This window comes from Petromyzon marinus, chromosome 37, assembly GCF_048934315.1.
Source record: "Petromyzon marinus isolate PM22_M1 ecotype Great Lakes invasive population chromosome 37, UKy_Petmar_22M1.pri1.0, whole genome shotgun sequence".
Taxonomy (NCBI): Eukaryota; Metazoa; Chordata; class Hyperoartia; order Petromyzontiformes; family Petromyzontidae; genus Petromyzon; species Petromyzon marinus.
This window is the reverse complement of record NC_133703.1, coordinates 20,970,036-21,114,214: the sequence shown is the minus strand read 5'-3', so window position 1 is coordinate 21,114,214 and position 144,179 is coordinate 20,970,036. Positions and strand designations below refer to the sequence as shown.

Genomic DNA, 144,179 nt, shown 5'->3' with positions numbered 1-144,179 from the left:
GTAGGAATGCTGCCTATGACCCCAAGAACACTATCCCCACCGTCAAACATGGAGGTGGAAACATTATGCTTTGGGGGTGTTTTTCTGCTAAGGGGACAGGACAATTTCACCGCATCAAAGGGACGATGGACGGGGCCATGTACCGTCAAATCTTGGGTGAGAACCTCCCTCCCTCAGTCAGGGCATTGAAAATGGGTCATGGATGAGTATTCCAGAATGACAATGACCCAAAACACACGGCCAAGGCAACAAAGGAGTGGCTCAAGAAGAAGCACATTAAGGTCCTGGAGTGGCCTAGCCAGTCTCCAGACCTTAATCCACAGAAGCAATCAATCAATCAATCAGAATCCAAACTCTCCACCATGGCCAAGACCAAAGAGCTCTCCAAGGATGTCAGGGACAAGATTGTAGACCTACACAAGGCTGGAATGGGCTACAAGACCATTGCCAAGCAGCTTGGTGAGAAGGTGACAACATTTGGTGCGATTATTCGCAAATGGAAGAAACACAAAAGAACTGTCAATCTCCCTCGGCCTGGGGCTCCATGCAAGATCTCACCTCGTGGAGTTGCAATGATCATGAGAACGGTGAGGAATCAGCCCAGAACTACACGGGAGGATCTTATCAATGATCTCAAGGCAGCTGGGACCATAGTCACCAAGAAAACAATTGGTAACACACTACGCCGTGAAGGACTGCAATCCTGCAGCGCCCACAAGGTCCCCCTGCTCAAGAAAGCACATATACATGCCCGTCTGAAGTTTGCCAATGAACATCTGAATGATTCAGAGGACAGCTGGGTGAAAATGTTGTGGTCAGATGAGACCAAAGTGGAGCTCTTTGGCATCAACTCAACTCGCCGTGTTTGGAGGAGTAGGAATGCTGCCTATGACCCCAAGAACACTATCCCCACCGTCAAACATGGAGGTGGAAACATTATGCTTTGGGGGTGTTTTTCTGCTAAGGGGACAGGACAATTTCACCGCATCAAAGGGACGATGGACGGGGCCATGTACCGTCAAATCTTGGGTGAGAACCTCCCTCCCTCAGTCAGGGCATTGAAAATGGGTCATGGATGAGTATTCCAGAATGACAATGACCCAAAACACACGGCCAAGGCAACAAAGGAGTGGCTCAAGAAGAAGCACATTAAGGTCCTGGAGTGGCCTAGCCAGTCTCCAGACCTTAATCCACAGAAGCAATCAATCAATCAATCAGATTCCAAACTCTCCACCATGGCCAAGACCAAAGAGCTCTCCAAGGATGTCAGGGACAAGATTGTAGACCTACACAAGACTGGAATGGGCTACAAGACCATTGCCAAGCAGCTTGGTGAGAAGGTGACAACAGTTGGTGCGATTATTCGCAAATGGAAGAAACACAAAAGAACTGTCAATCTCCCTCGGCCTGGGGCTCCATGCAAGATCTCACCTCGTGGAGTTGCAATGATCATGAGAACGGTGAGGAATCAGCCCAGAACTACACGGGAGGATCTTATCAATGATCTCAAGGCAGCTGGGACCATAGTCACCAAGAAAACAATTGGTAACACACTACGCCGTGAAGGACTGCAATCCTGCAGCGCCCGCAAGGTCCCCCTGCTCAAGAAAGCACATATACATGCCCGTCTGAAGTTTGCCAATGAACATCTGAATGATTCAGAGGACAGCTGGGTGAAAATGTTGTGGTCAGATGAGACCAAAGTGGAGCTCTTTGGCATCAACTCAACTCGCCGTGTTTGGAGGAGTAGGAATGCTGCCTATGACCCCAAGAACACTATCCCCACCGTCAAACATGGAGGTGGAAACATGCTTTGGGGGTGTTTTTCTGCTAAGGGGACAGGACAATTTCACCGCATCAAAGGGACGATGGACGGGGCCATGTACCGTCAAATCTTGGGTGAGAACCTCCCTCCCTCAGTCAGGGCATTGAAAATGGGTCATGGATGAGTATTCCAGAATGACAATGACCCAAAACACACGGCCAAGGCAACAAAGGAGTGGCTCAAGAAGAAGCACATTAAGGTCCTGGAGTGGCCTAGCCAGTCTCCAGACCTTAATCCACAGAAGCAATCAATCAATCAATCAGATTCCAAACTCTCCACCATGGCCAAGACCAAAGAGCTCTCCAAGGATGTCAGGGACAAGATTGTAGACCTACACAAGGCTGGAATGGGCTACAAGACCATTGCCAAGCAGCTTGGTGAGAAGGTGACAACAGTTGGTGCGATTATTCGCAAATGGAAGAAACACAAAAGAACTGTCAATCTCCCTCGGCCTGGGGCTCCATGCAAGATCTCACCTCGTGGAGTTGCAATGATCATGAGAACGGTGAGGAATCAGCCCAGAACTACACGGGAGGATCTTATCAATGATCTCAAGGCAGCTGGGACCATAGTCACCAAGAAAACAATTGGTAACACACTACGCCGTGAAGGACTGCAATCCTGCAGCGCCCGCAAGGTCCCCCTGCTCAAGAAAGCACATATACATGCCCGTCTGAAGTTTGCCAATGAACATCTGAATGATTCAGAGGACAGCTGGGTGAAAATGTTGTGGTCAGATGAGACCAAAGTGGAGCTCTTTGGCATCAACTCAACTCGCCGTGTTTGGAGGAGTAGGAATGCTGCCTATGACCCCAAGAACACTATCCCCACCGTCAAACATGGAGGTGGAAACATTATGCTTTGGGGGTGTTTTTCTGCTAAGGGGACAGGACATTTTCACCGCATCAAAGGGACGATGGACGGGGCCATGTACCGTCTAATCTTGGGTGAGAACCTCCCTCCCTCAGTCAGGGCATTGAAAATGGGTCATGGATGAGTATTCCAGAATGACAATGACCCAAAACACACGGCCAAGGCAACAAAGGAGTGGCTCAAGAAGAAGCACATTAAGGTCCTGGAGTGGCCTAGCTAGTCTCCAGACCTTAATCCCATAGACAATCTGTGGAGGGAGCTGAAGGTTCGAGTTGCCAAACGTCAGCCTCGAAACCTTAATGACTTGGAGAAGATCTGCAAAGAGGAGTGGGACACAATCCCTCCTGAGATGTGTGCAAACCTGGTGGCCAACTACAAGAAACGTCTGACCTCTGTGATTGACAACAAGGGTTTTGCCACCAAGCACTAAGTCATGTTTTGCAGAGGGGTCAAATACTTATTTCCCTCATTAAAATGCAATCAATTTATAACATTTTTGACATGCGTTTTTCTGGATTTTGTTGTGGTTATTCTGTCTCTCACTGTTCAAATAAACCTACCATTAAAATTATAGACTGATCATTTCTTTGTCAGTGGGCAAACGTACAAAATCAGCAGGGGATCAAATACTTTTTTCCCTCACTGTGCCTGCATTAAAGCCATCCGCATTTCATAAGCCATGGTCTATCCACTGCTGGATGAATACCTCTCCCCCCCTCCCCCCTTTGCACAAGAGCGCAGAAGCATAGTCACCACATCTACGCCTCTATATAAGGAACGAAACAGTTAGATTTCTTAACAAATCTGGCTGTCGCCTGATGAAGCTGGTTGTAATTACTGGCGAAACGTCGTACTCAGTTTGTAAATGTTGTGGCTTGGCTCTCCAACACACCGGTTAGTGCTGTACTAGTGACGAATTTGCCACGTTCTGTTTACGTGACAACCCTTACAAGTTGGATGTGTCGGGTGGTGGCGGGTTTAACGACACATTTATATATTTACGCTATCTAACCCCAAAAAAACCCTCTATTATGGATGGTGGGTTGCTTGACCATACTTCACCAAGCTGGTTGGTGAAAGGGGACACACAGCCGGTCCAGATATCACTTGCCACGAGAGTTGCCACCTGTGCTGGTCTTTGCGGGATCGTCCTCTCTTTGAGGGTAGCCGTTCTGGGAAATCTGTAAGTCCTCCTGGGATATTAAAAGTCATGGTGTTTGTTAGTTTCTTAATAATAACAACAACGACAAATCACCACTCAAGACGAAGTATCTCCATGCAAGTTTCTCCTGTCTTCCAGTATGCAATGATGTCCCAGATGTTTGTACCTCCAAGGTGACAACGCTGTCTCTCTACTCGATGCGAGCAATGGCTTGGAATCCAACTCAAGGAAGTCGCTGTTCATAGCCCAGCAAGCTATATCGACTGCACCACCCTAAATATTATTATTACATGCAGTATAAATACACACATAAATAAACAAGCACATTCATCTTTAGGGAGCTCATTAAGTTCCTTATTCCACGCACTTTGGATTTGTTTGGGAAATGTAAAAGCTGATCTCCTCAGTCTGCCACTGTGCGTACGGTGCCATTAAATCAGCCCAAGTGATTTTTACGAACTCGTTTGGTTTCAGTGCTTTCCTTTTTCATGCGCCGGAGGCAATGACAAACCAAACGATAACAAAAGTATAACAACTGAATACAACTTTGCTCGAATATTGCTGCGGGCGAGAATGACAACGTTGGAATATTTAAGTGATCGTGGAATAGGTCACCCCTCCCCCCCTCTATGGTGTAGAGGGATATTCACCATTGGTGTTGGCCGTGGCTCGGAATCCAACCCAGGTCACCATAAATATGAAAATCCCCCGTATAGCCTGAACAGACTGTTGGGGCAAGTGCTGTTAGCGAAAACCTTTTCACGCCGGAACGGCACACGAGGGGCTGGGTGGGCATCACCACGCCCGGCCGCCTTTGTCTCCCCAGTGGTGATGTTTACGCACCGCACCAGGTACTCATTTTAAGGCTGAGTCGACCTAGAGGAGGCCCAGGACCGGTATAGATATTCGTCACCGGTGTTGGCCGCGGGCGGGAATCGAACTCGGGTTCTCCGGGTTCGTAAACCATTGTGCCACCGCTCCCCATCGAAGACACACACTCGCAGGCAAATACGTGCACACACGTGACGACACGTGAGCACGCGTACACGAATGCACACACACGACAACACACGTGATCACAGGTTCACCCCACCATCCGTCACGTCCATTCAGGGTCGGATTAAGATTCTGTAGGGCCCTGGGCTACAGGTACTGTGAGGCCCCCCCAGTAATATTTTCAAAAGGAAAACAACGTTAAATAATTTTATTTTTTACAAGGCTAGCAACAAATAAAATTCAGTATTCACGAGTGAAATAACTTTCCACTTAATCTCTGGAGGCCCTCCAGCTGGCGGAGGCCCCTGGGGCTGCAGCCCCTAAAGCCCCCGTGCCTGAATCCGGCCCTGTGCACACCGTGTATAGTTTTGTTGCAAGGAGAGCCCTGCCTGCATTCCTCTGGATCACCGCGGCTTGACTTGACCCTTCTTGAGTTCACATGACCTTCGTACAAACACAGCAACACAACAACACCACAGCTCATCAACATATTAATCACCAAACACCATCATCCTCAGCGTCCTCATAGAAGTCGGATCAACATTCCAGGCGGGCTCCGAGTATGGGACGCTAAAGATCGTAACATCATCATCGTCGTCATCGTTATCCTCATCGTCATCATCATTGTCATCATTGTCATCATCGTCATCATCATCGTCATCATCGTCATCGTCATTGTCAACATCGTCATCATCATTATCATCATCGTCATCATCGTCATTATCATAATCGTCATCATCATCGTCATTATCATCGTCATCATAATCGTTATCATCATCGTCATCATCATCATCCCCCGTTAGCAAAGAGACACCCGCCGGGCTAAGTGAACGAGCGCGGCGTGACTCTCCCCCGCGCCGTCTCCTCTACAACCCGGCGAGATGCACACAGAGACAGCAGCAGCAGCAAGTCGAAGATCCTTCATCTTTTGCGAGGGGGGTGGGGGGGCGGGTGGCACACGCTGAGTCGAGACAACAAGACGCTGGCTGAATGAAACACGGAGATGAAATAATTGTAGCCGCCACCACCCCCACCCCTCACCACCCACCACCACCAGCACCACCACTCCACCCCGGGCAAGTGTTGCGGTGAAAGAAGGAAAGAATGAAACAAATAATGAAGTCTGCAACAACGCAAAAAAAAGGAGAGAACACTAAGAGTGTGTGCGTGCAGATCCTAATAGGGAACACTTGTGTTGGATGTGCGTTGGTCTGAAACGGTACAGGCAACGGCTTCTCGACCTCCGTGCCAGCTGGTGAAGAAAACACAGCGATAAAAATAAACAAAACTATTTAAGATTTTTACAATAAAAATGTGCCCGGGCCGTGTTGGCCAAGCGGTTGGGGATCATCCTACTCTCAGGTAGGGTGGTAGGGCAGGGCCGTGTTGGCCAAGCGGTTGGGGATCATCCTACTCTCAGGTAGGGTGGTAGGGCAGCGCCGTGTTGGCCAAGCGGTTGGGGATCTTCCTACTCTCAGGTAGGGTGGTAGGGCAGGGCCGTGTTGGCCAAGCGGTTGGGGATCTTCCTACTCTCAGGTAGGGTGGTAGGGCAGGGCCGTGTTGGCCAAGCGGCTGGGGATCTTCCTACTCTCAGGTAGGGTGGTAGGGCAGGGCCGTGTTGGCCAAGCGGTTGGGGATCATCCTACTCTCAGGTAGGGTGGTAGGGCAAGGCCGTGTTGGCCAAGCGGTTGGGGATCTTCCTACTCTCAGGTAGGGTGGTAGGGCAGGGCCGTGTTGGCCAAGCGGTTGGGGATCTTCCTACTCTCAGGTAGGGTGGTAGGGCAGGGCCGTGTTGGCCAAGCGGTTGGGGATCTTCCTACTCTCAGGTAGGGTGGTAGGGCAGGGCCGTGTTGGCCAAGCGGTTGGGGATCTTCCTACTCTCAGGTAGGGTGGTAGGGCAGGGCCGTGTTGGCCAAGCGGTTGGGGATTTTCGTACTCTCAGGTAGGGTGGAGGCAGGGCCGGATTAAGGCACGGGGACTTTAGGGGCTGCATCAAAGGGGCCTCCACCAGCTGGAGCGCCTCCAGAGATTAAGTGAAAAGTAATTACACTTGTGAATGCTGAATTTTATTTGTTGTTAGCCTTGTAAAAGTAAAATTTTATTTTTCTTTAACTTTGTTTTCCTTTTGAAAATATTACTGGGGGGGGGCTCACAGTACCTGTAGCCCAGGGGCGTACACAATCTGAATCCGACCCTGGTGGTGGGGAGTGGAGGGCATGCGGGCAGCAGCATCAGCAGCGAGACTGAGCGCAGAGGGAGAGACAGACGGAAAGAAATCACCGCCACTGAAGCTCACCCCGGCGACGCAAAGCATCCCACCAGAGGCACCGACCACGTGAATTTAGCGCTCGGAGAGGCTCGTGATGTTTGGAGTGCTATTAACAACAAGAACAACACAACAATGGAAACAATTATTCTTTGAGAATGTTGGACGCCCACTAAACGTCGGGGGCGAGGTGGGGGGGTGCCTTTGGGATTGCGACGGAGGAGCCAAATGAGGTCGCCCCTCTCCAAATTCTGCAGGGCGATGCATGAAAGGACTCCGCCGCTTCTGTCCCTGCCGCGTGCCATCGCACGCGAGGCAATCCGCGCAATCTGTAGAAGAACATTTAAAAAAAACTCAACTACGTTTCATTTCCATAATATAGGGGGCGGCGGGGCGGGGGGGGGGGGTTTGGGGGTTAGATCGCGTAAATATATAAATGTTGTTTTGTCAAACCCGCCACCACCCGACACGGCCAATCGGTGAGGTTTGTCGCGTAAACAGAACATGCCGATTCGTTACTAGTGTAGTGATATATAAATCACTATGTAGCACAATTTTTGTTCCTGAGTAGTAAGTGTTATTTCGCAACTAGCCTTTTGCCCGTCCAAGGACGGGTGTATTGCAGTAAATCTGAAACTTGCAAGTGAAAAGCACAGACCGTGACGTGATATATTCATTGCATCAATTCGTGTGCAATGTGTAAGGCCGCGGTGACACATACCTATTTCATTTAAAGGTTATAATCCCTTGTTCATCATAACGTCCTTTTTACTTTGATGTCTCAACAGCGTGACGGAGATCACGTCACGTGAGGGTTCTGCCTTTGTAGTGAGGGTTGTGAGTTGACGCTGAGGAGGGGGGAGGAGGCGCCTCGCCCCCCTCCCCATGTGGAGTGACGTCAGCCGCTAATTAATATCAAGGAGGGGGGGTGTTCATTTGGAAGACGTCACCTCTTCATGATTATTAATGTGCGGGGCTGTTCGATGTGGAGTGACGTCGCCTGCTCATGATTATTAATGAGGAGGGGTCCATTTGGAGTGACGTCACCTGCTCATGATTATTAATGAGGCGGGGGTCCATGTGGAGGACGTAACCTATTCATGATTATTAATGAGGGGGGCTGGTCGATGTGGAGTGACGTCACGTCGGGACACACAGATATTCTTGTCTCATTATAGCGGTAAATTGCTTATGCCTAAAAAGTACAGAAAATGGCTATTATTCCCCACAAACTTTGTTTTTGTGACCAGGACAGTGATATTTAGAAACGTACCTATTTTCAATGATAAAACGGTCCAATTTGTGTATTTTCGTTCACATAAAGTCAGAAATACACAACAATATGAATCAAAATTAACATGTATTTATACTAAAGTAGTACAAAAATTACTAAAAAATATTTAGAAGTGAGTAGTTTTTCGAGATTTACGATTATACTGTAAATCACTTTCACGAATCAGCCCCCAAATGTAGTCTCCCATCATGTTCTCGTTATACTGTCCTTGGTAGCGGCGTTCAAAGTCCAGTATATCCTGGTGGAAGCGCTCGCCTTGCTCCTCCGAGTACGCTCCCATGTTCTCCTTGAATTGATCAGTTGTGATGACGTCTCTTGTGAGCCCTTCACGCCTGGTGATGCCGGTTGTAATTACTGGTGAAACGTCGTACTCCTCAGATTGTAAATGTTGTGGCTTGGCTCTCCAACACACCGGTTAGTGCTGTACTAGTATACTACACTATACACTACACTACTATACACTACACTATAAACTACACTACTATACTACTATACACTATACTACTATACACTACACTACTATACACTACTATACACTACACGATACACTACACTCCACACTAGTGCTGTACTAGTGACGAATCGGCCACGTTCTGTTTACGTGACAACCCTTACTAGTTGGCTGTGTCGGGTGGTGGCGGGTTTAACGGCACATTTATATATGTATGCGATCTAACCCAAATAAACCTCTATTACGGATGATATTGGTCGTGTTAAACGTTTCATTTCACCGCGCAAAGCCCACTGAGCTACGTAGCTCGGTCCACGAGGGGAAAAATGTGGGTGTCTTACTTTTTTTTTAAATCGCGTCTTTAAAATATAACTCGCCCGGTTTTACAACAGGCTTGCTTCGTCACTTAGGGGGCCTCCGTGTAAAGCGCTCCGAGGCTTTGTGCGAATTCCGAGACTGAACACCGAGTTTATGCAAACCTGTCATTGCCTTATCAGTGCCCTACCTTATTACAGACCAACTCAGACCTTACTGGTCACCGCGTGCCCGTTAAACATCTCAACGTTCATCCTACCAAGTCCCCATCACAAGGGAGAAACACAAACAAATAGACAACGGTTTTTTTGCCCGTATTGAAACGGCCGTACGCCGTATGGACCTGAAAACTCTGTACAAGAATACGGCTAAACCAAATTGTTTGACACGGTATGGTTTATGATGATGATTATTAATTCTGTAGGAAGGCACATAAATTGACGAGGCGCGGTCCGCCTTGCGAGATGTGCGGATTCTGCTCGGCGTGGATAATCGATGAGGTTTATTAATCACGTTGGGTGCCATCCACGTGCCGTTGATGCCTCAAGGGATGAGCCACACTGGCGGGGCCCGTGGTGGCTACGCTGCTGCACGTGGCTTGCCCTGTCATCATCCAGCGGCTGTGGAGGCAGCGGCGAAGGGGTTGACGGATCACCAAGCACGCGCGCTCGATGGGGTTGGGAGGAGATCCCACGTGTTCCATCCACACGGGGATCGAGTGTTGCACCCCCCCCCCCCCCGTCGCCGCCGCCGCCGTCACCTCGCTCTCACGCGTGCGGTTTTCCGGCATGTATAAACAACTCACGCATAACGCCTTCATACGTCGAGGACCGCAGAGCGTGGGCAATCGACGGTCACGCTGCCTTCGCCGCTCGTTTGCCATTCGAGTTCTTCCCTCCCCCCTCTCTCTCTCATTCTACGACAGCGAGTGAATACAGTGCGTGTTACAAGTCCATATTATTATCATTATTATATTGTAGTGGGTTCCGGAGACACTTCGGATAGGTAACTTCTTTATTATATACAGCACTCCAACAGTCCTCCTCTATACACCGTTCAGCCTGGGGACACAGCCTACTCCTAGCGTGCCGATACACTGGCAACGCTCTCGGGTCCTCAGCAATAATCACCCTAGGGGAGGCTACCCTGACCCGACCCAGCCAAAGTGCGGGTCTAGACTCTGGCTTCCTCGGACCTCGTCCTCACAAGGGCGTGGGGCCGGGAGTCCCAGAGTCCCACCACTGGCCCAGAGTCCCACCACAGTCCCAGAGTCCCACCACTGGCCCAGAATCCCACCACTGGCCCAGAGTCCCACCACGGGCCCAGAGTCTCACCACTGGCCCAGAGTCCCACCACTGGCCCAGAGTCTCACCACTGGCCCAGAGTCCCACCACCGGCCCAGAGTCCCACCACTGGCCCAGAGTCCCACCACTGGCCCAGAGTCTCACCACTGGCCCAGAGTCCCACCACTGGCCCAGAGTCCCACCACAGGCCCAGAGTCCCACCACCGGCCCAGAGTCCCACCACCGGCCCAGAGTCCCACCACTGGCCCAGGGTCCCACCACTGGCCCAGAGTCCCACCACTGGCCCAGAATCCCACCACTGGCCCAGAGTCCCACCACTGGCCCAGAGTCTCACCACTGGCCCAGAGTCCCACCACCGGCCCAGAGTCCCACCACTGGCCCAGAGTCCCACCACTGGCCCAGAGTCTCACCACTGGCCCAGAGTCCCACCACTGGCCCAGAGTCCCACCACAGGCCCAGAGTCCCACCACCGGCCCAGAGTCCCACCACCGGCCCAGAGTCCCACCACTGGCCCAGGGTCCCACCACTGGCCCAGAGTCACACCACTGGCCCAGAGTCCCACCACTGGCCCAGAGTCCCACCACTGGCCCAGAGTCCCACCACCGGCCCGCACAGCGTCCCGGCCCTGACAAGGACAGCGGGTCGAGGGGGTCCAGGTGCCTATCTAGCTGCTGGTCTTCGGCTTTGGTCTTCAACTGGTTCCAGATCGGCTGGGGAGGTCCCCTTTTATGCCCCTTGCCCATTGAGGGGTGGGGCTGCGAGGGATCGTAGACCCCCCCGCAGCCCCCGCCCCGTTGGGGGCGCCAAGGGGCTTAGCTGTCTGGGGATCCTGAGCCCCCATCAGCCCCCAGCAGCCCCTCTCCTCTTGGGCTGGCGCTGCAGCCCCTCCCCTGACGGTACGAGGTACCGTTCAATCTGTGGTGCTACAATATTACTAATTAATTACTGTGGGAGGGGGGGGCGGGGGGGGTATCGTGGTTCACGGCCACTGCTTTGGACGGTCACCGCATAACGCACTTTCAGTTGCGCATCTGCGGCCGTCTGGAACGCTACTCTCCTCCATCCGATTATTAGAAAGTGACTGGGAGCTACGCCGCACTTTTAAATCGTCGTCGTCTCGACTGACAAACGAATTCCTTTAGAACTGCTTTTTTTTGCGTTCAGTTTGTTATCCTTCCCCCCGCACGTCCGTTTAGCCACGGTTGGCTCACGTGCGGCGTGAAAGAAGTCCAACGCACGCGTGCACGCGTACGCGCGTGACAAGCCCGTCAATCTGCAGCGCAGCACCACGCGTCAAGGGCGCGGAGCGGCCAAGCGCGGAGCGTGAACAGCAGAAAACGACACCGCCACCACCGGACTTCGTATGATTCCAACCATCTCGATTTGAGGCTTTCGTGACTGCAGGAATTCATGCTCTTTGGTTCTTTCGGTGAAGTCACGTGGGTAGAAATAAAATAAAACAAATAACGACTCGATTCGAAGCTTTCGTGACTGCAGGAATTACTCTTTTGAGTTTTTTCGGTAAAGTCACGCATAAATGAGAAATGATAAAATAACATACTAGCGTACGACGTTTCGGTTGCAACACAAGCAGCCATCATCAGGTACAGAAGAGCTGTATATACATCTGGGGTTATGTGTTTCCTCTCTCTCGTAAATTTAGCTCTTCTGTACCTGATGATGGCTGCTTGTGTTGCAACCGAAACGTCGTACGCTAATATGTTATTTTATTATTTCTTATTTATACGTGACTTTACCGAAAAAAACCAAAGACAAATCACGACGTTTGATCGAAACGTCGTGATCCCAGTACTCATCTATCCCAGTACTCGTTGTAAAAGTCACCGTGAGACTCGCCACACGCCTACCAGCGACACCACTGTTCATTTTTTTCGAGTTACCGGGTCATATTTTGCGTGGAAATACTTTCTGAGAAGGACATTTTTTTGTCCGTCGTAAAATCAGCTTCGTCTTGTTGTGCTTGCGTGGAAGATACGCGTTGGCGTGTCAACGCGCAGTGGATAAAGCCCCCTCTGCTCCACGCGACAAACCCAGCGACCCGAGTTCGATTCCAGTTCACGACCAGCAACGGTGAATAATTGAAGCGGTCTTGGTCCTCCTCCTCCTTCGCAGCTTCGATTCTCGTGGTTGGTTACGCACGGTGCGAAAGAAGTTCCACGCACAAAGACAAAGATCCCCCGTGAGGGCTGTAACAGACTGTTGGGGCAAGTGCTGTTAGCGAGCACCTCTGAAGGCCGGAACGGCGCACGAGCGGGTGGGTGGCCAGCATCACGCCCGGCCGCCTTTGTCTCCCCAGTGGCGATGTTTACTACACACCGCACCGGGTTACTCATTTTATGGCTGAGTCGACCTCGGGGAGGCCCAGGACCGGTTCGGATAATCGTCACCGGTGTTGGCCGCGAGCGGGAATCGAACTCGGGTCGCCGGGTTCTGTAGCGCGGCACGCTCACCGCTACACTACCGCTCCCCAACATACACACACACACGTGTACACACGTGTACACACACACACACGGAAGAGCATTCCGGGTGCAGTGTTTGTTTCATAATACGCTGCCCCCTTCGGAAGTTAAAGCATATTTCGTAAACAAAAAAGAACATTTTTATTTTTGCAAATCTGCTTTATATTCCGCAGTGATAGAATCTATCGATGAATTATGAGAATTGTAGCAATGACTGCTGATAGCGTGGGGGGGGGGGGTGAGAACGGAGGACTCGGAGGGGGAGGGGGAGTTAAAAATCGTTGTATTCAAGTTCAGCAAAAACATGTTTTAAAGAGTTGGGGCCACGTTTGGCAGAGACAATCAGATTCTAACAACGAATGGAAAACTGATGTGCGGTTGAGTTGTATCCAAAAGAGTTCTGTGTATGGCAACAACCATCTCCGCCCCCTTACCACTCTCAATCTTCAGATGCCTGCCTGGGACGTGACGATGGCATCAGGCGGACGGCAGCAACCGGGGGGCGTTCAACTGGAGAGGCCCTCCACTACGATCCAGCAGTGGATCGACCACGGCTGACGAACAAATTGTCCATGAATCTTGACCTAAAGCTTTCGTGACTGCAGGAATTCATATTCTTTGGTTCATATTCTTTAGGAGTGTATAGTGGAGCAGTGTATAGTGTAGCAGTGTATAGTGTAGTGTATAGTGAAGCAGTGTATAGCATAGTAGTGTATAGTAGTGTATCGTAGTGTCAAGTGTATAGTAGCGTAGTAGTGCATAGTAGTGTATAGTGTAGCAGTGTATAGTGAGTGTATAGTGTAGTAGTGTATAGTGTAGTAGTGTAGTGTATAGTGTAGTGTAGCTGCCGCCGCGACCCTCACCAGGACAAGCGGATTGAGAAACGAACAGACGACGGAACATTTATTTAGGTCTATTGTATCGCGCTCTTCGTTTCCCCGCTTAGCCCACTGCACGGTGCAGTCAGCGAAGAAATATTTGATGGCGTTAGGTCACCCCCCATTCTACCACCAGCCACCCCCCCCCCTCAAATAAATAAACAAACAAACCAAAAACATCTTAACTCGTGCCTTGAAATGGGTTGATATCGTAAGAGGAAATGTTTCCGGTAACTGGCACATTTTTATGAAATATTCTGAACAAAGATTAAAAAAAATCTGCCAATCCTAATCATAAACACAAGTTTATAGCACGCGCATATTTCGCAAACCGGATGCTCTGTTCGATCGAGATCTCGGAGGCGCGAAGCCAGAGGTCAAACTTCCTCGTATTTTGGCCTGGACAGGTGAGAGCCTGGACAGGTGAGTGCCTGGACAGGCGAGAGCCTGGCCAGGTGAGAGCCTGGACAGGTGAGGGTCTGGTCAGGTGAGGGCCTGGACAGGTGAGATCCTGGATAGGTGAGAGTCTGGACAGGTGAGGATCTGGACAGGTGAGAGACTGGACAGGTAAAAGCTTGGACAGGTGAGAGCCTGGACAGGTGAGGGTCTGGCCAGGTGAGAGCCTGGACAGGTGAGAGACTGGACAAGTAAAAGCCTGGACAAGTGAGAGCCTGGACAGGTGAGAGCCTGGACAGGTGAGAGCCTGGACAGGTGAGGGTCTGGCCAGGTGAGAACCTGGTTAGGTGAGAGCCTGGTTAGGTGATAGCCTGGATAGGTGAGAGACTGGACAGGTGAGAGCCTGGACAGGTGAGAGTCTGGACAAGTAAGCCAAATACTCTAAACCCATGTTTCTAAATGTGGAGGGAAAAACGGGAGGACCCGGAGAAAAATCCACGCGATCACGGGGAGTGAGACACGCAATTTCCAAATATACAGCCGGCATCGTCAGGGTCGGGATCGAACCCACGACCTCCTGTATACCAGGCGAGGTAGTTAACATCTCCTAGCCACCGTGATGATGAGAGAGAGAGAGACACGCAATCTCCAAATATACAGCCGGCATCGTCAGGGTCGGGATCGAACCCACGACCTCCTGTATACCAGGCGAGGTAGTTAACATCTCCTAGCCACCGTGATGATGATGAGAGAGAGACACGCAATCTCCAAATATACAGCCGGCATCGTCAGGGTCGGGATCGAACCCACGACCTCCTGTATACCAGGCGAGGTAGTTAACATCTCCTAGCCACCGTGATGATGATGAGAGAGAGACACGCAATCTCCAAATATACATCCGGCATCGTCAGGGTCGGGATCGAACCCACGACCTCCTGTATAGCAGGCGAGGTAGTTAACATCTCCTAGCCACCGTGGCGCATGTTGATCCGTCACGGACTGGAACCACCACGTGGAACACGTGCTGCTCTGGTGCGGTGTGCAAACATCACCACTAGAGATTCAAAGGTGGTGATTGCTGGTCACCCATCCCCTTCACGTGCTGTGCCGGCCTTCATAGGTGCTACTCGCTAACAGCACTTACCCCAAAGGCCTACTAAGACTATACGGGGGATCTTTGCCTTTGGAGAGCAGTGGCGCAGTGGTTAGCGCACTGCTCCACACGAGGATTCTGCGGTAACATGGCAAGGTGTTGACGCGCATTCCCACTCACCGATAACTCGAAGCCAGGGGTGTCGGGAACCAACATAACAACAAGAGACATTTTCTTAGAATTCAGTAAAAAAAAATCCCTCAATATTTCAAGAGGCCGCAATGCACTGTGGAGTGAATACGAGACACGGTGGTGGTCCTTGATAAATGACGTCACGAAGCAGTCCTTAAAGTATCGCGTGGCGGCTCCGGAGCCGCGGATTGACAACTCCTGCCCATGGTAAACTGGATTCCCATGGTAAAGTAAATTGCATCGTAAACTGGACTCCCATGGTAAACTGTATTCCCATGGTAAACTTGATTCCCATGGTAAACTGAATTTCCATGATGAACTGAACTTCCATGGTGAACCGAATTTCCATGATGAACTGGACTCCCATGGTAAACTGGGCTCCCATGGTAAACTGGATTCCCATGGTAAACTTTATTCCCATGGTAAACTGAATTTCCATGATGAACTGGACTTCCATGGTGAACTGAATTTCCATGATGAACTGGACTCCTATGGTAAACTGGGCTCCCATGGTGAACTGGATTCCCATGGTTAACTGGATTTCCATTTCGATTTAAAGCTTTCGTGACTGCAATGATTCTCATTCTACGTGACTTTACCGAAAGAACCAAAGAAGATGGATTTCCATTATGAACTAGACTTCCATGGTAAACCGAACTCCCATGGTCAGGGGCCTGCAACCAAAATAACAAGAAGAGCCATTTTTTTAATTTCTAACTTTCAAGAGCCACAATGCGGTCCTTCAAGAGCCGCCAGATTGCCGAGCCCTGCTCCAAGCGAATGTCGTCTGACTTTGCTTACATCCATGGGATTCCCATAAACATTCATTCTCACCACGGAGAAAGATAAACCCTGGGATTATTATATATATTTTCCCACTGTTTATTTTATGAGTTTATTTATGCCGGTGCCAATGTTCTCATTTTAATTCGTGTTTATTTTAGTTTTTAGAAGCACATTTGCAAAATGGATTGCACCAGTTGACAAATCGCTCGCCTCACGATGCAAATCGATGTTCATCACTCTTGCTAATGAATGCCGAGGAGATGGAGCAGTGAAACCAGCTCACGTGCAGGTGCTTTGTAAATTATAACGTCACAGGATCGTGAGATTATGAACAAGGCTGCTGCTGGTGATGATGTTGATCAATCATCATAATTATCAGGGTCAGTAAAATGCGTACCACATTGGAGATAATACATCGCTTGCTGGAAAAGTCCAGACACGCCATAGGAATATAGAATTTCCAGAGATCACCGATTAAAAGATGGGCACGTCTCTCAAATCCTGCCCCCGCCTCTGTCCACCTGGCAGTCGCCTTATAAAGGGGGTCCACTCACGTTGGCAGATGGGCGTCAGGTCGCGTGTGGTGGGGTAAAATGTGGGTCACTCCCGCCTCTTGCAAGACGTCTGGACAGCGTGAATCAGAATATGTATTTATACTGGGAGGAATCCAATTAGCTACAAAGCTGTTTACCCACAGATCAATAGGTCCGTCAAGAAGGGTTTCTCTCGACGAGTCGTAGTGCTCCCCTTCCGCCCGCAGTGGCCGCGAGCAAGCACTTGCAGGGCTGACCCATTCTTTTGCCGACGAAGATGAGCAGCGGCCAACATCGAGACAGACTTCCCACGCCACGTGGTTAACACACGTGGTAACCCGAGCTCGCGAGCGGGAGAGGTGCGCAGGGATGAGAGTGGTTGCCTGGGGCCCATTTGATGGTTTGCTAACACTACCCCGTACATCTTGGTGGCCTGGCTCCAAACCCACGATACTATTTTTGGAGTCAGAAATTTCACAGATTTCGTGCGAGTTTATTATATATTACTTCACCAATCCTGGTTGAGCGGTGGGGGGGGGGGGGGGTGACTCACCCCATCATTCTTCCAGGGTCGATACAATGCTTACCACTTTGTGGGGGAAGTCAACAAGCGGACGTCCTATAGAGAAACTCGCTCTCCCCCTCCTCCCGCCATAGGAACGTGGAAATCCACCACTGGCTCAGGATGGCTGGTAACACAGTGAATGAGCACCAACAATTCCTCAATGCTCATTCGAGCAGGACGTCACTTTTGCACGTTTGATTGAGCGCCACGGTGGCTAGGAGATGTTAACTACCTCGCCTGGTATACAGGAGGTCGTGGGTTCGATCCCGACCCTGCCGATGCCTGCTGCTGTATATTTGGAGTTTGCGTGTCTTTCTCATCATCATCATCATCATCACGGTGGCTAGGAGATGGTAACTACCTCGCCTGGTATACAGGAAGTCGTGGGTTCGATTCCGACCCTGATGGCTGTATATTTTGAGTTTGCATTTCTCTCTCCCCGTGGTCTCCGGGTCCTCCGGTTTTCCCCTCCACATCTCTAATCAACGTCAGGCGTTTAGAGCATTTGATTGCTATACCCTTCCACGTGACAAGCCACAAAAATGTCGTTTATTTAGCTCCTCGTACTGACCAGAGTGGTGAAGGGAAGATCTCACCGATGGGACCTGCTTGTGTCCAGACCTTTCAAGGCTTTCCTCACACGATCCAGGCTGGCTGGCTGAACCCAGCCAGCATTGATCGTAGACGAACCAGCCGGAATGTTTCCTTTTAAGGACAATCCACTTTTCGCAAGCATCGATGAGGGAGGGCGTAACTCTTGGTCGAGAAGACCCGGAGCTTTGTACGGAGCGACAGAGCAGGTCGCTTCCACACGGCGTTACACAACCGATGGAATGGTAATCCCCACTCGACCGATTCGGAGTGAGACCTCTGCTGCCAAAGCCGGCACTAGTCGTGAGCACACTGCCCAAGTATGGGAACTCCTCCACTCTCTCCACAACTGCCCCGTCACTCGTGGGGAGGTGAGGCGGCTGAGTGTTGGATGACATCAAATACCCAGGCAGGTACTTTGTTTTGCAAACATAGCACCCTACCCACAACCCCAACACACAACAACAACAACCGCCATTCACCACTAAGTGGCGGTGACGTCCGGTAAAAAACAACCCCTTACCTCCTCGTGGTGCCGAACGGCAACGCTGTGGTGGGCAGTGCCGTGGGGGGAGGGCCAATTTGGATTTATCATTTCCCCAACACACGCACACACTGTTGGACAAACAGCGAAACTATATCAGGCAGAATGTTGTACGGACAGCTCGCCCAAGGCTACTTGACGACAATTACATTTGCCCAGTAATCGTGCAGGAGTTTACACCCCTGTGTGACTCCACTGTTGGAGGACGGGCTCCTCACGCCGTGTCGGCCATGGAGTTCACTTGGCCATACTCGAAATCATCATTCGGGTCGTTGTGGACAATATAATAAGATGCCAGCTAGCAACCTCAGCAAAGATGAGCGTTTTGAATTACATAAATTAAAAAAGAGGGATGACATTGTCATCCTCTCAGCCGACAAGGGCAATGCCACTGTCATGGATAAAATAGAGTATAACAAAATTCAAGAATTACTCAACGATGGCAGCTATACAAAAATAAAAAGAGATCCCACCAACAGCCTCGTCATACAAACCAACAAAATCATTTATGATTCAACTGCATTAATTGATCAAACCAAACATTTTTCGTTGAAACCTTCTGCTGCCAGGCCACCAAGATTATACGGCTTATCAAAAATACATAAAGTAGATACACCCTTCGTCCCATCGTCTCTACTATCAACTCCCCCACCTACAAACTGGCTCGTTTTATGTCTGAAATCCTGCGGCCTTTCATTGGAAAAACCACCTCTGCGGTACAAAATTCTACTCACCTGGTATCGACAATCAAGGGTATTTCCCTGTCCCCAGACGACCTGCTTGTCAGTTTTGATGTAGTTTCCTTATTCACCAAAGTTCCTGTACCTGACACCATCGCAATCATTGAAGACTTGGTTTATCAAGGACTAAACACTGAGGTACCCCCCCTGGTGAGACACTGCTTAACCAATACATACTTCACTTGGAATGGAACTTTCTACAAACAAACTGAGGGAACCCCAATGGGCTCCCCCCCTATCTCCGGTTGTAGCCAACATTTTCATGGAGAAATTTGAGACTGACGCCATCCAGACTGCCACTCTGCGCCCAACCTTATGGAAGAGGTACGTGGATGACACTTTTGTCATCTGGCCACATGGCCGGCCTGCTCTAGACCAATTCTTCGACCACATCAATTACATACACCCAGCCATCAGATTTACCATGGAAGTCGAAAAAGATGGAAAGCTACCTTTTTTGGATGTCCTAATAAAAAGAGACCTGATGGTTCAATGAGCCACTCTGTCTACAGGAAAGCTATCCATACGGATACTTACCTGAAACCGGATTCCCACCACCATCCATCCCAGAAGAATTCCCTCATCAAGACTCTGCACCATAGAGCCCAATGCATATCCGACCAGGAACACATAGCCAATGAACTCAAGCACGTACACCAAGCTCTTAAGGCTAATGGTTACTCCGACTACACAATCCCCAAAGCTATCACTCCAACCATGAAGAAGGACCCTTTTGAGGAGCCTTTCAAAACCATCACTTTACCGTACATTGCGGGGATCACAAAAAAGATCTCCAAAATCTTGAATAAACACAAAATCCAGGTCCGATTCAACACATTACATAAAATCCGTGATGTGGTTCTGTCTGTAAAAGATGTGATTCCAGACATACAGTACCCTGGCGTCTACAAACTAAGTTGCCTCTGTGGTAGTAGTTACATTGGAGAAACCAAACGACATGTCTCGGACCGCATTCGTGAACACAAAGTAGACCTAAAACACGGTAGGACCAACACCTCAGCCGTGGCAGATCACTGTTATAATTCAGTAGGCTCACATGACATTGACTTCTCCAAGACAGAGGTTATTTGCAAGCCATCTGGCTACCATGAGAGATTCGTTCATGAGGCTATCCACATATACAAACACAGAGATAATTTCAACTGAGAAGATGGATTCTGGCTTAGGAATCATTGGAAGGATTTGATAAACCATTTCGGGTCATAATTGATTGTTCACGCTTACGGTGGCTTTCAGACCGCATCCATTATTTTCGTCTCCCCCCTACTCTTTTCCGAACATAGATGGACTCGTCCATCTGAACAAACTGTCAAATCGCTGTCCGTGGTGCTAACGTAAAAAATAACCGTCACTTTTTTTCAAAATTTCTTGCTGTGGTTTTCACACCTGATGATGATTGCTTGTGTTGCAGTCGAAACGTCGTGATAATTTTATTGTTTTATATTTTTATTATTTTATTGTTTCCCTTCTACGTGACTTTACCGAAAGAACCAAGAATATGAGATAAACAAGCTGACACTAACGCATCCTTTGGAGTTAATATCTCGCCACGGTGGCGAGATGTTAACTACCTCGCCTGGTATACAGGAGGTCGTGGGTTCGATCCCGACCCTGAGGCCTGTTGTATATATTTGGAGTGTCCGTGTCTCTCTTTTCCCCGTGGTCGCGTGGATTTTTCTCCGGGTCCTCCGGGTTTTCCCTCCACACTGAGAAACAACATCACCACGCGTTCAGACTGTTTGGCTGCTGCTGCTATACATCTCCACGTGATGAGCCACTTTCGTTGAGCTATCATTTGTGGCCAGATCGCTTCTGAAAAGGAGTTCCACAGCTCAGTGGGCCTTACCTGATAAAATACACAGCTTACAGTTTTTAAATAGTGTGTAGTTTATTGGGTAAATTGCTCTCTCCACATCGGCCCCACGGCCTTCTGGGAGCGCATAATTTCAGCAGCATTGATTCAGTACTAGCAAAACGTCTGGAGCGATTTCGACACTCGAGTGGTGCAATGATGTTAGCCGTGGCCAAGACTCGAACCGCGTTATTGTTGGTCACCTGATGGAGGTCGTGCTACACTTCTGCAATGACCCTGGTTCAGAGACGGCGTGCATTTGCAATTGAACTCGAAATGCGCAGTGGTTGGTGCCACTCCGCTACAATTCCCGGCCACGGACGGCTATCATCACCACCATCATCAGCAGCAGCAGCGGGGCGAGTGGCATCGAGGCGCCGTCCTTCACCGAGCCATGCTGTCCAATCGTGGTGAAGTATGGTCACACAACTCGCCCGTGACCAACACCAGCACACTCGGTGACAAATGAGCGCAGGACTAAGCCCATCATGGTACTTGGACTCGGGTTAAGTTGGCAGCTCGCGTTTATTTGCGAAATCCACTGCAGCGCCTTGCGCTCAACGCCGTTTTTGACCACTCTTGAAAGATACGGTCACGGATACGCGTGCCTGTACACTTCATTTGGATTGTTTCATGGTCCGCGATTTATTGAGTCGGACAGTTGAATAGTACTTTTACACGGCAAAGATCTCCCGTATAGCCTTGACAGACTGTTGGAGCAAGTGCTGTTAGCGAGCACCCTTTAAGGCCAGAACGGCACACGAGGGGGTGGGTACTCATTTGAGGCTGAGTCGGCCTTGGGGAGCCCCAGGACCGGTTCAGATAATCATCACCGGTGGCGGCCGTGAGCGAGAATCGAACGCAGGTCGCCGGGTTCGTAGCGCAGCGTAGCGCTAACCGCTACACCACCACTCCCCTCACTTTCACACAGCACACACACAAAGCATTATTTACCACGGGTTATATTGTACTTAGTTATATCACTACTGACCAGCGTGGTGAAGTATGGTCAAATAACCCCGATGACCCGCACGGCGTTGGGGGGGGGGGGGGGGAGGCAAGGGTCATCCGTGTGTGTGTGGCCTCAAGGTGCACCTAGCCTGGCACAAGCGCTGTGGTGACGTCACCGCCACTTAGTGGCGAAGGGCGGTTGTTGTTGTTGTGTAGCACTGCTAGTGGTGCATCTTCTGCCGATCATCTGAGTCGACCCACGGCACCTGCTGGGTCAGTGCCCGTGTGACCTCCTCCTGCCAGCAGCGAGCCTTCGACACTTCACGCGATGGCCTCAACGTGCACCCAGCCTGGCACCGAGCGCCGTGGTTACGTCACCGCGCTCGGTGCCTTCGGGTTGGTGGCACCGCCAATGTCGTCAACACGTGCCTGGTGTTTGAGCAGCGCGGCGTGAAATGTCTCCTGCTCGCTCTCCGCGCTCACTGCGGCGTCGCTCGGCGATCCTCTTGCAGATGCCCGTCGATTTCTAACGCCCAATCTTCACTTTCTTGGTTCTCAGAAGAAGAAGAAGAATAAGGAGGAGAAGAAGAAGACGAAGAAAAAGAAGAAGCGAAGAAGAAGACGAAGAAGAAGAGGAAGAAGAAGAACCACCACACAAACCTCAACGCATTCGTGAATAACACCGTGACCCTGCAAAATAAACGCCATGGCCCTTCTGTATTAGGGTAGATGATGTTGATGATAATGGTGATGATGATCGTGATGATGATTATGGTGATGATGATCGTGGTGATGATGGTAATGGTGATAATGGTGATGATGATGATCGTGGTGATGATGATGGTGGTGATAATGGTGATGATGATGGTGATAATGATGATGGTGACAATGATGATTAATAATGATGATAATCGTGATTATTTATTGAAATCAGGCTCGCAATGAAAAACAAAAAGATCCATTGCCCTAAACGTCGCCTGTTTAAAAACAAACAAAAAAGACTCTTCTTTTAAAAGGCGCGGCGGCAATGCTGTTGCCGTGATGTTTTGTCGCTGTTCAGTGCTCATGGCACCACCGACTCCGAATACAAATCTTCACCAGCAGCTTTCACCGACTGCATCCCGACTGGCCTTGCTCGCCTGGCGAGTGGACATTGCGCATGCATGCCAGAGAACGAGCGGGCGAGCGACAAGAGTCCACAGACGTCGCGATGCGTCGTTGTTAAGGTCACGACTTTAGTGGGGCGCCTACAAATGAATCGCCCTGTGCATCTGCTGAAATCGACGCCGATTGTATTTAAATATATAAGTAAGATGTATATACACACACACATATATATATAAATACAGCGCGTGTTTTCTTTACACACGTTTTAGCAATTACTCTCTGACAAGTAAGAGTACTCGGTGATTTATAGCGGGAGGATGGTCTCGTGCCGACAATCGTCTTTGTGGTGAGTCGCAAGCGTGCACACCCGAACTTTTATGATCGTGCCCGAGTCTGTACGGACACCCACGCGTGCAATGTACACGCAGCGCATCCGTACACGTGCGCTACGTCTACACGCGCGCACGCACGCACGCACGCACACGCGCCTGCATATCCACGTTCATTACAGACACTTTGTGTACCCTGGTACTCATAACAAAAACATACAGAGATAAATGTCTCCCGCATAGCCTTGAACAAGAGTGTTGGGGCAAGTGCTGTTAGCGAGTAGCGGCTATGAAGGCCGGCACGAGATGCACACGAGAGTGGAGGGTGGATGGTCAATGCAGTAACCACGCCCGGCCACCTTTGTCTCCCCACTACTGTAGTTTAAACACCACACCAGGTACTTATTTTGTTTTAAGGCTAAGTCGACCTAGGGGTAGGAGGGGGTCCAGGACCGGGTTCAGATAATCGTCAGCGGTCTTGGCCGTGAGCGCGAATCGAATTCGGGGTCGCCGGGTTCGTAGCACAGTGCGCTAACCACGGTGGCTAGGAGATGTTAACTACCTCGCCTAGTATACAGGAGGTTAGTGGGTTCGATCCCGACCCTGACGCCTGCTGTATATTTGGAGTTTGCGGTGTCTCTCTTTCTCATCATCATCATCATCACCATGGTGGCTAGGAGATGTTAACTACCTCGCCTGGTATACAGGAGGTTAGTGGGTTCGAACCCGACTCTGACGCCTGCTGCTCTATATTTGGAGTTTGCGTCTCTCTCCCGTGGTCGCGTGGATTTTCTCAGGCTCCTCCGGTAATTTCCCTCCACATTTAGAAACAACACCGCGCGTTTAGAGTATTTGGCTGCTGCTATAAATGTCCGCGTGACAAGCCACTTCGTTGGGCTGTCATTTCTGGCCAGGTCGCTTCTGAAAAACAGCTGCGACATCGCTCAGTGGGCCTTGCCTGGCAAAATAAACCAAATGTTTTAAAAAAAGTCGACCCTCTAATCCACAGGCTAACCAAGAACCACTTATTCTTTGGGTCTTTCGGTAAAGTCACGTAGATAGGTTCAAAGAAAATAACCACAAATAACAAACAAAAAAACTACGACGTTTCGATCGCAACACAAGCGTTCGTCTTCAGTAAGCCCTTCCTGGTTGTATAGTAAATGAAAAAAAATACAATTTGACGTTACCGCGCAAGTTAAAAATGGGTGTGTTTTAATTTTTTTTTAATGTAGGACCCCTTTATAACATTAAACGCTACAGGACCCTGCACTCGCTTCATCCGGCACTGACCACGATCCCTCGTGCCAGGTTGACCACACGGCCACATTCCGTCCGCTTGTTCCCGGCGCCGACCTCTGCTCCCGAGCGACTCGTCAAATGCAGAATTACGCCGATACGGGCAACAATACGGAGCTGCATCGTTCACGATAAGCAGTCGCCACCAGTGGTGGCTGTGACGTCGCCGCAGCGTCTGTGTGCCAGGCTAGGTGCACTCTCTCACATGGCAAACGACAAATAATAGTCTTCAGTAGAAATATCCAAACTCACCCCCCACTGCCGTATGTCCCTTGACAGGCAGCGAGTGATGTTCGCGAAGCCGGCACGGCACGCGAAGGGGGTGGGGTGATCAGAACCGCCTTTGTCTCCCCAGTGTGCCTCTAACATATATGTACACGCATACAAGTTCAAACAACAACAACCGCCATTCGCCACTAAGTGGCGGTGACGTCACCACGACGCTTGTGCCAGGCCATGTGCACCTTGAGGCCACGTGAAGTGTCGAACGCCCGCTGGCAGGAGGTCACGGGGCAGATCCAGCAGGTGCCACGGGTCGACTGACTGAGATGACTGGCTGATGCACCACCTGTGCCCCCTACTGTGCCAATCTGCTGTGCTTTAGCCACCCGGCGCTCCGCTCGTTGTTGTGAGCGTCGTTCCTCCGCCCTCCGTTGTTGTTGGAGGGCGACTGCCTCCAACTGCCCAGTAGCGTCCTTCACGAGCCTCCTCCACAGAGGACGATCTTGACACCGCTGGTACCGGTCATCGGCAAGTCCACTCAGCTCCACGTCCTCCTGTACCACATCACTCCATCTCTTCTCTAGCCCGTGCCGCGCCCGTTTAGCCCCCTCAATCCGGCCGAAAAAAACTGTTTCGGCATGCGGTGGCTGGGCATGCGGGCTACATGACCCAACCAACGCAGCCTTGCCTGCCGGAGGAGCTCACCGATGGGACCTTGCCCAGATCTTTCAAGGATTTGTGAGCTCCTCACACAATCCGGCCTGGTTAAACCCAGGATGGATCGTAGGCAGGCCAGCCTAAATGTTTCTAACCGGCGAAGTTCAAACACACAGTTACACACACACACACACTCAAACACACCACGTAGACCAAAAAATAATACTCATAAACAAGACAAAGATCCCCCGTATACTATTAACAGAATGTCGGGACAAGTGTTCGTTAGCCAGGATCTATGAAGGCCGGCACAGCACACGAGGGGGTGGGTGGCCAGCAACCAACGCCCGGCCGCCTTTGTCTCTCCAGTGGCGATGTTTACTACACACCGCAACCAGGTACTCATTTGAGGCTGAGTTGACCTACACACAGGCACACACTCAAACACGCCAGGCGCAATCACACAACACACACAATACACACTCAAACACGCCAGGCGCAATCACACAACACACACAGGCACACACTCAAACACGCCAGGTGCAATCACACAACACACACACACAACCCAGCAATGCAAGTACACAAATGCACACATGCTCACACACACACAGATACATACTCACATAGCAACAACGTACACGTACGATCACGCCATTGTGATATAATATATCGAATAAAAACTACGGACTGGACTAACATTGCCTACAACAGCCTAAGAATAGCCACTGTGGTGCCTCTGTCTCTGTTAAGATGTGCCGCGTGTTGCTGTTGTGTTGCTGTTGAGTTGTGCGGCGTGTTGTTTTTGAGTTGTGTTGCGTGTTGTTGAGTTGTGGTGCGTGTTGTTGTTAAGTTGTGTTGCTGTTGAGTTGTTGCAGCGTGTTGCTGTTGAGTTGTGCAGCGTGTTGTTGTTAAGTTGTGTTGCGTGTTGTTGTTAAGTTGTGTTGCTGTTGAGTTGTGGTGCGTGTTGTTTTTGAGTTGTGTTGCGTGTCGCTGTTAAGTTGTGTTTCTGTTGAGTTGTGCAGCGTGTTGCTGTTGAGTTGTGCAGCGTGTTGTTGAGTTGTGGTGCGTGTTGTTGTTAAGTTGTGTTGCGTGTTGCTGTTAAGTTGTGTTGCTGTTGAGTTGTTGCAGCGTGTTGCTGTTGAGTTGTGCAGCGTGTTGTTGAGTTGTGGTGCGTGTTGTTGTTAAGTTGTGTTGCTGTTGAGTTGTGCAGCGTGTTGTTGTTAAGTTGTGTTGCTGTTGAGTTGTGTTGTGTGTTGCTGCTAAGTTGTGCCTGGTGCTGTGACATCCCGTCCGACTCTATTAACTATTTATATATTTTTTTAAAATACGCGTCGCTTTTCACGACCGATATGATTCAGAGTTCGTTTCTTTTGGGTTAGATCATCGTGCAAGCGTTGTGTAAATTTTGTTTTCATCACTGTCACCCTTCAATTTTACTGGCTCTGTTGGGCAGTGGAGAGCTATAGATAACATAAACTAATTAATCATTGTGTCAACGATTGCAACGACAAAAAAATATTCCGTGCTGCTAGGTGTGCAGTGGTGCACAAGCGGCAAAGATAACATTGTACGCATTCCGTGTCAACAACAATACCAATAACAACACTCTGGCCTCTAAAATAAAACAATTACCTAACAGGCGACGTTTCGGGCAATGGTCCTTCGCAGTAGGTAAAGAGGCCAGAGAGGTAGAGTGGCATGACAAACACATTCTTCGTGTTTCATACTTTGACGCCGGCAAAAAAGGTCCCGTTCGGTTGAGTGACCTCGATATGTTGCCCTCAAGAAGGGCCATTGTCCGAAACGTCACCTATTATATATTTACATTTTTTTCAGGCCACAGTGTTATTAACACGGAATGTGGTGTTTCTGTTGTTGTAACAACTCGTCCTTCACGACTTTAATTCGTGCTTAACGCGTAAGCTTAAGTAAGTAGTCAACATTTACGTACGTGTTTGGCCACGTGGCCTAGCCACACGTGCGCCCCTCAAAGACAAAGATCCCCCCGTGTAGCAAAGTGCTGTTAGTGACCACCTCTGGAGGCCTGGTGGGTGGCCAGCACTACGCCCGGCCGCCTTTGTCTCCGCAATGGCGATGTTTACTACACACCACGCCAGGTAGCCATTTGAGGCTCAGTCGACCTAGGGGAGGCCCATGACCGGTTCAGATAATCGTCACCGGTGTTGGTGGCCGTGAGCGGGAATCGAACTCGGGTCGCCGGGTTCGGCCACACACAATACACACACACACACAACACATAACACACACAACACACACGCATTACACACACGCAACACACACACACAACACACACGCAACACACACACACAACACACACGCAACACACACACCACACACGCAACACACACACCACACACACACAACACACACGCAACACACACAACACACACGCAACACACACCACACAGATACACAACACACACAACACACACGCAACACACACACCACACACACAACACACACACACAACACACACGCAACACACACACACACCACACACACACACCACACACACAACACACACACACAACACACACACACACCACACACACACACCACACACACGCGTGTGTCGCTAGCCGCTTGGCGGTTTTGAATCACTGGATCTGTGCGCTCGTGCAAAGGCGATAACGGAAATAAACTCAATTCTGCTGAAACGGTTACACCAAAAAAATCGAGCGAAACGTCGGACATCATGCCGAACAACACGCCGCTTCAAACCCGAAGAGCCAGAAAGCGCACACGTGGCTTGCATCGATCGAGGAAGACAAAGGCGCGTGCGGGATCCGTGCGTGATCAGAGTCGTGGCTATCCCAGGGGTCGTGGTGCCCGAGTCTCGAGTCTTCGGCGTGGGGACAGAGACACGCGGACAATTTGGGGCTCACATTATAACGAACGTTCAGACTCAGAATGTTTATTTATACTGGAGGAATCCGATGAGCTATAAAGCTCTTTTTTTTACAGATGCCTCAGACGTCCCGGACACGCAGTGATGCTGATTATGGCCCTCCGGAGCATGAGTATACAGAACAGTGATGATGCCTTAACGCTGCAATGGGACTGCCGCAAGAGTGATTGCTGTACGTATGTGGAACTTCTTTCGCACCGTACGTAGCCAACCGTGCTCATTGGAGGTGCTGGTGAACGACAACAAACTAAACACAAAGGCAGTTTTATATAAATGAGTTAACCATAATGATTTTGATGATGGTGATGTTGATGATGTTAATGATGATTTTGATCATGGTGATGTTGATGATGATGTCTTAGCGTCGTAACTGGACTGCCGTAAGAGTGATTTTTGACGATGATGATGATGTTGGATGTGATGTCAACACACGGGTCTTGTTGTGACAACATCGTGGATGGGAACACACTAACGATGTTGCTACAACAGCGATTGGTGTTGATGTTGATGATGTGGACACGAGGGCGACATTACTGTACCAATGATTAACGTTGATGTAGACGATATTGATGAATGAATGTTGATGTTGATGATAACATTGATGTTGATGTAGACAAATAAATATGATGATCATGATGTGGATAATGGCTGTGTTGATTATGTTGATTTAGATAATGAATTTGTTGATGATGATATTGATTTAGATAATCAATATGTTGATGATGATTTAGATAATTAATGTGTTGATGATGTTGATTTTAATAATTTATATGTTTATTATGTTGATTTATAATTAGACTATTAATATGATGATAATGTTGATAATTAATGTGCTGATGATGATGGACACAGTCAGATTTTGAAAGCGTTGACTCAACATAAATCACGAACACAGTCTTCTTGTAAAACACGTTAACATCCCCATCTCTCTCTCCACACGCACAACAATAACCACAACCACATTTAACACCGATCGCGTAGACGATGACACGACACGAGTAAGTACATTCGCCCAAATTTAAACAAAGTAAAATATTCACCGCAAATACACTCGGGGTCGGGATCACATAGCAGCAGCAAAAATCATCGTCAACCTCCCGCTACAGCGAAAACTTGACAACACCCTACTCCTCCTGCCAAACACGAGACTCGGTGAGGCTTTCCTGGGTAAACGATCTGAATAATAATCATAATAATCAACAATAAGGACATTTATCCCGCGCGATGTGTTTCCGCGGATCTGCGTGCCTATTTTGACGAATGCGTCCTAACACATTTTGACCCATCATCTTTCCACCCTTCTCCCTCTCTCTCTCGACTGGCGTTCGAGTCACACGGAACGCTGCTCGGCGCCTCGAAGCTGCCGGTCGTTTGCGATGTCCGTGAAATATTGTTCGCGTTAAAAAATAGCATCGTTACTATTATTATTATCAGTATTAACTTGAGCGCACGGGCGGCATTGATACAATGTCATTTCGTGATGATGACGGTGGCGGTGGTGGTGGTGTTGATAAGACGTGCTGCTGGTGATGAATACAACGGTTTGTTAATCTTGAGCAGTGTTTGTACGTTGAGCTTCTTTCGCACCGTACGTAGCCGACCCTGCTCATCGGAGGTGCGGGAGAGAGCAACGGACGAAGCACTAAAAGCAAAAAAAAACTGTCGCTGTCGATGTTGAACGTGACATTTGACTTCTCTGGATTTAGAAATCTTCGGGGCTCGAGACGCGTGTCTCTCGGCATGAGGTCATGTAAGCACGTGTCATTGAGATGTCACGCGAGCTTCGGATGTCCTCTGATCTTTGAGATAAAACAATGAACTAAAACTATTTGTTTTATTTTACCAGGTGTAAGGTCCACTGAGCCGTGTAGCTCTTTTTTTTCAGAAGCGACCTGGACACAAATGATAACTCAACTCAGCGGCTTAACATGTGCACATTTATCGCAACCAAATACTCTAAACGCATGTTTATTCTAAATGTGGAGGGAAAACCGGAGGATCCGGAGAAAAATCCACGCTACCACGGGGAGAACACGCAAACTCCAAATATACAGCAGGCGTCAGGGTCGGGATCGAACCCACGACCTCCTGTATAATAGGTGAGGTAGTTAACATCTCATCACCGTGCTGCTGACATTCATTCGGTCCGCTGACTTGACATGACCTCCCTTCACGTGTCCTCTGACCTTACCGCGTCTTCCGACTTGAGAAATCCTCCGGCTCGCGATGTCTCCCTCTCTCTGTGGCTCGAGTTGTCTCTCTCTCTGGCTCGAGTTGTCTCTCTCTCTGGCTCGCGATGTCTCTCTCTCTGGCTCGCGATGTCTCTCTCTCTGGCTCGCGATGTCTCCCTCTCTCTCTGGCTCGAGTTGTCTCTCTCTGGCTCGCGATGTCTCTCTCTCTGGCTCGAGATGTCTCTCTCTCTGGCTCGCGATGTCTCTCTCTCTGGCTCGAGTTGTCTCTCTCTGGCTCGAGATGTCTCTCTCTCTCTGGCTCACGATGTCTCTCTCTGGCTCGAGTTGTCTCTCTCTCTGGCTAGAGTTGTCTCTCTCTGGCTCGAGTTGTCTCTCTCTCTGGCTCACGATGTCTCTCTCTCTGGCTCGAGATGTCTCTCTCTCTGGCTCGAGATGTCTCTCTCTGGCTCGAGTTGTCTCTCTCTCTGGCTCGAGTTGTCTCTCTCTCTGGCTCGCGATGTCTCCCTCTGGCTCGCGATGTCTCTCTCTCTGGCTCGCGATGTCTCCCTCTCTCTCTGGCTCGAGTTGTCTCTCTCTCTGGCTCGCGATGTCTCTCTCTCTGGCTCGCAATGTCTCTCTCTCTCTCTCTGGCTCGAGTTGTCTCTCTCTGGCTCGCGATGTCTCTCTCTCTCTGGCTCGAGATGTCTCTCTCTCTGGCTCGCGATGTCTCTCTCTCTCTGGCTCGAGTTGTCTCTCTCTGGCTCGAGATGTCTCTCTCTGGCTCGAGTTCTCTCTCTCTGGCTCGAGTTGTCTCTCTCTCTGGCTCGAGTTGTCTCTCTGTCTGGCTCGAGATGTCTCTCTCTGGCTCGAGTTGTCTCTCTCTCTGGCTCGCGATGTCTCTCTCTCTCTGGCTCGCGATGTCTCTCTCTCTGTCGCTCGCGATGTCTCTCTCTGGCTCGCGATGTCTCTCTCTCTCTCTGGCTCGCGATGTCTCTCTCTGGCTCGCGATGTCTCTCTCTCTGGCTCGCGATGTCTCTCTCTCTCTCTGGCTCGAGATGTCTCTCTCTCTGGCTCGAGTTGTCTCTCTCCCTGGCTCGCGATGTCTCTCTCTCTGGCTCGAGATGTCTCTCTCTGGCTCGAGTTGTCTCTCTCTGGCTCGAGTTGTCTCTCTGTCTGGCTCGAGATGTCTCTCTCTGGCTCGAGTTGTCTCTCTCTCTGGCTCGCGATGTCTCTCTCTGTCGCTCGCGATGTCTCCCTCTCTTTCTCTCTCTGGCTCGCGATGTCTCTCTCTCTGAAGCCGAGATCCTCTAAGCGCTCGTCATCGTCGACCGACGTGAGGAGATGCGGACGTTCCTGCAGGGCGCGTCGTGCGACGACGTGGAGCCCCCGGAGCCTCCGAGCGCCCTGCCAGCGCCGGCCGCACCACGGGGAGTCCTCCTGCGAGCCAGGAACTCCTTGTACTTCTTGGTGAGCAGCGTGTAGAGGAAGGGGTTCACGCAGCTGTTGCCGTACGTGAGGCACGTGACAGCGTGGTTGATGTAGGACACGGCCTTCCGCGAGATGCCCAGACGGTCTCGGAAGTAGAGGTTGGCCAGCTGCCAGGCCCAGAAGGGCAGGAAGCAGGCCCAGAAGACGACCACGATGGCGAGGATCATGTAGAGCACCTTAACCCTCGGGGAGCGCACGGAGGCGACGGCGGTGGCGGTCTGCGAGCGCCAGTACTTGACGGCGAGTCGCACGTAGAGGCAGCCGATGATGAGACCGGGCGCCACGACGCTCGTCACGAACAGCACGGTGATGTAGCAGCGGAACGCTCCGGGGCTCCAGCTGGGCACGCAGATGCGCGCCACGCCGCCGCCGCGCAGCCTGAGCTCGCCGAGGTTGACCATCACCATGTTGGGCGCGGCCGCGGCCAGCGAGAGAGCCCAGACGAGGAGCGCCACGGCCCAGCCACGCCGAGACGACGCGGCGCAGCGGCCCCCTGCGTAGTGGCGGAGGGGACGCGCGACCGCCGCGTAGCGCTCGGCGCTCATCGCCGTGAGCAGGAAGATGATGGCGTGCATGGTGACGAAGTCGACGCCGAAGAGGAGTCGGCAGCCCGCGTCGCCGAAGAACCACGTGCGAGCCACGTTGGTGCACACCACGAAGGGCACCGTGGAGAGGTAGGCGAGGTCGGCGAGCGCCAGGTTGAGCACGAAGCAGTAGACGGAGCCCGCGGTGCCCGACGACGGCGAGCCACCGGGGCAGCCCGAGGCGCGCCGGCTGCCCCGGCGTCTCGAGAGGAGGCGCAGCACGAGGAGGGTGTAGACGTTGCCGCTCACGCCGACGACGCAGAGCAGCGACAGCACCGTGGCCATCACCGCCGTGGCCACGGCGTCGGAGGAGGATGGCGTCGATGAGGATGATGAGGAGGAGGAGGTTGTTGATGAAGCGTCCGGAGTCGCGGTGCTCGACCAGTTGAGGAGGGTGGTGAGGTCGTGAGCTGGTGACCAGAAGTTGTTGGTGGTGCTGCTGGTGGTGGTGGTTGTTGTGAAGGAGGTGGTGTTGAGAATGTCCCACATGGTGGAGCGCGGTGGGGTTGATTGATAATGAGTGGCGAGGCGCTTTGAGTTGTGGATGTTTTATACCCCACAGATGCCCTTCGCCGAGGTGATCTGCGTTGCGCACGATCTGGGCAAGTGACTCGAGTCTACTGTGTGTGTGTCGTGTAGTGTGTGTGTCGTGTAGTGTGTGTGTGTGAGATACACACTCACAAACTCCGCATAGCCACCACGCCCACTCCGTCAACCTTCTACGGGGCGGCAGGGAAGCCTAATTGTAATGAAGTGTTGGACGTTTGCCAATGGGGAAGGTCTGTAAAAGTCTAATTATAGTGTAGTTAAGTTCTGGAAATGTATCGCATAGCGTTGGAAGCGGGTGTTACAAAGGCTATAGCTGCCAAGGCCGTATTGCCCCAGTGGGTATATTGCACAAAAACAAAGATCCCCCGTGTAGCCTGTAACAGACTGTAGGGGCAAGTGCTGTTAGCGAGTAGCACCTGTGAAGGCCGGCACGGCACACGAGGCGGTGGGTGACCAGCAACCACGCACGGCCGCCTTTGTCTCCCCAGTGGCGATGTTTTACACACCGCACCAGGTACTCATTTGAGGCTGAGTCGACCTAGGGGGAGGCCCAGGACCGGTTCAGATAATCGTCAGCGGTGTTGGTGGCCGTGAACGGGAATCGAACCCGGGTCGCAAGCTTCGTAATGTGGCGCGCTGACCGCTACGACCGACAATGTCAAGTGAAATGACCTTCCAAATGGGCTCGAGAGGTGAACACTCCGACACACTACATATATAAGATTATTTTCCGATCAGTATTCTTTACAACTTAGTAAAATCCGAAAGCCGATTAATTTTTTTTTTCTAAATTAAAAAAAATGTGATCGCGAAAAAAATTAGGAGCGCGGAGGTTGATTTGTGTCCATCATAATTAAAATACTAATCGCATCAACAATAATAACGACACAAATATAATCAGCTTGCAATCGGCGCAAGGCCACTCACACACGCTCACACACGCACACACGCACGCGCGATCTCCGTGCAGCAGTGAACCGAGTGCGACGCTCGAGTTGCCAGACGTGAACCAGGGACCAGCTCCATCAAGCAGGACGACTGCCCCGTGCTGTGTGTGTGTGTGCGTGCACGGCTTGAGATTACGCCTCTGTTGCTCGTCTGTGCATGGACTGAGAGTGGATCTGTGTATCTCTGCAGACGGAGGGGGGCTACGCTCTGCGCCACGTGGCGACTCCAACAAGAAGAGAGGACCGCCGTCGACAATCTCAGTCGGAGTTGCGAGGAGAGACATTAGCGGGCAACACGGCAGGTGGAGGTGACATCTGTCATTAATGACGCACTCGACATCACCACCATCATCACCATCAGTGGTGTCATCAGCGTCGACATCATCCGTGGTCGATGATGATGATGGTGGTGGTGATGAAGATGACGAATGCTATAACGGTATTGCTAGAGCAATACCGTTATATGCTTAACCCCCCCCCCCCCCCCCCACACACACACTGAAGATGATTACGACGTTGATTATAGTGGTAATGATGATGATGGTTATAGTGGTGATAAAGATGATGATGCTTATAGTGGTGATGATGATGGTTATAGTGGTAGTGATGATGATAATGGTTATAGTGGTAGTGATGATGATGGTTATAGTGGTGATGATGATGGTTATAGTGGTAGTGATGATGATAATGGTTATAGTGGTAGTGATGATGATGGTTATAGCGGAGATGTTGATGATGGTGATGTGTTTTATCATCTACGCAGGAACCTCTGTTTACTGGGTCGAGGTTGCTGGCTGCAACAACAACAACAACCACCACCACCACTACAGTTGTGCCACCGTGGTCGGCCTTGTTGCTGATGTTGTCTATTCCAACGTTCTTGCTGTCTCAATGTTGTTGGTGGTGGTGGTGTCGTCCCGCTGTTGTTGATGTTGCTGTTGTTGTTGTTGTCTCAGTGTCATTGCTGCTGCTGCTGCAACTGCTGTTGTATGTAGAACTTCTTTCGCACCGTACGTAGCCAACCGTGCTAATCAGAGGTGCTGCTGCTGTTGTTGTTGTTGGTTGCAGTGGACGCACGAGAGACTTCTCTGCGACTCGGGGTAACCCACGGCCGATGTCGTTGAGCAGAGACGCGGTTCTTAGAGCATCCAAAGCGCCGGCTGGAGACAGAGACACGGGGAGAGCAACTTAGACTACTGAGACGACTTAGACGACTTAGACGACTTAGACAACTTAGACGACTTAGACAACTTAAACAAGTGGTCCAAGGGACAAGGTGAGACGAGAAACACGCCGGGGGGAAACGCGACAAAGACAAAGATTCCCCGTGTAGCCTTAACAGACTGTTGGGGCAAGTGCTGTTAGCGAGCAGCACCTATGAAGGCCGGCACGGCACACGAGGGGGTGGGTGGCCAGCACCACGCCCGGCCGCCTTTGTCTCCCCTGGTAGCGATGTTTACACACCGCACCAGGTTACTCATTTGAGGCTGAGTCGATCTAGGGGAGGCCCATCACCGGTTCAGATAATCGTCACCGGTGTTGGCCGTAAGCGGGAATCGAACTCGTGTCACCGGGTTCGCAGTGCAGCGTAGCGCTAACCGCTGCGCCACCGCTCCCCGTGACAGACACAGACAGAGGCACGGGGAGATGCAGCGAACGATGCAGAAAGACACGAAGATGTAGAGACGCGGAGAGGGAGACACGCAGAGAGACACGCAGAGAGACACGGAGAGAGACACGCAGAGAGACACGGAGAGAGACGCGGAGAGAGACACGCAGAGAGGAGAGACACGGAGAGAGACACGGGGAGAGACACGCAGAGAGACACGGAGAGAGACGTGGAGAGAGACACGGAGAGAGACACGGAGAGAGACACGGACAGAGACACGCAGAGAGACACGGAGAGAGACACGCAGAGAGACACGCAGAGAGACGCGGAGAGACACGCAGAGAGACACGCAGAGAGACACGGAGAGAGACGCGGAGAGAGACACGGAGAGAGACACGCAGAGAGACACGGAGAGAGACACGGAGAGAGACACGCAGAGAGACACGCAGAGAGACACACGCAGAGAGACACGCAAAGAGACACGAAGAGAGACACACAGAGAGACACGGAGAGAGACGCGGAGAGAGACACGGAGAGAGACACACAGAGAGACACGCAGAGAGACACGCAGAGAGACACGGAGAGAGACACGCAGAGAGACACGGAGAGAGACGCGGAGAGAGACACGCAGAGAGGAGAGACACGGAGAGAGACACGGGGAGAGACACGCAGAGAGACACGGAGAGAGACGTGGAGAGAGACACGGAGAGAGACACGGAGAGAGACACGCAGAGAGACACGGAGAGAGACACGCAGAGAGACACGCAGAGAGACGCGGAGAGACACGCAGAGAGACACGCAGAGAGACACGGAGAGAGACGCGGAGAGAGACACGGAGAGAGACACGCAGAGAGACACGGAGAGAGACACGCAGAGAGACACGCAGAGAGACACACGCAGAGAGACACGCAAAGAGACACGAAGAGAGACACACAGAGAGACACGGAGAGAGACGCGGAGAGAGACACGGAGAGAGACACACAGAGAGACACGCAGAGAGACACGCAGAGAGACACGGAGAGAGACACGCAGAGAGACACGGAGAGAGACGCGGAGAGAGACACGCAGAGAGGAGAGACACGGAGAGAGACACGGGGAGAGACACGCAGAGAGACACGGAGAGAGACGTGGAGAGAGACACGGAGAGAGACACGGAGAGAGACACGCAGAGAGACACGGAGAGAGACACGCAGAGAGACACGCAGAGAGACGCGGAGAGACACGCAGAGAGACACGCAGAGAGACACGGAGAGAGACGCGGAGAGAGACACGGAGAGAGACACGCAGAGAGACACGGAGAGAGACACGGAGAGAGACACGCAGAGAGACACGCAGAGAGACACACGCAGAGAGACACGCAAAGAGACACGAAGAGAGACACACAGAGAGACACGGAGAGAGACGCGGAGAGAGACACGGAGAGAGACACGCAGAGAGACATGCAGAGAGACACGCAGAGAGACACGCAGAGAGACACGGAGAGAGACACAGAGAGACACGGAGAGAGACGTGGAGAGAAACACGGAGAGAGACGTGGAGAGAGACGCGGAGAGAGACACGGAGAGATACGGAGAGAGACGTGGAGAGAGACACGGAGAGAGACGTGGAAAGAGACACGGAGAGAGACACGGAGAGAGACACACAGAGAGATACGGAGAGAGACGTGGAGAGAGACGTGGCGAGAGACACGGAGAGAGATACGGAGAGAGACACGCAGAGAGACGCGGTGAGAGACACGGAGAGAGACGTGGAGAGAGACACGCAGAGAGACACGCAGAGAGACGCGGAGAGAGACACGCAGAGAGACACGCAGAGAGACGTGGAGAGAGACACGGAGAGAGACACGCAGAGAGATACGGAGAGAGACACGCAGAGAGACGCGGTGAGAAACACGCAGAGAGAAAATTCGAGAGACACGGAGAGAGACACGCAGAGAGACACGGAGAGAGAGAATTCGAGAGACACGGAGAGAGACACGGAGAGAGAGAATTCGAGAGACACGGAGAGACAATGAAGAGAGGGACAGAGACACGGAGGGGAGTACGTGAGGAGATACAGACACGGTGAGAGACACGCACATAGATACGGAGACAGGGAGACACGAGGAGACGGAGAGACAGAGAGAGACGCTGGGAGACACGGAGAGACGAAGGGGCACAGAGAGACAAGACAGGGAGACACGAGAAGACAGAGAGAGACAGACAGGGAGACACAAGAAGACACACAGAGACAGACAGGGAGACACAAGGAGACACAGAGACAGAGACAGGGAGACACAAGGAGATACAGAGACAGAGGGACAGGGAGACACAAGGAGACACGAGGAGACAGAGAGACAGGGAGACACAAGGAGACAGAGACAGAGAGACAGGGAGACACAAGGAGACACAGAGACAGAGAGACAGGGAGACACAAGGAGACACAGAGACAGAGAGACAGAGAGACAGGGAGACACAAGGAGACACGAGGAGACAGAGGGACAGGGAGACACAATGAGACCCAGAGACAGAGGGACAGGGAGACACAAGGAGACACGAGGAGACACGAGGAGACACAGAGACAGAGGGAAAGGGAGACACAAGGAGACACAGAGACAGGGAGACAGGGAGACACAAGGAGACAGAGAGACAGGGAGACACAAGGAGACACGAGGAGACAGAGACGAGCCCCAACCTCTCGAGGGTAGCGTCCCGACGAAGCCCTAGGGCTCGCAGAGCACGTCACGTGTCGCGTCGTCCGTACAGACGCAGCAGCAGGAGCAACAGAAGTAACGGTGGCAGTAGGGATAATAAATAAATAATCGTGGGATTCTAATCCGTCACGGGGGAACGGGGCGGGACCCGGGAGGCTCCGCGTGCAGGAGGAGGCGGAGTGGCGCTGAGAGAACTAGCGCGGAGCGAGAACAGCGTCGAGACGACCTCGAGGCGTCTCCTCCCTCCCTCCCTTGCGTTCCGCATCGAGGCGCAGGCGGAGACGCGTAGACACGGGGACACGGGGACACGTAGACACGGGGGTGAGTGCTGGGTGGGTGAGTGGATCAGTGAGTAGGTGGGTGAGTGCATGGGTGAGTGGGTGGGTGAGTGGGTGGGTGAGTGCTGGCTGGGTGCTGGGTGGGTGAGTGGATCAGTGAGTAGGTGGGTGAGTAGGTGGGTGAGTGCGTGGGTGAGTGGGTGAGTGAGTGCTGGGTGGGTGCTGGTTGGGTGAGTACTGAGTGACTGCTGGGTCCATGCGGAGCTCCGTGCCCCCCACGCGGAGCTCCGTGCCCCCCACGCGGAGCTCCGCATCATGGCCAATCGCAGTCCATGCACTCTGCCGGGACTCGTGCTGTTCATTGCTCTCCAGTAGTGATATAGATATGAGGTGAGTCAGTTTAACACGTAGGCTTTCGCGGATTTACTCTCCAACACACCGGTGTGCTGTACTAATAACGAATTAGCATCTTCTGTTTACGTGACAAACCTTACCAATTAACTGCGTCGGGTGGTGGCGGGTTTAACGACACATTTATATTTACGCGATCTAATCCCCCCCCAAAACCCCCTCTATCATGGATAATATAAACATGATCATTATCACCGTTTTATTACGAGGCTTGCTTACCCACGAAAGCCTCGGTGAGTCTCAAAACTATCTTTCAAGAGGGTCCTGCCAACACTCATTTGTGTTGTCGGTGCTATTTGCATCGTCCGTCTCGTCCGTACTCCCCCCTCACTCGTTTCTCCTGCGTCGTTTCGTCTATCGGGCAGGCAACTGATGCTGTTCGTGACGTTATTTTATTAAGGACTCATCCACCCACCGCCGTGTTTCGAATTCAACACCACAGCGAATTGCGGCCTCTTGAAATATTGAGCGTTTATTTGTTTGTTAAACGAATTTGACTAAACTAATTTATATTATTGTTATTTTGTTTTGCCCCCCCCCCACCCCTTGAAATCTTTACAAACGTAAAACTTGCACAGTATTTGAACGACTCATAAATAATCGATCGTGGGATTTTTTCCCCACGAACGATTGTATATATGTCTATGTATACACACAAATGTTAACGGTGAGGATCGAGGCCTCTGGTTGTTCAGGGTGGCAACGCGTGGGATTCACGGGAGCCAGGCCCACCAATCGGCCAAAATCGATAAATCGACGAAAACATTGTCCTGTAATCCACTACTTCCTGTGCTCGATCGCTCGGGTCTCCTTTAAAAAAAACAATCAAACAATAACAACCAATAACAACACGACATACCGCCTCCCGAAGGCGGGAACCCCCCACCCCCCCCCCCATAAAAGCCACGCCCATCCACCTCCCGTTCAGCGGCACACGCGGGAATGTGCTATCCAATTAATCAGTTCGAGTATTTGAACCGATAGCCGACAGAGGAATCGATTCCAGTACTTAAGATAACCGTGATATTTCATACTTTTGTATTAAAAAAAACGAGTTTAAAAAAATACATTTTATTTTAGCAGGTGTAAGGCCACTAAGTTGCGTAACTCTTTCTCTGAAGCGACCTGGCCACAAATGGTAGCTGAACGGAGCGGTTCGTCATCACGTGGACATTTGAAGCGGCCACATACTCTCAAGCAGTGAGTGGTTCTTAACCTGGCGTGCCCTTTCTGGGCGTGCTAGACATGACAGATTGTTTTAGAAGGTAAATAATCGAAAACACAAATTAAACGCGCGGCCACGTAAGTTACAACTTACTTTGTTTCATCAAACCGCCGTATATTTATTAACATTACACAATTGTTAACGGTTGATAGCCAAAGGAGTGCAGGGTGCAGTCAAGGTTAAGAAACGCTGCTCTAAAGTCTAAACGGATGACGCTGATTCTAAATGTGCATGGGGAAACTCCCGAGGACCCGGAGAAAAACCCACGCGAACACGGGAGAGAGAGAGAGAGACACGCAAAACTCCAAATATACAACCGGTATCAGGGTCGGGATTGGGATCGAACCCACTACCTCCTGCATACCAGGTGAGGGAATTAACATCTCACCATGCGATACCCCGGCTCTGTGGTTCTCCGTTGCTTCCCCGGTGTTCGCTGTGCCCGAGATAGGAATTCACACAACTCCTGTAGACGCTGACCGCTCTTACGTGGGGTGCCTGTGGCTGCTTTGCTCATTTAAGGAACTGTTTCTCTTGGAACATCAACCCGCCCGGTTCCCCTTGATTGGGTTCGGCTAAGCGTGACCGCCGCATGTAGTAATGCGTGCGCATGATGATGAGTATTATTATGAAACGGGTTTCTAACTGCACGTAATTAAAGGTTGATGTGTCCGGTGGGAGATTGTGGCCGAGTGTGGAGTAGTGGCACAGCGGTCAGCACACCGGGCGTAAGCTACGAACCCGACGGAGCCGAGTTCGATTCCCGCTCACGGCCAACTAACACATCAGTGGCGATCGTCTTAAACGATCCAGGGTCCCCACCCCTAGGTTGACTCAGCCGCCAATGAGTAGCTGGTGCGATTTGTTATCATAGTCGCGAGGGAGACACAGGCGGCCTTCATAGGTGACAGACTCGCCAACAGCACGTGCCCCAAACAGCCTTTTTGAGGCTATGCGGGGGATCTTTTTTAATCGTGTTCGGGTGGGTGGAGCGGTGGCGCAGCGGTGAGCGCAGTGCGCAGTTACGAAACCCGACGAGCCGAGATCGATTTCCCGTCCATCATTGGCGAGTGATAATATCCGAACCGGCCCTGGGTGCGCCCCTATAAGGCCGACTCGGCCATAAATGAGTACTGTGCTGTACTTGCTGCGGCGCGTTAAAACATCAGCACTCGAGAGAGACAAAGGCGGCCGGGCGAGGCGCTGGACGTAACACACCCACTGAGCACGGGACTCGATCACAGCACTTGCCCCAACAGTCCATAACAGCAACACTGCTTAGCCTGGGGAAGTTTGTCGAGACCGGGGATCATCCCGCGTGATTTGGTCAGGAGTCCACATAATATAAAAGTCACAGTCATTTCCCATTTACAGCCCTGAGACAGCGGTGGAAATTCCACATTTTCTGTGGCGTGGGCTAGTCTCGCCCATCGTACAACCACTGTTGACTTCCACACACAAACGGGTGGTGTGACCAGCACCACGCCCCGGCGTCCCTTGTCTCTCCAGGTTACAGTACTCATTTAAGGCTGAGTCTACCTAGACGATGCCCGGCACCGGTTCAAATATTCGCCACCGTTGTTGGGCGCGTGCCAGGAATCGAAGTCGAGTCGCCCGGGTTCGTAGCGCAGCGCGTGAGCCACCTTCAGGGTTATTTGGCCGCCTCTCTGACGTTGGTCAGACACCTCGGGAAATAACTCGTACTTTAGTTAAAGGTGCAGCCAGCAGTGTCCAGTAACTCCCCATGCAACGCGGTTTTCGCTTAAACCGCGGTACTTTCTCCGGAGGGCGTTGAACCGCGTTAAACGAGGAATGGCTGTAGACTGCTGGGTGGGTTGAGACAGATCGAAGGCCACTCACTGCAGCTTACCACCACAACACGGCAGCCCTGTGCCCAATGTGAGCCGAAATCTGCCAGTAATGACGATTAAATAAAATAACGAAGTTCATCAGACGCCTGGCACATGGTGACCCTTAATGGAAGTGCCACTCCGTTGGGAAATTGAAAAATATTACCGCGTGCACGCGAACGCACGCGCGGTATGCATCAAACATAAAACATGTGTGTACGTCGCGAGGGGGGGAAGCCTTCGAACAGCAGGGGATAGATCATGGCTGATGAGTCCGAGACACATTTTGTACCATGTCGCCGTCCTGCGTTGTGCTACAGCAGGCCCCGGAGCTGATTGCCCAACAACGTCTGGCGACAAACCGGGTCGACGCACCCTGCCACTGCTGCTGATGTCTCTCGAGAGGTAAAACTAATCGGCCCCAGAGTCAGTTTGCAGATTTGACGAAGGGAACGGGAGAGGCGGTTGCAGGGGTCTCCCACTTAGGAGCCCAACCTCAGATACGTTTAGCCAGTCTCAAAACTCTTTCTCGGGCAGCGTTATTCATCGCAAGGCCCTGCGGGTCACTGGCGGCCCCTGGTGGCCTTTAATACGGCCCCTGGTGGCCTTTAGTGCCGCCCCCTGGTGGCCTTTAGTGCGGCCTCTGGTTGCCTTTAGTGCGGCCTCTGGTGGCCTTTAGTGTGGCCCCCTGGTGGCCTTTAGTGCGGCCCCTGGTGGCCTTTAGTGCCGCCCCCTGGTGGCCTTTAGTGTGGCCCCTGGTGGCCTTTAGTGCGGCCTCTGGTGGCCTTTAGTGTGGCCCCTGGTGGCCTTTAATAGGCCCCTGGTGGCCTTTAGTGCCGCCCCCTGGTTGCCTTTAGTGCGGCCTCTGGTGGCCTTTAGTGTGGCCCCTGGTGGCCTTTAGTGCGGCCTCCTGGTGGCCTTTAGTGTGACCCGCTGGTGGCCTTTAGTGTGACCCGCTGGTGGCCTTTAGTGCGGCCTCCTGGTGGCCTTTAGTGTGACCCGCTGGTGGCCTTTAGTGCGGCCTCCTGGTGGCCTTTAGTGTGGCCCCCTGGTGGCCTTTAGTGTGACCCGCTGGTGGCCTTTAGTGCGGCCCTGGTGGCCTTTAGTGTGGCCCCCTGGTGGCCTTTAGTGCAGCCCCTGGTGGCCTTTAGTGCGGCCGCTGGTGGCCTTCAGTGTGGCCCCCTGGTAGCCTTCAGTGCGGCCCCTGATGGCCTTTAGTGCGGCCCTGGTGGCCTTTAGTGTGGCCCCCTGGTGGCCTTTAGTGCGGCCCCTGATGGCCTTCAGTACGGCCGCTGGTGGCCTTTAGTGCGGCCCCGGTGGCCTTTAGTGCCCCGGACAATCGACGAATCGTGAAAACACCACCCCGTCATCACCATCATCGTCGTAGTGCCGCTGCCAAACCCAACAATGGTTTCAAATGTGTGGCGGAGCCTCACACTGCTGATGTCTTGTCGGGTGAAGATTAGTTAAGAACACTGCTGTACAGGGTCTTGCGTTGATATGTTTGGCCAGTTCCGTTAGAGCCGAATGCCCACGCGTACACAATACTACTACTACTACTTGCTGACGTAGATGCAGAGCAACGACTACAATCTCACATTCAGGTGGTCACAAAAAGTCAGACCCCCCCCCCTCAAATGACGTCACAAAGCCCCCCCCCCCCCCCCCCAATAAAACATGCTTCAAATCGCTTTAAACTATTGTCACTGTAGTGCGTATTGAATGTGGCGCTGCACTCTGATGTAGGAGAAAACATTTATTAAAAAGTATATTTAAGTAGAACGTATTGTCTATATTTAAGTTGCGTATTTTGATGTGACGTCACATTTCTCAACCCCCCCTCCCTCGCCACACATCGTCACAAATGTCTGACCGCCCCCCCCCCAGGTGCGTGACGTCATTTATGGACGGCCCCTAACCGCGTCAGGAGCAGCGGAGTTGTACCGCTGCGATGTCTCCCTCGTATTTGTGGATCGAGCAATGTCATAACACGTCTCTGTACTTGGCGTATTCTCCGGATCGTGCGATGCTCCGGAAAGTAAAACTTAGGACAAACTTGTCCCCTGGGTCAAACACATTCCTGCGGAGGGAGCTGGTAGGAACGTTGGGTTGCTCGGTCAATGGCCAGGGTCACACGGCGGCACCACGTGGTGCATTCCGCAAATATGCCCGACTGTGAGGGTGGGCACAAACCGGCGTAAGTAGGTTAAACGTTGAGTTTTATAAGGGCACCACGGGGTGACCAGCCCCTCCCCACCCAGCCCCACCCCTCCCACCCAGCCCTTCCCCACCCAGCCCCTCCCCACCCAGCTCCTCCCTCCCCACCCTCCCCTCCCCAGCCCCTGCCCACCCTCCCCACCTTCCACATCCAGCCATACCCAGCCCCTCCCCACCCAGCTCCTCCCTCCCCACCCTCCCCTCCCATTTTTGGATGCACGACGGAAGGACACAATAATCCTCTGTGAGCTGGTGTAACCAGGTTCCTACCAGTATAAAGTTTTACAAACCTGATCTCGCACGCACAAAGATCCCCCCCGTATGGCCTTAACATACTGTAGGGGCAAGTGCTGTTAGCGAGAAGCACCTATGAAGGCCAGAACGGCACACGAGGAGGGCGGTGGGTGTCTAGCATCACGCCCGGCCGCCTTTGTCTCCCCAGTGTCGATGTTTATACACACCGCACCAGGTACTAATTTCAGGCCGAGTCGACCTAGGGGGATGCCCAGGAACGGTTCAGATAGTCGCCACTGATGTTGGCCATAAGCGGGAATCGAACTCGGGTCCGTCGGGTTCGTATCGCAGCGCGCTCACAGCTCCACCACCCGACCCATGCTCGCACGAACGTGGTTGTCTGTGGTGCAGTCACGCCTCCGAGTGATCCTCTCTCTCTCTGTGACAGTGATCGCATGCGGCTGCGCGCTACAAGTTGACATAATTCATTGCGATTATTAGAAGCACGGCAAAACAGGGCCGATATGAAGACATCCAAAGAAGACGATCACTGTTGAGTATTTTTTTTTATTTAAGTTTCTAATGCATCAGGCGACAACCCAGTATCATCATCATCATCATTCGTCGTCGACATGTTCTTATTATTACATCGGTTACCATAAACTCGCTGGGATCGGCGTGACGAAAAGAGTTCCATACCACAGTGAATTCGATGTTCATAAAAGTAGCAAAATAAAAATTAAAACCGAAGTGAAAATAATAATAACAAAATCGCCTGTTGTATTATCGTCGATCTGCATTGACGATGGCAGTCACAACGTCCTCAAAAACAACGTTATGCTTGTTCATTTAACTTCCCGTTTTGTTATAATTATCATTTAGTAATTTTTTGTTTGTTATCAAAGTAAACCCCGCGAATGGATCCAAATGCATTCTCACCGCTGTTGGTGTGTGGTGTGTTAATAATAATGTAAGAGTTAGCATTGTTGCAACATAAGCAAGGTTACATAGTATTTACATACGCGATGACACTGTTTTAAAAAACATATTTTCACTGCCTTAAGGGTCTCCTCGGCGGCTGTGTGCGAGTGTGTTTGTTGCGGGCACGTGTGCACATTTACCTTAGTTTCAAATTGGTTCAGGATGCAAAAGTTTAAACGAGAGAAAATATACAGCGCAGAAACGCATCCCGTACAGCAGGGGAATTCGCGTATCTCAATTTCAAAAAAGGCTTAAAACGGGGCCGACCTCCTTCACCATCATCATCATCATGGCCAGCAGCCACGGTTAACCCGCTGCTGGATGAAGGCCTCTCACTCACAGTGCGATACAATCAATAATCCACCTAGCACCTGTAGAGCTAATTTAATCTGCTCCGTCCCATCGATGGACCCCGTTCCATCGCTTGGGGGGGTATGTACTCGTGCACAATACAAGAGCACCCTTTCATGCCCAGATGTCTTCACCAAGTGAACGGGACAGGTGAATGCGCCAGGGTGCGCGTTATCTACGCCCTCTCATGCGACAGCTTCGAAGGCGAACCAACCAATCGACCGCCGCGTGAACGGCGTGCCCACGTGTGCCCGTACCACCCGCAGGCGGGAGGCGAACCGTGCCGCCTGTGTCCACAAGGGGGCGCGCCCTCGCCACGGCGGTGGGCTCCGGCTCGTTGGTGATGTTTGTTTGGCTCGCCCCCATCTCTCGCACGCCACCACCCGCGGTACGGCCGTCAGCGTTAACCAGTCGTCGTCGCTCAAATTCATATTCACACACACGAAAAACCACACTCATTCGTCACTAATACTGTGGCCTTAAATGCGGGGGGGGGGGGGGATAGCTGACGTTTCGGGCAAGTGGTCTTTCTTCTGGTGTGCTATGGAGAAGGGTCATTGTACCATGAACCGCATCGGAACGCCAACGAGGCCGATGCGTGCATTTCGCTCGTAAATGTGAGTTTCAAGGCAAGTCGCAGTCGTATACGACTGGGGCCACGCAACCAAAACTCTGGCCCAGACAAACTCCACGAAACTCTGCCGAAGCCCTCTTGTGGCGAAGCAGGCCTCGGCGTTGGCATTCAAGCTCATTGAACGTATCGCCATCATACGCAATCATTGCCCGAAACGTCACGCATTATATGATTTGTATTGTGCTCATTACACACGCACACAGCCAACGCATCATCACCAAATAATTTTCTTTGAATTCACGTTGTCATCACCTGCTAAAATGCACACCACTTAAGTGGCCGCCAAGAGAGCCAACGATTCAATTGGAGATATTTCGTTAAAATGAAATTAATTACGGTTCCCTTAAAATTTGAATCGGCACCTGTGTCGCCTCGGACATGAATAACACAATGGGAGACGTGCAGGGCGAGCAGATGACGATGGATGTGAAACAAGACTGGTAAACCCGGAGCGGTGGGTGGACCGCGAGCTGACCGCGTTTTTTGGCAAAAAAAAACATTTTGAGTCAACGAGTTATGGAGCAGATGTAGCGCGTGGCTACCACACAAAAGGTGGCAACACTCACAAAATACCGCGGTCAATCCCACTGCTGGCTGACGGCCTACCCAGCTTGTTTGACCAGCCCAGGAGGTTTTATTGTCGTTTGGTTTCTTACATCGCTCGCCCTGTGCTGTAAGCTGCGGCCAGGAATCGAAACTCGGATGGGGCCCGGGTCCACAGTGCAGTGCGCGTCACCACGCGTATCAATTTCTTTATGATTTTTAATAAAAGTCACCATGTCACAACATTACCAATAGTCGTCATCGTCATCACCACAATCAGTTATGCAACAATCCATCAGGCTCCTGCGCGAGCTGATCTCACACCGCTCCGTTGGAGGGGTTCCGTTGGAAGGTGGTCGTGCAAAACGTTGTTTGGTCATCACATTAAAATACCTGTTTTTGCCACTTGAAGCACTACTAGCGAGTTAAATATCTGGCCCGGGCCCCAATGCTAATTGGTGCCATTCGTCCGTGATGGTCGTATGCATCTGTCCGCCAAATTTAATGACCACACTCAAAAAATGTCTGCTTCCCCACCATAGTAATGTGGAATGGCTCGAGACTGCCGACGAAGGTGAGCATTGTCTAACGCTTGTGGCGACGGGTCAGGAGACAGACGCCCTCGTCCAATAAACTTGAGTGTGAGCGCAACTCCATTCCCTTTCATACAGTTATGAAAACGGCAGGACTTGTACGAACGAATCTTAAATTGTCATCTGCGGCAACCTGTTGTGTGTACTTGTCCGCGTCATCCCCCTCGTACGGTGCGGGTTTTCCTCCTGGAACTTCCCAAGTTTCCTCCCACGTGCAAAATACTGTAAGGAATTGGCCAAACATGTGACTCCACACTTGCCTGGGGAGGGGGTCACAAAGACTTGGTGAGGCATTCAGTTGACGTGGGTGCAAATATTGGCGCCTCGTGGTTGCACGTTCGTGCGATACAGGTCGGACAGGTCAATGCAAGCGAACGGCGGTCAGCTCACGGGGCGAAAACCTCACGAATATTCGAAAAAAAAAAGTTAATGGCATTTGGTGATGTCGCTTAGGCAAGATTTCGCGCCAACCGCTGATCCACCACCGCCACCACCAGAGGCACGCGGCGGTCACCCGGAAACAACAGCGGGTCCGCACCCACGCGTGTCCAAGTGCGCAAAGCAACGAGCGAGCAACTCAAAGTGTAACGATGGAGGGGGTAGGGATTGAGCGCGGTGCGCTCGTTCAAACGATCCACGAGGGTCGTGGTGTCGTCCAGCCGGTGGAGAGGGAGGCCACGGACAAGGCCCAGTGCCAATTCGTCTCGTCACCAAGTGGTTGACAGAAAGTGTTTTGAGATACGGGAGGACATCCCTTTTTTTCTTTGCTCATTAACGCTCACGCGTGCGCGCACACGTACGCAAATGACACGGGGGATAGGATCCAACGCTTAGAAAAAATAAAATGATTACAGTAAAACAATTTCGTGATCACACAACTTTACAGGTGAAGCATATAAAACAAACCACTCGGTAATTTGCCAAAATTCCCTTCTGAAATAAACGTTTTTCATCACTAAAACTCGGTGAGGCTCTCCTGGGCAAAGGCGTATTAATGGTAGCTATTTATATAAAACCAAACAACCAAAAAAAATAACTAAACACAACTTGATTACCCTTCTTAACGTTGCTGTAATTCCCACGGGAGCCAATAGGTCCCGTGCAATTTTGGCACGATCCCCACCCCACTGCTACCCAGCGTCGACACCGTTGCGAGCAACGATGGAAAAAGCGTCCACACGTTGTCGACTGTGGACTCTTCATCAGCTGTGTGTGTGTGTGTGCAGTCCAATCGCCTGGGTCAACTTGCACTGGGATCCAATTCCATCATGAACACGATTCCTGTTCAACAGCCACCCCCCCTTGCTCCCACTGGTGCGATCCGGACTAGACCGCGGGGTCATTCGTCACGCTGTAACACGCGCTGCGGTGGTAATCCGATGTCTTAAACTGAGCAAAGAAGCAAAAAAAGAAAACCACTTAACAACACTCCGGACACTCTCTTTACACCCACTTTTTCCAGCAAAACTATTGGAATAACATTTATACAGAAGCAATTATATTAATGTGTACATACACGGAATTGCAAAATGTGGTATGAAATTCCTTTTTTCTCTCCAGAAAGCCATTCGCACAAACCTCTACCCGCCGCGCCAATACAAACCTAACGCTCATCTAGAACGGTCCTGGCTATTACTATCGTTTTTAAAATGGCACTAATGTGGAGTTCGTTAACGGTGGTAAACGACCGACGGTAGGTCAACAGTGGTTTATGCAAATACAGTCCAATGGACGGAGCGGCCGACGGAGGACACGTGAACGTTTCAGAGGGTCGCTGCACAGACGATGCGGCAGACGGAGACGTGGGTACTGTGTGCGTTGAGAAATACAGTCACCACATGCAGGGATACACAATAAATTATAATAGAAGATAAATATTCAACTGCTAAAACCAGGAAAAATCCGGGCGGAGAACGCCTCACCTTCGAAGGAAAAATGAGCATGGGGCAAAAAAAAAAATAAACATGTAAGAAATAAGCCCAGTACTGTATCATCAGAAGTTAGTCGTTTTGCAAAATATTAGTTTTTTTTTTACAATTTAAAAAAAACCATGAATATTAAAAATCCCATTAATAATGCATACGGACCTTAATGATAACAGCGGTGGAATAATAATAATAACTACGTACTCCCACAAAATAAAATGTTTTAAACGAAACCTACACCGGCCAATGAAGAGTGGTAAAGCACAGCCGCCTAACGTTACTGCACAAATTGTACCTCGACGCAAAGGTTCGCCACCACGGTTCCCGTGCAGCCCCTACACACCAACCACAGCTACCGCCACCACTCACATTAACATCCATTGCATTTACCGTTGCAATAGAGCGGGCGGGCATGCAGTCAGTGTTCTGCTTTAAGTTGCCAGAAAACGCACCAATCCCGCTCTCTCGTTCACTCACCGACTTGCCAGCCGACGAGCGAGCGGGCGAGCAAACGGAGAAAAATCAACGTAGTGTGGGGGGGTGGGGGGGGAAACCGGAGCAGCTGCCTTCACAGTGCCGAGGGTCGAGTGTTCCTCTTCGTGGCACTCGGAAGCCACCGAGTCCGCGAGCATTGTCGAGCAGCTCCGGCAGAACCGCCCTCCCGCCCCCCCGGTGCGTGCCGCAGTCGCGTCAGTTACGTCTAGGCTGGGGGGGGCCAGGGGGACGGTGGCCACGGCGGGGTCCTTCCGCTCGCTGGCGCGCCACGCGAGAGTCCCCCTCGCGAGTCTCCACGTGCGGCCAAAACCCCAACCGCCAGCGCCCTTCCTTTGCCCACCATCGCCGCCGCCGCCGCCGCCACCGCCACGGCCCTCACAAAAGGAAGGGGTTGTTGGTGCTGCCGGGCTGGCCAGACTGCGCCGACGAGACGTCGCCGGCCCACGCCAGAGGCTGCGGGGGCAACGTCCCCACGACGCCGGGGATGGAGAGGGGCACGTTTCCCATCATGCCCGGCGGCATCATGGGCAGGGCGCCGGGCATGCCCGGCATCACGGGCATGCCGATGGGCAACGGGCCCATGCCGATGACGCCCAGCGGCGGGCCGCCCACGAGGGGCATTGGCGCGAGGGGAACGGCTCCGCCCGCAAACGCCTGCGCGGGCAGCCCCGGGCTGGAGCGCAGCTGGTTGAGCGTGAGCGACGGCGGCTGGTTCAGCTGGAACGGGTTGGTGGCCGACGGGGTGGACGAAGAGGCGGAGGGTGCCGCCGCCGGCGCCACCCCTGCAAGCACGCGTGGTCGGACGGGTGGACAGGCGGATGAGCGAGAGCATGGGCGAGCGAGTGGGCGAAGGTGCGGGTGGGCGAGTGTGTAAGAACGTGCGCGAGTGGGCGAGGGTGTTGATGAGTGTGTGTGGGTGAACGAACATAGGTCAGGAGGAGCATGGGTGTACTAGTTGGCGAGCGCGAGCAAGTTGGTGCGAGAGGGTAGGTGTATAAGTTATTCAATTTGAGTGTGGGCGCGTGCGTGTGCGATTGAGTATATTGGTGGGTATGTAGGTGGGGATGACTTGGTGAAGTGGTGGGTGAGTGCATGGGCGAGCGCGTGGGCGAGTGCGACAGTTAGGATACTGCTTGCGTGGACAAGTGCGACGAGAGCGCGTGGGTGAGTACATGCATAGACAAGTGAACGTGTTTTTTTTTTTTACGAAAAAGTCGTAATCGTCAGTTCAACTGGACGAACACCATCACAATCGGCGTCAGCATCTACCTGTTCAAACGGGCAATGTGGCAGGATTAATCTCGAACCGTGGCCTTCAAACCAGCGGTGGAAAATTGCACATTTGAACCAGCCCACAACCGCCGCCTACGACTTTCCAAAACAGTCACCACCCGCCCGCCCGAAGACCGCCCGCTGAAGAGAGCCCGCCCGCCAGCCTGCCCGCCGGCCAGCCCGCCCAAGCGAGCCTCAACGCCCGCCCCCCCTAGCGTGCCCACCGCGTACCCAAGAAGGGGTTCTTGGCCTGCGGGACTGGCGGCGGCGCCGACTTGCTGACGAGCGAGTCCAGGTTGACGAGCGCCGCGTTAGGCCCGAGGAACGACTCCGGGGTCTTGCGGCACGACGGCGGCGCCATCATGCCTTGCTGCGACAGCGAGTTCGACAGCCCCGACAGCTCAAAGGCGTCCGGGCTCCGGCTGCCCGAGTCGTCCCCGCCCAGCAGGTCCATGCCGCCTGCTCCAGACGAGAGACGCGCGTGGTCGGCCCTCTCCACCGCTGCAAACGATGCCTACTGCGCTTCCCCCTACCAACCATCTCCCCCACCCCACCCACTGCCCACCTTCTCCCCCCACCTTACCAAGCAGGCCGTGCGATACCCACGACATGGTCTGCCCACCGCTGCTCGAGGAAGGTCCCCTTGCGCTGCGAAAGGTCTGGCGCTCGCCACCGGAAGGACGTTTGATTTGGGTGGGCGGATACACTAAAAATTAAAAAAGAACCGCACCCAATAAAGCACGCGAGCCACGGTCGTCACTGCCATCGCCATGGCGCTGTTGGTGGGTCAGAGGTGGACAGAGCTGGAACGGTGAGTGGATCAAGTCGGTTAGTTGACGAAGAGTTGTGATCGACTACTTCATTGTGGTCTGAGACTCGGACACCGACTCGTCTCATGGAGCTTGAGATAAAGTTACTAGAGTAAGTGTTTAAAAATAATCTTAACAGCTGATGGGAGCAAAGAGATTAGTTCATGTGCAAGGAGTGAAATGGATGGTAAAAGTACTGGACAATGAAGGATGGTGATGGTGTGTGGGCAGGTTCTTCATTCAGCAGGGGATAGACAATGGCTGACGATGATAACAATAATGATGATAGCGTTGAATGGCTGTATCACACAGCCAATTTTGTCTTCTGAATGTGCAGGAATTCTACAAAGTACGTTTAGTGTCTCAGACTGAACATAGCTGCACTATAATCTATACATTATTTTTAACCTGCTGACATTATTACCCTATAATGAATTCCAACAAATACGCCGTGTTGCATTCCCATGCACAACTCGCAGTCTGGAAAAGCCTGCTCCTGGCAGCGAGTGTCATGCGGGCAAAAACAAACGCCATGGCATAATGCATGTTGCACGAGATGCACGTTAAATTTACGTCACGTCTAACCTGATCAAACGAGCGGACCCAACTCTGCTGCTGCCAGAATGGCAATTTCGTGCACTTACATTGAACACATTAACAGCAGGCACCCCTGCATGAGTTTAGTATTTTTCTTGCAAAACTGATATGGGGTACGTAATATTTATATTCGTTGGCTTAACTCCATGAGAATTTTTTTTTCTTTCAAATGTACGCGACTTGTGCTTTTTTTACACGCACACAGTTAGTCACCAAGGCCTTTAGCTTGCATTAGGCATTGTGAAGCTTTGCATTTCTGTGAAGAGCAATAAATGCGGGGGGGGGGGGGGGGGCGAGCGGCATAAGCTACATCCTGTAAGTTTTTAATAAATTAATGAACCGTCCCGGAACTTTCCCATTAAAAAATAAACTATAACGCACTTCGCCGGAAACACAACCGCAACACAACATCGGTACTCGGCGGGAACGACTAAAAGGTGACGCAATGTCTAATTTGTCAATCTTTTAAAAAACAAACCTTAAATGAAAGACCGCGCAGACAAAGCACATCGTGGACACACAGCAGCCTGTGGGAAGCACCCCAGTCACAATTTCAACCCTCGTCTGTTTATCAATCAATTACACGCCAACTTCTGAACTTAATAACAAAAAAAAATCAGGTTACTTATTTATTGACTTGTGACAACGCTCATACAAATCAGAGAGAAAAAGAATAACTTCCTAAAGGGTTTACCGGTGCCCAATTATCTGCATTTTACATAAATAATAAACACTTAAGCTTCATGCCACCCACCGCGTACTCCCTGCGCCCCAGCTAATGACCTACCTTGCCAACGCTAACGAGTCATCTGCCCGACTGCCTGCAGTGCTCGCGTTTCCTGGCAACTGGACGCCCGCCGCGTCCCAAAAGGTTTTTTGTTATTTTTGTTTTATTCTGAAATCGGGAGGCGGTCAGGTAGCTCTGGAGGTCAAAGCACGTAACTGGCACCGCCGAGATCCTGGAACATCCAGGTTTCAGGCCCCCTGTGATCAACTCGTGTTCGTAAGTGTGGCGTGTTGATGGTCTCAGTCCGATCATCCATAACCGTGTATTAAAAAAAATCACCACATTAAGTTTTGGCTCTGCACTAGATTTGGCTAAACTTCCAACTTAAAAAATAAAAATTGGTTTGCCTCATGTCACAATACTGTGGGAAAGTTCCACACCTTAGGGTCACCTGAAGGAATCTCAGGTGTAGCCCTGGGCTATCCGCTTCTGTGGGCCGCTACCTAACACGTATGGGATTGCACTGCTCAATAGAACCATCATCACATGACGTGGACAACAATAACATGATTGGAATGAAATTGAAAAATAATTATTACGTCAGAGTATGATTTAAAGTCCCTTCAAATCGGCCTCCTTAACCAAAAAACTAAACATGAAAGTTCCGTGAAGTGTACGATAATCAAACTGAAACGTTTCATTCTTCAAAGTTGAAAATAATAATAAAAACTTAGAAAAACTAAAAAGACAAAACAGTCATCGGTGTCCAGACTGAATCCATCAACTCACTACAACGCACCTCCGATTAGTACGCTTGGCTACGTAAAGTGCAAAGGAAGTTTGAAATGTACAGAAATACAACACACGAACCCAGGCCACCTTAGCTGTATTGCATCTCGACTGTCCCTTGAGCCAATACCTGTCATTCACCGCCAAATGACGGTGACGTCACCACGGCGCCTTGTGCCAGGCAAGGTGCACTTTGAGGCCACATGAAGTTTCGAAGGCTTGCCGACAGGGGGTCACGTTGGCTGAGATGGCCGGCAGATGCACCAGCTGTGCTCCCCTTACTGTGCCAACTTGAACCAACCTCGGCCGAACATGCGCGGCCCCCATCAACGGGGAAAAGTGCTAACTCGCCAGAGGTTTCCGGTAACTCGCACGCCCGACACGCACGCGACGACTTCACGAGCCCCAAACGCAAAAACATCACGAGCGCTCGGCACCCACCTGCCATGCCGCGGTGTCCTCGCGACGACGAGCGGATGCTGTCGAATTCCGAGAGGTCGTCCCCGGCCGACCCGTTCACCCCTGTGAAAGGGTCAAAGGCACCTGCGTGACACAAAGACAGAGATACCCCACCCACCTATAGCCGCGTAAAGTGTAGTGGGGGGTAGGTGTGGTCACAGCGACCATCCATCAACGCCAGCGGGGGCATCCAGAGCGGTATCGTCGTCAGCACCACACGCCCCGGGCCACCTTTATGCTAAGACAATTCAAAAGGATGAGTTGACCAAGGAGAGCCCCAGGACCGGTTCAAATGATCGCCACCGATGTAAGCCGGAGCCGGGAATGGAATTCGGGTCGCCGATTTTTTGGTAGCGCAGTGCAACTAAACCAGGCTCGCCATGCGAAGTGTTTGTGTCACGATGCTCGTGAAAGACAAGTCGACTGTGTGAAAAGAGAACACCTAAAAGCCAGTTGACGGTGGCGATGATGGTATAATTGTGAATGGTCCTTCAAAGGTTGAGTGTCAACTCAATGCGATGCCGTAAGAGCGGTCCCTTGACAGATTAGTCGACAACTTAACGAGGGGAAGACTTACTGGTGGCGATGAGACAGTTTGGAAAAGCAGTCTGTATGTTGAACTTCCTTCGCACCGTACGTAGCCAACCGTGCTAATCGGAGGCATGGGCTAAATCGGAGGTGCAGAGGCCGAACATTTGACTTATTCCACATGTAAGCTGTTTTCTAAAACTATAACCAAGTGGTCGCCCGACTTGTGGAACTGCCCATGCCGCGACCAGCAACTTCACAAACTCTCCGCCAACACTCGAGCGCCACTCGCCTGATTGTGACGACGCGGGGGAGGGCATCGACCCCCACGGGTCGGCCGGCTTCGCCTGCAACGGAGTCCCCCCCCCGCCCACCCCCCACGGGTCCGCAGCAGCCAAGGGCTTGGAGGGCGGGGGCCCCCAGGGATCGGAGTGCGCCGAGCGCGTGGGCGAGGGCCCTCCGATGCCGGCGCCGGCGATGCCGCCTGTCGCGCTCCACGGGTCGGCGGCCTTGGGCTGGGACGTGAGCCAAGGGTCCGGCGCCGGCACGGCCTGGACGCCAGCCCTGCCTGCGCCCGCCCCGAGACAGCGACGGGGTTCGCGGGTTTACACGCGCACGTACGTCACCGACGTCGTCGCCGTCGTCAGCCAGGAGCAATGCACTGCTGGTGCGCGCCGCTTCCGAACATCAATGGGGCGTCCTACCGCGCGACACGCCCGCCGTGTGAACGCGGGGACCAGGAGACCGTGGTGCACATCGTCTCCGGGTGCGAAGTGCGTCAGGTCAGGGCGTGCCGGGCAGACTGGTTGCCCTGTGCGTGCTAGAGGAGGAGGCAGTCTTGTGGCTATGCGGCTACGTGGGCTTACGCCCACTCGCATAACATCGACATCTGCTGCTCTGTGGGAAAGCAACGCGTAAAAGCGTTCGTGAAATAAATAACATACCGCTGGATGAAAGCCTCCCCCCCCCCCCCCAAAGCTATCAATCCACTGCCGGTGAATTCCACTATGGCTGCGGTGAACTCTCCGGTTCGATTAATTGCAATGCCATCCTTACTTGGACACCAGACAAAACACCTCAACAAAGTACAGCGGCTTCAAAGCAACCTGTCGCAAGATGTCTGGGGCATTAAGCACGGTCATATGGCTTCCATTCCTTCGCTGAAAACTATGCACCCTTCAGACACCGCGCTTCCGAGCTCTCTCGCGATCGAACGCGCCCGATTTACGCGAAGCACGCACGGCGCTATAAATTGCGCTTACTATTGTCATTCGTATTTCTCAGCCAAGATGAAAGCTAATAAAACGTTCAAATTACAATAAATCCCGCACAAAGGTGCAACGTGTTTCCTGGGAGCCATCGCAAAGCTACGTCCTTCGTGGCAGCGGACGAGAATCGTGGTCACGTGAGGTACGCTCGCAACTTTTTTTTTTTGTTCACAGGTGGCGCCCGATATCTGTGAAAAAGAGCCTTATAGCTCGTCGGATTCGTCCAGTATATATTAAAAAAAAGACTCAAAAGCAGATGATCCCTGGGTTTGATCTTCCCCGCCCTAAACCGCATCACACAACCATGGTAGATGGGGATACCTGATGCACAAAAATAAAGATGCCGATTCAGATTCTAACTGCAGGTTTCAAATTTGATGGTCATAACGCGTGGAGTGATTCACCAAACTCCTTTGCAAGTCAATAAACTGTCTGGACTCAGGGGTATATTTTTGTATCGCACTGTTGGTACCATCTGTCGGTACCTACCTGTGTCTCTTCGTCTAGTCTGTAGGGTTTCTTACAGTCTCGCCTACACTCTGTCGTGCAGATTGTTGGTCTCATCTGCACTCTTTGTACCGACTCATGCCTAGTTTCATCCGTACTGTCTGTACTGTGTGCCTCTGTACTGTGCATCTCAAACACATTCGAGAGTGTTGTCAGTAGTCTCGTTTGTCACGTCTTGTTTATACTTTGTTTTAGCTAGTCCGTGTGGTCTAATTTGTAGTTAACCACGTTTGTACCGTCTTGTTTGTTCCATTTCATCTCGACGGGCTGCCTTTTTATTTGAACTGTCCGTCATCTCTCGACTGTGCCATCCCATTTGTACCACCTCACGTGTACACTCATCGCACCCGTGAGCCTAACTAAAGTTAAGTTGCTGAAAAAAACTACGAAACATGAATTAATCTACACATACATGCACAATCCTAGTAGGTACGAATGCATTTTGGTCGATTAATCAGGAATCGTTCACAAAGCCTAACACCAACATTTGAACTTCCGCCACCGCAAAATAGGCAAGCGACGCGTTAAGTTCGCATGGAAACAATCGGCCGATTCCTGTTAACACGGCCCAGTGATTTCCACGGGGAATTGCCGTGATTAGCAAAGGTGCCACAATGATCACGAGCAAGTGATATCATCGTCATCATCATCATTCGCTGTGTGCTGGTATTGATGACTATTACTGAATCATAATTTTTTTCATTAAATACAAAATTGCCATTTCAGATATCTATGATCTCTCCGGGTTTTTTTCAACTACCAAGATACAGGACCTCTGTATATAAGTTGCCGTCTAATTTGTGTAGTTTTTCCAACACTGACAGCAAAGTTTTGGGCATTTTATTGGCAATAGACAAAAGCCAGAGTGTGCCTGCCCAAACCAACAATGGGCCACGTGAAGTGAGCAAGGCTCGCTGGTAGGAGGTCAAGGGGCAGACCTCGGTCATACAGCTTAACCGAGAAGACTGGCAGATGGACCACCTGTACTCCCCACTGTGCCAATTTGCTGCGTTTTAGCCACATGGCGCTCTGCTCATTGTTGAGCGTCGCTCACCTGCCCCCTCCCAACTGCCCAGTAGCGTCCTTCACTAGCCTCCTCCACAGAGGCCGAGTTTGACACCGGCTGATAACGGTCATCGGGAAAGTCCAATCCATACACAAACATCCTCCGTATAGACTTAATAGACTGTAGGAGCAAGTGCTGTTGACTAGCATTTATGAAGGCCGGCATGGCATACCCCACCAGGTACTCAATTGAGACTGGGTCGACCTCGGAGTGGCCTAGGTGTTGGTCAATGGAAATCGAACTCAAGGTTTTAAGTGTGGCACGCGAACCGCTATACCACTGCTCCACCCAATTAATATACACTCACCCTCTCACACACAAACACATACGCACCCGCGATGGTTGGCCAGGGGTCAGCCTGTGCACCGCCGGCGCCCCCGGCAGCAGCCACCCCCCCCCACGGATCAGCCTGGGCCGGTGGGGGAGGAGTAACGCCCCACGGATCAGCACTGGGCTGAGGGACGGTCGGCCTAAACGCGTCCACCAGGTCCAGCAGGGAGCTCTGCCGGCAGAGGAGGTGGCGGTGACGGGAAAACAATAAAACGTATTTTTCCCAAATCTCGTTACACGTGGGTTCTCCCTCTTTTTGCGGTAGGTTAAAATTTGTTTTGCCCGTTCACAGTAGTATGGTGGCCAATGCAGCGCAGCGGACAATACGCGACGGTCGGGGTTCACGCAGATTTGTAAAAACCTTGAGGGCGCTGCGCGCTATCATGTACCACCCGAGGACCTTGGACTGGGAGTGATCGAGCAGCCAACAGGGCACATCAACAACGCCTCCGTCACTGTGCCAGAACTAGAAATGGGATATCCAATTAAGTCACATATTACTCTACCGATTATCAGTTCGATTATTCAACTTAATCAACTAACAAACCCAGATGTAGAATAAACTCCGTCCATGCCTTGCAGATTCCAAGTGACGCTGCAGTGTTTTCAGCATTATCATCATTGTCATTATAATCATCATGGATATCAGCAAGCTAAGTGCGCAGATCGTGGCGAGTCTAATGACCCAAACATTGTGTAGGTACGCATGTTGAATTTCTTTCCCACCGTACGAAGCCAATCAGGAGTGCGGGGAAGGATAACTAAACACAAAAAGTATTCTAAAGAAATGAGTTTTAAATCTAGATTTAAACGTGCATAGCTCCAGTGGCTTCCTAATATCAAAAGGATGAACGTTCCACACGGCCACAGAAGCGCGTCTAAACACGTGCAATGTGGTGACGGCGTTTTCTCGACGGTTAGCCAAATGCCGCTGCTGCGAAGATTACCGGAGTTCGTGTGATGGTTTATGCTCTTTAACAAGAACGGCAAGATATTGTGTTTCACTTGTGGCGCGCACTTTGTGTGCAACGAGCACGACCTTACAATGCATTCGTTCGGCAACCGGAAGCCAATGAGGACCATTGGCTTGCGTCACACAGGATGTCAATGCATAGCCAGCACACCGCGATTACACGGTGTCACCGCGACCGTCCACACGCCTCTCTGGACTCGTTAATCGCGTGCGACAAATGGCAGGCACAGTTCTGCCTCCGCAGCGGATGGGGATGGGGGAAAAAAAAAAAACCTGCAGCCTGCCGAGTTTCGCCAGGCGGCTTGGGTTGGGTTGCACAGTGAAAACGAGGCGCGAGAGGCCGACGAAGAAAACTGCATGTTAAGGCAGGACGTTTTTTGTTGGTTTTATATCCCTCACTCGCGGTCCTTGCAGTTGGGTTCGCGACGGCGCGGCACCGTCGTGCCGTTAACGCAAGTCGCGCGGTAACGCCTCACCCTTCGCACGCCTTAGAGCTCGGTTTATACTGCTCGCCGTCAACTTTGCCCCTGGGTCCCTTCGCGAAAGACTCGCTGCTGTATCTCAACAGATTCCCCACCTGCTTCGACGAGACAACCAACTTGAAGATGCAACCCAAAAAGTAAACCGGCTTCCATTTTGCAGATCTTTACCCAGGCTGTGCGTTGCAAGGGTGGTCAACCTGGGTTTGAAGGTTTAATAACGAGAACATAAAAGGATTCAAGTGTGATTTAAGAAGCATTCTACAGTGACATCACCCTAATGGCCTATTAAGGATCACACTCAATTATTTAAAAAGTTGTTTCTGGCTGGCTGACGGTCTGAAGCGTGGGCGGGCAAGTGTGCGGTGGTGACGTCACCGGCCGTCACACAGGGTTGGGCCGGGTCCGTGCATCGCGCTGACGGTGGGAATTTATTTTATGAAGAGCGAGAGGCAGTCGGTTATAGGCGCAGGAAAAAAGGAAGAGTCTTAAGATTTGACTTGAACAGGGGCAGAGAGTCAACGGCCCGGATGGCTGAGGGAAGGGAGTCCCAGTTTATGGAGGCAAAAGAGGAAAATTAGCGAGAATGGCGCATGGAGTAATTTGCCAGCACGCATTTCAGCTTTTCTCACTGACAGTGGCACTGGGTGTGAACGCGGCGCGTGCAGCGAGAGTGGCGACAGGCGCAGACCTCCTCCTTCTTGGCGGCGAGCTTGGCCCTCTTGCTCTCCTCGAGCGCCATCTGCAAGCGCAGGTCATCCCCGCGTCGCATCCGCTCCTCCTGGTGCCAAAAGCGTGGATATACGTGTGGACACGGACACGCAGATACACACACACGTACATTATACACACACGCACATCAATACACGCGCGCAGATACACGCACAAGCGCACACCCAGACGTGTATATGAATGCATACAAACAGCACGCTCGCACAAGTCACACACGCGCACAACACACGCTCAATTAAGGCATACACACGCATACGAGACACACACGGACAAACACACACACACACACCCGCGGACAGCGCACACGTACCAACAACGCACGCACAGACCGCGCACACGTATGCACAACGTGAACAAACACACGCACAACGGCACTTCGGACACGTAAACAACTGGCACAGAGAGGCCGCTAAACCACACGTTTTGACAAATCTGTCACCAAGCCATACCGGGAAGTACTATGAAACGACACTGACATATTATGGACCGAGTTAACTAAAGGCTGTACAGAGCAGAATCATGAGCAAGTCATTTCGACGGTCGCTGCAGCTGCACATTCGTTTCATTGCAGAGGACCCGCAAAAGAAAGAGGATGACGTCCCGAAGATGGAAGTGTTAATCTCAATTGGCGTTCATTAGTGGTGGGTTTTATTATTATTTTTTGCGCAGGGGGAAGGGCGGGGAATGTTTTCGTTATTCTGCTTCCCGACAACGATCACAAGTGAGAAACGGGTGTCGGTTAGAAACGGCACGTGCGGCAGATCCCAAAGTCGACCGAGTTGTTGAACAGCTGCGAGGGCGTTTGGAAGTGAGCTCCGTTGTCATCGTTCATTCCTTCCTTTTAACCCGCTTAACAAAAAGGCAGAACACGACACAAGGACATCGACGTGACCCCGAGGGGAGGAAGAAAATGTTGCAATTTTTGTTTTGCTTTGCTCGTTCGTTCATTGGCGTTGACCCGTGAGATCGCTTATCCTTCACACTTTAGATCCCCGATTTGAGAATTAATGGTGCGAAACGTTGAAGCAGGTAATAATCAATTGATCATCAGTCAATCGAGTGAAGTTAGAAGAGTCATGAGGCAATCAATCTGCAGCCTTGGAACCAGCCTTTACACCAGCTCCAGAACTTGCCAGGAAACCAGGGTCCATTTCATCACCACCACCGCTTTGACTTAACATTGGACAGTCTACGCAAAAACAAACCTCCGCATGCTAGTATGGCGGCATCCTGGCAGAGAACCAAGCTATTCTCTGTTTGGCCAAATCATAAAATAAGGTCTACTTGGCTTCAGATACTTTAACGGCATATTTATGGGGTAAAAAATAAAACCACTGCTTGTGCCATTGGCCTTCTGACCACAACTCACACGGTCAAATATATTAGCAGATTTTTGTTGATGCGCAAAACTGGTGGTCACAATTCAGTGGACTTTCATCATTACAAATTAAATTTACATGTTTTAAAAAGACCAGTGGACGAGGTGATATGTTACTGCAAGCCATAAATTCACAGAGTGGACAACTGCTTTGATTTGCCTGTCGACGGAACGGCCAACAACAAATCCACCGCGGCAAAATAAACAAAGAACAACGAACCAGCGGTGCGGTTTATTTTCTGTCCCTGGTTTCCCAGCGTTCAAGGCTGCACAAAGCGCCGCCAACCAAATTTTTAAAAATCAAAATTGCCAAGAGTGAGGTCAGTATTAGTTCGTGGCGGAGGGTCAAAAGGATCAGTCAGCAGGTTAAGCCCCCGCGTTCTACCTTGTCATGCTCTTCTTTGCTCATACTCAGCGCAAGCTGCAGCTGTAGCTCTTCATCGTTGGCGGGAGGGGCCCGTGGGGCCGTCGGCTACAGTGCAGAGTATTAGAGAGGATGTTAGCGCGCGCGCACGCACGCGCGCGGACGCATGCACGCCCGTGGACGCATGCACGCCCGCGGACGCATGCACGCCCGCCCGCTCGCCGGCCGGCCGGCCCGCCCGCCCGCCCGCCTGTTGGCTCACTCACTCGCTCGCTCACTCACTCGGCTGCCCTCCCCGGGCGCTGTGGACACACCAGGCGAGTTCAGAAGCGGCAGCAGAACCGCACGCGGAGCTGGCCCTGTCGTCAGAAATACCGCTGCTCTGCAAAATAGTGCTTAGGGCTGATCGGCAGGTCTGACCCTAACCCGAACCACAACGCTTCCCCCACCCCCCATCTCCCCTTTCCCAAACATCTTATGTAGCACCAATTACCACCGCACCCAGTGGGCCTTAAACTAACTCTGATTGGCAGCAGCGGCAGTATTTTTCAGAGCAGCGGTGTTTCGCACGACGGCGCCAGCATGCGTCCGTATTAGAGGGCCGTAACGACTCAGTGGTTAAAAAACATTAAAAAAATGTTACGCTCATAATGCAAGAATCAAATAGTGTACGGCCAGAATTATTATTGTTGATCGATACAAGTTAAAAGTCTCCTTTTGTCTTACCCACTGCACATTATAAATGCAATACACGGCACTGTTGACAATTGAATTGCGACTCCAAACCTTTGCCAATCGAACCACGAAGGGGGTGAATCGTTACTTCCCGACCAAGTTTAGCCAGGCGAGGGAAGGGGGGGGGAACGAGGCGAGAGTACGACGGGCAAACAACGTGGCGTTTGCTTTCATAAATCGGCGCCAAAAGACAACGAGTGCTTATAAACAAAGCCGTCAGTAAACATTCTAGAGGTGGCACTTGTTACATCACCAATAGGGCGTGCCTGTGAAAATGCACATCATCACAAAAAAGACAACCTCTTGCACACTGCATATCTCCGTGGCCAACTACAGAGTCACTGAATTAAGGCCACGGGATAAAGATTCCCATTGCGTTTTAATTGGACGATCGATGTGGAGTGGAGTCCAACAGTGTTGCAACGTGCTTTGATATAAAAGTTGGAAATTCTCCTTCCGTGACATTGCAGCAGTGGTAATTCCATAAAACACAGAATTGCTGATATAAAACACACGAACCGAAGACAAGGAGCGCCACCGGGCCTTGCAAAACTGTCAGGCAAGTACTATTAGTGAGCACCTATTAAGGCCAGCGCACAGCAGGGGATGTTAGGGCCACAGCACCACGCATATGCCTGACTGCAATTGATTTTTAGGCCACGTCAACTCAGGGGGAGTCCCAAGCCTGGTTCAGATATCAGCTTCCACTGGAGTTGCACAATTTGGAGAATTAAACCTCAGCCCAGTGGGATAGTAGAGCATTGTGCGAACCACTATGCCACCATTCAGTAGCCTATATACACAAATACACAAAGATCCCCCGTATAGCCTTACCAGACTGATGGGGCAAATTCTGTTAGCGAGCGCCTATTAAGGCCAGCAGAGCACACGAGGGGGGTGGGTGGCCAGAACCACGCCTGGTTGCCTTTGTCTCCCTAGTGGTGACGTTTACACATCGCACTAGGTACTCATTTGTGGCTAGGACAACCTAGGGCAGGGCCCATAACTGGCACAGATAATTGTCACTGGTGTTGACCGCGAGTGGAAATCGAACTCGGGTCGCTGGGTTCGCAAGGCGGTGCGCGCTAACTGCTGCAAATAGGCCACTGGGTTCATAACCACTGCGCCACCGCGTCCCATCGAAAACACACACACAGACAGGCAAATAATAATCAACTCCCACAGGGACGATTATATTTACGTGTTTGCGTGGATAATAACAGATTTCATCGATCAATTTACAAATTATGTACATGCCTACATATTATGTAGTGGTCATAATGAACGCGGTGAGTTTCATCGTTTGCAACTCGTGCTTGTAAACAATATATATTTTTAACACGGATATATACATGTACAGTGTAGATGTAAGAACATAGTAACGTAGGATGGGAACAAAGCAAAAACATCACCCACCCCACAAACCCCACCCCCTCCCAGCCGCCCCACCCCCCTGGGGTGATCCCATCCTGCCAGCTTGGCTCGCACATTCACATGGGATCAGTTTACGAGCGCAACACCAGAAGTCTTCAGAGCGCTGGGTGGCAGTAAGGGGTGTGGGTGGGGGTTTCCTGTTAAAAAAAAAACCCAAAAGGCACGAGAGGGGGGAGGGCAGGGTAGGTCAGGGAGCAGGAGGGGGGGCAAGCTGCCAGACCAGACGTTCTCACCGAGACGACCTCCGACGCCGAATTATGCCTTCTTCTCGCGAACGCTCAAATCGGCGGCACGTGGTGCCAGGTACACTCTCGCGTCTCGGGAAATCAATCGGCCGCTCGAATCTTCGAGTATTCGACGTGCCTCTCTCTCTCTCGCTATCCCCCTCTCGTTGTGTCTCGGAAGCCATTAAGGCCCCCCCCCCCACCGCGTGGGTGTTTTGTTTCAGCCGTGTGTAATAAACCTAAAGGGGCAATTCGAGACGGGCCGGGCCAGGCAAAGCCCACCTACCAAGATGCCGGTGGGCATTCTTGGTCAAAACGGGTTTTCTAACGCCGATAAAAAAAAAGCATTTCGATAAAGATAACAATGCGAGGTACTGCCGGGCATGTCACGCGTTTGAATGTTACCCTCGGTGGGGCAATGACTGAACATCGCTACGGGAATTTTACCAAGTACACCGCGCAGTTTGAGTCCACTTCACACTCAGTGCCTTGGCGAGCTTAGCGACTTCCTGACCAGTCGTGTCCCCTCGAGTCTGGTTCAAACATTGGTGCAATCTCCTAGTTATGGCAGTGAGCAATAAAATGAGTGTATTTTTAAACACATGTGAGTTGCTTAACCACTGTCAAACTCGCAGCAATCGTACGTTTCACGAACATCATTGCACGCACAATGTCCGAGATAAAAGACCCGTGCTTTGCGCTTGTTTCAGAGGGGATGAGGCCAGCCATAATGCGTCAATGGTCGACCAAAGTGACGTGCTTTTCATTGACTTGGTCACAACCCCCCCCCCCAAGGGTGAACTTTGTGGGCCTTCCACTGTGTGGCGACAGGACGGGGCACGTACAAAACGACGAGCGGCTCATTTGCTGCCAGCGCGACACACCAGCGCAGGTCGCCCAGCGTGCGATGCAAGCATGACTCACGAGCCAGATTACGCAAGCCAGTGCAGGCGTACTCTCCACCACACGTCACGCCGCAAATACAATCTCCTCACTCAATGCATCTCTCCGATCCTTCCGTTCAGGACATTGTTACGAGATGGCCAGAGTACATGATCTGGGGATTCCAGGTTTTTTCGCACAAACCAGTGGCCAAATACTTTCAGAGCATTTCCCTCTAGGAGGGTCACGATGCATCGATTAATACTGACAGGTGAAGCTCACCATTCACACATCGAATTGCTTGTTTAAGAATAAATGTTGTTCAACTTGCGTCACATGGCCCTTGCAGCTGTTGAGATAGCTATATTCACAAAAACATTTTTTATCGGTTATTCAATCAAATCGTGACCCTGAATCGTGACACTTAATGGAATCGTCGGGAAGTAAATCCTTACACCCTTAATGCCAAACCTTCAATAGACTAACCTCTTGCCCAATCTCCTCCTCACGCCAGAAAGCATAAACGTAAACGATATGCCAAATGCTCTTTGCACATCTGCACTAGTATTGCATCACCTAGTAATTACGAAAAGCACTACGTCCAACAGCTAACACTTGAAAGCAGTGACAATTCATTACAAGGGGGCCCCCCGTTACTCTCCGAATGAACACCAATGTCCCCCCCTCTAAGTGTGCCTATCCATTCATCAAGGGCACCTCTTGGTGGTGGCTGGGGACACACCAAGGGTCAACAAGGACAATTCCCATTGATGCCACCACACCACCGCTTCCTCCCTTCTGTCAGATCCCGCGGTAGTTGCAGTCAACACCTAACCTCCAAGGTCTGCTCTTACAGTTCCCCCCATCACACTCAGGATGTTTTACATTGAGAGTGCGATTACAGGTTTCATTTGAGCAAGGTAGCCCCGGGACTGCTGACCCATACGCTCTTCACCAATTCCTGGAATCACTGCTGTTAAAGGGACACCGCTGTGCCATTTCACACGAGGGTCATTGTTTAAGGGAGTTTTTCCAAGGCCTTCGGTGCACACGCTCTGGAATTAAGCTCAATTTCACATCTCCCCATCCCCCCTGGGGAGCAAACCGAGCCGGGCCAGGTTTTTTCTGAGTGCGTATATGACAGCACGGCCATGACATGCTTGCCAATGTTATACATGCAGCTTTCTGTGCATGCACCGCAAGTGAGCGGCGAAGATCATAGACTGCACATGATTCAGCAAGTTGCTGTACTCCCGACGAAAGTGTCAGACTATCGAGCTGAACAGCTCAAAATGTGAATTACTTTTGTAAAATGTGCTACAGCCAAATGCACTGATGTTATTACGAAGGAGGTGAATGAGGTTTTGCAGAGCAACGGCTGAAAGTGAAAGCACGTCGGTGTATGTATGCTTAAAGGCTTACACACACGTATGCACATCTATGCCTATGCAGCTACATTGACCAAGTACTATCGGTGCACTGATGCATTTATCCATCAATATTGATTCTTCAGTACATGCATCCATGGAATTGTTTTGAGCATTCAAGCAAACAATGGAAGGTTGCGAATTCGTGTGGGTCAACTCTGGCCATCACTCTACAGTGGTTAGTCGACAGTGATGAGTCATTCCTTTAAATAGGAACGTGGAATTTCCACCACTGGCCACAAAAGATATAAGTGGTGACCAATGCTTGTTGAGCATGGACTTTGGCTCGGTGAGTAAACTGATACGGAAGCCTCATGCAGTAGCAGTGATGATCATTTACACTGCTCAACCTTGTGCATGTTAGCGTTAAAGGCGAAACCATTCGCAAACCCTGACAACTTGCCAAACAATTAAAACATAAACACTGTCCTTTATAAGATAAGAAAAGGTTTACTGTCTAATGGGTTTTCGTGTTGTACCACGGTGTTGTCTGGAAGCTCCGTCAGGAGCATAATTCAATTCAGTGAATTGGATTCAGTGAAGTCTCGATGCTCCACTCTCGCAATTCAGCTTGCCGAATTTCACTTCCTAAAGAAGTTCTCCGCACGCGGAGTGACACATCAGACATCGCGTCCAACGACACGCAGCGCCCACCGAAAACACACACCGCAGAATTGTATAACACAACGGTGAAAATGTAGCGCAATATTATGCACAAAGATTACTCTACTGCTCGCACAACCGTGTGTGCAATGAGTGCCCGACTCTCAGCGGTTGGTAGAACTGCCCGTCCACCCACCCACTAACTGGTGCATGCCAACGTGGCCCCAAGCGAATAAATGCGAACATTCAGGGTGAACCAGCAAGCGCGTCAAAGGCAACCCAATCTGACCAGACTACCCCAGAAAAACCTTGTCTCCCACTACTTTTAAATCACCAGTGTCAAATCAGTGCGCCTCACACTTGATGGGTGTGAGGGGATTAACTGTCAAGTCACGGTTGCATCAACGTGTGCATCAATGTCCTTTGATGTTTTTTTCACTGGGCAAATCAATGATTGTTGGGTGAAAACCGGTGATATTTAAATGTAATTGTAGTGCAAAGAATAAATAAATGTATCTTGTAACTGAATTCATCCATGAATATTTGCACATGCAATGATTCCCTCTTAATATATGATAAACTCCTCACAATTCGATTAAAGAATACACTTTTTTCACTGTGAACACAGCACAAAAAATACCAATTCAAATAATTGGTATTCAAAATGTACTGTGAGCACAAGAAATTTATTTTAGTGGTTAAATTGAAGCATTATAGCATGCTTAAAGTGGCTCCAAAATTCACACATCTGAACAGGTGGCACTGTAGTTTGGGCACCCGACTGATGATTAAAATGTTTAACGTTGAAATTTGTGGTCAAATCCGCCTATTATCTTTCCAGGATTGATAAAACTAGTACAAAGTTGTGGTTATATCCTACGAACAATTTGGTATCCTCCATAATAACATGGAATTTCCACAACTGGTTCTGAGCCATTGACGCCCGCCCCCATAACCTCTGTTTGCGCAGGGGAGACACTCTTTGACCTTTTGACTTTGAATAAACAATTAACAGATAAGTATCAGAAACGAATGCGCAAAAAGTTCTGCCCTCACCCTTCCCAGAAAACCGATCAAGCTTTGCCCAATGGGCACACGGTGAACCTGCTCCAGAGAGATTGCGTGTCCGGGCCCTCGGGTGTACACACAGCATCAACACCCCCGCCTCCCACAAGGTTAGGCCCATTGCCAAACAGCACCAAGAGCAAGGATGGACTTTGTTTTTAGTCTGCCTCGCAAACCGTCGCAATCACGATCACTTAAAAAAATAAAATTAAACTAAATTGCTCAACTTTTTTGTTTTCATGAATGAGGGCCTGGCATGAATATTAAGTTTCTCGTTAATTATCAGTTGCAAAGCAGAGGCCTATTTTCCTACAAATGCTGCTCGGGCTATGACAAGGAGCTAGCGGCCATGAACAAAGTGTAGGGCTAAATGTCTCCCAACGGCGAACAAACTAATATTACACAAGGGGTAGTAAATAAATCCAACTAGAGCACCGACCGACTGATTCGACCAGACATCCAAACAGGGCAAATGTGCTTTAAGAGGTCTACAACACGATGTGTGTTCGAGGCCAAACAAAATCACAAACCTCCAAATGAGTTTCATCCCGTGTGTGTGTGTCAATGCTACTGCAGCAGGATTATTAAGTAGGGTTGCCACAACATAATTTCTTCAAAGTACAATGTTAATATTAACCATTTGATATGATTATCATAAGTCAGTTTCCTGTAAATTTGTAAGTGAATTTCACAATTTTATCGTATTCGGTTTGTGCTTTGCTGGACTCCAGCACAAAATAAGGAAGTTGACTTGGTATATGCCTGCCATAAGTAATTTAATATCTGCAACATCACAACCTATAATGCTTATCACTCACATTATGTTAGTTATGCAAGGCATAATTAAATAACTAAATGAACTAGGGAAGCAATGAGGTAACAGCCATCATGCATCAGTTACTCTAGAAAACATTTTGCGAAGTACTCGTTTATAACGGACAATAACAATGTATTTAGAAGTTTAATTATTGTGATTTTGTCATTTGTTAAATATTGTATTAGGTTATAAAATATGAATTAAAATATGGGCAAAGATAATAAGACATTTCTCCTTGCACTCGGTTTTTTTTCCTAGACACTTTTTTTTCAAAGGAATTGACAATACATTTAAAGTAGAAACCTGAAGAAAATATCGGTCAATGTTTTATTTTCCCAAAGCAAAGAACAAATCGTACACACATCTAAATCACCATCTTTCAGCAAAGTATTACCTTGCAACACAACAATAATAAGGGATCGGTATAAAGTGGAAATGTTTTTTTTTCGGCTGGATTTAATGCGCATGTAATTATTTATCGTTGAACTATGTCCTGCTGAACATTCCCCACTGCTGAAATGGAAATATTAATAATTGAGTGATGCTACGATAATGCTACAGACGGTGCGAAGTTCAACAGATACATTGTACTCACCGGACAATTATGGGAGGACAAGGCACTGTTGTGTGCATTGGTGTGTGAACGTGACCTCAAAGTTTTACCTAGCCTGGTACAAGAGGCTAAGACATCAAAAGAAAATGGGTCAATTAATTTTTGGTATGTATGTTTGTGTGCATTGCATTGCGCATGTCTGTGAGTGCGTGCCTAAATGTCTGCATGTGTACGTGTCACGCATGTCTGTGTGTGTGGATGCATGTGGGGCTGTGTGTATAGCTGGCAGGGTCATGCAGCCCGCATGCCCAGCCACCGCATGCCGAAACAGCTTTTGTTCGGCCGGATCGAGGAGGCTAAATGGGTGCGGCACGGGCTAGAGAAGAGATGGAGTGATGTGGTACAGGAGGACATGGAGCTGAGTGGACTTGCCGATGACTGGTACCAGCGGTGTCAAGATCGGCCTTTGTGGAGGAGGCTCGTGAAGGACGCTACTGGGCAGTTGGAGACAGTCGCTCTCCAACAACAACGGAGGGCGGAGGAGCGACGTTCACAACAACGAGCCGAGCGCCGCGTGCCTAAAGCACAGCAGGTTGGCACAGTAGGGGGCACAGGTGGTGCATCAGCCAGTCATCTCAGTCAGTCGACCCGTGGCACCTGGGTCTGCCCCGTGACCTCCTGCCAGCGGGCGTTCGACACTTCACGTGGCCTCAAGGTGCACATGGCCTGGCGCAAGCGTCGTGGTGACGTCACCGCCACTTAGTGGCGAATGGCGGTTGTTGATGTTGTTGTGTGTATAGCTCTAAATGCGAATGTTTGTTTACGTGTACACTTGTGTGTGTACATGTGAGTATGCATCTGCCTGTGTAGGTGGCAGCACATGTGGCCTATGCGCGTAGATGTCTAGAAAAATGTGTTGTTCGTGTGCTTTAGAGCTGGGACGATTAATAGACTAAGTCGATTAATCAACAACAACAAAAATATAATCAACTCTGTTCACAGTTTACTACTCGGGACTCTTTAAAAATGGAACCCCACACCCCCTCCTCACATTCTGCCACCTGAAGGCAGGAAATCCCGCCAAGACGCATGCATCATGAGCTTAAGAATCGATACGAATCAATGAATCGGTGAACAGTTCTACCCGTGATGTCTGCGCGCACACCTGTATACGTAAACAAATCTGTGGCTATGTATTTGTGTTTCCGTGTGTACACACGGCCACCTGCGCCTGCACGCCGAGTGTGCGCGCATGCAGGCGCGAGTCCGCGTGACCGCAAGTTTGTCAGAGCTGCGACTGCCGCAAAACGATTGAAGCAATAGATCGAACCATCGGTTATTCCATTTCATCATCGACTAGACAGGTTCGGAAAAAGAACCTACTCATTTTGATACACGCACGGGGATCAAAACGTGGCATTGGGCGGGGATTGATGACGTCATCATGCTCGTTGTGCTCATCGGCCGTTGTCACCGCGTCACGCTGGGCACACACTGTGGTGCATTCCCAGAGTTTTGTGAGGCCGGAGGATGCCCATAGCTGCCCATTTGTCATTTTAAAACGGGTGATGCGTAAATTTATTCTAAAAGAAAATTATAATCAGCTATTGTTAAAACCAACTAATCGACCCAATCTATTCATCGTCTCAGCACTACATGCTTGTGCCCTCCTAAGCGCTGGCACTAACCTGTTCGGCCTCCTCTCGGCTCATGGCGAGCGCCAGCTGCAACTGGAGCTCCTCCTCGCCGCTCGTCTGAGGTCGGGCCTGCTCCAGGTCTGAAGGTATGTGTGATGTGGCTGCACACGCACGCACACACACACACACGCACACACACGCGACGCACAACACGCACAGACACGCACAGACACATTCTCACAGACGCGTGCATACACGCACCCACACAGGCAGACACACAGACACGCACAAAGACAGCCGAGCGCACACAGATGATCCATTTAGCCTAACAAACCTTATGGGAAAAGCTCTGTTAATGAGCGTACACTAAAGCCGGCGCAGTGGTGTGGCCAAAACCTCACCTCGCAGCCCGTTTCCCCAGTGCTGTTATTTATACACCACTCTGGGTACTCAGCTAAAGGCACAGAGTTCACCATACCGCACGCCACTGTTGTGCATGGCTGGAAATTGACCTGAGGACGTTGGAGCTACTGTGCAGTGTGTGAACCAGCCACAGCACTCCCCACACGCATCATCCATTTTTGCCTTGTACACTAGGATTAAGTGTCCGCAGTGAGCAACTATCAACGTTTACACACAAGAACATATGGCGAAACCAGCATACCTGGCCACATTTTTTCTACCCAGATTAAGTAATGGAGACCACAGTCCATCACACCGGATGCTCATTTCGGGCCAAGCCAACCCAGAGTAGACATAACCAGGTATGGCTAATACATTTCACAAATGGTGACGTGGACATGTGAGCAATGATTTAACCTATTACTGAGCTCATAGGACACCATTGCGTGCACACAAGAGAAGGGCAAAAGTAGATACAATGGCATTGGAAGAGAGAGGGCATAGTGGAATAGTCCTTCACTTTATCAAATACATCTAGTTAAGCACATTTTATTGCACAAAAGTCAGTTCAATGTTCTTTTTACTAAGTGACAGCTCATTGACAGCGAGTCAACATCCTTTAATGTTTGAAAGCTCAATGACGTAAGGATTTTTGGCAAAAAGGGCACTGCAAGATTATCATTCTATAGCAAAACCATTAATGTAATACACATTTCAAAATTAAAAGTCTTACCTAAAATGAGTATGGGATGGTGCTCACCTCCACTTGTGGTCTTGGTGAAAAAAACATATTCCTAATGCAGGGCCTTTCTCACTTTAGGACAACCAGTGGTGCTTATTTTATTGACTGATGGGCTGAGATGGTCCGAGACAAGCTCTGCGCTGTGCCACAACACACTTCCACCAGAAAATGATGTTTGCTAGCATACACATTAAACTAAAACTAGTTTTAAAACTACTATAATGGCCCAATATCATGTATGTGTACAGCCAAATCCACTTCTGGTAAAGGGCCATTCCTCACCATGCAGGTCACGGACAATATGTGACCAGACTTCACCACGCTGGTCAGTGAATTTCGGTGACACAGGGAACAAAGATGCGGGGACATAGAAGTATAGGACAATAATTGAGATTCCCACACTCCTATCAACTGTCCACCATGTAGCCTCACAGCCACAAAACAAATAGTTATTGCATTGCGATCGCCCATCCAAACACTATTCAGGGTTGAAACCTGCCTAGCTTCCAGGATTGGGCACATTCTGGTTGAACTGGCCAAGGGAAATAATTGTACAAATATAAGAGAAAATTAGCAAAAATATATTTATTATAAAGCTTTACCTGGATAATCCCTCAGGTGCAACATCGCTCCTACGAGTGTCCGTAGAATCAAGTGGCATATGCAGAGGTGAATTTAAAAGCGCAACCAGGTTTGTTTAACAATCACTGAAAGAGGCCAGTTGGCAGACATTGGATGGAATATATTCTGTTGACACCATCAACTTCTTCTTTTCCTCTCAGTGACAGCAAAAATATATATTTGCTACTATTTTTAACATTCCCAACTGTTTCGGTTCACTGACGCAGCTCAACCGTGTAGATTACAAACATGTTATTTTGAAAAACAATAAAATGAGGAAATGTAATTAAGCCAAAATGCCTGACGGTCATTATTCCCGACAAACGATTGCCGTTGAAATGTTGTCACACAACGTGTGCATCGTAATAAAATTGCCGTTAATACTCCATCTGAAGCCACATGAACAGTCCAACGTACTTTGTGGCATCTTATCCATTACTATAAATTGCAACTGAAAGCTATACAGTACGACCTGATGTACATCACCTCTGTAAAAAAACACCATACGTTATAACCATGCATTGCAACCGTGGGTGTAGGTTTCATTTCGCAGGTTTCAAATAAACGACAAAAATAACAGAGGTGAAAAAATAATCTATTCAAGTCGGGTAATGTAAAATAAAAAAAATGTTGTCTATTCGGTTTGCCAGTGAGAGAAACTGCACAAAACCTGATTGAAACTGGGGACTTCGCTGTCGTATTTCCCTGTTTTCCCGACGAATTCACTGCTCATGTATTTTCCCACTCAATATATGAAAACCCCCGGTGGCTTCAAATACAAATGGCCCCTGAGTAAAGAAAATAAAACAACACACTTTGGCAGCGATCATAAGACAAATACCGCTATCGCTACGTAAACATGTTAATGTTTTTACCGCAGCTTATTGCCATCAAGAGGTTGAGTAGATTTTTCCCAGTGCTAGGGACGAATTTGTCCAGATTCTGGCACTGGTATTCATAATGCTGTGTGGCACGAGCAGGGCCGCCCAGAGATTGCCAGAGGCCCAAAGCAAAATGCCACGTGGGCCCCCCATATTTGTCAGTGAAAAAACAACATGTCCCGTTGAGGGCCCTTCTTTTGTGCAAGGCCTGGAGCAAATTTTCCCTGTTGCTCCCCCGCTGCTCTGGGTGGCCCAGAGGACTAGTCTCACCATTGAGAGGTTAAGAGTTAAAATCCAAGTCTGAGATTCATTCGGCCCAACACTAACCAGTTCGTGTAGGAGGCCGATAAAATGAGTACCACTTTGGGCAATTCAACCGTGGTTGTACCTCAAGGAATATGAAATTGCACCACGGGTTCAAGGTCACCAATGGAGAGACAAGTTCCACAACACTGCTCTTTGAACAGGAAGGCACTTCAACTCTTACGTCGACCAAATAAACACAGGCCAAGATCTCAGATTATGCCACACTAAGCACACGTACAGTGGGTAACTGCCTTATCTGACGAAACATCTTTGCAATTGACTTTGCCGCCTTATCTGTGGCCTCCGAGTTAGCCTTTTAAATTGCCTCGGATAGGTACCAGCAAACTTAAAACAGCGTGCCACTGTGCCACTCGCGCCCAATGCAATGACAAGGTTGCACCTCGTGATGTGCATTCCACAACAGAGATGAGAACAAAACAAAGTCCTTTCACAAACACACGCGCCATCACGTTAAAGCAGAACAGTGCGTGGAAAGTACCCTTCACGGTTTCAGTTGTTTGGGGGCCGAGCAGCATTCTTTGCTCTGCATGGAGGGAACATTTGGAACAGGCTCTGCTGCACTCCGATACGCGTGGTGGAGCCGATCATCAGATGGCAACGTCAGGCTTGGGTGCGTGGTACAGTCCCGGTGCCATAGAATAATCTCAAGCACTCATTCCCCCCCAAAACAGGGGGGCAGACCGGACCACACGGTTTGTGCACTCCTTGCACACAAACAGTTCGCAAACAAATCGGAGTACGGTTTGTTGTTTTGAGGGTTACACACCTGGGGAATTTAGATAATTAAGTATTTATTTTGACTGCCAAAAATAGCCTGCCTGTGTGGTTCTATTCTGTTGAATGATGCCTGTTCAAAAGTCGTATATCTCACAACACATGCATGTGGAAACTATGCTGAATGTAATCAAGAGCATTCCCAACCATTTAAACATTCAGTTATTTATTTTAAATGCCTCTCTTTTTTTATCCGCCTGTTCAAAAAGCTCAGATTCTCTGCAGAGCGGCAGGCAACCAGTGCCAGGAGGAGATGCTATAATCTTGGATGACGTCGGCACCTACGCAGTACGATGGAAAACATTGAGTTGATCCTGTTAAATTCTTATGTTTCATTTAACAGCATTACTGCGGTAAAGAAAGTCATGACATTACAAAAATTAAATTCGCATCAAAATGACTACAAATGTCTATCGAGAGAAAAAAATAAAACGGTTGAGAAAAAAAATTGAAACCTATCCCGTAACTTGACAAAATTCATGTCCTGCCATTTCCACGGCCACCTTCCCCCATAAAAGCTGCACTCTCACTCAACCCAGCCTGGTAAATGGTGCTAAAGATTAACCGGCGGCGCTGCTCACGCATTGAGGCGGCGATGGCGTGAGGGGCTTCTGCCCACCCTGATGTTGGCCCCACCCTCCCCAATCAAATGCATCGGCGAGCGGCTGAGTACCGCCGTTCAAGCGAGGGGAGCAGAGGCTCAACCACTCCAGCTGTGCAAGGTCACGGGCGCTCGGGCTGTGGGAACAAATTGAAGCGCCTCGCTGCTACGCCTCGACCACGACAAGCACAGAGCGGTTCGGACTCCACGATGTTGCGATTCCATGAATTGTCGCAAGTCGGGGGATGTAATTATATCTTTTTAATAGAATCTCTGTTCTCGGATTTTTACCATTCCTTTTGTACAAAAGTTTCTCACCTTTTTCCGTCTCATTTGTATAGTTTGGTTTGCTCCATTCGCCCCAATGTAGCATTAGCAAACAATTTGCATATGTTATACATATCTCAAGCACAATATTCAATATATGCATTGTAAACATAATTGATAAAAGAAAATCGATGGAATCATTAAATGCCGAGCAATGGTCAAAATCCAAGAGCTTCTACACTGTAATGAGGCTCATTACCATCTGTGACTTATCATCGGAATTTGGAATACGTTTTTGTGCACAGAATAAAGTCAAAGCATCCCCCTGCTCAAATAAGCATGGGATGGCACTCATTTCCACTGACGTACAGAGCCAGTGGTGGAAATTCCACATTGCCATTCATGGAACCAGTATCTCTCCGTCAGACAGTCACTGTTGACATCTCGCAAAATGCTTTTCATCGACTTTGAAGCAATGATGGGCAGAGCTGTCCCTTGGCCAAAACTTGAACTCTGCCTTTCGGGCAAACCGGAACACAGCGCCACTATTTCAGGATCCGAGATTCTGTGGGCGATTCCAGAAGAGACCACAACTAGAGTTTTCGTGTCACTTCCGCGCATCACACAGAGTTGGATTTTTGTTCGGTCATATTACCAGACTTGTTTGGTTTATTAAGCAACATCTGTCCATGGATCTAATCACATGGCTGTGTTTACTTAAAGGAGTCCCTCCGAGCACAACTTTGCAACCTTGGTAGGGATGGATTTTACACATCGTAAAGGTAACAAAAACAAAGGAGGCTACATGCCAAAGAGGACACCCGCTTCGGAGATGCGGCAATGAGATCGGCTCACGCAGAAGAGCGAGACAGAATGTGGCATCGTAAGACCGAGGGGATGGTGTCAGCATGGAGAAGACTACATCCAACAGTGGAGAGAATGGCTGACTTGAGATTCCAATGATGAAGGTGGTTTGTAAAAAGGAGAAATAAATAAGTATGCTTATATAGGGATTTTTGACTGTTATCACTTCATATGAATGAGTGGATTTTCACTGCATAATGCTGGTTAATTTCACGTGAAAAAATTACCAGGATTTATCCAAACATCACAAGACAGGACCCCCTCTTCAAAGTCTGTGCGATGACTCAGTGAAGCCTGCTTTTACTTGGGTAGACAAAAAAAAACCTAGAAAATTATCCCACTTCACCGGTAGACAAAAAAGTGTCTTCAAACACAACTCCATTAATCCGAACACATAGCTTAAGGGCATTAAAAAATGCATGAACCGCAACAGCACTCCGTTTACAGCTGACGGCATCCGCTGAACAACAGCCTCATTTCGGAATGGCGGGAATGGCGCGACCATAATGTGTCGCCATCCACCGCCCGAACCCCCCCCCCATGACGCACAGACATTGGCGTTCCCTTAACCCCACCAGTTAGGCTCCCCCGTACGCAGTCACAGTGCCGTGACGGCTGAGAACAGCCCGCTGCTGACACGTGGCGAGCCGTCTGCGTGCCACGTAGGTGCACGCGAGGGGAGGGGGTGCACGTTGGGATGAACCACCCTATCTTCTTCTCATCCTCCTCCTCCTCCTCAGCAGTGGGAAGCGAGCAATCATCGCTTGTGTCCGAGGAGTTTCTACGCTTGTAAGGTGCGTGTTTAAAAACAGGTCCGACCACACCTGCCTGCTTGCAAGGGGTGGCTCAGCAGACAGCAGTGCGCTCACCAGCACCGTATGCCACGGTGGGCATGGCAACAGAGCTCACGATCCCTCTGGGGGATGAGCCGCCTCCTCCTCCTCCTCCCCGGCACAGTGGGCTTTCACAAAATGAGTCAGCGCTGCCCTCCACCGCACACTCCGCCCTGAGATTAGGTCACGGGTGTGGGGCGCGTGTCGTCTTGCCGATAGACTAGCCACTTGCCGCGCGGTGAAAAACGCAAATGTTTCGACCGAGCGAAGAGGTCCCTCGTGACCAACAGCCGGCTCGTTTAACCAAGGCCAGTTCAGGGAAAGAGGTGTGGTTGAGCGAGATTACTCTTCGACGAATGGAAATAAGAATGAAATAGACTCAAAGTGACGGTGAAATCACCACAGCGTTCGGGCCAGGCTAGGCGCACTTTGAAGACATGTTGAAGGCTCGCTTGCGGTAAGGTCACAGGACAGAAGTAGGTTTATATTCTTAGCTCTTTCGGTAAAGTCACGTTGAAGGGAAACAATAAAATTATAAATATATATCGTCATCAGATGACGACCGTTTGTGTTATGGTCGAAACGTCGTGAGAATTTTTATTGTTATATATATTTTATTATTTAATTGTTTCCTTTCAACGTGACTTTACCGAAAGAGCTAAGAATATGAATTACTGCAGTCACGAAAGCTTTAAATCAAAATTTAGAAGTAGGGTTTTAGTAGTAGATGGCAACACACGCACACAAACCACCAGACTCGCGACACATAACACAGCGCTTCCCCTTGAACAATACCGGCCAGCCGAAAAAGAGCTACGCCCGATAATCAGAGAATGTGTCGCCATGCAGTCAGCAAGAACAGCAGCGGGGAATGAACTACGTGGAAACTACCGCGTTCCATCCTCTAGTGCACGAGCTTAAACGGTCATCGTCACATGCTGTCCCGTATACAGTGGGTCACATCGAGCTTCCCCTGCGGCCTCTACCGCTGTAACATTTCCCCACCGCCAAACATCCCCCCACCAGCACCAGCACAGAACCGAGAGTTGATCAACACTCCGCTACGTCTGCATGGCACCTGCCCTCCACTCTAGACTCAAGCAAAACTCAAATTCCCAGAACACGCCAGGCTGAGAAGCTGCACGGAAATCATTATCACCCTAATTTGTCGTCATCGTCATTATGTCGTGGTCTATCTACTGCTAAATGAAGTCCTTCCAAGTTGCTTTCATCCCTCACGCGATTACTTATTCCTGCACATAAAATAATCTCATCACAGCACCTCCACAGTGGTCATTCTCGCATGAAAATTCTCTACCTGTGGCTGTCGTAATGTCAACATTGATCAATGGCCATCATCCCTTTTAGTCATGTGCCTTGCCCAAGCCCAGTGACTCTGCTTGGCAGTCAATACGATGGCTCGTTTCCAAGTGTTACCTGATCAATGTGGTCTTATGTCATTGCTTAGTGGAAATTCCAAACGTGCACCATCCCAATGCTTCTTTGTGCACTCCGAAGCTTTCTCTATCTCTTGCTTGTCAGAGTGCGCATTTCCAATTCATACTTCCCCGCTGCCTATGCACATTAATCCTACCAGGGGTGCAGTGGTTGAAGCGTGCCTGTATTACAAATCGAAGGTTACAAGTTCAAACCCTGTTCTGGGGCTGACTTAGTCAATCATCCCTTTGTGGTCCATAAAATAAGTACTACTGTTGTAACTTAAAATAGCGATTTTTTTTCTATTAATAGCCTGCTCCCGTCCATAGTAATATGGAATTTACACCAATAGCTCAGTGCCATCAAAGCCGATGAGGGATATCCCATTACTTGTTTGAACGAGGGGTGACGCCTTGACGTTTTGACCTTATCGTTATTAGACTCATTCATGCCATAGGAATGTGGAGTTTCCAACAGTGCCTCAGACATGCCGCTTCCATCTCGGCTTTCTTACTCAATATGACGCATCATAAACCTTGGGTTGGTTGAGTGACGCAAACAGGCGCTGTGCATCGCCACTATGAAGTATCCGCTACGAGAAAGCTTTTATCTACAGGCACAGTGATATCTGCGCTGCTTTTCGAGACCGAATTAAGATTATAAATCACTGGACGGAGGCAGGCCTCAAGCCACAGCTCACAAAAAGCACCAACGCTAAGGCACTGCCGTCTCCTGTCACAGGCTGGTGTAACCAAAAGCCTCAATTCGGGAAAGTGATATGGGTTTGCAGTAATGTGAAAAACATCGAACGGTAAAAGCCAAATCACCAGACATCGGGCTTTGTGTGCATATTGCCTGACTCATACTCTCTGAAAAGTATGATAAAAAATTAAAACCCAGACAAACACAAAGTCAACATAAAAATCCCAGCTCACTAGAAATGCTCCACACAAAGACTCAAACTACTGCTGCTAATGTAATAATAATGACCAACCGCACCATCATAGAACTACTGGTAGCTACGATTTTCCTGCTTGAATTTTACCGCAGAGGTCTGCTGAATCGAGGCTCTCAACTGGCTGCAACAAACCATATGTTGCGAAGTATCTACCAGCAGTGCTCATCAGACCCCCAGCTCTATCAACCTGGTGCCACCCATGCAAACGAGGCCCATGTCAAGGTAACCCTTCATCGTTTCAGCAGCTCGTGGGCCTCACTGCTCACAGCAGAGTTAATTATCCCAACTATTGCCACCAATCAGCGCAAGACATTTCCAAACGGCTCCTAACTTACTCTACGATGCCAGGAAAGCCTGGGACTCGGATCAAACCGCCTTATATGTCCACTACAAAAAAAACTAAACTAGTTATTTTATCTTCTTTGGTTCTTTCGGTAAAGTCATGTAGAATGAGAATAAAATAATAAATTGATAAAATAAAATAACACAATAATATTCTCACGACGTTTCGGCCACAACACAAGCGGCCTTCATCAGGTGAAGGGACGAGACTGTCTGGTAGGACAGCGCTGGAGTGAAAGAGCCACGTTCAGATCACGACCTTTAAGCTGTGTGAGAGGAAACAAAGCGCCTTGACAAAGGAATTAGCATATAATTTAGCATTGAAATGGCTGAGTGATTAGCTTGTGACTGGTCACTCAGCCATTTCAATGCTAAATTATATGCTAATTCCTTTGTCAAGGCGCTTTGTTTCCTCTCAGCTTAAAGGTCGTGATCTGAACGTGGCTCTTTCACTCCAGCGCTGTCCTACCAGACAGTCTCGTCCCTTCACCTGATGAAGGCCGCTTGTGTTGTGGCCGAAACGTCGTGAGAATATTATTGTGTTATTTTATTTTATCAATTTATTATTTTATTCTCATTCTACGTGACTTTACCGAAAGAACCAAAGAAGATGAATCATTGCAGTCACGAAAGCTTTAAATAGTTATTTTATTTTATCAGGTATGGCCCACTGAGCGATCTAGCTCTTTTCAGAAGCGACCTGGCCACAAATGATAGCCTAAAGAAGTGGCTTATCACGTGGAAATTTATAACTAAACTCAAAAAACGCATGTTTCTAAATGCAGAAAAAAAACAGAGCACCCAGAGAAAAATCAACACGATCACAGGGAGAGAGACATGAAAACTCAAAATATACAGGGTCGGAATCGAATCCATGACCTCCTGTATACCAGGCGAGGCATTTAACATCTCACCACTGTGGCGCCCCTATATACACTTGTAAATCAGCCCCAGCTAGCTACACTGGCTTGGATAAAGTTTAAAAAACAGACTGGTGTGTCAATTTGGCACGATGCACTATTTTGGTGTGTGTGTCTGCCACCCCAACAACATGTGATGGAGGAGCTGCCACAAGTCGTCCACGTGGTTGAGAGGCCACCCTTACGATGGCAGCTCGGAGGTTAGGGTGACAAGGTCGATTGAACTCGACAATGTGGAAATCAAGTGGTTGAGTGATTTGGATATCGACCCGTGATGGCCTGGTTGTAATTGCAACTGAAGAAGCCGACTGACTCGATAATAACGGAGATTAAACAGTAACACAACTACAATCCACGAAATCGACGGTGCTGCTGAACCGCAACGCTTTGGACAACGCCCCGGTGGGTTTTGCACATGGAGCCTTGCCGTGTAAATGTTACGTGGGTATGGAATTACAGTGGCCGGCACGTACCGGCATGTCCCGGTGCAAGACCGCCGCTCACCGGGGCAGTGTTTACAGACTAATACGCCGCCCGATGGCTAGCTTGCCTCGTACACTGTGCGGATCCACTGGGTCACATGAGCCTTGCTCGTTATCAGGAGACTTTCAATCACTGAGTCTTCAAGACACTTTGCTTATTTTTTGGTTTGTTCGAGGAGCGTTCTGCTTCAAATGTTAGTTTGCCAAGTGCAGCGACTCCAAAACCGGCAGAACTGTGAGATGGGCAGGATATGCAACTGCAGCAAAGTGGGCTCTCGAGTTGACACATCCATGCAGAATTGTGAGTGTTATTCCCTTGTACGCGTGGGTTTGCTCCAGATACTCTCATTTCTCTCCGCATAGAAAACATTTGTTGAAAATAAAATGGTCAAACATTTGACATGCAAGACTTTCCGAGACGAGGAAATTTGGACTTGGCGAGGCTTTTCCTCAGTATAGATTTCACATTGTCAGCACCAGGATGTAGTCACAGGTAGTTGATGTAAACACACCTCACACCATCGCGGTCTTCTTTTATCGTCAACACCTGACCTCGAGTTGCGCCATTAAAGTAGTCAAGAAGGCTAGCTGGTGGAAACCATCAACATCTTATTTCTTTTCAGCGACAGTTAAAGACTGCACTGGTTATTTTTCGCCTGCTTGCAATTCACTACACAATTTCAAAGAAGCAGCAAACTTTATACCAGGTATCACGGTATCCTACACCATTCAGTTTTAGGGCCTACCCCGCAGGTCGCTGACCTCTGGACATCGTTCCGACGCCCGCATCATAGCCAACCCTCCACCATCCTGCGCACAAGAATTCTACCACTACAGTCGGTTCCACCGGGTTGGTATTCAGGGCGGCTGAGCCCTCTCTCCCCACTGCAGATTAATTGAAGAGCCCCCCCGTCCCGCTGTGCAAAGCCTTGTCGCCACACACCCAGTCGCTCTATGCTTTTCTTTAATTTAGCAAACTCCTCCGCTGCTGAGCAAAGTCGTCCTTGAATAAAAAAAAGACGGAGACTGCTTTGTCTCTCGGCAGACCGGGGAGACATTGTGTGACACGCACATAGCGGTTACATCTCCAGAGGTGCAGTGTGGGAACGGTACACTGTGATCAGAAATAATTTCGCACCCCTTCCAAACTTGACCGTTTTGCTTTCACCGAAATTAGAAAAACCTGGCATTCGCAAGTGGTGCTGGCTTTTCTGAGTGTAGTCTACAAGGTCACAGCTAAAGGCTTGTAAGTTTTAATGGCACACACACAAATTATTAATGCCGCCTACACGACCAACTGTGGCTTGGAAATGTAAACCAAATTGCAAACATTAGTGGAGGACATGCGGACTAGGCAAGCATGTGGACTCTGAGCATCAAAAAGTGAAAATACAGGACCAGCCGCTTTCCACGCAAGCAGAAAGGATCAACGTTTCAAAATACACGTCAAGGAAAATCTTGATAAAAAAAATCAACCATTTTCTTTCGTAAAATTCAGAAATAAAGAACAGGCAGGTGTTTAAATATATATCAGATTCGAAATGAGATTTTTTTTTAAAGCATGAGCAAAGCTGGCCATTGTCATATTCACATCTGTTTGAAACTCAAGTGAAAACACATATTATTAAATATTAAACGGTAATTGAGCTGTGGCCATAATCACGACAAGCTGAATCTCTAGAAAGAACACTGGGGAAACTGCTTTAATACTGGACATTTTACTCTTCTTGATTTAAAGCTTTTGTGACTGCAGTGATTCATAACGTTGTGTTACAGTTGAAACGTCGAGAGAATTTTATTGTTTTATATATTTTTTATTATTTTATTGTTTCCCTTCAACGTGACTTTACCAAAAGAACCAAGAATATTTATTTTACTCTTCATTAACACAAAAAAATTTACTACTGCCAACAACCATCATCAGAATTCAGAATTTGTTTGCTGACAGAATAAAATCCAATATGCCAACACCCCCCCCCCCACTCAAATGATTAAGTAGTGGAAATTCCACATTCCAAAAGGTGAGTGCCAGTCTCTCCACATAGCAAGCACCGTTGACATCCCAAAGTATGGTACAACAGAGGCTGGTTATACGCACACACGTTGGGCGCAAGGCCAACTGTGCTTACATCGAAAAGTATGATCAAACGAAAGTTTCCCTCTGCCTTCTGTGTATTGCAATTCATAATAAAGGAGTTTTTTTTGGGAGAAAGCACGTAAATATAAATGTGTCGGTTAACACACCACAAATTGTAAATGTTGTGGGTTCACTCTCCAACACGCCGGTGTGCTGAAGTAGTACACTCATTGGCACATTTTGTTTGCGTGACAAACTTTACTAACTGGCTGTGTCGGGTGGTGGTGGGTTAACGACACATTTATATTTATGCAATCTAACACAAAAAAACGTTAGTTATAATACTCTTTGGTTCTTTCGGTAAAGTCACGTAGGTAGAAAAAATAATAGATCACGACGTTTCGATCGCCACACAAGCAACCGTCTTCTGCCTGTGGCGTCTTCAAGTGAAGACGACTGCTTGTGTGGCGATCGAAATGTCGTCATCTATTATTTTTCCTACCTACGTGACTTTACCGAAAGAACCAAAGAGTATGGATTCCTGCAGTCACGAAAACTTCAAATCAAGATTTATTTACGTTTGTCGCGAAAGCCTACGTGTTAATAAAGCGTATCGCAAGCATGTGTTGCTTATATCGAGAGCTGTGCTTGTATACAGCGTGCTCGTTATATATTCATAAGGGTTTTCACTCACAGCCGTGGTACGACGCCGGCGATCCTCCCGCCTTGCCGTACTCGTCCGAGTAGCTCGTGGACAGGTTGGGCTGGCTGGATCCTCGGCCGAACGTCACCTTGTTGTTGCTGCCCATGCCCGTGGCGCCTTGCGCCAAGCGCTCCTTGGTCTTGAGCGCGTGCTCACGCTCGCCCCGCAGCCGGTCCTCGTCGCGCAGCAGCGCCACCAGCTGCTTTGACTTCTCGCGCACGTTCACGCCCTGGTCCTTGCCGTCGCGGTCTACGTACTGGAAGTCCTTGAGCGTCTGGATGGCGAAGATGTTCTCCTTGCACTGCTGCGCCACGCGCTCCGAGCCCGTCTTGATCAGGTAGTCGAGCAGCGTCAGGGCCTGCGCGAGTCACGGAGGGCCCGACCCCAGTGGACACGGGGGGGGGGGTTGAGGGGGGTGAGGAATTAACAGTGGTGGGTTTGTTGAGAGTAGGCGGTAAACACTCGGCGATTATCCAAAAACTACTGAATATATGTGCCTCCGTGCAGCGGTATATAAAATGGCACAATATAAACACAAAATATTTTAAAGAAACAGTTCAAAATCCGCACTCATTTCTGTAAAAGATCATTGTATTATGCGAACAATCTGTGGGATCTGTCATCTTGCCGAAAAAAGTCACGCCACAAATATGCAGCTTCGGTTATACTGTAAGATTTCTATCTCTATTTGATACCATCGATGATGTGATACTTGTTTCTAAGTAATGCAAAAGCACGGAGGAGAAAGAGTTTAACCACCGTGTGGCACGAGTACTGGAGTTTAACACCGACATGGGATGTGCATTCTGTGCGATCGACCAACGCCTCGACCCCGTGCCAGCCAGTTGCAATAAAAGATAATACATTCAACCACACCAAGTTGTCTTTCGGTTTTACCTCCACATCCATCAGCATCTTCAATGAGCACGCCCAAAATTTACACACACCACGCACTGAATGCGGCTTCAATTTGTTGGCCGCCTCAAGAGAGAGCAGCGGTGAACAGACAATAAAAATTGCCTGCTCACGATGATCTGTCCCCTCAGCCTTGTGCACCCGGCCGTTGTGACACCAAGGTTGAATTTACACGTCCCCCCCTCCCAATCGAACCAGCTCAGATTTCCCACAAGTCCAACGAGGCCGATAAAGAGCCACGCTAATGGCTTGGACTTTACTCATGCAATGGCACGTTAAATCCATGGGCCACACCCTGGCGTAATCGCTAGGTTGGGTGGCAGGAGGAGGAAGGAGAGGAAAAAAACTGAGAGAAAAAATACAGCACGATTGACCACACCTAATTAATAATTCACGTCGATGGTTTGTGTGCAATGTAACGGAAAATTATTTGCGACAAAGCCAAAAAGCGCAATGTCAACTCCCGGTCTTTGAAAGATCCTATTCGGCTTGGACAGAAGTAACCAATGTACAGAGACCGGCAACGATCAAATCTCACACTCTGCTATGCTGATGACCACTAAAAGCAGTGAAATTCATACAAGGACGTGATAGCCATTTCACTGCCAGAAATATCAATGTGAACCCAGCTCGAAAAGGCAATGTGACCTTACACGGCCGCTTGTGTGAATAGCTTTACAATCCCATGATCCCTTGTGCGAGCTATATAAGAATAATCCTTTGATTACCGAGGAAGGCCACAGAGCGAGTCTCCAGATTTTTTCATGAGGTTTTGCTGTCTGGATATATCAGAACTGAAAATTGGTTGATTAAACAGTCTGTGCGGATCATTGAGTGTTATCACCTCACAAGAAATTGATTTTCTGCAGATACTTTGGCCAACGCCCACATGCTATAAAGACTCATAAATGGCATTGGCTTCGTTGCATTCACATGCAAGACCATCTTGGAAATGTCTTGAGATTTAGTGAGCAGCTTCCTGGATTTATACATTTTTAAAGGATGGCTAAACACTGCCAACTGAAAACACGTACTATTGTAGGCCAACAACCTACTTGCTGTACCACCTTTTCCAGGCGCCACCTTACAGCCCCGTAAGGCTGGGCTTACCGCATCTATGTTTACCTTTCCTATACTTTCGACTTGTGTTGTGTTTTTGCATTGTTTGTTGTTGCAACGTTCTGACCCCGTGCCTCTACTGGACATCTGCGAAAAAGCGCTCTGTAGCTCATCGGATTCCCCCAGCAATAAATATACTTATTCTTGAAGATTGCCGAATCTTGGGGGCGGCCAACAACATCGTGCTGTCGGCCTAGCCAAGAGCAATCCTTTAATAACCCAGGTTAACCAAGAATTTCCCCAAGAACACGTTGCTACTCTCTTCGCAAACCCGCGCGCGCTCCATTACCTTGTAGACGTGACGCCAGTTCTTGCCGTGGTCGTTGAGGCGCTTCCAGATCATGCTCATGATCTCCGAGAAGGCCACCACGTTGTAGGTGAGGTCGGCGATCTCGGACATCAGGGAGCTCGAGGGACCCCACGGGTCATTGGACGTCGCCTCGCGCACCTTCACCTCGGCCTCCGAGAAGTTGTTGACGATGTTCTTCATCTGCCGCCGGAGCGAGGAGGTGGCCATTGCGCCGTCCGTTTTGAAAGCCGTACGAGTTAACCGGGGGTCAAAGAATTGTTTGAGCAAGAGCAAAATGCTCTCGGTTGCGTTTCGCTTTTTAACGGGGGAGGAAGATTTCTCGGTCTGTGTGTTTTTTTTTTTACTCTGTCGCGATTTTTTAATGTTTTATTGTAAGGCCGTTTAGGTTCAGGATCACTGGCGTTGTCCGAGCGTCAAAAGGTCCCACGAAGCTGCGCTAAACAGCAGCTGTAGAAAAAAGCATACAAACATAAAGTTGAGTGACAATTTAGAATTACGTGCATACAAACGTAATACACGCCATACTTCGTCCTGCACCTCCAATTAGCAAGGTTGGCTACGTACAATGAGAAAATAGTTACATTTCAAGAAAGATGTTCAAAAGGCAGCAGTAGTCATCCTATGAAAACTCTACGATGGGAATGGCAAAGTTATAGCAAGAGAGGTGGTGGGCCACTGCCCTAATGCTTAGCTCCCATCTGTATTCAGGCTGTGCATCGTGTTTGTGTTACACGATGTCCGACGTTTCACTCCCAGCATGTCATTGAGGAAGCTGCCGGCACGTGTGGTGCATTGTCAGATGTCATGCCGAAACATGCGGAACAACCGCAAAACTCATCCAAGAGGCACGAAGCAGAACCGTGGCAGCCAACGCAGCGGCACGCCACAACGCTCAATTGCACGAGAAACAAGACAGCGACGAGACTTTTTTTTTAAATGCAGGCAACTCTTCCAAGCATTTCGAGGCGAAACATCGTGCTTCGGCAAAAAACAAGTCAAGGGGCAAACGCAGGGGCGGAGCCAGGATTTCAGGCCGGGGTGACATTCAACAAATTTTAATTTCAAGAATGATTTAGAGAGTCAGGCTGCTGAACTAGACGCCATCGGTTGGCGACACGCTCTGACAATGCAGTTGCACGGAGCCCGCCAGACCGAGTGTCGTACACTTACACGCAGAATGTCACCCCTGTCACCCCCCCTGGCTCCGCCCCTGGGGAAACGTATAATATTGGAACGCAAACACGATGCAAAAATAAAGTATTTCATTTACATTATGCCTTGTTTACAGATCCCTGGTAAACGCTTGCATCTTTGATCCGTGTTAAGTCACGTTCCATCAGTAGTTTCACACTACGTGTTTATGAATAATGCAGCAATGCGGAACAAGTTTTTTTTCTCTCTCGCTCCAGCACAGCTCTCCGACCCCACAACTCGCTGCTCAGCTCATTACCAAAGGGGCCCGCGCACGTAACTACTTTACAACGAGTTGATGTAAACTGGTGAGGGCACGGCACTGTACTTCTCAAGGACCAGTTCTGGCTCGCACAAAGCCCCCACACACGCCTTAAGTTTTCTGACCACACTCCACAAAAGGAATAAAAAATAAAATAAGCCTCCTGCAAAACACACCTCTGCGAAATATGAGGGTACTGAGAACGATGAACGTCACGTAATTACTGGAGCCGCTCCAACTTCTGCAGGCAGTAACTACAACATTTGAGGCCATTTCTATACTAATACAGCACGATTACAGGTACATTCAAAGTCACTGGCCTTTATTTAACCAGTCCAGAGTCCGCTGACACACATTACCCCGGGAGACATGGCTTAGCGTTGCACAAAGGTAGCGTTTAAGGTAATTTGTCTTGTAAATTTGTTGATAAAAGTCAGAAAGTTAAAGCCATCTTCCCCCATTGTTCAAATGACGGTAGAGTGGTGCTCAGTTACCATTGCAGTACTGTGCCAGTTCTAGAATGGACATTCCTGTGACAGGAGCGCATCTCTCCTACACTACATTCTGCTGTGGTTTATGAATTGAGTTAAGATTGGTTTAACACGTAGGCTGTCGCTTTGTTTACTTGACAAACATAATTGACTATGGTCGGGTGGTGGCGGGTGTAAACGACACATTTATATTTACGCGATGGAACCTCTGTTAAGGACGAGTTAATATTATCTGTCAATGTTTTCGAGACACTGAGCTTTACTCGCGTCGCGTGTTCAATACACACGCAGGCATGTGCAAGAAAGCACCCAGGAAATGCCCGAGCCGTCAGACCTCAGAAGTTAGGCCGGTTTGAGCCTGGATAATGCTTGGATAAGATACTGAAATGCATACAAGTGTTGCAGGCTGCAGTGCTGGCTATGTGGTGGACAGAGGTCAGTGCAAGAAAATTCCATTGTCGTGTACTCCTTTGCTTTCCGCCTTCACCAAACATCGCGAGCAACTTATTTCGCACCGAACGTGAACTGTGCTAATCGGAGGTGCGGGGGTCGGACAACAAACGAAAACACAAAAGGCAGTTCTAAATAACCACAACAAAACTCGCATGGCGTGGGGTGGCCCTCAATCCAGTGTGCATGCACATACTGTACCTGCATGCTAATTGTACCTGCATGCACATTGTACCCTCATGCACATTGTACCCTCATGCACATATTGTACCCACATGCACATATATTGTACCTGCACACTGCAGATTACCAAGATACACACATGCTCGAAGTTGCAGAAAATTACGTATACCGAGACAACGAAATCACAGGAACATTTGAAGACTGCCACCCCAAGAATTACAGCGCACCGATACGGAACACAAGCGAAAGTGTTATTTTTAGTTTCGGGGGACTTTGTCTCGTTATTTTTGGAGATGGAACCAAAGAAAAACAAATGACAAACCCATTCTGTTTAACATTAACGTCACAAACTTCAACGCATTTAGCAGTCTGCCAAAAAAACAACCGTCATTCGCCACTAAGTGGCGCTGACGTAACCACGGCGCTTGTGCCAGGCTAGATGCACTTTAAGGGGCAATTGAAGTGTCAAAGGCCCGCTGGCAGGCCACGGGACAGACCCAGGTGCTATGGGTTGAGTGATTGAGATGACTGGTCAATGCACCACCTGCGCCCCCAACTATGAAAAAAACACACACGTGGTTTCCAATCTTTATGGAATCACCGTGACCCCTAAAAAAACATGTAGGTGGCAACAAGCATAAAAATATATTGTTTTGTGAAAAATATTGGAAAGTTCTGCAAACCATTTCCAACCCGTGTGGTCACCAAACCACAGATTGGTAACCACTACTACAGACTGTTTCGCCAGCGTGCAATTGTGACCAAGCGCAAGTGGCAATAGAGCACTTTGAGATGTTTCGTAACTTTAAATAACGTGTTGAAAAAAGAACACAAACGTATAAAAACTACACACAGGAATGAACGAACGAATCGATGTTAGTCATCTGGGATGGGCTGCGTACGTATTCCCCAGTCAAGCAATGTTCGCCTATACGTCTTAAAAGTCAATGAAATAAACGTTTCGAATTAACACGGCTACGAGAAAAGTCTGTGAAACGGACACAGACGTGAACAGTGATGTATAAATGTAGGTACACGGTACTTGAATGATTTTATATGTGTAGTGACAAGCACGAGCCGCACCGAGGTTGTTATCCACCATATAGAAGAGGGAGGGTGCTGTTTGCGATTCTCAAGATGAACGAAAAGTTGTGACAATTACTGTCCAGACCACGCAAAAAAAGCACTAATCATTGCCTACTAGGTAGGCCTCAGCAAGGTAAGGTAATTTACCTTTTTTACCGGGTAAAAGGGTCGACCATGCCAAGGAGCAAGGTAAAGGGTAGGGTAAAGGTAGCGCGGAAGAATTACCCGGTAGGGTAAAGGTAGCGAAGTATTACCCGGTAAATACCCTGTTTACCGCTCGTTAAAAGCTCCGTGGCGCAGTCCGTGGGCTCCATTTTAAATGTGAAAGCATTGATGTCGGACCAGATGGAGACGGACCACGTTCTTGAGGTAGAGGATGAGGTCGAGAATGCCAGCAACGGCATTTTTGGGATCGCTACGAACAGCAATCGAAAGAGGCAGTGGCGTGCGTTCCCGTGGGAGCACACGCACGATTAGATGGAGGTCGGGAGGTCGGCGTCGGCGAGCCGCCTAATGCAGCAAACGCTGAGCCGGCCAGCAATTCCGGATCGCCTCCTGGTAAAGTTTGAGAACGCGGTGGTTGATTTTGTTATCCAAGGTGGATTCTCTTTGCGAGCCGCCGGCAGCGACAAGTTCAAGACCTTGGTCCACACAATGACGCATGGATACTAGGGCCCGTCAACCCGCACCATCATTTGCAGGATTGTCGAGCATCACGCCATCATGCTGCCCATCGTCGGGGCGTTCTTCTCCAACCTGGACGTCGCCATCTCGCTCACCATCGACGGGTGGTCGAACTGCAACCTGAAGGGATTTTGGATGGTCACGGTGCACTGGATGGACACCAAATCTGGTGCGTCGAAATCCATGCTGCCGACGATCCTCAATGTACAGTCCGGAAGGGGTGTCGACAAGCGCATTGGCACCACTCTGTTTGAGCACCTCAAAAGCCTCGGGCGCAATGTCTCGACCAAGCTGCTCGCTGTCACCAGCGACAATGGCTCCGATGCAATCAGTGCTGTCAAGACGTTGTTCGCCCTGGTCAACGCGGACGCTGGATGAGCAGTTGCGGGCTTGCCACTATATTCGCTGCGGGGATAGGTCCAGATCGGCGTCGTCCAAATTCTCAAACTGATCAAGTCGACCAACGCCGAACTGCGCAAAGTGCTCGTCAATATCAGGCGAAGCAAGGTCGTCCAGGCAGTCGTACCGCCGCGAGGCCGAGATCGCCAAGCTCGCCAGCGAGGAGCCGACGCACCAGGACTCGCCGACCAGATGGAATTCGACGTTTGACATGGGCGACGACGCCATCAAAAAGCGTGTCCCATTGGACATTATCATGGCGCGCTTCCAGGATGCGATCGACGTCGGTGCTTTCTCTGAACTACAGTGGGCAAACATCGAGGGCGTGACAGCATTCCTGCGAATGCCGCGCCAGGTGATGATTTCGTTGGCGGCAGACCGCAAGTCGACATTGGATCTCATGCCGGTGACGATGGAGCTCCTGATCCGTCATTGCGATCGATGAGTCCTTGACCGCGACGGGGATGAAGGCCGAGCTGGTGCGGTACCGCGATTTCCTGGTTCAGGAACCCTCCATTGTGGCATCCTACTTGAATCCACAGCTGCCGAAAACGACAGACCAAGACGAGCTGGCTACACTGAAGTCCACGATCCACTCTGTCCTGCAGCATCGCTACTCGGACGTGCTCGCGATCCCGCCGACGGCAGTCGCTGCCCATATGGAGGGGTCCCTGTTCAGCACCCTGTTCAGCAACGTCGGCAGCTACATCGACGACGGCGATGAAGTCGATCGGTTTCTGAGCATGGTCGTCACGACCGCCAGCACCTTCATTGACGTAATGCAGTGGTGGTCTCCCCGCAAAGAGCTGCTCCATGCCCACTACAAGATGGCCTGCGACTACATGGGAGCACCGGCGACGTCAACTCCCTGCGAACGCGCGAATAGCGGAGCTGGGCGGGAGTTCACGCGCGTTCGCCAGTCGCTGTCATCGACACTCTTCATCCAATCCACGTGCTTGCGCTCGTGGATCGCGGCCGGCTGCCTGAAGGTCCCGTCTAACTGGAACGGAGCGGCACGGGATCCTATTGCCTGTCGTTCGTCTGAGGACGACGGCAATGACGAACTTGATCAGGTTGTTGATGAGATCGTCATCGACCAAGACGACTGGGACGAGGAGGTTATGGAGGACGGTGTCGTCGACAGCCTCAACGCCCGATTCGAGAGTATTCTATACGAATAAAGCGCTCTACCTAGAATTTACCTGTTATAAACCTTTTTCATGTGTGGTACCCCGGTAATAACCCTGTAATCGGGTAATTTGTATGGGGTAAGGGTAAAAGGTAGGGTAAAGGTAGGCTCATTGCTTTTTACACGCTTTTATTTAACTCACTCTGTCTGTTGTATCCTGAACTCTGTCTGCTGTCATATCCTCAAATCTTGTAACTCAATTTTAACCCACTTCCCAATGTGGTTTCGACTGCAAACTTGGTATACGCATGTCATACTGATGACAATACTGTAGTCTATCATTAAAAAATATATATTTTTAAGCAATATTTTTTACATGTTATGTTTCGGCTTGGGTCTATTAGTCCACGCTCAACTCACGTTGGCAGTAAATCACTACGGTTCCCTTACGTTATGGCGAGCTTCGGGGCCACTTCCTGGAGTCGTGGAGTTCTGCCATTACTCGTACGGTACATTTAATTAAAGCGTGTTTTAAAAAAAAGTATTTTAAATATTACTCATTAACTTTTACCTTGCCACGGTCTACTACCAGGCCTGAACCAGGAAAAGATTCGTCAGTGAAGTTTTGATTTCTTCAAGTGTACTTTTAACGACCACACCAAAAACAATGATGAGTGTAAAGAGCCCTTGAGTCATGTGCGTGACGAATGAACCACGGGCCATTTCATCTGGTAGTTGTAAACCACCACCAAATCGACTCCAGTAATTATTTGTAACAGCTAAGGGGAAAGATACGATATCGGTGACTCTTTGACAACAATCAGGCTTTAGTTCAATCTATTGGCCACTAAAATACAAAGTCCTACGATGACACGGCGCTATGGAAGTCTCCGTACAGCATTAGCCAAAGATAGAGGCCTCGGCACATTTTAACTTGCGTTCAGTCGCTAGGCGTTGACATTAATCAACTCAGCGCATGACACAAACCTCGAGCAGTTGATTGGAAAAGGGCTGCAAGTTACTAAAACGCAATATGAAATACTTTAAAACACATGTTTTCAGCACAATAACGAGGCTTCGCTCATGGTCCAAAGTCACATTCCTCCATCTCCCTCTCTCCCTGAAGCTTCTGAGTGTCATCACAGAAACACCCAGACAGATCCCGACTATCTCGCGCATTCGAAGCAACAAAGCTCACGCTCTCCAGCACCACTGAGGGCCTTCGATATCTGTCCAGAGATATACAAAGCGAATAAAACACACACGTACACACACGAGAATGTTGTCTTGCAACATACGTGGACTGTGTGTTTCTCCCTCTGGGTCTCTGTGTCTGTCTCTGGATATTTCTGTGTCTCTCTCTCTGGGTCTCTCTCTCTGGATTCTCTCGCGTCGTCTGTTCCAGTCTCACACTCGCAACACCGTCTGTTAAGTCTCACGCAGATTCTTTTACGCGGTTCGTGACGGCTGTTGCACGCAACAACCCTCACACGCCCGGCTGTTTGTCAGTCTCACGCCAGGCTGTGTGTCAGTCTCACGCCAGGCTGTGTGTCAGTCTCACGCCCGGCTGTCAGTCTCACGCCCGGCTGTGTGTCGGTCTCACGCCCAGCTGTGTCAGTCTCACGCCCGGCTGTGTGTCAGTCTCACGCCCGGCTGTCAGTCTCACGCCCGGCTGTGTCGGTCTCACGCCCAGCTGTGTGTCAGTCTCACGCCCGGTTGTGTGTCAGTCTCACGCCCGGCTGTGTCGGTCTCACGCCCAGCTGTGTGTCAGTCTCACGCCCGGCTGTGTCAGTCTCACGCCCAGCTGTGTCGGTCTCACGCCCAGCTGTGTCAGTCTCACGCCCGGCTGTGTCAGTCTCACGCCCGGCTGTGTCAGTCTCACGCCCGGCTGTGTGTCAGTCTCACGCCCGGCTGTGTGTCAGTCTCACGCCGGGCTGTGTCGGTCTCACGCCCGGCTGTGTCAGTCTCACGCCCGGCTGTCGGTCTCACGCCCGGTTGTGTCGGTCTCACGCCAGGCTGTGTGTCAGTCTCACGCCAGGCTGTGTGTCAGTCTCACGCCAGGCTGTGTGTCAGTCTCACGCCCGGCTGTGTGTCGGTCTCACGCCCGGCTGTGTGTCAGTCTCACGCCCGGCTGTGTGTCAGTCTCACGCCCGGCTGTGTGTCAGTCTCACGCATTGAACCTCGCCGAGGCCCACGGCGGCCCTCGACGCCACCGCCAGCAGTCACCCTCGCGGCACTCACAACAACGGATTAATAAGTCACCGGCAGTTAAAAGGCGATAAAGTGCGAGTTAGACATGTTGTTTTAAACGAAATAAACTCTTGTGAGGGAGAGGCGGCAGAAGGCCACCACCACCACCACCACCCCTCCACCCACCACCCACCTAAAAAAAAATTATAAAGAGCCGCTCACCTCAACATTTTCACTCAACACCGAACGAGCGAGCAGCGGCGTTACCCGTCGACTCCGCCAGCAACTTTTAACGACGGCCGGCGAAGTGGTTGGAGCAATTAAAGTCGCTGTTGCGTTTGTTGTTGTTGTTGTAAATGTTTTTTTTTGTTTTACCGCGAGCGTCTAAAGAGCCTCGAGCCGCCGCCGCCGCCGCGTCCCAGCGAGAACCGCTTAGCGGACAAGAGCCAAGATGGCGGGCGAGCGTTTCCGGTGTGGGCGACAACAAGAGCGCCGCGATCGGGGGGGAGGAATCGACGACTCTACCACGCCTATGTTATACCACGCCCCTTTACCTATCTTATACCACGCCCCTTTACTATAACGAGTAACATTGGTTTAAATTTTTTTATTTAAAGCTTTCGTGACTGCAGTAATTCTTATTCTTAGCTCTTTCGGTAAAGTCACGTTGAAGGGAAACAACAAAATAATGAAATATATATGAAACAATAAAAATTCTCACGACGTTTCGACCATAACACAAACGGTCGTCATCAGGTGTGTCGGTTTGCATTAATTTATTTGTTATAAATTGCATTAATTTATTTGTTATAAATTGCATTAATTTATTTGTTATAAATTAATGCAATTTATAAACCGACACACCTGATGACGACCGTTTGTGTTATGGTCGAAACGTCGTAAGAATTTTTATTATTTTATGTGTATTTTATTATTTTATTGTTTCCCTTCAACGTGACTTTACCGAAAGAGCTAAGAATATAACATTGGTTAATTGTTAATTAATAATACTACTCAATAAACGGCTTCGTGAGTAAATTGAAACCGGATTTTTTTTTATCGATTGCGGCTGTGATGGGGGCAGTCGATTGAAAACCAGCATCGGGGGAGTTTTGATTTAAATCTTTCGTGACTTGCAGGGATTTATATTCTTGGTTCTTTCGGTAAAGTCACGTAGAAGGGAAACAATAAAATGATAAAATATATATATAGAACAATACAATTCTCACGACGTTTCGACTGCAACACAAGCAATCATCATCAGGTGTGAAAACCACAACAAAGTAATTTGAAAAAAGTGGCGTTTTTTATTATTTTATTGTTTCCCTTCTACGTGACTTTACCGAAAGAACCAAGAATATAGGGGAGTTGTTCAGTTGCCTCCCCCCCCCCCCCGATTGGAATGGTAGAGTCCGCCGCCCGCAAATCCGGATCCCAGAGCGGTGGAGTTTGCGCGTCCGTGAGCGGATTCCGTTCCGGCTTTTGCGGGTTTCCCGCTCCGCCCGCACACACACATCAGGTGTGGCCGAGAGGGACACTTGGTAACACCACGTAACACACTTTGTGTTCCTGGGTAGTAAGCGTTATTTCGTAATTGCTTATGCCTAAAAAGTATTTTTTTTTTAAATGGCTTTTATTCCCCACAAATTTTGCTTTTGTGACCAGGACAGTGATATTTAGAAATGTACCTATTGTCAATGATAAAACGGGCGAATTTGTGTCTTTTCGTTCACAAAATCAGGAAAAAAAACAACATGAATCAAAATTTACGTATATACTAAAGTGATCAAAGAAAATTACTACAAAAGATTGAGAAGTGAGTAGTTTTTCGAGATTTACGATTATACTGTAAATCACTTTCACCAATTAGCCCCAAATGTAGTCTCCCATCATGTTCTCGTTACACTGTCCTTGGTAGCAGCATTCAAAGTCCAGTATATCCTGGTGAAAGTGCTCGCCTTGCTCCTCCGAGTACGGTCCCATGTTATCCTTGAATTTATCAAGATGAGCATAAGGATGTGGACTTTGAGGGACATCCTACAGCCCATTGTGCCGTAGTTCTTCACCAGAGTCTCAACCAGCCCCACGTAGTTTTCGACCTTGTGATGGCCCAGGAAGCCACGAACCACTGCGACAAAGCTGTCCCAAGCCGCTTTCTCCTTACTAGTGAGCTTCTTGGGGAATTCATTGCTATCCAGGATCTTCTTTATCTGTGGTCCGACCAAGACATTGGCTTTGACCTTTGCCTCAGACAGCTTAGGGAAGAAGTTTTGAAGGTACTTGAAGGCTGCCGACTCCTTATCTACAGCTCTAACAAATTGTTCATAAGGCCCAATTTGATGTGCAGTGGTGGCATCAGCACCTTCCGGGGGTCCACCAGTGGCTCCCACTTGACGTTGTTCCTCCCCACAGAGAACTCGGTCCGCTGTGGCCAGTCCCGCCTGTGGTAGTGCGCCTTGGTGTCCCTACTGTACCAAAGGCAAAGATAGCAGGGAAACTTAGTAAAACTGCTGGCACCATGTGGCAACGGCCCTTCTTAACCCTTTCCCGGTGCTGTTTTCTGGCTCACCAATCGGTGCCATATCTGAGCACATCAAAGGGTAATTTCCTAAAACGTCCCCAAAAGGGCTGTGTTACTGACGAATGTGTTGCGTTTGTTATTGTTGACTGTGCTTGTGCACCGCAGCCAACGTAGCAGTAACAGCAGCATCACCAACATGGATGTGGACGATGGTCACGCATCGAAGCAATATCCAGGCCCCAAAAAACCCGACTGAGATTCACAGATCTGACGAGTTCTGGCGCATTTCGACTGACTTGGTTTATAACTTGGCTGATATAACCTGCTCATCAATAATGAATTTACATACCATAACAGGACACCGTGAACGCTGTGCAAGAGCTTTAACCCTGTCTCCCTCATAGCCAACGTGTGCTGAATTATAAAACAATTTAATCTGTGGCATTTAAAAACGATGACCTCGTTCTCCCACCTGTTTTCCGCTGGTCTCACAGCTTGCTCCAGCTGGGCAGAGGTGGCTTGGACCAGATAGGGCTTTGAGTCTGGGCCTCTTAAAATAATACTCTCAGGTGCTGTCACATTTATATTGTATGTGCATTCTCATCAACGACACGTGCTTTTAGGTGATTATTCTTTGCTGCTATAAATTTCCACGTGTTGATAAGCCACTTCGTTGAGTTGTCATCTATAGCCAGGTCGCTTCTGAAAAATAAGCTAATAGCTCAGTGGGCATTATCTGGTAAGCTAAAAAAAAGTTTAGTTTAATTCGTATATCTTTTTGAAAAGTTATTTGTTTCCCTTTGCTATAATTTGCACTTCAAACATGACTTTGTATTGGTTGTTATTGTAAAGTTCTTACCCGCCCCAATTAGACATCTGTGAAAAAGAGCTTTATAGCTCATCGGATTCCTCAGTATAAATAACTATTCAGATTCAATGTTAAACGTGCTTTTTGTTTTGTTTCCGTTTCTTCATTTGTTTTCTTTATTTTTTTATTTTGCTTGGTAGGATTTCCTCGTGCTTGCTCGTGGCTGTATATGGAAATGTGTTCATTATATATAATTAATATATAGCGTTATGGGATGCTATTAGCACTAATGGCGCTGTATAAAATGAAAGTATTATTATACGTTCAATTTGTGATAAAACACGAGGCGGAATAAGTAACGATATGATGATGTTTATCTATCGTGCATTCTACTGCAGCTGTCGCCCCCTATACGTATTGCGAGGTAAGGCTGTGAAGACACCCACGCTTCCATCGTACTCAGTTGTGCATTTGTCCTTAGCTCCCTCTGGCTACTGCAGACGGTTTGTGCGTCAGGGCACAGATTCCGCGAACGGAAGGAAGAGACGCACAGGGGCATATCAGGAGCATAAACCATCATCACGCGAAACTCCGATCATCCTCACTGCAAGTGGCTTTCGGCTCAACCGTCGAACAAAGACGACGGCGGCGGTCAGCGCATCGCGCGGCGCTTTCAGATGCGCTTCTGCGGCCGTCTGGAACGTTCTTCCTTCCGATTTTAGGAAGCCACTGGGGCTACGCGCTTTTAAATAATCTCGATTGAAAACTCATTTATTTAGAACTGATTTTTGTGTTCAGTTTGCTGTTCTCCCCCCCACCCCCCGTACCTCCGATTGGCGCGGTTGGCTGCGTGCGGTGCGTTCGCCAACGCGGCAAATAAACAACAACACTCCACTGCTGATGAATAATTTCCGACCGAGAATTTTGAAGTCGGAGATAGGGGGAGGGGGGGTGCTGAGCGTTCAGGCTAGAATTTAGAAATGGGGGGCTCAGAGAGCGGTTGGCTACGTACGGTGCGAAAGAAGTTCAACATACATTTAGCGCCCCTTCCCATCTATCCCTGTCGACGCTATGAGACTGACTCGGTGGCCGACATTACGGATGAGTAATGCAAAATTTCAGAGATGGGTAGTGGAGGAGGGGAGGGGGGGGCACTCCAAAACGTCGAACACATTTCCCGGCTCAGAAGTGAATTAACGACCGGTGTGTGTGTGTGTGTGTAAGAGAAAAATGCGCCTCGACTGAGCGGGGCTGACGTAACACAACGCGTTTATGCTTTTCGTTGCTGCTGCTGCTGCTGCTTGACAATGAGTCACTTTTTATTTTATCCGCCGAGCAATCTATTTATTTATTTATTTTGCACGTTAAAAACACACACACAAAACAAATCTCACCCCATATCACGTTTCCGAGAAAGAAAAAGTCAAACATTACATCTATGGGAAACCATATTTGCATGAGTTTTATGCGCTTAAATTGTCACACTGCAATTGTACTTCGTGGCTGCGTTTTAACCGTTAGCAAGGACTCTGTTGGTTACACGATCGTTCTTTGTTACGCGCTTAACGTGTGCGTGTCTAAGCTACATAATGTCCGGAGAAACACAGCTCACGAACTAAACGGTGTTTCACTTACATTCTGACTGTACGGTGGCCTTAAGCTGCAAGCATCGGTTTAGCGGTGAATAGAGACTGGCCACACGTCTATAGTTGTATGTTGGGATTGCTGAAATAATTCAGGTTGAGAAATCTCAATTATTACTACTACGACTACATTTGTTAATAATACGCAATCCCTTATAAACTATGACGCGTGTAATAAGCTGACATTTCAAACCGAGTCAACTTCCTAGGAAGGGATTTTTTTTACAGAAATGTCATCTGATTAGATACTGCCCAGTAATTCCTCGTTTAACGCGACAGATGAGTAACTGAAAAATGTCACGTTAAACGAAAATATTTTCCCCATGATTAATGTAACGATAAAGTTTGGCGAGATACTGCACACACCCCACACTGATATACCACCACATCACTATTGATATTCTTTGGTTCTTTCGGTAAAGTCACGTAGGTGAAAAAATAAAATAAATTAAATCACGACGTTTCGATTGCAACACAAGCAATCATCATCAGGTGTGACAACCACAGCAAGACATTTTTACTGAAGTGGAAGAGATGCCAGAGTTAGGGCACCGCAAAGCCTCACAGCTCAAACAAGTAGTTGGTTGTCGAATGCTCAGAAACCACGTTATAACTAGGCGCCTTCCACGTTATAACAGGGCGCGTTCCACGTTATAATGGGCGCGTTCCACGTTATAACAGGGGGCGCCTTCCACGTTATAACAGGGCGCGTTCCACGTTATAACGGACGCGTTCCACGTTATAACAGGGGGCGCCTTCCACGTTATAACAGGGGGCGCCTTCCACGTTATAACAGCGGGCGCGTTCCACGTTATAACAGGGCGCCTTCCACGTTGTAACAGGTGCGTTCCACGTTATAACAGGGGGCGCGTTCCACGTTATAACGGCGCGCGTTATAACAGCGCGCATTATAGCGTTGAGCGAAAGGTATTTGTTCATGGAAGAACCGCGGTATAACGAAAACGCGTTGCGTGAACACCGCACGTTCAGCGAGGACTTACCATATTGTTAATTTACAGAGCAAGGTGCGTGTCTGGATTACAACGTCGTGGCACGTCGTAGACCCCATTTACTGGGATGCTGCCAGTGGCGAGCAGTTATGTTAAACTGTTTCTCTGCATGTCTCTTTATGTGCGTCTCCGTGTTTTTTTCTCTCTGTCTTACTGTGTTCTTTTTGATGTCCATCTCTCGCTGTGCCCTGTATCTCAATGTGTCTGTTCTCTCTTTAATGCGCCCATGTCTCTCTGTACATTCCTCTCCTTGACCTCCCCTGTATCCATGTCTCTGGGTTCTCCACGCCTTTGCATCTCCCCTTAATATTTTTTCTCACAGTCTGTGTCGCTCATCTGTCTCTTCCCGTGCATTTATCTCTCGCTCTGCCCCGTTGTTTGCACATGGCTCTAGTCAAGCGTTGAGTTACCTCCGAGTTCATGGGGGGAGTCGCATATTTGTTGGAGGCCACAGTTGCGACTGGCGAGACGGATAGTGTGGTGTCAGCCAGCCCCAAGGACAATGATGACTGAATGGCGGAGTGTTTGTCTTTATGTTGAACTTCTTCCGCACCGTACGTAGCCAACCGCGCTAATCGGAGGTGCCTGGGAAGGACAACAAACTAAACACAACAAGCAGTTCTAAGTGACGAGTTTTCAAACGAGATGATTTAAAAGTGAAAATATCCAGTGGCTTCGTAATTGTCCTGGTAATCGGTAGCAGGCTGTTCTATCAATGTATTCGTGAAACCTCAGGGCAGGCAAGTGACTCGGTTCACTTATTGTGACGATGGTGTATTTAGAAGCGCTTAGAATGATACTTGGGTGGAGTGGTGGCATGGTTACTGCACTCCGCTGTGGACCCAGTCGCGATCTTATGTCGCGTATTACATACAGCACATTTTTTTTTAACAAACCACGTTTTACAAGACGTACATAGTAAAATACGTTTAATTTATATTGAAACAACGATTGGACTGCATTACAATGCTTCTACCACAACATAAACGGTTTTATTAAAAACACACACACACATAGCTAACCGAAATAAACACAAGTTGGCCTCCTTACACTGCGCGACGTAGTCACAAGCCCCCCCCCCTCCACGCGTCGTGAAACATTGACGTCCTCCAGCAAAGCCCTCGGTGCTCAGCGCGCTGAGGTCTCTTTGGGGCCCATCCATTGAGTCCGTACGCATGGAGGGGGGGATTGGGGGGGTTAACCCAAACGCGTACGCTTCCGTATGGGGGGAGGGGGTCTACTGACAAAATGTACGTACGCATAGGAAATGGAGGGGTGGGGGTTGGTGAAGCCTCGATAATAATAATGCAGCCGGCGGTTGACTATCTGTTTGCTTAAAACACGTTAATATTATTCATCATTGATCGTTGGTCCAGAAGCCACAGCATCAGCTCCACCTCGCCGCCCAGCAGCGTGGGCTTGGGCCAATCACACTGCAGGAAACTGTGACGCGCTCTCGACGCCAACACGGCCAAGTCCTCGCTTAACGCGTGGGGTGTTAACGCAACCCGTTTTCGACGAGAACACGGTTCTTCCATTCGGGGAACGGTTTTCGCACAACGCGGAGCGCGCACCCCGTTATGACGCAGTTTCTGAGCGGTCGACAACGAACTACTTCAGCTGCACGGCTGCGCGTTGCGATACAGCACGTGGAATGAATCCGTAACGCGGTGACGTACCCTCGGTTATTAGTCGTGCCATCTCACTGCGTGCGTAGTAAAAGGAGTACAACGTATCTCTCTTAAAACTTGATCGTTGCATTATTTTAGGGGGAAATAGTTCTCGCTTCACAAGTTTTTCCGCTTACCGCGACACTTTCAAGGAACACATCTATTCCTACTGCTACCGGGTTAAACGAGGACTTGCTGAAATGCGCAGTCAGACCAATTCACACACTTTACGCAAGTGACGAGACACGCGTGACTAACAGAAATGTGTTGTGCAGGCTGGAACTGAAACGAGAGCAATAATAGCACGCGCAACAGTCGATTTAATGTGACGGCACAAAGCGAGACTGACAGCTGGCTTGGTCCATCCCATAATGCCTTGCACGTCACGTAACATCACTAGATTGCAGGTATTATGAAGCAAACGGCCTTGTTATGTTCAATTCTGGCTTTTGCCTGATGAGGCTGGTTGTAACTATCGGCGAAACGTCGTGCTCGAATTGGAAATGCTGTGAGTTTACACACCGGTGTGCTGAACTCGTAACAAATTTGCATGTTTTGCATACGTGACAAACCTTACTTAATGGCTGTGTTCGGTGGTGGCAGGTTGAACGACACATTTATATTTACGCAATCTAACACCAAAAACACCCTCTCTATTATGGCCTTGTTTTGGCCGGCAAGAGTCAAAACGTTTGGGGGTTATATTACAACAATCTCAGCAATTGATTTACATCAAAGTGTCTCGCTGCCCAAACGAGCAGTAGGCGACACTCGCTGTGCGTGGCGCTCCTGAGCAGGTGATGTAAATGTCAACATTCCTATGGCGAAAGCCAGGTCTCTCCACAGCACTACAGCTCACCTTGACATAGTGGTGGTACCCGTTTAAAATATTGACCATAGAGCAATACATTACAAGCCACATTGAAAGCCTCAACATCATTAGTTTCCAACCTATAATTTTTTTTTACCAGGTAAGGCCCACTGAGCTATGTTAGCTTTTTCAGAAGCGACCTGGCCATAAATGATAGCCCAACAAAGTCACTTATCATGTGGAAATGTATAGCAGCCTAATACTCTAAACGCATGTTTCTAAATGTGGAGGGAAAAACCGGAGGACCCGGAGAAAAAGCCACACGACCACAGGGAGAGACAGACGAAAACTCCAAATATTCAACGCGTCAGGGTCGGGATCGAACCCACGACTTCCTGCACACCAGGCGAGGAAGTTAACATCTCACCACCGCTGCACCCCTTTTCAAAAATCCCAGCATGCGAACATACGAGTTCAGTCGAGGCCTCTCGTCACCGGCTTCCGATACACTTCCAAGTGGGAGTTTTACCGTCCTCCTTCTGACCTGTAGGGCTCTCAAAAAGTGGACACAAACCCAAGCGACCTCGCAGATTTACCGACCACCACGATGTGTGTGGCCCATAGCGAAGGCTTCGTTCTCCGATGGCCGGTGCCATGTGCCATCCCCGAACTGGGCATTGCCCCGTGCCGGTGGCCTGTGCCGCTCTCTATCTGTGGAACGCCTTGCCCAGTGCTGCCCGCGATTGGGAGAGAAACAGCGGTGGTGCTTAACCCCCCCCCCCCCCCACCACTCTCTCTCGCCTTTGGTTCTTTATTCATTTTCCTTCGATAGTTGTGTTTTTCCTCCCCCTGGCCAATGATTTATATATTTTTGTGAAGTACAGCGCCTTGAGTACCTTCTAGAAAGGCGAATTATTAATGTAATGTATTGTCATTATTATTAGTTGAACAGACCACTTTCCACGGCCTTACGGACCACAGGTTGGTTGGGGAGCACTGCTCAGGACTATTTGTGGACGTTTGGCCGATGGATTTGAGAACGTTCTAGTTTTTGTTCTTTCAGGAGGTAGAGAAAAAACTTTGGTGTCAGGGTAAAACTCAAGCCAAGGAGACGAACAGTCCCACTTGCGAATGTTTTCGTGGTTGCGCTGTCCAGGCTCTCCGGACGTGCGTTTCGGGATGGGGCCGTCCATAAATGACTTCACGCGATTTTGGACGATTTTTGACCCCCCTCCTCTCAAATATGACGTCAAAAAGCTCTGCCCCCTCCCCCAAAAATAAAACATGCTTCAAATCGCTTTAAACTATTGTCATTGTAGTGCGTATTTAATGTGGCGCTGCACTCTGATGTAGGAGAAAACATTTATGAAAAAGTCTATTTAATTGCGCATTTTGATGTGACGTCACATTTCTCAACCCCCCCCCTCACATCGTCACAAATGTCTGACCCCTCCCCCCCTAGGTGCGTGACGTCATTTATGGACGGCCCCGTTGTACCGCATCGTTGTTCAACACGACGCCCGATCGTTTCGCATCTGGGGTACAACTCGAAAGTACGTGACAGATGTAGTGGCGAACACCCGCGCTTCTGCACAGGTGACCTCGGATCCTGTCGGCAACACGCAACAATTTTGATCGACTCATTTTCATCAATGTTTGTTTTTTTGGTTTAACTTTACTCGAGGAAAACCTAACCCTAGAAAGTGCAACAAATGTGAGTCGCGAGGCTGCGTCGTGAAACGATCGCAGCAGTCACCAACTTGGGGGGTGGGGGGGAAGATGTCTTAATAGTGCATCTGATGCAGACAATGGCAGGCAGCATAAGCTTCAAATCAAGATCAAACAAGTTACTTTACATTCGAGAAAGAGCATCCATCGTAGGGGATGCGTTCACAATTTTCCGATTAATCCGAAGTATACGAAATTCAGACGATGCGGGGGGTAAAAAAACTGGACACACACAAAACCACGTGTCAATAATGATCTGCCGTTTTCCCGTGACATCACGGGAAATGGCGTCACTCGTATCGCATCACTTCAGAAAATTTCCACACCACACAAGTTAGGTCACGTGGCATCAGGTAACTACGTCACTTTTGTTAGCACAAACACACGTCGAAGTGACGACACAATTGAAAAGAAAATATATATTTTTTTTACTGAAACTCATCCCTGATCTATTAGGCACAGTTAAACACACACATTTAAAATATGCAACTAAACATGGAGACGCTTTTAAAAATGCACATTTTAGTTTTTCGACGACAAACGTAAAACTTGACAACTTAGCCACAGGCGTGAGATTTCGGCGACGGTAAATTTTCCTCAATGGAGCAACGACGCCGTCTCGAACCGATCCCCAAACCTCGGGAGGCCCGCCCGCCTATCTGCGCCGCAGCCAATAGCGTAGTGGCACTGCCATGGGCAACCGGGTTTCGGGAAATCCAGTCATCGTTTCTATGGCAATGACAACAATATACAACTATGCCGAAGCGTGTTGCTAGGCTGAGGTGCGCGAGTTGAGTGGTCTGTGACCGGGTTTGGGGGCAGGCTACACACTTCGCTCCAGGTGTTCTCGGTTTCAAGAGATTGGTTTATCCGAGGAGTGCAATCGTAATGCAATAGCTGTGATTTCGTTAGGGCTCCCTCTACCAGATGGCATCGCTGATGCAATAATAGTAGAAAAAAGCCTCAGTGAGTCACAATATTCTTTTGCAGGTGGGTCCTGCTACATTGGGGATGCTTGGCTAATTTAATTAACATTTGCGTGGCGTGTGGGAGCAGGATACCCACGCATATGAAAAAGTGGCGATGCTCCAAACCTCCGATCAGATAGATTAATCAATGTATTGCCGTACTGCCGTACTACCGTCTCTCTCAGCTACGTCGCGAGCCATGGAGAGCTCGTCTGGAAACTGTTCATCTGCTCAGCACCCATAGAACATCAGTATTATTATGCGTTTTGTCTCTACATTGTCGTGAATAACTATACCAACTGCGAGTGTTGGCTGAAACTGGAAAACCCGTAAGTGGCGTTTGTAGCACCAACTTTGGAGTTGCCACGTGTGGAGGTCGACCTCCGCTATTACACGAGTATTGATGCAACACACAGCAAATATTTCATAAATAAACGTAAAAACAACCGCAACCCCACCCACCTCCTCCCCCATTATTTTTCGACGTAACCAAAACGACGCTCTCAAGACTGCTGTACAAACGCTCGACTGATTTTGAAAGTAGGAAACCGATTGCAAGTTGCACGCAACAGTATCCGATTGCTGGACGGACTTTGTGGTCGCGTTCCCTATTTTCACGACCGACCTTTGAACGTGAGAAAACGAGGCCAACGCTCTGATCATTGTACTAAACACATTATGTTTGGCCCGTGTGCGGAATGAGGGCCCATCTCTGGGCTGTGCAGTTTGGCCAAAGTGAAAAGTCTGAGAAATGCATCCGAAAGCCAGGTCAAGAGATAGAATTAAAGAATGAAAACCAAAGCAGATATAAAACAGAATAAACATTTGGCACGACTGATGGTAGCATCATAAATGAAATGGATTCATGAAATCAATCAAGACCTTTTTCGTTTGATTGCATATTTAAAAGTGAAGGTGTCACTGGTGGCGCAAAAGGGAGATCTGTTTTAAAGGTAGAGTACCATGGAGATGGTGCGGTGAAATCAGCTCGTGTGGAGGAGCCAGGCGAAAGTGTTACATTGCAGGATCACGAGGCAGCAGTGACTTGGGGAGGCCTTCATCCAGCAGTAGATTGATCACGGCTTCTGATGACGACTGAAATGGATAATAAATTACTTGACTCAAATTTCAGTGGGAGCACCTACCTATCCTCTTGTGTATATGAACCTGTCAATGAAGACGCTAACCTGATGGGACACTGCATACACCGAGTTGGGAAGCCATCCCTATAACCTGGCCAAACTGCAGCAAGGCAAATTGTTGATATATAGCTCATAGAATAACGTGCGCATAAACGGCGCATACGAGTATCCAAGACAAAACACACACACGCGTGACGTAACAATTACATCCAGAGTCAAAGTCTCCCAGTGGTTAACCGAGCACAAGTAGAAAGGGCGGCGCTCTTATCTCCGAAGGCCTTTCCTGAGCCAGTGGTAAATTTCCCACATTTCCATGCGGGAATTCAGTCTCCGCACAACCGCTGACAACTTCCCGCCGTCGAGTGCGAGAAGTGGCGGCGGCGGCGACGAGGGCGCCAAGTCCGCGACGGAAGTCGAGGTTCAAACACGCCGGGTCTCAAACCGGTCGCCAGTTCCTTCCGAAGCCAAGTAACCCATCTTTGTTCCCCCAGTTCTCGTTAATACTCATCCTCTCTCAATACCCGTTTTTCATACTGGTGCATCCGAGCCAGGGCAGCGCGGCAGGGCACCGCGCGGCACACGCTAACGGGTGGCTTCGCCGCCGGCACTTTACCGTGCCGAGCCGGAACCAAACCGTGATACACGGGCCCTCGCGACAGCATCTGAATCTGGCTCGGGGGGCCAAGCAGGGCCAGGGGCGGAGGGGGCGAACGACACGTTCGTCACGTCGCGTCGTCTTTTTAAATCTCGATTGAAAACTAATTTCTTTAGAACTGCTTTTTGTGTGTTAGTTTATTGTCCCTCCCCCGTACCTCCGATTAGCACGGTTGGCTACGTACGGTAAGCAGTTCAACGTATACGCTTACATCTAAGCTCGTACGTTGCGCGTGACGTCGGCGGCACGGCGCCCGACTGCTGTGGAAAAACAACCCGGCGCCTGCCGAGCCGTGCCGGGTTTGCTCAGCATGGCCCCCGGGCGTGGCTTGGTTGCAAAGAGCGGACAAAAATAAAGAGGTATTGGGTTTTCATCGCCGATTCCCCTCCGTTGTAGTTTGAGACAACGCGCTAACAGGGAAAACCAAGGATGAGGCAGGAGGAAGAGAGGGAGGTGATCGCCGGCAAAGGTTGGCTGCGTCGTGTCCGTCGATTTTGTCCAATTCGACTCGTCATATCCGGGACAACGGAGGAGGGGGGGGGGGTTGGGGTGGAACAGCACGGTAGTGAACAGCGCGGGGAACAGCACGGTGAACAGCACGGTGAACAGCACGGTGAACAGCACGTCTCTCGCCATGAGCTCAGCAGAGCGGTGGGCGGCGCAGACGGGCGACCGGCACCGCCTGGCCAGCGCTTAGAAGGGAGAGTTCATGCCCAACTTGGTCTCGAACTGCAGCTTCTGCCGCTTCTGGTAGCGCACGCGCATCCTGTCGCACCAGCAGCGGGAGGGGGGGGGGGGGAGGAGAGAGGACGTCGTTAGTGTGGTGGCAGCGACGTGGCCGTCGTGAGTCCCAGCTCCAAGGGACTTGAACCCCCCCCACAGCATCCTGGTGCCGCTGGCCCAGTGTCATTATCAACACCCCCCTCCCCCCCCCACAAGCCACTTAACCCCAAGCAAACCAAAGTCGCCCCCATCAGCCCAGCAGCCAGGGTTGCAATAAAACAACTCAAACACAATATTCCCCCCATAGCTTTTAAGTAAACGATGTAAATTTACTCGGTTGGAAGACATAAGCTGCAATCATCGCCGCCCCGCTGTGAAAACTTTGCAGGACCCTCCCTGGCAAAGAGTCGTGAGACTCAGTTAAGCTATCCTGGGTAAACAAGCGCAGTAAATCGTAGTAATCGTGTAAGCCTAATGAAATGGCCACTGGTTGAGTGTTATTTTTTATTTATGATCTATAATTAAAGCAGCAGCCAGGGGCACACTCACCGGATCTCATGCAGCTTGATGAGCTCGTTGATCACGACGAGCGGAACGAGCCACAGGAAGCCCATCAGCCACGTGACGATGGGAACGTCGGCCAGCCACACCGCCACGAGGCTCTCCCCGTTCCGCCACAGCTGCACATCCACCGCCGCCTGCACCGCTTGCAGTGCCAACCTGCGGGCGGGGCCGCATGTGGGGGCATGGGTGGGGTCACGCGGGGGCACGGGTGGGGTCACGCGGGGCACGTGGGGGCACGTGGGGGGCTAGGCGGGGGGCATGGGGGGGGGGGGCACGTGGGGGGCGTGCGGCGTGATCGGCGACATGCCCGCAGCCGGACTGGCTTGGCGCAGGCCGATCCTCGTCACGCTCGTGATTCCATTCAAGAATTGTTTTTATTTTTTCTATACTACACACATTGTGGTGAATTCAGCAATCTGTGTTGGTTGGGGGGAGTCGAGTGAACCCCATCGTTACGTACAACGTCACGCATATTGAAAGACACATCGACAGCACACGGCTCAGCTCGGTTGCTGCAGTGGAACAACAAAACCTGGGCACCTGCTGAGCAGCAACATCAACTGCTGATGTAACGATGCAACTTTTTTCGCATACCTCGTGAGGTTGTTATCGTCTCGATGCAAGCGAAGGGTTACGTCTATGAACGGGTCGGCCAGTCCTCACAATTAAACACACCGAGTGTTATTGACGACGGGTTACTGGCGAGTGCTGGGTGGGGTGACGCAGTGAAGCATCAGTGTGAGGACTGGGACTGTTGGGCCCTTCACGCTGCAATGGCAGCATGGCAGCCCGACTCCATGCGAGTGAAGGGTTAGGGGGCGAGAGATTAATGAGGCAGCACTCACAGGAATAGTTAGGGGCTAGCTGCACGCTGCACAACGTTCACACTAAGGGTTAGGGGCTAGCTGCACACTGCACAGTACTCACAGTAAGGGCTAGGAGCTAGCTGCACGCTACACAGTACTCACAGTGAGGGCTAGGGGCTAGCTGCACACTGCACAGTACTCAGTGAGTGTTAGGGGCTAGCTGCACAGTACTCACAGTAAGGGCTAGGGGCTAGCTGCATGCTCCACAGTACTCACAGTAAGGGCTAGGGGCTAGCTGCACACTGCACAGTACTCACAGTAAGGGCACCATTGCTGTCCACCACGTGTTGGTGAAGGGACTGTGCCTCCAGAGCGGCTGAGTGCGATGCACGTGGGTCACCAGGACGCACACTGCCAAGGGACAGACACAACGACATTACACCCCCCCGCCCCTGTAGTCTCACACACGTCGCTGCAGCTAGCCCCGGTTGCTGAGAGGTTAAAGGGTGCGTGTACCCTCTAGAGGGGCTCTCGAGCACTCGTGGAGACCCCACCACCAGCGGGGGTGAGAACAAGCAGTGGGGCGCCACGGTGGCAAGGAGATGTTAACTATCCCTCCCAGTATACAGGAGGTCGTGGGTTCGATCCCAATCCCGACGCTGCTGCATAGTTGGAGTTTGAGCGTCTCTCTCTCTCTCTCTCCCAAAGGTCGTGTGGATTTTTCTCCGGGTCCCCCGGTTTTTCCCCTGCACGTTTATAAACGTGCGTTTAGAGTATTTGGCTGCTATAAATGTCCACGCGATGAGCCACTTTGTTGAGCTATCATCTGTGGCCAGGTCGCTTCTGAAAAAGAGCTATATATAGATCAGTAGGCCTCACCTGGTAAAATTCAAAAGTTAATCGATAGTTAAATGCTATTTATTACCATCACTATTTTCAGCACGCGGCCCAACAGAGCGTCTCTCCCAGAGCCCCGTATCAGACGCCACTCACGGCTGTTGAGGAGTAGGAAGCCGGCGGTGATTTTCTGCGCCAGGAGCAGAGCGTTGGAGTAATCCCCGAACCACAGTGTCCCATCAAACTGGCTGGTGGTGGTGATGGTGGTGGCAGAGATGGTGATGGTGGTAGTGGTGGTGGCAGAGAACAGCGCACGGGTTAGATCGGTAAGCGTACACGAGGATCGGCAGATAAACTCACGCCACCGCAGTCACCACCCACACCACACCAAGGTGCTATCCTAACCGCACGCTGGTGATGGGAGACCATAAACATCCTCACCACACCAGCCACAACACCCACGTGACGGCTGGCCATCCATACCACGGAGATGACACCTCGGTATAAAGCAACCACACCGGCCAGAACAAACCTCGTACTCACCAAACCCCCCGAACAGGCCACACCACCCTGGTTCCTTGCCATCCAAGTCCCGGTGCAATCAAACGACAAACCTAGGACGAGCCGGCCACCCCACCTAGACCACCGTGTGGCGGCTGGACATCCATGCCACACAGGCCACACCCTTGGTGCCAGCCTGTCATACCCTGGTGATGGGAGGCCATACCATCCTAACGACACTGCCAAGAACACCCTGTGGCGGCTGGCCATCTACACCAGTGGTTCTCAACCGGGGGCATGAGAACCCCTGGGGGATACGTGGCAATGTCCCAGGGGGTATGCAAAATTATTTATAAATGTGAAATGAAATGATACGTGAGCGATTGGTGAATATTCATGGATGAATCTGCCAATATTAAATATCTACGATAACATTTAAATCCACAGGGTAATCTCGAACAATATAAAATACCTTTCTCAACTCATTGATAGTAAACAGTGCGGGTTTCCAAGAGTAACCAGTGAGTGTGAACAGATGACGTCATGTACGCAGAGCGTCTGTTGCATTTTTTTCCTCGCTTGCAGTTACTCGCAAGTTAGGATACCTTACAAAATGGACAATTGGTTAAATTATTGACGTTCATTATGAATAGATTTATTTCTCAGAACCATGTTGGGTCAGGCAAGGGGGGTTTATACTCGGGTGAAACTAAATTCAACAAGGGGGTAGTACAGCGGCAGAATAAGGTTGAAAACCACTGCTCTATACCACTCAGAACACACGATCCAGACCACACACACCACCACCTGGACCACACATTCTGCTACCGGTCACGCACACACACACACATGCACGCATGCGTGCACACACGCGTGCACACACGCAGGTGGGCGAGCCACCCCCCCCCCGTGTCCGCACCTGAAGGGGTAGGCGTCGCAGTGCGTGGCGTTGTGGTTTCCCATGCTCTCGCTGCCCGCCCGGCAGAAGCCGTTGAGTGTGAGCGCGAAGCAGCACAGGTAAATGCACACAGACGGGAGGAACTTGCCCAGGAAGCAGAGCACATAGTAGTGCACGGTCTGTCATGGTGAGCGAGGGGCGGGGGGGGAATGGGGGCGGCACGTATGTATGTATGTATGTACGTACGTTGAACTTCTTTCATACCGTATATAGCCAACCGTGCTAATCGGAGGTGCGGGGGAAAATGTAACGAACTAAACACAAAAAGCAGTTATAAACAAATAAGTTTTCAATATAGATTTAAAAGTGCATAGCTCCGATTGTTTCCTAATATCGTTCCGGACGGTCACAGAAGCGCATATTAAGGCGCGAGATGCGATGACCATCTGATTCGATGGCCGAGCCAAAAGCCGCTGCAAGAGAAAGAGCGGCAAGTCGAGTTCGTGTCGACGCTGGATGCGGAGCAGAGACTCTGCAGATTAAACTAAACTATTTGTATTTTACGAGGTGCAAGGCCTACTGAGCTGTGTTGCTCTTTTTCAGAAACGACCAGGCCACAAATGACAGCTCAATGAAGTGGCTTATCAGATGGAAATTTATAGCAGCCAAATACTCTGAAAGCACGTTGATTCTAAATGTGGAGGGAAAAACTTGAGGATCCGGAGAAAAATCCACACGACCACGGGGAGAGACACCGCAGGGTCGGGATGGAACCCACGACCTCCCGTATACCAGGCGAGGGTGTTAACATCTTGCCACAGTGGCACCCACCCTGCGCGGCAGCACCATAAGATTCTTGCCAGTGGCGATCGTCATGACGGAGTTGTCCGGCTGCTTGCCGAGGAGCGACACGCTGCAGAGGGGAGGGAGAGGAGCGGGGGTGGAAATTCAACACGAGGAGGGCCCTCGGCCGTGGCTCCGTCACAATTACCATGATCTGAGCAAGCAGATATCAATAAATAATTGATGAATATATTTTTTCGCAATTATCTGTAAGTCCACCGCGGTGGTCAGTGTAGGTTGGTGTATGGAAAGCACGGGACCAATTCATATATATAAACATATATCACTCACCATGGCTATGAATCAAAATAATGTTTTTTGTGAACTCCAGGATGCCAAGGTGGCGAGATGTTAACCACCTCGCCTGGTGTGCAGGAGGTTGAGGGTTTGATCCCGACCTTTGATGCCTGCATATTTGCAGTTTGCGTGTTCTCCCTGTGATCGCGTGGATTTTTCTCCGGGTCTTTTGGTTTTTCCCTCCACATTTATAATAAACGTGCATTCACACTATTTGGCTGTTATATAGTTCCACGTGATAAGCCACTTCGTTGAGCTATCATTTGTGGCCAGGTTGCTTCTGAAAAAGAGCTATATATAGCTCAGTGGGCGTTGCCTGGTAAAAGTAAAAATAGTTTCTAGTTTAGTTTATAATCGCACCTGATGAGCGGGTGCGACACACAGGACATCCACAGGACGTCGGTCGTGCTGAGTGGTGGTGGCAGCTGGACTAGGCAGCTCACGACCTGCCGCACGCAACGCAAACAAAATCACTTTAGCAGACATTCACCTCGTTATTCACAAACTTGCTATCCGCGACTTGGGCTGGGCCACCAGGCAACGGGGCCGTTTCCCAGTAAGCTAATCCCAGAGCGGTTCCTCGAAGTCGTCTAAAATCAGGAGGGGGCAGGAGAGTCCTTGAGTTACTCTGCTCTCTCTCTAAGTCACGTTAGGAAATTCTACTGCCACACAACGGAGACTTGTTTAATCAAATTAATCAAAACACATTTGAGCTATATCTTATCGACATTCATATAGTGCCTTGTTTCAGCAATTATAATAATGGTCGAGGTGGAGCGAGCAGGGTTATTATTGTCTGACGTTTGGGAAGGGTCGCCTGGTTCAGGCATCCGTCATTCTCCCCTCCGTAGCGCCCACATCTCGACTACTGCGGAGTAGACGCGACGTTCACACGGCTACCACTGACCGGGCGTGGAGTGACCCACTCACACTCCGTGAGTTGAAAGCTTTGCGTGCGATATCAAGTTAATTACAATTCGTGCCAAATGCATGCAATCGTTATGCTAATGCTATGCTAATGTAAGAAAAACGATGCAAACGAGATGGTAAAAACGATATATAGACTTTAAGCTGAATATAAGCACACTTTATATTTTCACACCACGTGATTACATGATACCGGTGGGGGGAGTCGAAGTTAAACTTCTGATACAAGCACACTCTTTCGGATGTACGCATGTATGTTGAACTTCTGTCGCACCGTACGTAGCCAACCGTGCTAATCGGAGCTGCGAATAGGTGTGGATCTAAACACGCACAATGGCCTTGCTCTCAAGGGGTGTGCTTGTAACCAACTCCTTCCCTAATTAGAGGTGTCAATTCTTGGAACAGAATCGTGACACCGAATCGCGACAATTCGTCCGACTGTCGTGCAGCCCAAACGGCTCCACGGCCCCACCGCGGTTTGTCGAGTCGCTGAGCGGGCCTCACGGACAGCGCCCCCGCGAAGCGTGCACCCACCTGCAGCAGCACCAGGGATAGCTGACACTGCAGCAGGAAGAGGAAGCACTTGCGCATGCCGTTGATGGTGTGCCTCGCCTGGCAGACGGACCCAATCGGAAGGCAACGCGACGAGCGCTTGAGTGTCAAGGTACAGGCTCACGGGATTACCCTCGCTCGACGCGGAGGCGGCAGTCGTGGTAGAAACGTTGCAAGGAAAGGGCGCAACAAATCGAAACCGCACGACGAGACAGCTGCCTACCGAGTAGCACACACAGTACACGCACAGTACACGCACAGTACACGCAAAGTATACACACAATGTTGTAACTCTGTGTGTATCTCTGTGTATGTACCTGTGTGTATGGATCTCTGTGTATCTCTGTGTGTGTATCTCTGTATGTAGCTCTGTGTGTATATATCTGTATGTGTCTCTGTGCACGAGACAGCTGCTATTACGGGCCCGGCACATGGCCAGTGGAAAGCCACCTGTAAGTACAGCGATGGCCCCCACGTTGGCTCAGCTCGGATGTGCCAGTGGTAAAAACGGGGTAAAGACCGACTCAATGATAAGTCTGCTGGGCGTCCGGTTTAATTCCGTGTATTGCAGATAACCGATTGGTAATCGTAAAAGTTTTCGTTTTGGAAATCCACAATTGCAGGCAAATATAGAATGCCAACTATGCCAATTAAAAACCCAGGAGAGCCTCGGTAACAATGGTCCTGCAAATAAGATATTTGGCCAATTTCAAGAAGTGAGTGTTTGGAGGTGTGCGAGGAATCCTGAATGCCCGGAAACCATCCACGCAACCAAGGGGAGAACGCTAAAACTAAAAACACAACGGTGGCTTGTCAGAAAACGACTTGTTGTACTGCCCTCCCGACACGCACCACCTCACTTGGGGCTGCTTGGTGGCCAGGATACGGCAGTACGGATTCCTGTGTATATCTGTGTGGAGCCGCGAATGCTATCACATTTGTATTCATCGTTTCCTCCCCCCAGGTACTACCAGTTTAGAATCTGTATTGAGACTGGAGGAATCCGATGAGCTATGAAGCTTTTTTTTTTTTCACCAGGGGGGAGCCAGGATTTTGACTTTGGGGGGGGCTGACTTCAATATTCTGAGATATCCAGTGAAATGTTTTCCAATGGGCGCCACAAATGTATAAAACTAATTTTTTGGATTTGAACGCGGAGTTTATTAATAGGTCGGAGCCGCTGATGTGGCTAATAAGTTCGATAAGTTCGAAAGGCTGCCGCTCAAGCAGCCTGCAGGGCAGCACAAGGTGGCAGCCTGCAGGGCAGCACACAAGGTGGCAGCCAGCATTTTGCAGCAGCCGGATATCCGGTTATCCCGATTACCGACTTTCCCAAAATTTCAGGGGGGGCTGAGCCCCCCCAGCCCCCCCTGTGGCTCCGCCCCTGCCTCCCACACGCGTCCAAAACGCTCGCTCGCGGAGTTGGTCAGACACCCCCGTGTGGCAGGACCCGACTGGACATCTGTGAAAAAGAGATTTGATTTGAAAAAAAAAAAGAGCCTCGAAACTCAGAGGCTTTCTTGGATAAACAATGGGTGTTAAATTTCCCTGCAGATAACAATAGCCGCTGTTCTTGTTTGTCCGGCAAAGCAAGACTTCCCAGCTCCGGACGCACACAGTGACTGGATGGACGTCTAAAATTAGACATTGTGCCGCTGTCAATCTTGCTACGCGGACACAATGGCTGTTTCCCAGACTGTCCTGGCCAAATCCGGACGGGCGGTGACCCTAGGCTGAGGGCACCCGAGCAATCTGGCGTCTCTCTCTACGTGCTGCAAAGAAGAGCCATCGCCCGAAACGTCGTCTATTGTATACTTGCTTTTTATTTTACGGCCACAGTATTCGAGACGAATATGCCAAGGTCGGTGCGGCGGCGTGGCCCAGCGGAAACTTGCTTTGCGAAAGTTCACGGTTCGTGGGAGGGGGTTTATGTCTTTGGTGAATTCTTGTACGTGCATGCACGTGTGCGCGAGTGCGTGTGTGGGGAGCGGTGGCGCAGCGGTGAGCGTGCCGCGCTATCAAACCGGGCAAACCCAAGTTCGATTCTCGCTCACGGCCACCAACACCAGTGACGATTATCTGAACCAGTCTTGAACCTATGCTAGGTCGACTCAGCCTTAAATGAGTACCTGGTGCGGTGTGTAAACATCGCCCCGAGTCAGATAAATGCGGCCGGGCGTGGTGCTGGCCACCCATCCCCCCCTCGTGTGCCTTGCCGGCTTTTATAGGTGCTCGCTAACATCACTTTGCCCCTACAGTCTGTTAAGGCTACACGGGGGATCTTGGTCCTTGTACGACATATGTATGCGTGCGTCTCGTCCTCTCGCCTGCTTGATGAGCTTGATGATGCTGAGGTTCTCCTCGTGGTGGAAGGCCACGGAGCAGGGCAGCCCGTTGAGCTGGCCCGACAGTCGTAGCGGCCCCCCGCCCTGCGCCTCCGTGTCGGCCGGCATGCCGCTCGGCGCGAAGCCGAACCGCTCCCACGTGCACCGTGACGGGTACAGAGGGTCCACCGCGATGCTGCGCCGACGACACCGCCGACGGCGTCACCACCGACGCCGGCGTCCAGGGTTAAGCGGCGCGGTTCGGGTGGTTTTGTATTGTTCGTAAGACAGGTGCGCCGAGCGCAAGTGCGCATTTGTGTGTGTGTGTGTGTGTCCGCAGTGGGGAGCGGTAGTGCAGCGGTTAGCGCACTGCGCTACGAACCCGGCGACCCGAGTTTGATTTCCTTTCACGGCCATCACCAGTGACGATTATCTGAACCGGTCCTGGGCCTCCCCTAGGTTGACTCAGCCTCAAATGAGTACCTGGTGCGGTGTGTAAAGATTACCACTAGCGAGACAAATGCGGTTGGGCGTGGTGCAGGCCATCCATCCCCTCCTGTGCCATGCCTACCTTGATAGGTGCTACTCGCTAAGAGCACTTGTCCCAGCAGTCTGTTAAGGCTATAAGGGGGATCTTTGTCTTTGAATCAGGATGCATATGTAGTGAGGGAAAAAAGTATTTGATTACCCTGCTGATTTTGTACGTTTGCCCACTGATAAATAAATGATCAGTCTATAAGTTTAATGGTAGGTTTATTTAAACAGTGAGAGACAGAATAACAACAAAAAAATCCAGAAAAACACATGTCAAAAATGTTATAAATTTATGTGCATTTTAATGAGGGAAATAAGTATTTGACCCCTCTGCAAAACATGACTTAGTACTTGGTGGCAAAACCCTTGTTGGCAATCACAGAGGTCAGATGTTTCTTGTAGTTGGCCACCAAGTTTGCACACATCTCAGGAGGGATTTTGTCCCACTCCTCTTTGCTGATCTTCTCCAAGTCATTAAGGTTTTGAGGCTGACGTTTGGCAACTCGAACCTTCAGCTCCCTCCACAGATTTTCTATGGGATTAAGGTCTGGAGACTGGCTAAGCCACTCCAGGACCTTAATGTGCTTCTTCTTGAACCACTCCTTTGTTGCCTTGGCCGTGTGTTTTGGGTCATTGTCATTCTGGAATACCCATCCACGACCCATTTTCAATGCCCTGGCTGAGGGAAGGAGGTTCTCACCCAAGATTTGACGGTACATGGTCCCGTCCATCGTCCCTTTGATGGGGTGAAGTTGTCCTGTCCCCCTAGTAGAAAAACACCCCCAAAGCATGTTTCCACCTACATGTTTGACGGTGGGGATGGTGTTCTTGGGGTCATAGGCAGCATTCCTCCTCCTCCAAACACGGCGAGTTGAGTTGATGCCAAAGAGCTACATTTTGGTCTCATCTGACCACAACACTTTCACCCAGTTGTCCTCTGAATCATTCAGATGTTCATTGGCAAACTTCAGACGGGCATGTATATGTGCTTTCTTGAGCAGGGGGACCTTGCGGGCGCTGCAGGATTTCAGTCCTTCACGGCGTAGTGTGTTACCAATTGTTTTCTTGGTGACTATGGTCCCAGCTGCCTTGAGATCATTGACAAGATCCTCCCGTGTAGTTCTGGGCTGATTCCTCACCGTTTTCATGATCATTGCAACTCCACGAGATGAGATCTTGCATGGAGCCCCAGGCCGAGGGAGATTGACAGTTATTTTGTGTTTCTTCCATTTGCGAATAATCGCACCAACTGTTGTCACCTTCTCACCAAGCTGCTTGGCAATGGTCTTGTAGCCCATTCCAGCCTTGTGTAGGTCTACAATCTTGTCCCTGACATCCTTGGAGAGCTCTTTGGTCTTCGCCATGGTGGAGAGTTTGGAATCTGATTGATTGATTGCTTCTGTGGACAGGTGTCTTTTATACAGATAACAAGCTGAGATTAGGAGCACTCCCTTTAAGAGTGTGTTCCTAATCTCAGCTCGTTACCTGTGTAAAAGACACCAGGGAGCCAGAAATCTTTCTGATTGAGAGGGGGGTCAAATACTTATTTCCCTCATTAAAATGCAAATACATTTTTTGTTGCTGTTATTCTGTCTCTCACTGTTCAAATAAACCTACCATTAAAATGATAGACGGATCATTTATTTGTCAGTGGGCAAACGTACAAAATCAGCAGGGGATCAAATACTTTTTTCCCTCACTGTACATAGCGTGTGCGTGTGTACATATATAGTGACATCAGGGATGTCACTGTATGGTGCCGGCCCGGGAGGGTCGTGGCGTGCGATGTTCCTACGTCGCGGACAGCACTGGGTGGGTTGACCTGTGTGATGCCGGCTTTACTATAGCACGGCGTGCGATGCACCATCATCGCGTACACCCCGTAGATGGGTGTAGTACCAGCCCTAGCGGGGTTTGGTGAGCTGTTGCCTCTAAAAAATAACGTCTGCGACTCAGTTGGACTCACTACACGTATGCATAAGCATGTGTGCGCATGCATGAGCGTGTGTGTGTATATGCAAAGGTGTGCGTGTATGTACAAGGGCGCGCGTGCCCACCTGACGTTGCTCTGCAAGAACACGCGTCCGTTGCGAACGTTGGCGGAGCTGCCGAGGCAGCAGACGACCTCGCCGTGCTCCTGCATCACCGCCACCATCTCGCACATCGCTGGAGACGCGCGCGTCGAAAAACACACACAAACAATGAACGTCTACTCCCGTCTGGCCTTCAACAGACTGTCGGAGCAAGTGCTGTTAGCGAGCAGCTATGAAAGCCGGCATGGCACACGAGGGGGTGGGTGGCCAGTCCCACGCCTGGCTGCCTTTGTCTCCCTAGTGGCGATGTTAACACACGAGGGCTAGCTAAGGTCCATGTCTCAGCATCTCAATGTCGGGCTAGGGGTGAGTACTAGCTCAGGGTCATGTCTCAGTGTCTCACTGTCGGGCGTGCAGTCCGTGAAGAGTGGCACGAGGAGCGGGACGTTGTCAATGTTCTCGAGGTGCGGCCGCACGTTCTCGATGCCTCGAGGAAGTTTCGCCTGTGCCAAACGAGATCAAGAACGCAGGTCAAGAGGTCATCAGGGTCAATGCTGCTGATGTCACCACACTACACCGTGACTTCCTTCTGCTAGATCCTACGGCTGTTGCGCAGGTTTAAAGCCTTTCCTTTAGTTGTCGACTTTTGTTTGGCCAGACAGAGGGGGCTAAATGGGCGTGGAGTATTGGCTACAGAGCAGATGGACTCGCGTGGTATCGCATTGTTTGAAGCCGATTGGACTTGCTGAGGTATAAGATGTGGCTGAGGCTCGTGAAGGATGCTTTTGGGAAGTTGGGAGGCAGCCGCCCTTCAGCAACAACGGAGAGCAGAGGAGCGACGCTCAGAATGACCAACGGAGCGCCAGGCGGATAAAACACGTAAGTTTGCACAGTATGGAGAACAGATGGTGCATCTGCTAGTCAACTCACCTGGGTTTCTCTGGTGACCTCCTGTCAGAAAGCCTTCAAGTGGCCTGTATGAGCACCTAAACTGACACAATAGTCTAGTGACGTCACCGCCACTTAGTTTCAAATATATGCTATTGTTGCAAGCGCGTTAGATGTGGAACTGTGTGAGAGTGTGTGTGCGTGTGCGCATATGTGTGTGTACGTGTGTACACATGCATATGCTAAAAGCACCTGTCCCAACAATCTGTTCAGGCTATAGGGGAGATCTTTGTCATTGTGTGCGTGCACGCATATTTGCATGCATGGGGAGCAGTAATGTAGCAATTCGTGCACTGCACTATGAATCCGGCAGCCCGAATTCGATTTCCTCTCACAGCCAACACCAGTGATGATTATCCAAACCGGTCCTGGGCTTCCTAACCAAAGTCGACTAACTCAAATGAGTATCTAGTGCAGTGTTTAAACATCACCGCTGGGCCGGCACGGCATGCAAGGGGGCATGGTGTTGGTCACCCACCCCCTGATGTGCCGTGCCGGCCTTCATAGGTGGTCACTAACAGCACTTGCCCCAACAGTCTATGAAGGCTATACGGGGGATCTTTGTCTTTGTGCGTGCATGGCGGACCCGGTTGGAGTACTCGAGGATGCTGGGCGCGTCACTGTCCGTGGGAGGGTAGCTCACGACGTCCGAGTGCGTCTCCTCCTCCAGCAACATCTGCACCTCCCTTTCTGCATCCGCACGGGGTCACAGGTCAGGGGTCAATGTCGCCATCGCACGATTTCCCGGGGTGAGCAGCGGCGAGGTGGGGGTAGGGGTGGCGGGGTAGAGGGAGGCGATGGCGGGCGCGGTGGCGGCGGCATCACCTTGCTGGGCATGGTCGTGCAGCGAGCTGGCCTGGCTGGGGCTGTGCGGGGGGGCGTCCGTGCCCAGGTCGTAGCCGCTGGACTGCAGCGAGATGTGGCAGTTCCAGCCGGACTCCAGGCCCATCTTCTCCGCAAACACCTGCATTCGCACGCGCACACGCGCACGCACTGACGGCATCGTTCACCGCAGTCCAAACACCCGCGCTGACAACGCCCGACTCGGTGCCATCGCAACCAAACAGCTCCGACGGGGAGCGTAGGAAATGCTTCACCGCTGACCGGCACTCCGTGCAGTATTTGTCAAGGCTGAGTGTGTAGGTATGCATGTTGAACTTCTTTCGCACCGTAGGTAGCCAACTGTGCTAATCGGAGGTGCGGGGGAAAAACAACAAACGAAACACAAAAAACAAATAAGTTTTCAATCTAGATGATTTAAAAGTGCGTAGCTCCAGTGGCTTCCTAATATCGGAAGAGCATTCCAGACGGCCGCAGAAGCGCATCTGAAATTGCGCAATGTAATGAGTAAGTAATGGTCATCATCAACATCATCCACGGTCAGCACACCACTGGATGAAAGCCTCCCCACCCCACCGCCATCTCCCGCAATGTTTTCATCTAGCCAGCTCCTGCATACGAGCCGATTTGGCCACTCCATCTCCCATGCTTAGCCAATAAGTAAGGTTTAACACGTAAACAGAACATGCCAATTCGTTACTAGTACAGGACACCGGTGTGTTGGAGAGCAAATCCACGTGACAAACCTTACTAATCGGTGGTGGCGGGTGGTGGCGGGATTAACGACACATTTATATTTACGCGATCTAACCCAAAAAACCTCTTATGCGTTAATGCTGCAGCTGGTGTTAAGACTCAGGCTGGAATCAGTGTCATCAGTGTTGTGGCCGGCGCTTCTGCTGCAGCTGCTGCTGCTGCTGCTGCTGCGTGAGCGCCAGCGCTAGCGGCGGCGGACCTTGCTACGGAGCTCGTCCTCCATGGAGAAGTAGACGAAGCGGATGCAGGCGCTGTCCAGACCGTCGACGAGGCGCACGATGTCGAGGCGCGCCTGGTACTGCGCCGACACGAGCCCCATGAAGATCTGCCCCGACAGCGCCTGCACGCCCTCGCCTCTCTCCGCGCCCTCGCCTATGCCCTCTGCCGCGCGCCAGCGAGCGGCGACGGTGGCGAGCAACACGGTAACGACAAGACGTGGATTCGCCTAGCGCGCAAAGACTCTTGACCCCTTTGCCGTTCCGATGATATACACGTACCGGAAGAAAAACTAAAATAAAATAAGTTTATCGGTACAGAGGCAATAAATTAATAAATACATTTCTCCGCCGAGTTTAGGAAAACATACTCTTTGGTTCTATTCGGTAAAGTCACGTGACTTTACCGAATAGAACCAAAGAGTATGGATCCTTGCAGTCACGAAAGCTTCAAATTTAGGAAAACAGTTTAATGAATGTGGGCAGTTATTCTATATGGTAAGTCGCGAGCAACATCGTCCTTACAGTCGTTACCGTAACTCCCCCGTTGCAGGCAGACTGGGCTAATGCATTAACGATTTAGACGAATAAACTATTTAATTTGAGCAGGTAAGGCCCCCTGAGTTATAAAGCTCTTTTTCAGAAGTGACCTGGCCACAAATTATAGCCCAACGAAGTGGCTTATGTGGACATTTATAGCAGCCAAAGAACCTAAAATCATGTTTCTAGGACCTGGAGACAAATTCATGTTACCACGGAGAGAACATGCAAACTCCAACTATACAGGCATCGTAAAGGTCGGGCCCACGACCTCCTGCATACCAGGCGAGGTAGTTAACATCTCACCACGGTCGCACCCCGAGTTGGAAAGCGTGTCATAAAAGTGAGCCGACGGTCTCACCGTCCGAGCTCCAGCTGTTCTTGCGAGCGCCGCTCGTCTTGACGGGCGTGTGGCCGGGGGTGTCGGCGTGGCGAGTGCCCCCCAGGTTCTCGGCCGGCCCAGCGGGGGCCGAGAGGGCGGCCACGGCGGTGGCGGCGTTGGCGGAGGCCGCGATGGCCCCGAAGGGGTCGTGACCCGGGGGAAGCTCGACGCAGCGCCTGTCCAGCTCGGGCGCGAGCGGCCCGTGCATGGGCTTGTAGGCGAAGGCAACGCAGTATCCCGAGAGGCAGGTGCGCTGGTAGAAATCGAGGACCTTCTTCCTGTGCGCGGACGCGGGTACGCGTGTCGAGCGCGAGACACCCAACACACACGGCAAACGGTGAACACGGTGCACGCACAATGCACACGCAAAACAGTAAACACGGCGCACGCACAACACGTGCGTGCGCAACAATGCACGAGCACGCCAAACGGCGAATGCACGCACACTGTACACACGCACGCCAAACGCACGCATAACACACACAACGCACACCAAACAGCAGACACACGAGCACACACACGCCCAACGAACACACGCACGCCAAACGGCGAACACAAGCACGTGCCCAAGTATAAGATAGGGCTACTACATTTTTGTGAGGCTCAACCATGACACATGGTGAGCAACAAGCCCCACGCACTTCTACATAGCCAAGCCACACTAATTCTGGTCTGGTGCCAACTAAACCTCATCACAATCCTCACCGCAAGCCTCTGCGTGTGCGATTGTCACAACAAGGCTGTGTGTGATTGTGACCGCATGTCTGTGTCTTTTGTATTTGTATGCCTGAAATGAGTACCTCGTGTAGTGTGTAAACACTTCTACTGGGGAGACGAAGGCAACTGGGCGTGGTGTTGGTCACACCCCCCCCACCCACCCCCCGTGCGTGCCGTGCCAGCATTTACAGGTGCTACTCGCAAACAGTACTTGCCCAAACAGTCTGTTAGGGCTATAAGGGGGATCTCTGTCTTTGCGTGTTCGCGAGCGCAGGAGACGGCAGGAGCACAGGAGGGACGTCACCTGTCGGAGGCAGACAGCGGGTAGATGTCGAACCCATCCCAGAAGTCCGTGCAGGCATCCAGCACCACGTCGGCCGTGCCGTGGGACAGCAGCTGCAGGTCACCTGTGGGTGCCGAGATGGTGGGAGAATCGTTTCGATTTAAAAAAACCGCGGCAGGGATTTCGAGTTTTCGTTTTTTCCCGGAAGTGAAATTTCGCCGACCGTGGTGAAAGATGGGCGAAAGCACGGGGCCGACAATAATAACGCGCGACCGCCGCTGTTCAGGGGATTTGGCTGCAATAAATTTACACACCATAAGCCACTTCGTTGCGCTATTATTTGTGGTCAGGTCACTTCTCAAAAAGGCTATATAGCTCAGCAGGCCTTACCTGGTAAGATAAAAAATAGTTTTGTCGAGTCAGCAGATGCTTCTGGGTGCGGTGGGGCTGTGCTGGGAGATATTTGAATATGTCGAGAGATGGCGATAGATGGTGGGAGGTGGTGGGAGACTTTGGGAGAAGGCAGAGCGCAGTGTGAGACAGGGAGGCTTAGCGTGGGGCACGTGACACGGTGTTGAGAGGGGGCCAGAGTGCGAGACAGTGAAACATGGTGGAAGAATTCGTTAGACAGTAGGCCACTGTTAGAGAGAGGGGAACAGATCAGGATACTGTTGGGCAATTTACTCATTCATTCATTCATGCACTATATAACTCCTTCGGTATTAACACACACACTCATCCACTAATTCATTTAGTCATTAATACTGTCACCAAACCCACCCACCCAATAATTCATACTATATGTATGTATGTTGAACTTCTTTTGCACTGTACGTAGTCAAACGTGTTCATCGGAGGTGCAGCGGAAGGACAACTAAACTTAAAAATCAGTTCTACAGAAATTAGTTTGTCAATCTACATTATTTAAAAGTTGCATAGCTCTCAGTGGCTTCGTAATATCGGGAGGAAAAGCGTTCCAGACGGCCGCAGAAGCGCATCTGAAATCCAACGGCAACAAATCAAGACGCACCGCAAATGCCTCCAAATCGCTTCTGCCCCATCCTCCCCGTCCCCCCCATCACACCCTGCCCTTCCCCCCTCCCACCCGCCGGTTCCTCTCACCAGAATTGAGGTCCTTGACGAGGAGAGAGACGAGGTGTCCGATGGGGAGGCGGCGCTTGACGACGGCGGAGAGGCGGCGCGCGCGGTCGCGCCCCGAGGGGAGGTGCTCGCCGCTCGGCAGCTGGAAGAGCGCCAAGTAGCTCTCGACCGAGAAAACGTCTTTGGCTCCGGGCGTGAAGCCTGCGTCGCGGACAAAACACGCTCAGCCACCTGCCCGCCCGCGCGGCTCCGTCCACATTCAAGCTCGGCCGTCGAGCGCGACCTTACGTTCAGCCGCCCGCTCGCTCGTTCGCTCGTTGGTTGGTTCGTTCGCATGGTCAGTCGATAATGAGTTAAGTTTTGATCGGCCGCCAATTCGTTGACAAAGTCGCACATCCGGCGAGCCGCTCGTTCATTCACTCGCCAATTCGCTGCGTCGCTCAAACAATCACACACTCAAGCTGCTTCCATCATTCATTCGGTCTTTAATGCAATCTTACATTCAGCCACTCGGTCATTCGCACTCTGTTATTAATACACTCATTAACTTCCTCCTTTATACTCCTCCATTCAACCACCAATATTCTTGTTGACTCATTCATGCACTCTATACCTCCTTTAGTCTTAATACACTCATCAATCCACTCAGCCACTCATTCATCATTAATACTCTCACCAATCCCACCCGCCCAATCAATCGTACTGCACCCAAATCCAACACCAACAAATCAAGACACACCGCAAGGGCAGCAAGCCCGCTCTCCCCAACCCCCTTCTTTAAACTCAGGGGCACAGCGTTCGGGACTAAGGTCTGCGGAGTTTCTGTACCCGCTGCCCACGTCACGGTTTGTGCTCTATGCTGGACTCCTATTGAAATATCATGAAAACTAAAATAAAGTAGACAACGCAAGCCTCCAATCACAGACCCCCCCCAACCCCGCAACCCAAACCACTACATCACCCCCGCCGCCTTCCCTGCTTGACCCCTATCGCGGAGTCGAACCTATGATGCGAGGCAGCTCGCAGAGCCCCCAGGGCGGCCGCGTGGGCAGGCAGGACGAGGCGGCCCTGCCGGCGCGAGCCGCCTGCGCCAGGTGGTCGCACAGGCGCAGCGTGCGCGGGGCGAGCGGCGCGTTGCACGCCGTGAGCAGCACGTTGAGGCCCAGCGGCTTGAGCGAGGTGGCGTGCAGCGGCCAGCGCGCGTCGTCGAACTGGACGCTCGCCGGATTCTGCTGGTCTTGCGACAGGCTCAGCACCTCAAGGCGGTAGTCGCACACGAAGTCGTCCGTCTCCCCGTCCACGTCGTCCCCGCCGTCGCCCTGACGTTCCGCCCCCGTCGCCGTCACCGCTTCCTCCTCCTCCTCCTCTTCTTCCGCCAGCTCAGCGATGGCCTGCGCGGCCGGGGGGAGCGGCCACGCTTTATAAGTTGTATGTCTGTATGAGTGTTGAACTTCTTTCGCACCGTACGTAGAAAACCGAACTAATCGGAGGTGCGGGGGAAGGACAGAAAACTAAACACAAAAATCAGTTCTAAAGAAATGGAAGGCCTCTCAACGTCGTGTTCGGAACAGAAATCTTTGACAATACTTCACCACCGTCACCCACCACCCCCACCTCCCCCCAGAGCATACACCCAGAGGTGAACCCACTCACCTCGACCTCTAGGCCGTCCCTGCGCCGCTCCTTCTCCGGCTCGCCGGCGCCGCCCTCCACGCACTGGCAGAAGCTGACGACGGACGCCCCCGCCGGTTTGGCCCCGGGGGTCGCTGGCGGGCAGCACCGAGGGCTTGAGCCGACGGTGAAGGTGGCGGCGTTGGCACTGCTGGTGGCGGTGGTGGTGGCACTAGGAGCGGCACATGACTTTCGACCTCCTTCGAGCGGGCGGGGAGGTTGGTCCAGGCCGCGCTCGATGTCGGCGCTCGGTGGGAGGAGGGACTGCGTCTCGCGTAACTGCTTAGGGAGGAGCGGGGAATGGAACGTCAGAAAGACACCCGTATGTTGCTTATGTTGTTTGAGGCTCCCGAGTTAAGCGCACGTGATATCAGAATGATGGCAGAAGGCAAGGAAGCAATTCATATACAGCTTTATAGCACTGGTTCCACGAACACATGAAAAGGTCGGACTCATTTACACACAAAGTGCCTGTCACAAATTAACCACAATACCTTGCTGATCTCGTCAGGGAGCATAAACCATCACGCAAACTCCAGCCATCCTCACACTAGCGGCTTTTGGCTCAATCATCGAACAAAGACGGTCACTGCATCGCGCACTTTCAGATGCGCTTCTGCGGCCGTCAGGAACGCTCTTCCTTCCGATAAGTTCAACATAAGCACACACTCGGTGGAACGGTGGTGCAGCGATTCGCACACTGCGCGACGAAAGCCCAGGCAACACGAGTTCCATTCTCACGGCCACGGCTGTTTCACATCAGTGGTAAGTGATGTCCGTACCCACCAGCACCCCCCCAACGCCCACTCCCCTTCACCAACACACGGACACGCTGACCAGCGCGACCGTGGATGGCATCGTGCTCCTCTCACCTCAGCCCACTCGGCCTCCAGGAGCCGCACGGAGCTCGACGACGACGACACCGCCGTTCTGCCCGCCTTCCTCCTCCGGGCGTCCGCCACCTCGTCCACCTCCTCCACCTCGTCCACCTCGTCCCCACGCTCCTCGTCTCCCATTTCCTCGTCATCATCTTCGTCGTCCTTTTCTTCTTCGTCTTCGTCGTCATCGTCGTAGCCAGGCTCTGGGCCGGGCTGGCTGCTGAAGAAGACCACCTTCTCGGGGCTGGGGTTTGCCCAGGAGAGGACGCCCTGCTTGTCCACGCAGCACAGCACCTGCGTGGCCAGAAAGTGGCAGCAGCAGCAGCAGCAGCGGCAGCAGTGGCAGTAGCAGCAGCGCCAGATGCAGTGGCAGCAGCAGTGGCAGCAGGAGCAGTAGCAGGAATGGCAGCAGCAGTGGCAGCGGCGGCAACAGCAGCAACAGCGGCAGTAGCAGCAACAGTAGCAGCAACAATAGCAGCAATAGATGAACAGCTGAACAGTCAGACAGACAAAGATCCCCCGTGTAGCCTTCACAGACTGTAGGGGCAAGTGCTGTAAGCGAGCAGCACCTATGAAGGCCGGCACGGCACACAAGGAGGTGAGTAGACAGGATGTTTACACACCGCACCAGGCACTAATTTCAGGGCCAGTCGACCTAAAGGAGGCCCAGAACCTGTTCGGATAATTGTCACTGGTGTTAGCTTTGAGCGGGAATAGCACTCGGGTCACCGGCTTCATAGTGCAGCGCGCTAACCGCTACACTATCGCTCCCCATGACACAAACAGACCGATGGACATACCGGAGAGTTGACAGACACACAGACGTACACAAAAGGCCACAGGACAGAGATTATACGAATGAGCAAACGTACAGAGCGACAAAACAGACGGACAAAGAACTAAACGGACAGGCGCACGCACACGCACGCACGCCAACGCACCGTGACGGAGCCCAGGTTGTGCAGGAGGCTGCCGGTCTGGCACAGCGCCGGCGAGCGTCCGCGGAGGACGCGGATGAAATGGCTCCACTCGCACAGGCACATTTCCTGTGGGGGGGGGGGGTGGTGCAGACAGGGAGGTGGGGGGGAGGCACGGACTCAGGCACCAGGGGTGGAGGATCGAGCGAGCGAGCGAGCGAGCGAGCGAGCGGGGTAACGCACGCGGACACCTGGCAGAACCACACGGATCACCGTGTAACGTTTCACACGGCGGTGTGGCTATCGAGTGCACAGGCGGCGCAAGTGTGTCGGGGAACCGTGCGCCTGGAGGTGCCCCCCCCTCCAAGTACCTGCACCAGCGCCCATGCCAACCGCACCACTGTGCCGCTGCTTTAACAGACCGTGGGCAGAGGCGAGTGCTGTTAGCATGGCGCACAAGAGGGTGGGGTCCCCCCAGCTGCCTTTGTCTCCCCAGAGCCGATGCTTTTACACCGCACCAGGTATTGAATAAAAAGGCCAATTCATTAGGTTAACGTTTTCGGCATTGTCTCATTTCCGCCGTTTCGTTTGTATTGTTTCTCATCATATCCGCCTCCTTTGTCACGCAGTTTCCTTCACTCCTTTGGAATTAAATGTAACACAAGACGTACGGTTTGTATGTAATTTTCAGGAACACAAAATGCATTAACTCCTGTACTCGCGTTTTCGACGCACGTATATGTATGTAGCGAGCTTTAAGAATCGACGTCAAATCATTGAACCGATGCGTCGATACGCCCCTGCCTGAAACGTTAGCCTGGTGCTATGCCCGTAGGGGAAATCGGCGGTAACTGAATTACAAAAGCATGCGCGTACTGCCACTGCCGATGAACGAGGCGGTTTTATGCATCACGCCAAGCTATTAAAGCGCCAATGATGCTTTGAACGTTAAATACCGTGACTTATCTGGGACGCCGCTGTGGTAGCGAGATGTTGACTACCTCGCCTGGTATTGACAGGAGCTCGTGGATTCGATCCCGACCCTGACGCCTGTTTATTTGGAGTTGGCACGCTCCGTCTCCATCGTGGTCGCGTGGAATTTTCTCCGGGTCCTGATATTGATGTCCACATGACAACGCCACTTCATTGCGCTATCTTTTGTGGCCAGGTCGCTTCTGAAAATCAGCTATATAGGCTCAGTGGGCATTATCTGGTAAAATATAAAAAAAAGTTTCAAATAGTTTTTAGGTTGTAATTCCGTTACGGCGACATTGCCCATTGCACAATTGAACAAGGCAGTGGGAAGGATGACGGAAACGAGGAGTTTTGTAGAGGTTAAAACACGAAGAAACACTCATCAGCGTTCCCAAACCCGTGCAACTGAAGTTAAACAACATGCATGCATGGAGCAAAACACACACACATACATGCGCGTAAGAAAGAGCTAAATATTTTAATTGTTACTTTTTAAAGATGACGAAATGAATGACTGCAGGGGGACAAACGGAGCACGTGAAAGCGCCGGTTCATGCCGGCATCGTCGGTGGAAATTGCCGTTCGGCGATGAGCGTCGCGCACCGACTGCCCGCGGCGCAGCCTCGCCGAGCCGGGCGGCGGAACAGCCGCCTACGCCGATTCGACCCATCTCGCTAGGCCGCACACGGCCAACCGATTCATCGATCCGGACATCCGTGAAAAAGATGCTTCGTAGCTCACCGGATTATTCCAATCTAAATAAAAGATTCTGACTGTGATCAATCGGAAGAATGCCTCCCTCGGTTTCGCGCGTACGTTTCAATTATCGCCACTGCGGGGGCCCGTCGCGGTGGGCGCAGAAAACGCCGCCGAATGCGCGCGGATCACCAAGGTGAAACTGAAACGGCTGCAAGCATTTAAAAGGGCACACGGACGCGTGCAATCCCGTGAAGTGACATTGCTGCTTGCGTCGAATGGAAAATGCAATCCAAAGGATGTAACTCGCAAGAGTTTCAGTGGCACGACCGCCGGTGCTTTCAAATCTGTCGCTGCGGCGAGGTCACTGCAGCGTTGGCTGACAGTTTTGTGAAACGATTCCATCCGGAGGCTATCACGATCGATAATTAAGTTTATTTTGGGTTATTTTGTGCTGGTATAATACATTTTTCTTAACTATAACCCTTCGCCACCATCAGACGGCGCTAGTCACGTGGGCATATATGTAAATTGATTTGGTGTGTTCGAAATACTGGAATGTTGAAATGCGAGCAACATTTTTTGACTAATCATACACAAATAAATAAATTGGTATCAATTTTGCTTGGGCTTTTCCACATCCCGGTTTTAATGATAAACCAGACTCATGATCTCCACACCGATGCTCATAATTATTTTGAGTTAAAACTTTTCCGTATTGTTGACGAAGCTTCCCATGTACGTTGGACGGTCCCGGGTCATGCCGCTTAGGTATGCATCTACAAGGTTAAAACGAGGGCGGGGGGTGTGATGGTGGGGGGGGGTTACGGCAAAGCAGATGGCTCAATGGGGAGAGGATGACGATGCAAGCAGAAGGGGGTGGGGGGGGGGGCGCGGGGGTACGTGTACCTTAGAGGACACCACTTCAGTGTAGCTGCTTATAGTGTCCTCAGAGAACTTAGCGAGCTACAAGCGAAACACAGGGAGGAATCAGAGGGCGAGGCAAAAGCACTACACAGCGACGATCACAAACGTCACGGAGAGATCGACGGGGAGGGCGTGACGAGGTGTGTAAGCATGTAGAACTTCTTTCGCACCGTACGTAGCCAACCGGAGGTGCGGCGGGGGGGGGGGGGTGGGAAGGACAACAAACTAAGCACAAAAAAGCAATTCTAAAGGAATGAGTTTTCAATTTAGAAAATGACTTTTCACAGACCATCGACGCGTGACCCAGCAGAGTTTGCTCAAGAATCACGACGCACTCCACCCCCCTCCTCCCTCCCTGCACCCGCTCTCCCCTTAGAATATTGGTTACCTCTTCCTGGCCCCAACCTCCCCCCGCTCCATATATATAAAAGCCCTCACTCCCCCCACCTTCCTGGACGGAAGATCCCACAAGTTGGGGACATCGAGCCTCCCACCTCCCACTTAGGTATGGATCTGAAGCGCCGAAAGTTCTCCCCCCTGCGTTTTTTCAGTCCCCCTATCCTGAAACTACCGACGTGTTGTCCCGGGCTTGCGTGTTTACCGCAACATGAAAAAATGTAAGTAAAATAAAAAAATACAAAAATAATCACGACACAGTGCCCTGGACCGGTCTCATCAGTGGCGGCGTTAAACCAATAACGGGTAAGTTATTAGTTTAACGGAGAGCTGTCTGTGAACACCGTGGGGTCCCCACAAAGCCACATCCAGCGAAGCGGCGATTGACAAGCTCATGGTGCGCTGTCTTGCCTGACGCACGTAAATGATAAGCGGCGTGTTTTGCTTTATTCGGCTTAATTAGCGGACACCAGCAGCACGTGACCAGACTTGCGATGCGAAGTTCTCCGGTTCGATTCGATCTCCCGGCGACGGCCGCTAAAACTATCGGCAGGCGGTTTTCACGAGCGTTCGCCAGGTTGGGGACCATCGTAGAAAAATCGGCGCTGGTGTCAGACATCGCAGCGACATTTTTTGACCTGACTCTACAAATTTAGAAAGGGGGGTTGAGTTAACAGTACGGTGGTGGGGGGGGTCTATGGGGGTGCTCAGCCCTCACCAGCCAGCCTCCCCCCCCCGCCGTTCCTCCCCAGACACAAAAAGCAGGGTGGGTTTCTCGGCGAGAGTGCAAAGGCGCGAACGTACCAAGGGCGTGGGGGGCGCCTTGCTGAACTGCGCGAGCACCTTGGCCTCACCGTACGCGTTCACCAGCACCCAGAGCCCCGGGAAGATGAGCGGCAACAGCGGCAGGACGCCGTTCACCTGCACGAGCAACCGGGGAGCAACAGGTAGCCGGGCGGCAGAGCGTGCGACATTGGCGGGGCACGATGCGTCTCCACCGTGCCGGTTTACAGCAGGAGCTGGCGGTGACGCCTGCTGTATATTTGGAGTTTCCATGTCTCTCCCCGTGGTCGTGTGGATTTTGTTTTCTCCGGGTCCTTCGGTCTTTCCCTCTCCACATTTAGAAACGTGCATTGAGATTATTTAGATTATTTGGCTGCTATAAATTTCCACGTGACAAGCCACTTTGTTGAGCTATTACTTGTAGCCAGGTCAGTGAATATTACTGTTTCTGAAGCAGCACTCTCGTGAGGAATCGGGTGAAGCCGTTGCGATGGGACGTCCCGGTTTTCCGCCGTGCTCTCTCTCCTCTCTCGTTTATTTTTAGATATTACCCAACATAGATTCTTAACGTTCGTCAGAAAATCTTTCAGGCAAATAGGGGGGAAGAGATGCGGCGGCCAGTGGTCTTGATTTGGGGGGAGGACCGCTGGGCTATGGTGATGGGCTGCGGGGTGTACCTGCAGTTGTATGAACGTGTAAACAGGACTTCCAATGCCGGGCGCCTTCAGGATAAACCGCAGAGCGTTGGTGACGAGCAGGAGAAGCTGTGAACAAGGAAGCGAGGACATCCTTCAATCGCTTGAATTGGCCGGGCTTTAACATACGTGATAATTGACCGCTGGGTCTCGGAAGCTAGGCAGGGTGGAACCTGGCGAGCACTCGGAGAGGTGACCACTGGGGCTTGCCAGGTGTTGTAGGCGTAGATACGTATGTATGTTGAATTTATTTCGCACCGTAAGTAGCCAACCGTGCTTATCGGATATACAGCCACATTTGCCAATGTGATTTGTAACTTTTAATCTGACCCGTGTATCGATAGTTACTTTAATGTGCAATGTAACTGAGGGACTGTGTGTGTTTTGGGACTGTATTCATTGTTGTTTTTCTGCTTCGCCCCAAGCTTGCAGTTGGTGTTTACAAATCAGCAGAAATGTATGCACCGGTGCAATTAGTACAACTTTATTCATGTTTGTTTATTTTAGCGACTTGCTTACGTTTTCTCTATCTTGCTCTTATATCGTGTTTTTATTATTGTTTGTTGATGTAACTCGTTGCAGCTGCGTTGGTGGTCGCGTTGCACGGTCTTCCACCGGCTGTGCGTGCGGCTGCGCACACGTGGTTGTGCATGCGTGCGCGCGAGCGAGCAAGCGGTTGCGTGTGCGTCGCACCAGCGTGGCGGGCACGACGAATCGGTGGAGCAGCGTGCGGGCGGCGAAGCACTCGTTGTCCAGCACGCTGACGGGGCGGCCCGTGCCACCCTCCAGGCACTTCCTGCCACCACCAAACAACGACGGCGAGGACGGTGAAGATGAGAAAAAAAAAACACGGAAAAATGTTACTGACAACTGGGGGGGGTGGGGAACGGGTGCAGCGATGAAACAGTGCATCGACTGAAATTGATTCTTACGCTCACGATACATGCATGGAATGATGTGTGTAAGAATCCAATATTACTGAATTGTATTTGAAGTAGATCACTAGCTCACATGGCCCCGCGCAGACACTGGAGGTGCTACAATGTACTACAATTAAAACAGATTTTTATTTTCATCTTCTTTGGTTCTTTCGGTAAAGTCACGTAGAATGAGAATAAAATAACAAATTAATAAAATAAAATAACACAATAAAATTCTCACGACGTTTCGGCCACAACACAAGTGGCCTTCATCAGGTGAAGGGACGAGACTGTCTGGAGGACAGCGCTGGAGTCACGAAAGCTTTAAATCGAAACATTTTTGTTCTTTTCTAATCGAATTGTATCAGCAGCATCTCGCATCCACTGCACCCTGTATGATGGACGTGTCTCAAGATGCCGTGTGTCGAGCTTCATGTTCTCCAGCATGGGCATATGCATCACATGGAACACTCGCACACTCAGACAAATGTTCCCCTTATAGCCTTAACATACTTTTGAGGCAAGTGCTATTAGCGAGCACCTATGAAGGGCGCGAGGGCACACGAGGGGGTGGGTGGCCAACACCACGCCCCAGTGGTGTTGTTTACACACCATTTCATGCCAAGCCAACCGGTTCAGATAATCGTCACTGGTGTTGGCCGCGAGCAGGTATCGAACTCGGGTCACTGGGTTCGTAGTGCAGCGTGCTAACCGTTACACACGCACACACACTCACACTCGCTCTCACCTGACGCTCTCCAGCACGGGTGTGCGCGTCACACGGAACTGCCGCGGTTTTTGCGGCGCGTGGGGGCGGCCGCGGTCACACGGCACGGGCGACGCCAGCGGCGAGGGCCGCAGGAAGAGGTCGCCCGGCGCCAGCAGCAGGTGCTCCTCGTCCTGCTCGCACGAGGAGACCACACGGCGACGCACGGTGAATACGCGGCGGCGGACACAAGGTCTTTCTTCCAATTCCGTTCCGTCATTGGAATGGAAAAGGGTTAAAATATATTCTTCGGCTCACGATATGTGCGTTAAATCGTTAGCGGGAAGATTTATCTTTACATTTAGTTGAAATGTCATGCAAATTACACGCTAATGGGAACATTTAGTTTAACGAAGTGAACGGAACTGTACAGAGATAGAACAAAAAAGAAATTACGCAAACAAGATGCAAAAGAAATGAACGATGAGGAATCAAATCACGACCGCTGAATCGTAAACAATTCTTCGAATCACTGGGGTCCGTGGGGGGGGAGCTGGAGTAAATCCTTACACGGATGGTAGTAAACACAGCGCGCCAAGTTTTTTTAGTCGCTAACTGAGACAGAGAGAAGCGCTGGCCTTGATTCCGCGCAGGTGCACGGGGGCGTCCTGGCCGGGCCGTAGCGAGATGACGTCGCCCTCGACGAGGAGGCTGAGCGGGAGGTTGATGAGCGCACCATCACGGTACGCCCATTGCAGTGCAATGGCTTTCGAGTGCGGCATCAGCAGGTCCGGGTAGGCCAACTTCTCCCAGGGGGTCGTGCGGCCATCGCCGCACTCACGCAGCGTGTCTACGCAGGAGAGAATGGGAGAGAAGGAAGAGAAGGGAGAGAGGGGAGAGAGGGGAGAGAGGGGAGAGAGGGGGAAGTCGAAAAGAGCCAGAGAGAGGGCAGAGAGAGAGAGGGCAGAGACGGAGAGAAGGGAGAGACAGAGAGAGAGGAGAGACAGAGGGGAGAGACGGAGAGAGGGGAGAGAGGGGGGAGACGGAGAGAGGGGAGAGACGGAGAGAGGGGAGAGACAGAGAGAGAGGAGAGACAGAGAGAGAGGAGAGACAGAGGGGAGAGACGGAGAGAGGGGAGAGACGAAGAGAGGGGAGAGACGGAGAGAGGGGAGAGACGGAGACAGGGGAGAGACGGAGAGAGGGGAGAGACGGAGAGAGGGCAGAGATAGAGGGGAGAGAGGGTAAAGTTGGAGAGAAGGGAAAGACGGAGCAAGGGGCGAGACGGAGAGAGGAGGAGAGAGGGAGATGGCGGCGCCTACAATTATACCCACGATCTAAAAACAGTATGTTACCATGAGTGATTAAATGAGCGAGTGTGCACGTTAACAAGCAAACGAGCGAACGAGCACCGACCGCCAATGCCGTCGAGCAGCGAGCGCAGTCGGCGCGGGATCTCCGTGTCCTTGAGCCGCGCCTGCCGCCCCATCACGTAGAGGTTGACTCCCAGCAGCGCCAGCAACGCCAGCCCATTCACCAGCTCCGCACCCTCGCTGCAACGCACGTGACAACGCGCTCACTCGGCGGCCGCTTCACAACGGATGCGAGGCCCACAAGCGGCACGAGCCGTTTCTGCCGTGATATCTAAAAATAAAAATAAAAATCTCACGCGGTAGAAGTGACATGCGTGACTCAGGTGGAGATATTGCTATGTCATACACACGAGCCGACACTTCCTGAGATTTTGGGTTCAAATCCAGGTTTTAGCTGCCTGTCATTAAACTAGGTTCTCAAGGGTAGCTCGTTGTATGTACGTATGTATGCATGTTGAACATCTTTCGTACCGTATGTAGCCAATCATGGTAATCGGAGGTGTAAGGGGAAGGACAACTAACTAAACACAAAAAGTTGATGGTCTAATGTAAATCTTGACTGAAAGCTTTCGTGACTGCAGGAATTCATATTCTTTGGGTCTTTCGGTATACTCACATAGATAGGTTCAAAGAAAAAACTAAAAATAACAAAAAAACTAGTACTTTTTTGTTATTTTCTTTGAACCTATCTACGTGACTTTACCGAAAGACCAAAAAAATAGGTCTAATGTAATGTGATGTAAATAGTAATTTAAGAAACTCAAAATCATGCGAATAGCATATTTAATGCGCATTGCAGTCTGGTCACACTGTGTTCATTACATTAATTTTAAGGTATCTCTAGAGGTGGTTGAACTCACGGTCTAAGTTCAGTCACCAATAATTTCACAGAAGATCCATCGTATTAAATTTTCTTTCACTTAACTTGGCTAAATGCTATCTCCGAGACTTAAAAATATATCTTCCGCTGTCATTCGGCGAACGTTAATCTGCCGTAGGAGAGAGGGTGAATGATTAATTGCCTATTAAGCACCCAGAAAACTGTCCCTGAATCCCGCCGCACTCTGACCGCTGCAGCCCAAACAAAATATAAACTCTCACGGACAAAACCAAAACTTGATGGTTCGAGCCCAGTCCTTGAGCAGACAGTTATATCTGCCACACAATCCCTTCTTCATTGCCAGCACAATGGGTGGTGGGGGGCGGGAGGTGTGTGGGGGGGGGGGTGTCTCACCTGCCCTTGGGCTGTCCCCCATGGCAGCAGAGAAGCAGCATGCCCGCCAGCAGCATGAGCAGAGCGCCGAGCAGATGGAAGCACGACCAGCGGTTTCCGTGGTGCAAGAAACTCCTCTGCCATGCCAGCTATACCGGAGCAAGGGACGAGACGGGACAAGACGAGAGGAGATGTAGGTTCACACTAAAGCCCCAGTGAGGGCCACAAGGTGATGCGACGGGCCCTTGTGCAAGGGAAAAATAAGGAAATATGCGGACAAAAATACCGAAGTGGAATCCTTACCAACAGACGTTCCGCGGAAACGCAGATCAGAGCTACCACCAACCTCCGAATGAGAAAAGGTAGTTGAGATAGAGAGATGGGACAGGACTCGGCCAGAAACCAAAACTATAAACTGAACTAGTTCTATTTTACGAGGTAAGGTCCACTGAGCTATATAGCTATTTTCAGAAGCTACCTGGCCACAAATGAAAGCTCAACGAAGTGGATGATCATATGGACAGTTATAGCAGCCAAATACTCTAAACGCATGTTTCTAAACGTGGAGGGAAAAACCGGAGGGCCTGGAGAAAAATCCACGTGACCGCGGGGAGAGAGACATGCAAACTCCAAATATACAACAGGCGTCAGGGTCGGGATCGAACCCACGACCAGGTGTGGGAGTTAACACCGAGGGCACCACAGTAGCGAGATGTTAACGACGCGAGCGAGGGGGGGGGGCCTCCTCACCGAGCGAGGTCGGTCCTCCTGCTGCCGCTGGTGGTCGGCGAGGACCTTCTCCAGCTGCTGCTTGAGGATACCGAGGGCTTCCACGGTGGTGAGACCCAACCTCTCCGTGCCCTCGCTCCCCTGGCAGCGGTGGCACCGGGGGGGGGGGGGGGGGGGGGCCAGGGGAAAGCGGAGACGGAGTACGGAAGAAACGAAAACCGCCGTCACCAAATCGTCACGCGCGTCGTCGTACGTGTCGGTCACAGTTGCGGAGAGTCTGTATGCGGACACGGCATGATCATGGCTTCAACGCTTCTCCAGAAGTGACTGCGTGGCTCGGGGTAAGAGCACTGAGCCAGCACAGTTGAGGATCCTGCATTTGAATTTGGGTTTCAGTCGCTAATGATTCAAACAGGTTCTCAGCAACGACTGCGCATCAAACCAAAAATATAACCACATTAAATTAGATTTTTTTGCTTAATTTTATGAAAATGCCAGCTCTGAGAATTAAAATACACAGGTTTGATGACTACCATGCAATGAAGATTTCTCTGTAGCCGAGCAGACAAGTGAGCAAGCGAGCAAGCGAACAAGCTCAACGAACCTGCTTGCTCTTTGGGGACGCTGCCATCGCCGTCACAGCGCCGACCGTTGTCCGCGCTGGCGCTCCAGGGTGGCACGGCACCCCCGCGCCATGCACCAGCCTCGCGTCTCGGTGCACACTCAGCGAAGCTGGCGGCTGACAACAAAAATTAACGGTCGATCACAAACCAACACGTGCGACGGCACGTCACGTAAACAATTTGCTTGTGCCCACAATTAAAAATACACCCAATGGGCAGTCGTGAATGGGTTTCTTTCCCATTGCAATTAAATTTGCAATTAAGTTTACTAGGCACGTATTGATTCACACCGAAAGGAATTTGACGAATGGTCACAATTGAGGGTCATGATCCCATTCAAGAATCAGTTTTTTTTTACTTTACTGTATGATAGTTGGGTAGTGCAGCCCCTTTGGCGTCCATGTACTAGGTGCCTCTGTGGATGTGTAAACTTTGACTTTAACATAGCTATTTCTGTGACCAGTCACAAGCTAATCCCTCAGCTATTTCAATGCTAAATTCTCCTGTTTGATATGTAAACTCCTTTGTCAAGGTGCCTCACTTCTCTCACCCAGCTTAAAAGACGCTACGAATCTTAGCAGCGTTCATTGAAGCTCTGTCGTCCCGACAGTTCTGTTCCTTCACCTGAAGAAGGCTACTTGTGTTGTGGCCGAAACGTCGTGATTTTTGTTGTTTTATTTTTTACCTACGTGACTTTACCGAATAGAACCAAAGAGAATCAGTTATTTTTGTCGTGTTTGACAATCCCGTTTCTCATTGATATGCAAAGTAACCTTTGCATATGATATGCAAAGTATATCTTTGCATATCACTTTGATATAATTTGCATAAATCTACATTTTATATACTCCAATATAAACAATTTGATGCATGCCTTGCGATTGCAAGAATCGATTTTGATCGTCGATTGGATGCGTCATCGTTTCACGAGTAGCGCTTACAAGCGTGTGTGTGTGTATGCATGCATGGTTAGTGTAATTAAAAAACATGAGGGCGTTTGCTTGCCCTGTATGTGCCACAACAATAAGCGCTGCAAATGTTTCCATTCGGCGTTGCCAACTGGAAACTTGGGAGTCAGTAAATAAAATGATTAATAATGTAACTTTTTGGTTCCACGTGACTCAACAGCCTTGGACACAGCAGACTTTGAGAGCGAGTTGAACTTTGAAACCCATTTCCCATGTAAGGTATTTGCGTAAAAGCACAACATTCCCCACTGTCCACGCTCTGGTCCAATTATCATGGCAACTTTTTGATTCACCTTTCAACAAATTCGTCTCAAATTCTCTCTCTGCGTGGTTGCACGAAGGAGGGGAATCCAAACGTCATCCCCGCGTCGCCAAAGTCGAATGTATCAACAGAGCCTGTGCAGTCTTCATCAGGGGTTCTCAAGTTCTTACCCAGTGCACCTTCAATTAGCACGGTTGGCTACGTACGGTACGAAAGAAGTTAAACATACAGTACATACATTGACCAAAATGTTCAAGTCACGTACACAATCAAACAATTAAGTATTGATTCATCGATTGCTGCAGTCTCTATTGATCAAATTGGGTATTTTTATTCAACGGTTAAACCCATTAATTAAAGAGCATCGACGGACTATCTACCTTTGTCTCAATGCATTCGTGATTAATCAATTACACCTGTATAGATTAGTGCATTATTCCCATGTCGATTAATCAATTAGTCGTACAGTAAAAACCTCTCAAAGCTGGTCTCGAGTAAGCCATAATGCATGGTAAGCCGGTCAGGTCACCTGAAGTATAAACAATATATAAAGTGTAATAGGTATTTTTGAAGATCCAAAGCACTGCTGACTGGACTACATTTCGCAATTAATCCGCAAGCATCGGTCTACCCCAGGGGTTCGGTAACGAAAACAGCAAGTCATTTTCTTTCGAATATGGTAAACAAAATCTCAATATTTCAAGAGGCCGCAATGCACTGTGTCGTGAATACGAGACACGGTGGCATTCCTGTCAACCTCCTTATCAGTGCCCTACCTTATTGCAGACCAATTCAGACGTTATTGGTCACCCCGTGCACTTATAAATCTCAACGTTCATCCTACAAAGTCCCATCACCAAGGGTGAAAACTCAATTCCCCTGTACAAGAATACAGCAGGGTTAACCCGTATGGGTTGACAGCTTTGCGGTAGTGGGTCACGGAGCGGTCCTTAAAGAGGCACCCCATGAGGTTGCAGAGCCTCAGGATGCCGACCCCTGCCCAGGTCTTCCCCCCCCAAAAGGTCTATGACAAACCACGTGCAGGAGATGCATATTGCGCTTGTCAACCACTAGGAAGTATAAGCGTGAGACTCTTATGCCCAAAGCTGTATACGTATATATTCTTGGTTGAAACTTGAATTTGGAGCTTTCGTGACTGCAGGAATTATTCTTTGTTTTTTTTAGTAAAGTCACGTAGAAATAATAAAATAACATAATAGTGTACGACGTTTCGATTGCAACACAAGCAATCATCATCAGGTACAGAAGAGCTAGATTTACGAGAGAGAGGAGACATAACCGCGGAAAAAAAAAACAAAGAATATTCTTGGTTCTTTCACTAAAGTCGCGTAGACGGGAAAGAATAAAATAATAAAAAATATAAAACAATAAAATTATCTCGACGTTTCGACTGCAACAAAAGCAATCATCATCAGGTGTGAAAACCACAGCAAGAAAATGATGATCGCTTGTGTTGCAGTCGAAACGTCGTGAGAATGTTATTGTTTTATATTTTTATTATTTTATTGTTTCCCTTCTACGCGACTTTACCGAAAGAACCAAGAATATGAATCCCTGCAGTCACGAAAGCTTCAAATCAAGATTACACATCCAGTTAATGTACACATTTCCATCTCTGCACCAATCGCATCCAATATTTTGGTTATCGAGCAACGAAATGTGAATTACAAGCGGTTAGGTTTTAATGAATTGTAAGTGCAATTACTGAAGTCAAGTAATTGTTGAATGTTTTGATTTGGTTGAATGTTTGCCGGACATCCCACACACCCGGGAAGTCTCTCCACCCCAATTATCCCGGTCTCTACAAGTTGTACATCAACTTTTCAATCGATACTCATCGAATAGTATCGATTAATCCACAATCGGTCTCGGCCAATCGATGACTCCGATCCCATCTAACACCACCACTAACTACTACTATCAACGCTGTAGAGTATTTGCAATAATATAACAACGCTTTGCCAAGCCATCGACAGGTTAACGCCTCTCTCTCTCTCTTCACCTACGCCGTTGCAGGCGACTTTGTCACGTAGGCGATTTGACCATACTTCACCACGCTGGTCACTGCAGGTTGGCTGAAGGTGGCGGCGGGAGGTGAGTGGTGGTGGTGGTGGGGTGCACAGGACCGGTTCAGATATCACTCGCCACTGATGATAGCCGTGGCCGGGAGATCCCAGCCACGATTCGGAGCGCGGTGCGCTAACCACAGCGCCACCGCTCCACCTCACAGGTAGATACAGTACAGCAAAGCCTAAAGCGTTGCGCACGTAAGCTCGCTTTAAACGCCGACGTCCAAGCACCGACCAGCTAGGCGATCGAACAAACGTTTCGTTGTGATCAAATGATACGCGCAATTTTAATTAAACTCCCGTTCAACCCGGCTGTTCGCGCGCGTTTACACGAATACAGGGCACTGTACGTGCATGGTGTTAAGACGGAGGCTGGACGCTTGCCTGTAAAAAGACATTGACGCGATCGACGTTGACTTTACCACGGCGGGGGGGGGGAGGAAGGACCTCCTGCGCGCGAGATTCACCCAGCTAATGAAGCGGATAGCGAGGCTCGAGAGTGAACGATCTTGCAAACGGCGCTGCTACTTCTGAAGAGGCGATTATTATGAAACTCGCCGCTAAGCCTGAATGCGGTCGGTCACGCCGAATAACCAAACGCGAAACGGGCCCCCACCCCCATCCACCCACCCCACTATCTCCCTCCCTCTGGCTGACGGCTCGACCGCCGTGGCCACCGTAGTTTCCGAAATTCAAAGGCGCGTTCTGATTGGCCCGCGGCGCGCCGTCCCCAAGGGAGAATAAGCGCGGCCGTGATTGGCCGGCTCCGCTAATTCTCTTCCCATTCCGTAAGATCTCTTCCTTTGCGTTTTATTCAATCTTCTATCTTCTGGAAGATACATGATTGCGATTATGATTGATTTTTTTTTAAAAAATGCATTTATATTCTTTGAGTCTTTCGGTAATGTCACTTAGATAGGTTTAAAATTATTTTTTAACACAAAAAATATTTTCAAAAAAATATGTTTTTTTTAACCTATCTACGTGACTTTACCGAAAAACCCAAAGAATATGAATTCCTGCAGTCACAAAAGCTTTAAGTCAAAACAACATT

At 50.2% G+C, this 144,179-nt stretch overlaps 3 protein-coding genes across 15 annotated transcripts; all 3 read right to left on the bottom strand.

Annotated features, from left to right (window-relative positions):
* Positions 1-31,392: 31,392 nt before the first annotated feature.
* LOC116949566 (urotensin-2 receptor-like) lies at positions 31,393-38,987 on the bottom strand. The gene is made up of 2 exons (XM_032966991.2): positions 38,679-38,987; positions 31,393-35,556 (listed from the first exon to the last, which is right to left on the bottom strand). Exon 2 carries the CDS (start codon positions 33,387-33,389, stop codon positions 32,136-32,138), a length of 1,254 nt encoding a protein of 417 aa, XP_032822882.1. The 5' UTR covers positions 33,390-35,556; positions 38,679-38,987; the 3' UTR covers positions 31,393-32,135.
* Positions 38,988-45,459: 6,472 nt separating this feature from the next.
* Positions 45,460-96,232, bottom strand: EPN2 (epsin 2). Of its 8 annotated transcripts, XR_012946255.1 has the most exons (12): positions 95,952-96,226; positions 87,644-88,111; positions 85,312-85,678; positions 72,141-72,250; positions 62,734-62,820; positions 60,930-61,019; positions 58,790-58,958; positions 55,908-56,183; positions 55,070-55,171; positions 51,938-52,165; positions 48,338-51,216; positions 45,460-48,295 (listed from the first exon to the last, which is right to left on the bottom strand). XR_012946255.1 is itself a non-coding variant. In XM_032967170.2 (11 exons), exons 2-11 carry the CDS (start codon positions 87,869-87,871, stop codon positions 50,810-50,812), a joined length of 2,064 nt encoding a protein of 687 aa, XP_032823061.1. In that variant the 5' UTR covers positions 87,872-88,111; positions 96,105-96,232; the 3' UTR covers positions 45,460-50,809. The 8 variants fall into 8 exon arrangements, 7 of the variants coding, with proteins under 7 accessions (XP_032823061.1, XP_032823060.1, XP_032823062.1 ...); XM_032967170.2 differs by having other exon boundaries at positions 45,460-51,216; positions 96,105-96,232; XM_032967169.2 differs by having other exon boundaries at positions 45,460-51,216.
* Positions 96,233-102,623: 6,391 nt separating this feature from the next.
* On the bottom strand, positions 102,624-143,748 carry TMEM94 (transmembrane protein 94). 6 transcript variants are annotated; one of them, XM_032967176.2, is made up of 32 exons: positions 143,059-143,748; positions 139,787-139,921; positions 139,204-139,323; positions 138,475-138,602; positions 137,284-137,420; positions 136,509-136,720; positions 135,913-136,064; positions 134,938-135,040; positions 134,227-134,313; positions 133,571-133,687; positions 132,353-132,409; positions 129,797-129,901; positions 128,850-129,149; positions 127,960-128,259; positions 127,310-127,697; positions 126,328-126,507; positions 125,227-125,329; positions 124,185-124,483; positions 123,268-123,449; positions 122,298-122,436; positions 122,059-122,162; positions 120,928-121,027; positions 120,549-120,657; positions 117,961-118,153; positions 115,616-115,693; positions 114,515-114,600; positions 113,846-113,927; positions 113,036-113,193; positions 111,772-111,863; positions 111,096-111,189; positions 109,958-110,128; positions 102,624-109,451 (listed from the first exon to the last, which is right to left on the bottom strand). In XM_032967176.2, exons 2-32 carry the CDS (start codon positions 139,811-139,813, stop codon positions 109,379-109,381), a joined length of 4,476 nt encoding a protein of 1,491 aa, XP_032823067.1. In that variant the 5' UTR covers positions 139,814-139,921; positions 143,059-143,748; the 3' UTR covers positions 102,624-109,378. The 6 variants fall into 6 exon arrangements, with proteins under 6 accessions (XP_032823067.1, XP_032823072.1, XP_032823070.1 ...); XM_032967181.2 differs by having other exon boundaries at positions 127,960-128,256; XM_032967179.2 differs by having other exon boundaries at positions 143,063-143,748.
* Positions 143,749-144,179: the final 431 nt, after the last annotated feature.

Bases quoted from the DNA above. Each gene is read 5' to 3' on its own strand.
- LOC116949566 (XM_032966991.2), bottom strand. From the start codon at position 33,389: ATGTGGGACATTCTCAACACCACCTCCTTCACAACAACCACCACCACC.
- EPN2 (XM_032967170.2), bottom strand. From the start codon at position 87,871: ATGGCCACCTCCTCGCTCCGGCGGCAGATGAAGAACATCGTCAACAAC. The intron at 85,679-87,643 runs GTAATGGAGCGC...TGACTCGCGCAG, and splicing joins ACTGGCGTCACGTCTACAAG to GCCCTGACGCTGCTCGACTA. The intron at 56,184-58,789 runs GTGCGTATGTGT...GGGCGGGCGCAG, and splicing joins CCCCTGGCCAACCATCGCGG to GCAGGGCTGGCGTCCAGGCC.
- TMEM94 (XM_032967176.2), bottom strand. From the start codon at position 139,813: ATGGCAGCGTCCCCAAAGAGCAAGCAG. The intron at 133,688-134,226 runs GTACACCCCGCA...TTGCTCGTGCAG, and splicing joins ACACGTTCATACAACTGCAG to GTGAACGGCGTCCTGCCGCT. The intron at 127,698-127,959 runs GTGAGTGGGTTC...CCGGCCGCGCAG, and splicing joins GGGACGGCCTAGAGGTCGAG to GCCATCGCTGAGCTGGCGGA.